This window comes from Pongo abelii, chromosome 4 (genome assembly GCF_028885655.2).
Source record: "Pongo abelii isolate AG06213 chromosome 4, NHGRI_mPonAbe1-v2.0_pri, whole genome shotgun sequence".
In the NCBI taxonomy this organism is placed as follows: domain Eukaryota; kingdom Metazoa; phylum Chordata; class Mammalia; order Primates; family Hominidae; genus Pongo; species Pongo abelii.
In genome coordinates, this window is record NC_071989.2 from 144,444,485 (window position 1) to 144,566,380 (window position 121,896).

The 121,896-nt window shown below is 40.5% G+C and overlaps 1 protein-coding gene across 4 annotated transcripts; it reads left to right on the forward strand.

Annotated features, from left to right (window-relative positions):
- Window positions 1–67,197: 67,197 nt before the first annotated feature.
- On the forward strand, window positions 67,198–117,046 carry SMAD5 (SMAD family member 5). 4 transcript variants are annotated; one of them, XM_054555132.2, is made up of 8 exons: window positions 67,198–67,311; window positions 87,047–87,130; window positions 87,968–88,539; window positions 95,232–95,483; window positions 97,648–97,767; window positions 106,784–107,005; window positions 108,731–108,987; window positions 111,662–117,046. In XM_054555132.2, the coding sequence occupies exons 3-8, from the start codon at window positions 88,137–88,139 to the stop codon at window positions 111,803–111,805; spliced, it is 1,398 nt and encodes a 465-aa protein (XP_054411107.1). In that variant the 5' UTR covers window positions 67,198–67,311; window positions 87,047–87,130; window positions 87,968–88,136; the 3' UTR covers window positions 111,806–117,046.
- The last annotated feature ends 4,850 nt before the right edge of the window (window positions 117,047–121,896 follow it).

Sequence of the window (121,896 nt, forward strand, 5' to 3'; positions counted from 1 at the left end):
CATTGATACTATGACACAGGTAAGTACTATTAAAATTCTTATTTTACTGCTGCAGAAATAGAAGCTTAGAGAGCTAAAGTAGTTTGCCAGGTCACAGAATAGGAAGAGGCTGAAACACAAATCCAGCCATTCTTAACCACGCTTCTCCCTTCTGCCCAACTATACCAGAGGCCAGGAGAGGTAGCCAAGGCAGCCATGGACAAGCAGACATGAATGCCAGGTGGTCAGAAGGGCTCAAAACCCCCTACCCTCCTGAGAAGCCCCTGCAGGCCAGGTCTCTGCTTGCACAGCCTAGAACATAACTTGTTTCTATGGTGCCAGGGCATTAAGAAGAATTAGCAATAGCCATGAGTGCCCCAGAACTCATGTCTGGAAAAAAAGAGAGGAAAATACCTCTGTGCTTGAAAGCATAATTCAGTGTTATGCTCTTAGAAGAGCTGCCTGGAATATTATGCTCAGAACTCTTTTCAAAGCCAGGAGAGAAAGCCATGGAATGAGGGATGGGCCTGAAGCCCTGTCCAGAGAAGTCAAATGAGGCCACCATGGGCCATCCCTATCTGGCAGGGAAAGAAACTCATCCATTCCAGAAAGCCAGAGAGCCAGTCCAGAGAATAAGTGGTGGGTGGAGAAGAGAGGAGTCTGGGACAACCTCTACACACACGCACATTCATTCACACACACACACACAAACACACACACACACACATGCATGCACACACACCCCTGCATGGGAAAGCGAAGACACAGCCTTAGGCAGAGAAAACATGCACAGCACACCCACTTGTGGTTGGGGAGAGGACTCCAGGACCTGGAGGTAGAAGGCAGCAGCCAGGGCTCTGGCCTCAGGCCTGTTAGGGGAGGCTCCCCAGAGCTGCTGCACCCTGTCACCCATGCAGGCCCTAACAGTCCCTGCAGTGCTGGAGCTCACCATCATTTGGGGAGGCGATGGAGGTCACTGAGACCTGAAGAATGAAGAGGGTGAGGAAGAGAATTCAGTCTGAAGAACAGTGTCATAAAGGCTCTGAGACAATGTGAGAGAGTTTTGTGTGGCTAGAGAGAAGAGAGACAATTCCTCTGGTGAGAAGTTTGGGAGCCAGACTGTGCTGGGCCTCGTAGGCTAAGTACTATCATAATTAGTATTAAGAATTTTAGACATTATCCTTAAGACAATGAGAAGCCACTGGAGGGTTTTAGTTGGGGGAGGGAGATAGAGAGGGGTGTGCAATGATCAGATATATATTTTATATTTAGTAAAATATACATGGCATAGAATTTACCACTTCAACTATTTTAAGTATACAATTCAGTGGTATTCAGTACATTTCCCATTGTTGTGCAACCAATCTCTTCATCTTGCAAAACTGATCTGTTCCGTTAAACACTAACTCCCCATTCTCCCTTCCCTTCTGCCCTTGATAATCTCTGTTCTATTTTCTGTCTCTATGAATTGGAGTTCTCTAGGTATTTCATGTAAGCGGAATCAGTATTCGTTCTTTGAGACTTGCTTATTTCACTTAGCATAATATCTTCAAGGCTTATCCATGCTGTAGTGTGTGTCAGAATTTCCTCCCTTTTTGAGGCTGAATAATATTCCATTGCATATATATACCACTCGCTTTGTTTATCCACTCATCTTTTGATGTACATTAGGCTTGCTTCTACCTTCTGGCTCTTGTGAATAATGGTGCAATGAATGCGGGTGTACAGATGTCTGTCAGAGTCCCTGTTTTAAATTAGTTTGGTTATACCCAGAAGTGGAATTGATAAATCATATGGTAATTCTATTTTTAATTTGGGAGGGGGGGAATTGCTATAATGTTTTCCATAGTGGCTGCACTATTTTACATTCCCCCCAACAGTGCACAAGGCTTCCAGTTGCGCCACATCCTCTCCAATACTTGTTATTTTCTGGTTTTTGGTAATAACCATTCTATTGAATGTGAAGTGATATTTCATTGTAGTTTTGATTTTGTTTTGTTTTTTAATGATTAGTGATGTTGAGCCTCTTTTCATGTACTTATTGGTCATTTATATTTCTTCTTTGGAGAAACGTCTATTTGATTCCTTTGCCCATTTTTTAAATGTTTTTTTTTTTTCTTTTTTAGTTATTACACTTTAGGAGTTCTTTATGTACTCTGATATTGATTCCTTATCAGACATATGACTTTCAAATACTTTCTCCCATTCTGTGGGTTGCCTCTTTACTCTGTTGTTAGTGTCCTTTGATGCATAAACATCTTTAATTTAGACGAAGTTCACTATATTTATTTATTCTTTTATTGCCTGTGCTTTTGGTGTCATGTCCAAGAAATCATTGCCAAATTTAATGTCATGAAGCTTTTCTCCTGTTTTCTTCTAAGAATTTTAGTTCTTACATGTAGGCCTTTTATTCATTTTTAGTTCATTTTTGTATATGAAATAAGGAAAGGGCCCAACTTCATTCTTGTTTTCCATGTGGCTACCCCATTTTCCACATGGCTACCCAGTGCTGGGAAGAGATTGTCCTTTCTCCATTGAATGATCTCAGCACCCTTGTTGAAAATTATTTGACCATACAGGCAAGGGTTTATTTCTGGGCTCTCTACTCTATGCCATTGGTCTGTATGTCAGTCTTTATGCCAGTACCACACTGTTTTGATTATTGTAGCCTTGGTGTAAGTTTTAAAATTAGTAAGTATGAGTCCTTCAACTTTGTTCTTCTTTTTCAGAATTGTTGTGGCTTTTGGAAATTCCTTGAGATTTTGTATGAATTTTAGGGTAGATTTTTTTCTGTCTGCCAAATATATCATTAGGATTTTGATATGGATTATATTGAATCTGCGGATCACTTTGAGTACTATTGACATTTTAATAATAGTAAGTCTTTCAATTCATGAACATGGGATGTCTTTCCATTTATTTGTATCTTCTCTAATTTATCTCAACAATTTTTTTGCAGTGTTCATTGTACAAGTCTTTCATATCCTTTGCTAGATTGATTCTTAAGTGTTTTATACTTTTTGATGCTATTATACATAGAATTGTCTTCTTAATTTTTAAATATGTTTTTAAATGGTTGTTTTGGTTTTTGTGTGGAAAGTGGGTTGAAGTGGAGGGTAGGAGTAGCAGCTGGGAAGCCAATTAGGAGGCCGTTACAGTCATCCAGGCAAGACATGATGGAGGACCATGGTGGTGGCACTAGAGATAGAAGGACACAGAGGAACTTGAGACATATTTTGGAGGTAGAACAGATAGGACTTGAATATGGGTTGGAGGAGGAACATGAGAGAAAGGGAGGATTCAGGAACAGTAACAAGGTTTTTGCCTTAAACAGCCAGCTAAAGGGTTATGCCATTTTTTTTTCTAAAATGCAGAGCAGGGAAGAAGCTACTGGTAAAAAAAACAAACAAACAAACAAAGAGTCTACTTTGGATAGTTTAAGTTTGGAAAGCCAATTAAAAATCCAAGTGAGATGTTAAAAAAAGCTGTTAGATATTCAAACCTAGAGTCAAGGAAGAGGTCTAAGCTGAGATGGAGTATTGGGGAGTTAGTACATATAGGTGCTATTTAAAAAGAGTGACTGGATGTGATCTCCCAGGGAGAGAGTGTAGAGAGAGAAGAGAGCCTGAGACAGAGCCTTGGGTAGCTCCAGCATTTGGAGATCTGGAAGAGGAAGAAAAACCTGCAAAGGGGTCTGATAATATGTGTATGGAATCCTAGAAGCTGAGGAAGGATAGCCTTTTAAGGACAAGCATCAACTCAGATGAATTATTGATGTGTCTGATGGGTTTAGCCATGTACATGTCATCAGGAGCCATGGCAAAAGCATTCTCAGGGGAGATGAGAGAACTGACTCTGGGCTGGGAGGAAAGGGAGCAGGAGAGAAGGATACATTTTCTGCTGTGAGTGTTTGAATGGATGCCATTTTTTAGGGATTGAGAACCCCACAGGCATATGAAAACCCAGAAGTCTACTCGTTCAGTCTTACCCTTCATGTCAGATCAGCAGTTCTTTCTTCTAAACCCCCGTGCATGTGCCGCCATAGCCCTAAGGACTTATTTGAGTTAATTCCCCACTTCTTGTTAGGCCTTCCCTGCTAGGAGGTGAGCTGCTCAAAGGTATGTAGGGACTCTGCCCAGTGCCTAGCATAGGGCCTGGCACACAGTACGTATTCAAAAAGTGTTATCTCAGAGCCTGGTTTCCAGAGAACAAATGATTCTTTCAGTCAACAAGGTGTGTTTCCAGAGAACAAATGGCTCCTTCAGTCAACAAGGTGAGCTCAGGCCCCTGTTGCCTCAAAAAGGAAGAGGAGGCTTCTCCAGACCCTTGAGGTATCCTTCTGGGGTCTCTCACGCATGTGGGCTGGAGGAAGCCTGCAACCAGAGCTCTCCTCGGGTCTTCTCAGGAAAGCAGGGTGGCTTGTGAGCATCACCATCCCGAGGGAAGCCTCCTGCCCAGCTATGTGTGCCTCAGTCCTCTCTGGCTAAGACTCCCTAACTGAGAAAGGTCACCCCTGGGTCAGCAGGCCCCAACTCAGAGAGAACATCTGGGCCCAGAGAACAGGTAAATGGCTGCTGAGTCACACTGCAGAAGGGCTGCTTCATCTTTAGCAGGTGACTCCACCCTCTAACCCTTCTGGGGAGGAAGTTTCATGCTTGGAGGTTTTTCCCCGTTCCCAGGATCCTAATTCAATTAGAAGAAAGTCTGAGATTTGGGAGTAGCAGAGACAGAGGGGAAAGACTTATGATTAAATATCCTCATTTGGGCGGAAATGAGTTTTTGAGTGAACAGATGGAAAACTACTTTCTTCTCCTGTCAGTGGGGCGGGTGAGTCCCTGCGGCTTCTTGGCAACAGCTTATGAATAATTCAAGTTCAAGGAAGCCATGTGCACGCAGGGACCTTTCTCTGATGACAGCTCTCAGTTGGGCTTCCAGAATCAGAAGGTGAGAGAAAAAGCCCTGCTATAGGGGTTGTTTTCAGCCAGCTTTGGAGTGAAGAAGGCTTGGTCCCTCCTACAGTGGAGGGAGGAGAAAAGAAGGGATATAGGAATAAGCATTCCTGGGTCCTCAGTTGGTCAGTGATGCCTGAGAACTAAGGAAGAACGTGGTCTTTGAACAGCGAAGATGTAGCCTCAAATCCCAGCCCTGCTTTGAGAGGAATCACCTACAATCAGATCCTACTCACTTTTAGACTAGAACAGGATTCCTAATCTTCCTTAGGCCAGGGACTCCTGATAAAAGCCGTGGACCCTCTCCTCAGAAAAATGCACAGGTATGTACAATACACACGATTTTGATGACCACTCCCCCTCGGGCCCTGTATTACTCCATTTTCATACTGCTGTGAAGAAATATCCAAGACTGGGTAATTTATGAAGAAAAAGAGGTTTAATGGACTCACAGTTCCCCATGGCTGGGGAGGCCTCATAATCATGGCAGAAGGTAAAGGAGGTACAAAGACAAGTCTTACATGGCAGCAGACAAAGAGAGCGTGTGCAGTAGAATTGCCCTTTATAAAAGCAACAGATCAAGTGACACCTATTAACTATCACGAGAATAGAACAGGAAAAACCCAACCCCACGATTCAATTACCTCACTGGCTTCCTCCCGTGACATGTGGGGATTATGGTAACTACAATTCAAGATGAGATTTGGGTGGGGACACAGCCAAACCATATCAAGCCCCTATTCAAAACACATTTCATACAGACCGATGTGCTTCTTGCATGCACTGTACTATGTGCTTCTTACGTGGAGTCAACAAGTCCTCTAACCCCAAAGCATCAAGCTTAGACATTGCACACAGTAGGTCATGCATAAGCATAGAACAAGTAGGGCATCCAACTGCAGCCCAGTTTCTTTGCCTGCAACAGGGCATAGAGGCTGTCCCCCAATGGCGCAGTGGCAGCCTAACAGCAAGAGAGAAAAGAGAAGAGCCGTAGCCAGGTGTGCTGTGGAAAGGCCCTTAGAGCTCATGGCACTGATTCGCTTAGTAAAGTATGCTGCAGAGGAGAAACACTGTGATGTCAGGAATGTAGACGACCTTTACTCCACAGGCAAAACTGTTTCAGTATCGGAGAATCCATGGGCTGGGAAACTCTGAGAACTTAATATGGAAGCACCTTCTTTATGGTTTATTATTTACATACTTGAGAGAACTCAACCAGGAAGGAAATCTTCAAACACATTTATCAATAGCCCATCTCTTTGTTTGAAGATCATAGAATTTACACAGGTGAATGATTAAAAATAAAAGCCCTTTTGTCATCTTTCTAACCAGATTTTTAGAAAAATTGTATTTGTGAATTTAGTTTTATTTCCTAATGTGTCTATTGTGTTATTTTTAACTTTTATATTCAACTTGAATTCCATTTCCTCTAAGATGGAAATTCAGGGTCTTAATGAATTAATTTCACCTCGAAATTTTTATTCCACCATCAGAAATGTATCAGTTATTTCCCTGTTCATTGCATTGTTCTGCCTTCTTGGAGATATGTTTCATTATTTATATCAGCTTGTGTCTCTGGGCTACAATATCTGTTCCTTTGATCTACATAACTATTTTGCACCTGGACCACACCACGTAAATTGGTGTTAATTTAGTATCTTTTAATATCTCATACAGTCAGATCTCTTTGCTTTTGAAGATAACTTTTTTCTTTTTACAAAATTGACACTTTCTCCTTGTGGAAGTTTTAAAAAGTATAGGCAAGCAGAAAGAAAAAAGTAAACGATTGTCAAATCACTGGAGCAGATTCTTTCAGATACTGTGTTTGAGGAAAACATGAGCATATATAATATATTGCAATCTTCCCCTGTTGTGCTATAAGTTTCAAAATAAAAAGAAAATAGGTATTGTGGTAAGCAGAATTTTAAGATGGCCACTGTGACTTTGCCCCACAGTGTTACTCCCTTGATAGCAAAAAGGAGAATCCAGGTGGGCCCAATCAAATAACAGCCTTTTAAGCAAAGCCTTTTCTCTCCAGCTGGTGGCAGAGGTGGAAATCAGACAGATTTGAAGCCTGAGAAGGACTTGGTGCAAGATTGCTGGTTTGAAGAACGAGGGGCATGAGAAATAAGAATGCAGGCAGCCTCAGGCCGACAGCCAGTGAGGGGGTGGGGACCTTGGACCTTCAGCTGCAAGGAACTGGATTCTCCACTAACCTAAATTAGTTTGAAGAGGGAGTCTCCTCTCGCTCCTCCAGAGAGGAGACCTGCTGTCACTATGCCTGTGAGACCCTGAGTAGAGAATCTCGTTGAGTCCACCCAGAATTCTGACTTTACAAAATTATGAAATAATTGATGGGTATTGTTTTAAGCCACTAAATTTGTGGTAACTTGTTAGGCAACAATAGAAAACTAATATAGGCCTTTAAAGCAGTGGATGATAGAAAGAAATGTCCTTTGTCATGTTTCTTACTATATTCTTAAGAAAAATGATATTTGGGAATAAACCTGTGAATTTTGTTTCATTTTCTTCACTCTGCCTCTGCAGAGACTTCTGAGTATATGGAAAGTCTGAGTCCTGGGCCAAGAGGGGTCTCTGGGCCTAGGCATCAGGGCCAGGCCCTGTGAGGCATTACTGTGAAGAAAAAGACCCTTAGGAATCAGGGGGATTCCCCAGCCCTAAAACTGTCCCAGACCCACAGGCACCTGCCGAGAGCTAGGGTACAGAACTCCCCTGGGGCTCTGGCTGCACCTTCTACCACATGCGTTCCTGGGCTTCTGCCCTGATAAGCTAGCTGACAGCCTGAGGACATCCACACACATCAGGATGACATTGACTGACAAACTGTGATCCCCATCAGCTGGGCCTGTGAGATTCCACAGGGTCTTCTGGGAGTAAGTGTCCACTTTTGCATTTTAACATATTGAAGGCTTCAAATTTCTGCTCCAAAGCAGTCAAGGGTGGCTCTAGGGCTGGCTGGAGAGAGACAGACTGTGTAACAAAGGGCCCTGGACCTCCTCACACCCTCCAATCAAAGCCACCTCTTATTGAAGGCCTGGTTTGTACAAAGCTTCATTCTCACTAGTTTACACTCACGTTCTCATTTGTTATAATGTTTGTTTCCAGTTTACAGAGGAGAAAACTGAGGCTCAGAGAGATTGAGTAATCGCTATGGACTGAATGTCTGTGTCTTTCTAAAATTCTTATGTTGAAAATGTAATCCTCACTGTGATGGTGTTTGGAGATGGGGCATCCGGGAGGTAATTAGGTGATGAGGGTGGAGCCTTCGTGATAGGATTAGTGTCCTTATAAGAATGGTGGAGAGAGCTTGCTTCCTCCCTCCACCAAGTGAGGCTACAGCAAGAAGGCAGCCATCCGCACATCAGGAAGAGGGCCCTTACCAGAAACCGAATTGGCCAGCACCTTGATCTTGCACTTCCTTGCCTGCAGAACTGTGAGAAATAAATTGCTGTTGTTTAAGCCACCCAACCTATGATATTTTTGTTATAGAGGCCTGAGCTAAGACAGGAATTTACCCCAGGAAGCTTTGTTATATAAGTGATGAAGTCAGGATTCTAACTCAACTCTGACTCTAGGTTCTTTTAACCACTACCTTGGGAGGCCAATGAGAGGGTGTGCATTCAGCAACGACACACAGAGAAGTGCTTCTCGATCCTGATTGCATGTTAGACTACTCCAAGGAGCTTTTTAAAATTCTGATACCTAGACCAGAGATTCTGACTTTAATTGACCTTAAGGAAACTCAGTCCTCAGCAGTTTTAAAACTTCCCCCAGGTGATTTCAATATGCAGAGCAAAGGTTCTCCAATATTACCATGCATCAGAACCCCCTCAGAACCTCGTTACATATACACATTTCCAGGCTGTACCTTGTCATCCTGTTTCAGTTATGCAGGGAGGACCCCAGGAATTAGCTTCTTTAGCATACCTCCCAGCTCAGTGTTTCTCAAACTTGTTCAGATGAAGATTCTGACTCGAGAGGTGTGGGATGGAGCTTCAGACTCTGCATTTCAAACAAGTTTCAAGTCACACTGCTATTGGTCTATGGGCCACACTTTGAGTGGCAAATACCTCAATAGGTGTGGAAGAGCTGCCCTAGGCTAATGTTTCTAAAAGAGTAGTCCTAGGACTGGCAGCATCACCTGGGAACTTGTTAGAAATGGAAATTGGGAGACCCCCTCAGCCCTACTGGATCAAGAATTCAAGGAGTGGTGCCCAGCTGTTTTAGAAAATTTCTAAACTTTCTTTTTTTTTTTTTTTTTCTTTTATTATTATTATTATTATTATTATTATTATTATACTTTAGGTTTTATGGTACATGTGCCCAATGTGCAGGTAAGTTACATATGTATACATGTGCCATGCTGGTGCACTGCACCCACCAACTCGTCATCTAGCACTAGGTATATCTCCCAATGCTATCCCTCCCCCCTCCCCCCAACCCACAACAGTCCCCGAAGTGTGATGTTCCCTTTCCTGTGTCCATGTGTTCTCATTGTTCAATTCCCACCTATGAGTGAGAATATGCGGTGTTTGGTTTTTTGTTCTTGCGATAGTTTACTGAGAATGATGATTTCTAAACTTTCTAAAACAGTTCCCACCCAGGTGATACAGGGTACAGTTTGGGAACCACCACCAGAGAGAGGGACCACATCTGCTGAGACAGCCACTCAGGGCAAGCAGAGTGCAAGTGTCTTAGAGGTCTCTTCTTTGCTCAAAGGCAAAACTCTGTTTCCCCAGGGGGTCCAGTCAGGTTGAGCAGTAAGAAGAGTAGCATCCTACCAGCCACATCTGGAACTCAGCATGAATTCTCCAGTTTCCCAACAAGGTCAGGGGCAGCCATGTTGGTATCATTAGGTAAATATGCAAAAAGCAACATTCTTGAAGGAAAGCCCTTGACTTTGATTTTAATGAGATCTGGCTCAGTCCTCTCTCCAGATGTCTATTTACTGGCTTACCAACAGCTGCCAGGGAGATGCAATGCAGGGTTGATTTCTTTGTTTTCTCTCAATTTAATGCATCAGTTTCTGGAGCCTAAGTACCCGTATCTGGAAAGCTGTGGGATTTCCATGGCCTGGGGAAATACAGAAAGTTAATACCTTCCTGAAAGGATGAGTAAGATTATCATTCTGAACATGTATTCATTTATTCATTCTTTCAGTAAACATGTATTGAATACCTGTTGTATGCCAAGCACTATGCTAGGGAGAAATGATAATACCATTTATTGTGTTAGTGATATCTTTATCATGTTCTCATGATGTTTTTCTCATGGCTGTTTTCTCATGGAATTTTCTCATGGCTGTTTCTATAGCAATGAAGCAATTTCTATGAAGTAGACAGTATCATTAACCTCCCCTTGATTTTGTAGATAATAAGCTGGGACTCAGAGAAATCATCCATGCCCCTGGTCACACAGTCGATTGTGGGGCCATGAGGCAGGGAGGAAAGTGGGATGTAGTGCTGCTTTATCCATTACCTGTGGACCTGCAAAACTGTGGATTGAGGCACTTGGTTAAAGATCCTAAAGCGAATGGCTACTTGCACAGAATTAGCCAGCTTGTGTCTGCTAGGTTCGCGCACAGTGACTCCATGTGCCACTGCCCCACACGTGTCTATACCATCCCCAGGAGAGCTAGAGAAAGAAGAGCCTTTTGACTCTGAATGTCCTCCTGGGACAACCGCCATTTGGTAAGTCATCTCTAATTCGTCCATTTATTCACTGTCTCTTCATTGGCCCCTACATCATGCCAGCAGTTTCTCATCACAGGGGAATGAGAAAAACAAGAGAGGGATGGAAAAAACAGGTTGGACTCACTGGTCCAGTTCTCAGGATAGGTGAGATCCCACAGCACCCTCTTCCTTCTCTAGTCTGAAGAGATCCATCTCACCAAGCCTACACCCCCTCCAGGGGTCAGGTGTCAGGATCCCCTCCCCCACAAGGTCACCAGGTACCCTTTTCAGGGGTCTTTGGTCTGGGCAAGAAATCCAAATAAGCTCCCTTAAAAAGCAGAACCCAGAATGGCTGTGCCTCTCTGAGCTGGAGCCCTGGCCCTCTGAAGACAGCATGCTCAATTACAGTTGAATGTGGAAGGAACAAGAGAGCTGGACCTCGGGATTGGGGGCAGAAGTGGTCCCTTATGCTTTCTCGGAAAATGGCTCCTGTCCTCCCGCTTCCCACCCCTGAGCTCTGGGGAGATAACATGAGTCTCCTATTTAAAGCCCAGCTGCTCGACCTGGTCCTGAAATGGAAGCTTTCAAATTCCAGGACACCTGCAAGAGGAGCCAAACAGGGAGCAGGGCACAACCCCACCAAGAAGTCTCTTATAGCTGAGGGATGACCTCCATGCTAAAAAGTTGTGTTGCTGTAATGCTGTTTCAAGTCTGAAACAAAGGGAGCATAAAAAACCATACATCAACAGCTTCGGAAGGCAGCTAGTTAGAGTTCCCTTTGAGCAGGAAGAGGAGAGTGCTTTCTCCATTTCATCTTCTGCCAAATACATGCATTTTTCATCATCCACTGGTTTCCTGCCTGAGGCTCTTGAATTAAGATGGGGTGTGTCTCCAGCCATCCTCACAAGGTTCAGATTTAGGGATTTAAATAGACTCAGAGCATCCCCCTACATCCCTCTAGGCCAGCTAGCTTCTGTATCCCAATATGACCCCAGGAGCTTTGAGCATTTCCTCATCTTTTTCATGAAAGAAAATTAGAAGGAAAGGAGGATTAGAATGGATCATCAGTTCACTCTACTGTGTGAGGAATGGGCTAAAGGGTGCTCACAGAAAGCGGGGAGCCCAGATGAATGGCTGTTAAGTAGTCCAGGTGAAAAGGGATGGAGTCGGAGTTTATTTGGACCAAGTTGCAGTGGCAATGATGAGAAGTGATTGAATTCAGGATATATTTTACAAGTAGAATCAATAGGACCCATCCTCCCCTCCCAAAGACCTCCTGTCTAGAAGCCAGTAGTCACCAGGTTAGAGGAATATATGTCCCTGAAAAGGGAATGTGGTGATCTTATGGGGGAGGGGATCCTGGCACCTGATCCCTGGAGTAGGTGTGGGCTGGTGGGATGGATCTTTTCATGGTAGAGAAGGAAGAGGATGCTGTGGGGTGTGTTCAAGCCGTCTTCTCCATCCCTCTCTTGTTTTTCTCACTCCCCTGTGATGAGATCTTGCTGGCATGGAGTAGAGGGCAATGAAGAGATAGTGAAGAAATGAATCAAGTAGGGACAGAGAGGCTTTGCCATAAAGGGGACAGACAAATAGATGTTGTCAGGAAGGGACATGGGTTAGGGAAGGTTTTGTGTGTGTTTTGCTTTGTTTTGTTTTTGCTGTGAGGGAGACCATATTAAGGTGAGTTTGAAGGCTAATGGGAATATTTCCGTAGAGCTGGGGAGCTGGTGGTGTGAGAGGTTAGCCAGGGGTGTCCAATCTTTTGGCTTCCCTGGGCCACATTGGAAGAAGGAGAATTATCTTGGGCCACACATAAAATACACTAGCACTAATGATACCTGATGAGCTTAAAAATCGCAAAAAAAAATCTCATAATGTTTTAAGAAAGCTTATGAATCTGTGTTGGGCTGCATTCAAAGCTATCCTGGGCCACATATGGCCTGTGGGCCACAGGTTGAACAAACTTGGGTTAGGGGCTGGGATCTGGAGTTGCAGGAGGCATCTCCTGTGGTGATTGCCTGGACACCTCCACTAGAAATGGTGACAAGGCAGGCAGAGAGCCTAGAACCATTGTGGTAAAGGTATTGGCTTTGGTGGTGGGAAGGTGATTCTCAGGTTTATGTAAATTCATTTCATGAAATATAAGGCAGATGAATCAGTTTGGGAGAAGGTTTGAGGAGAGGAAATATGAAATAGTCACACTAGTGTGCTTTAAAAACGCAGGTTCCTGCGCACCACCCGGTGATTCTGATTCAGCTGTCAGGGGTGGGTCGGGGGAGGAAGCTGAAGTTTTTAAAAGACCCTCAGTTGATGCTGGTATGGGGATTGTCCCTTTCCTACCCACAGCAGGAAGGATTTGGTGTTGGTTTTGTTTTACATTAAGTAATCTGTATTCTTTATGGTAAACTGGAAAATGAAGATTGATCGAATGTCGAGTTGAATCCCTCTAGTCCCTTACTTCGCCACCACCATCACCACTGCTAATATCTTGGCTTCTATCATAGGTCTAGCTCAATAGTTTTCCCCTTAGCTCAGTTTCTCTCCCTTGAAAGGTTCAAGTTTGGGCTCCTCTTTCTGTGCCTGGGTTGTTTCTCTCCCAGAGGGAGGTGCTCGCTCCTGATGTTCGCTGTTCCCAAACCCCTATAAGGATCCTTCAGTCCAACCTCTTGGGTGGGGAACAGAGGGGGTCCGTGAATCTCCAAGGTCCTTCTCCTGCTTGCCAAACTGAGGGAGGAACTCCCACTAGCCCTAGGTGTAGCAGGGGGCCCGCCAGCAGTCCCTGGGGCTCTCTGCTTGGGGGCACACATAGGAGAGGAGGCGCACACCGGAGAGGAGGCGCGCGGGACGGGAGGCGCACACCGGAGGGGAGGTGCCCCCACCAAAATTTAAGTGCGGCGCAACATGCACCACAGGTAAGGGCACTACCGGGGCAAAAAGACTTGGTGAATGCGAGGGCCGGGCCTGATCAAAGGTGCGTATGGTGTACCAGAGCAAGGCGGAACAGCTGCTCAGTGGTCCGCAACCGGGTCAAGGGACGAGAAGACGATTCTGGATTGTAGGCCGCCCGAGAGCGCCCCCAGGAGCCCATCACTGCGAACACCCACTGCCTCTGGGCTTGCATTCTCTGCCTCCCCAGAGACGCAGGCATTTTCTCCCCTGAAAAAGACCCCTCCCCATACCAGCCTAACCTTTCCCAAGAGAACTGAGGCCACTTCAATCTAAAGCCCTAAGTATAGGCAAGTTGTGTTCCACAATTCTACTTATAGGAATTTAATATGAAAAATACGTGTGCATGTCCCTGTGCATTAAGCTACTTAAATCAGCTAATACTCAAATCTGGTCAACAATGTACTAGACGCTGTAGGTACAGCAAGGGCAGAGGCCCCTGCCCTTGTATGGCTTCTAGGGGGGAGCCCCCACGCTAAAGGTAAAGAAAAATTGCATAAAATGTCTGGACACGATGCGAACAGGTGAGAACAGCGTAGGTACAGGCCGCCAGGGAGGAAGAAACTTGGAACTTTCAAAGACGTAAAGAAAAATTCCGAGTGGGTCTCACTCGCTGTGGTCCAACAGGCAAGTCCTGGCGGGCGGCAATATATGTAAAAAAAAAACAGTCATACAGATAAAATAGTAGACGGCAGCTATTGCTGTTAGACTTCCGTTCTACTTGGGACGAAATCCATAACGCACTCCGCGGTCCGAAGTTGTGGGGTCTCGGAGCTTCCAGGTGTGTCTCGTGAACTGGACGAGCGTTTTTTTGTCCCCATGCGTCCTACCTGGCAGTACAGGCCGGTCACGCACGCCCTGTAAGACAAGTGGCCCGCCTCCATACTTTCTGTCACACCATCAAAGCGACACCAACTTATGTTATCAACCTATTAATTTAGCAAAGTTAAAAGGGACAAAAAATAACAAAGCCTTCAGAGTGACAGATTATACCGAATTTAGTCCATAAAAGGGTCAGTAAGCACCCGCGGGTCTCGAACCCCAGCACAGAGATGGACAGATAGAAAGTCCGGCATGAGGAGGTAACCGCTTGAGCTAACTCCGACCCGGGTAGGAGTGTGCGACTGAAACTTCTAAACCATAGAAGAGTGACGACGTGGAGAGGGACGGGCTGCATGTGTTCCCCGCCCCCGAGAGGCCTGCGTCATGCGGTCTCGTCCGCTCTGCGCCAGGCGTCCTGCTAACGTGTCCTGGAGGGCCTCTCAGTTCCTCCCGCCCGCATCCTGCGCGGGAACCGTGGAAGGGGGCAAAATCCACCCACTGGAGGGGAGGCAGGAGGGCGCAGGGGGGCATGTGGGCCGCCTACCTAGGTCCAGCAGCCAGGCTGCTGAGAAGTACCCCCGCCAAAGGCTTTTCGGGGTTCTCTCCAGCAGACGGGGGCAGCCTAAGGCCTCCATAAAATCTCCCCGAAGCAGCCTATGAACTTGCCAAAGGCAGGGGTTCTGTGGTTTCATTTGTTGCCAGGTCCTGGGCTGGACCCTGGAGACGGAGTTCATCATCAGCAAATCCTCTTTGGATGGGGAGTTGAATGAATTAATGAGTGATTATCAGGGCACCAGGGCCCAGGAGTAAGCCCAGAATTGAGATCACAGGCTGAAGATTTAAAAGCTTCATGGCTCAAGAGAAACGCTCTGTTAAGGCTGAAGAAGAATAAATCATTCCTCTTTTTCCCCAACCCATCCCCTTGTCTACACTACTTTTCTTTTGAAAGATTCAGGAGCTGGATAGAGAAAATTGCTAACAAAGAAAATGGGACCTTCAGAATATTAATAATGTCCCTGTTTGCTGAGCACACACACACCATGTGCCACGCTCTGGGTTAAACATTTACCTCATTTCATGGCCGGAACAACTCTGTGAGATCCATAATGTTGCCCCCATTTTGCAAATGAATAAACTGAGAATCAGTGGTGGTAAGTAACTGAAATGTTAGGAATTAACAAAAAGTGACACATTCAGGAACAGAACCAAAGTTTGAACTCTCAAGAAAGAGTTGCCTGTAGTGTATGTCTGTCTGCCTGTCTTGCTTAAAAGTATCTCAAACAACTGGTAAGCTGCACTAGACAGGGATCTTCCATTCTGTTCTTTGCTGTCTCCCTATTTCCTCCTCAGTTCCTAGCCTGGTCCGCAGTAGACACTCAATAAACATTTAAGTGAGTGAGTGACTGGGGATAGTAGGACCCCATTATACTAGAAACTGTGCTGTCCCAACCTGGGTTTGAATCCAGCTTCCCCTCTTCCTAGCTGTGTAGCTTTAAACTTTTTAATTGTTTTTCATATTCATTTTGTATTAAACAAAAACCACCAGTACAGTAAAAATTAAAACAATAAAGGTAGTGAAAGCCCGCCACCCTTGACCTAACTGCAGCTTCCAATCCAGATCCCTCCCCAGAGGTAACCACTGTTTTTTAAAATTTTGCTGTCTCCTTCTAGTCTTCTTTCTATTATATAAAGATAATTAAAAATATATAGCTTTATTTGGGTTATGACTGTGTTTTGATATGAAGGACTGCACTGTACACATTGTTCTGCACCTGCTTTGTGGGAAATTCCACAGCATGCCTGGGAGGCCCCTCATTATTTATAATGGCTCCCCAAGAGTGCATGAAGTATGATTTGTTTTGCCATCCCCTGTTAGGGCTAGACATTGAAGGTTTTTTTGTTTGTTTGTTTGTTTGTTTCCGTGAGTTTACCAATAGCTCTCCAATGAACACCTTTGCACAAGCCTTTTTGTGAACATGGGCAATTTCATGAATGTGAGGATAAACTCTCAGAAGTGGAATTGCTGGGCTGAATAGCATATATGTTAATTGTAATTGCCAAGTTGTCATCCAAAAATGGGGCTATTGATAACATACCCCTGATGGAGGGAGGTATGGGAAGTTATGCTGAAATAACACATTTTATTCAGGCTAGGTACCTAGTAGTCTCGGTAAACAATTACAAAAATAACTGCCAATGACCATTTCCCTGCTAGCCATTTCCAGCTGCTGATCTGATCCAGCCCTGTCTTCGTTGCCTGGAGCCTGGATTTAGGAATGAAAACTGGCCAGCAGAAAGGAAAGGACCCAGCGGGTGCGTTCCAGGTGCTCCCCCTGGTGGGGAAATGGCCCTGGACAGTAAGGAAATCCCCCGTCTTTGTACACTCTAAATCAAATCACATCCCTCCCAGCTCAGCCCCTTGAAAGACCTCCTCTCTTATAATCCAATCCAGACAGGGTTACTGGATGATCAGGTGCCCACCTAACTTTCTGACAGTACCTGGTGCCCCTCTCCTCTTTCTTTGCTCTGCTGCAACCACCCTGCCTTCTCTGGTTCCTCAGGCATGCCCTTTCCATCCTTTTCACTCTTTCTCAGAGATTCCCCACCCTCCAATCTCATTCTTTAACACCCAATTCTTATGCTACCACCTCAGAGAACTCTTTGTTGAACACTGTCTAAAGGGCCAGGCCACCTCTCTGCTCTCCACACACCCTCCTTACTGTTTGTCACATCACCCTACGTCTTTCCACCGTTAACAAGACATTAACCCAGACATTGCCAAATGTGGTAGAGACAAGTGTCATGAAGACAGAGACCATATCTGTCTTACGTATGCTATTTGTCTCCCAGTGCCTGCCACAGCACCTGGCAGTAGAAAGTGCTCAACATTTGTTACATGAATGGATGAATTAATTAATAAATGCTACCAACAAGCAGGAGTAGAATTGAAATTGAAGGCTAGCAGTGGGTGAGGCAGGACATACCTCCCGGGGTTTTTGTTTCCTCCCCTTCATATGCTCTTTCGTGATCAATATAATAATTTTTTCCTGGGGTAGCCTTTAGTCAGCGGCATTATCCTGAGTGCGCTGGAATAGTGAAAAGAAGATAGAGGAGCTTTCCACAACTTTACTTCCATAATCTTCACCAAAATCTGCAAGGTAGACCCTTTTATTTGCTGGATGAGTAAACTGAGGCTCAAAGGTGAAGTAGCATGTGCAGCTAGTGTTGGGCTCAAAGAATGGGAGTACCTGGTGAGGGGAAGGTTAGAAAACAGTCTCTTCCTCTAGTCCAAAAGGATATATGGTCTAAAAGGAAGTTCAACCTCATGCTTGTGCAACGGTGGTACTTCTCAGTGGATAAATGTATACTGGCTAAAATTCAGTGGCAGGCTCACCTATTCAGCACACCTTTAAAGATCATCTACTTTGTGCCAAGCCCTTTGGAGTTTATTAAGGGGGTAATTTCAGCCTTCAAAAGCCTTACAACCAGGACATGTAACAGATCATTGTTCTGTAGGATGTCAAGTGATATATTTGGAGTATGTACAGGCAAGGCTATCACATATGGCCAAGTTGTGCATAACTCAAATCTGGGTGTTGCCCTTCAGAATGACTGTGATGTGAATGGTACTCTCCGGAGTTATGCAGTGTACAACCTGAGCAAGCATACATGGCTGCCAGTGGGAATGGGATAAGTCATCTGGATTTAGGTGCACAATCTGACAAGTGAGAAGAGAAAAGAGATCTCGGAGGAGCGTCAGTATGTAGTGTTCTATGGGAGAAGCAAAAGCTTAGAACCAAGGCATTAGAGAAGTCAACAGAACAGGGACCAAGATGGAGGTGAGGCCAGCAGTGCCAGAGGCTGCACACAATCAAGCTCCCAAATGACTGTGGCAACAGGGAGTTTGTTGTTCACCTTGGCAGGAGTGGTGAGACTGAGAGTCAGCTTTTTGATGGTTGGGTAATGAATGGGACATGGGACACAGTAAGCATGTTCAGCTCTTTCTGGAAGTTGGGCTGTGAAAGGAGAGAGGGAGCAAGGGTTGTAAGGATATTCAGGACTAGGGAGAGCTTTGTCTTCTTGTAGGTTTTTCAGATGGGAGCCTGGAGCATGTTCAAACATTGTTGAGAAGGAGCAGTAGCAAAAAAAAAAAAGTTCAAAATACATTAGAGAATGTTTTCACTAGCATAATTCATATAGGAAGGTTGCAGAAGAAGTGGGATTCATAGTAGGCAAGGATTCCAAATGATAGCTAGTCAGGATTCCAGAAGGCTTCATGGAGGTGGCATGCCTCAGTCCTGGGCAAAAGGAGCCCCTGCCCTAAGCCTAATGCTTTAAAGAGCCCTCCCTGGAACCCTCTCCACAGTGTGATAAGGAACTGTGAAGGAACCAAGGGAAAGGTTTGAACTCTATCTCCTGCCATATACAAAAAGCAACCATTTAAAAAAATTAAATTTAGGTAATGATAGAGCATAGATTTAAATGTATAACCTAACCCAGAACTCTTTTAGATCATGCTCTACATTACCAGAACACTCAAATCACCTGCCAGAATGGCACTGTGCCCGCCTGCTTTCAGCATCTATGTGGGCCTTTTTCTCAGGGCATCCTTCCAAAGACAGAGCATGCCAACAGGGAAGCCAGCTCACTTTATGAGCCAGACAAATTCTTTATAAGAAAACAGCAGAAAATGTCCCTCATGAACATAGATGCAAAAATTCTAAATAATAATTTAGCAAATACAATCCAACAATCTATACAAAGGATAATACAACATGACCAAGTGGGGTTTATCCCAGAAATGGAAGATTGGTTAAACATTTGAAAATCAATCAACATAGTTTACTATATTAACAAACTAAAAAAGAAAACTCACATTATCATAACAATAGATACAGAAAAGGCATTTGAACGTTTTAACATCGGGAATGCCTGATTTTTTAAAAAAACCTCCCAGCAAACTAGGAATGATAGGAAACTTCCTTAACATAATAATGGCCTCTACCAAAGGGATACCACTAATAGCATACTTAAATAGAAAAGACTAACTGTTTTCCTCCTATGATCACAAACCAAACAGGAAAGCCTGCTCTTACCATTTTTTTTAACATCACATTGAAGGTTTTAGCCAGTGCGATAAATCAAGTAAAAGAAATAAAGATTATCCAATTGAGAAAGAAAGAAGTAGAATTGTTGGCAGAATATAGAAAATCTGATGGAATCTAGAAAAAGCTGCTAGAACTAGTGAGTGAGTTCAGCAAAGTTGCAAGATACAAGATCAGCATACAAAAATCAATTGTATCTTCATTTATTAGCAACAAGCAATTAGACATTGAAATTTTTTTAAATACCATTTATAAAAGCACAAAAACATTATGAAATACTCAGGAATGGATACGACAAAATGTGTGCAAGATCCATAACTGAAAACTACAAAACACTTCTAAGAGAAATTAAAACCTAAATAAATGGAGAAATATATCTTGCTCATGGGCCAAAAGACTCAATATTGTCAAGTTGTCAATTCTCTCCAAATTGTTCTGTAGATTCAGTACACTCCTGATCAAATCCCAGCAGGCTTTTTTGTAAAAAGTTGATGAGTTGATTCTAAAATTTATATACAAAGTAAAGGACCTATATTCGCCAAACAACTTTGGAAAAGAAGAATAAATATGGAAGGCTATCACCACTCAATTTTAAGACTACAGAAATCAAGACAGTGTAGTATTGGCATAAAGATGGACAAACAGTTCAATGGAACAGAATAGGCTCACACGTATATAGATAACTGATTCTTGACAAAGTTGCAAAGGCAATTAGATGGAGAAGGTGTAGTCTTTTTAACAAATGGGGCTGAATCAACTGGTTATCCATATGCAGAAAAATAAAGTTTGAACCACACTTCCTCCCATACACAAAATAAAACCATTAAATAAAAATAAAAAGTAATGCTGGATCATAGATTTAAACATATAACTTAAAAAGCATAAAGCTTTGGCTGGCCATGGTGGCTCACACCTGTAATCCCAACACTTTGAGAGTCCAAGGTGAGAGGATTGCTTGAGGCTAGGAGTTCCACACTAGCCTGGGAAACACAGTGAGACCTTACTTATAAGAAAAAATTAATTAATTAAAAATATTTTAAAAGTAAAAACCATACAACTTCTAGGAGAAAATCTTTTTGACCTTCAGTTAGACAAAGATTTATTAGATAAAAGATCAAAAATCAAAAGAATCACAAAAGAAAAAAATTGATCAACTGAATTACATCAAAATTTAAAACTCTGCTCTCTAAGAGATGCTGTTAAGAGAATAAAAAGACAAACCACAGACTGAGAGAAAATCTTTGTAAATGGTACACCTGATAAAGGGCTTGTATACAGAATAAAAAATAACTCAATAGTGAGAAAACAAACAGCTCATTTTTTTCCATGGGCCAAAGATGTGAATAGACATTTCACCAAAGAAGATATATGATAGCAAATAAGCACATGAAAAAAAAAAATTCAGCATTGTTAGTCTTTAGGGAAATGCAAGTTAAAACCTTAGTAAGATACTACTCCACATTTATTAGAATGATTGGAACAAAAGGCCATTTTAAGTGTTGGCAAGGATGTGAACACATATGCTGCTGATGGGGATGTAGAATGATATCATTACTTTGGAAGAGAAAGAGTTTGGCAGTTTCTTAAAAAGCTAAACATACACCTATCACGTGGTCCAACCATTCTATAAGATATTTACTCAAGGGAAAAGAAGGCATATATAGAAACAGAATCTTGTACATGAATATTCCTAGTACCTTCATTTATTATAGCCCCAAACTGGAAACGACTCAAATGTTCCTAAACAGATCAATGGATAAACAATCTGTGTTATATTCGTACGATGGGATACTACCCAGCAACAAAAGGGAATGAAATAGTGATATATGCATCAACGTGGATGAATCTCATAACAATTTTGCTGAGAGAAAGAAACCAAATGAAAACAGTACATACTATATTGTTTCATTTATATAAAACTCTTAAAAATGCAAACTAATCTATTTTGACAAAAGTAGATGAAGAGCAAAGGTTGCCTGGGGCTGGGGGATGGGTACAGTGGGAAGGTGGGAGGGTGGACTCACAAAGGGGCAGATGGGGATCTTTGGAGTGTATTTGATATGTTCCCTATCTTGATTGTGACGATGTTTTCATGGAGGTATACATGGGTATATACAATGTCAAAATCAATCACGGACAGTTTATTGTGTAATCAATTTCACTTCACTAAAGCTATTAAAAGACTATATAGTATATGAGTCTCCTTATGTACTCTAGTCTGGGGCTGCACAAATGTAAGGAACCAGCTTGGTGATAGGACATCAGTGGAAAAGAGTTAAACATTCAGAAAGATGAGGAGCAAAGAGCCTTTTGTGAGTGTGTCTGTGTGAGTGTGCTGTGTTTGTGAGAGACAGAGAAAGGATGTTTTTCTCAATCGCCCAAATACCCAGAGGTTTCAAAAAGTCATCAGATAATATAATTAACAGCAAGTATTTATTTAGCTACCACCACATCTCCAGGCTTGTGTCAGATTCTTGACAAACTTGTACACTAATCCTTTTGATTCTCCCAACAAATTTACACTATTTTGGTAGTTTAGAAAACTGAGGCTCAGAAACCTTGAGTCAGCTGTCCAAAGTTGAACCGCAAGGAAATGACAGGGGCAAGACCTTCTGGACTGACAGGGTGGACTTGTTTCCTCTCCCTTTCTCCGGCCCCTCCCTGCAGATAGCTCCCAGTTGGGCGGCTCCAAGCCACTGCACGTGGGCGGGTGCTGAGACAATGGGCCAAGCCTGTCCAAGTGCTCAGCTCTCCAAGGTTAGATATTGTGTGCAGAGCTATATATAGCTGATTGTTGGGAGGAAAGAGAAAATAAGATTTACTTTTTGGAGGCTCAGAGGATTTGGGCAACTTGAAGGCCTTTGCAGGACAGAACCGAAAGGTCATTGTCTAAGCACAGTTGGAGTGTGGTTTCTTGGCAGGGGGGAGGTGTCCTGGCCCAGGAGGTATGACACGTTCCTCTGCTCGAAATAGAGACTGGCCATTTCCTGAGTGGGAGTCAGCTGAGTGTGGGGCGGCAGCCCCATCCCTACAGCCCTGGTGGGGAGTGAGAAATGAGGTGAATACTCAGAGCCCTGAGGCTCTGGGGCTGGGGTTGGGGGATGACACACAAGGCCAATGGGATAGTTGCTATATTGCAGAAGGTGCCGGATGTGGCTCCCACCTCTGGTTTGGGTGGGTTGAAGAGGAAGGGAGCATGGAGTGAGCCTTGAGGCTTGAGTCAAGCTGGCTCGCAGGGAAGAATATCCAGGGAGAGACTAGTCCCTGCAAAAGTGTGAGAGTGGAGGTGGTGTTGAGGCTGCCAGTGGCTGGGTGTGGAGGAATTGATGGTTCCTGTGCAGGAAGTGACTAAAGAAGGGTCTGGATAAGGAAGCAGAGGCTGGATAATGACCCTGACGGTGTGAGCGAGCATTCAGAGGTGATTTTCTAACTGGGTGAGCACCAGCAGCACCCTTGGGTTTAGATCCTCTGTAGGATCCAACTTAGTAGTTGGTGGTGAGTTGGTTTGCACTGGTACAGCCATTCTGGTAGTTAAATGTAGAAATAACTGGGTGGTAACTAGCCAATTCCCAGATCCCCCAAAATGACCCCTCACCATGACGGCCAACCTTGTCCTCCCCCTTCAACCCATGGGATCCTCCTCTTCACTTCCCACAAAATCCAACCACCAGAAGGTTAATGCCTAGCCTCCCTCTGATTGGCCAGTGCCAGGGTTGCTAAATACTTCAATATCACTTTTGCTGGACCCCAAAGAGCAACAGCAGTCATTTATACTCGCTATGTGCCAGGTACCATTCCAGGGGGTTTACCTAAATTAACAACAACAGCAATAACAATAAGACAACAACAATAGCTAACAAGTATTGGGTGCTCATTAGATGTCAGGTACTGTTCTGTGTTTGGCATTGATTATGATCATTAATGCCCACTCATTCACTATAACCCTAAATGGTAGGTTCTGATATTATCCACCATTTTCAGAAGAAAAAAACGCTCAAAGCCTGAAAAGGTTAAGTAACTTGCACATAGGTAGTAAGCGGCAGGGCCTGATCCAAATCCAGGCCTTGCTGACTCCAAAGCCCTTGTTCTGCAATTACTCTATGCTGCAAGAAATAATCTGCAAATGCTCATAAAATTGTCTTGAAAACCATAGTTCTAATATTAAAAGCACTCCCTTCTCTTCTGATCTGAGAGTTTAGCACCTTCATTAAGCCATTCCTCCAACTTTACTGCTTAACGTTCCTAGTACATTTTCTGAATTTGGTGGACACCATTTGCATGCTGTGAAAATAAATTTGATTGGACCAAGAGTTTCCCAGTTAATCTGATTTAACAGTGGCCTGTAACACTCTATATAGGCGATGTACGTGAGTCCTGGCCACTGTCTGCAAGGGACTGATAGGAACACCGAGCCTTCCCTAGTTTCATGCCATTTATTTGCTCTTTAGATGCTAGAGGTTTCCTGGAAACTCTGTTTCCGGATTCTTTTTTTTATTGTTGTGCTGAAGTCAACGCAAAGGCCATTAATCTCTGCAGTGTCTCCTTGGCAAGCCTCATAAAAGATGCCCTGTTCCTGAAAGCAGCCCTCTTGCTGACTGTTCCAGGAACTGTCCAGAGTATTAATGGCTAGCCATGAGCATGCACTCATCCATTCCTCAACCATCTAGAGAAGGTCAACCATGTGTTGGCACTGGGGATCGGGCCATGGGCCAAATAGACCCTGTTCATGAGCTCATGGGGCTTATAGTCGAGGGAAGGAAGTAGATATTAGGCACATGATTACGGAAATACAGGTAACTGTGTAATTATGTTTTGTGGTAAGTGCTATGAAAGAACAGTGAAGAGTGAAATGAGAGCTGATGTCAGATCTTAGATTGGAGTGTAAGAAAGTAGGAAGAAGGAAGATTACAATAATATTCGGGCTGACATATGAAAAGTCAGCCAAGGGAAAGAAAGAGAGGATCTCAGAAGAAAGTAAGTTCCAGGCAGTAGGAACAGCATGGTGAAGGCCCCGGGGTGAGGTAAAAGTTTGGCATTGTTGAAGTCAAGAAAAGAAACCATGGTGTCTGGAGTTTAGTGAGCAGGGGTGAAAGTGAAAAAGAATGAGGCCGGAATGGGGTGGGGCAGATCTCCTGTGGATGGGGATCTCTTAGGAGGCGCAGATGAGGATTTAAGACCTGTGGAGAGGGGGGAACCTTCCCAAAGCAACACTTGTGGGAACAGATAACCCACTTGATGATGGTAAGGGGAGGAGCCAAAAAAGGCTCTCTCTGCCCACAAGTAGAGTGAGAATGGGCAGTTGATTTCATAGAAAAACTTATCTCAGGCTAAAATCATAACATACTGGCAAGGGAAAGCATTCTTGATTAAAGTAAACCCAAAGAAGCCGTGATAGAAATGTGTTCCTGACTTTTAGGGACTGGGACATTGCCTGAGTCAGGATTCTTTTAGTTAAGTGATGGAAACCAACTCAATTAGCTTAAGTGAAAAGATAAATGTATTCGCTATGACAACAGAGGACTCTAAGGAGTAAACTAGCAGAGTAGAAAGGTTCACCTTGTTCTTAGTTGTCTTTCTCTGTGTTTTTCCTCTCCCTTCCCTTCTCTCTCCTTGCCGATTTACCCTTACATGCCTTCATTCCTGCACAGGTAAAGATGAACGTCATGCTACTTCAGATAAAAGAGCTGGATTGTCATCTGAATTCTGAGTGTTTGGCTTGGATCCTATGCCCGTCCTTGAGCCAATTGCCAGGAGAACAGAGCAGTCTGGTGGCTCTAGATCAGTCCCACCCAAACCAAGTGGATCAGACTGGAATGCCAGGAGTATGAAATGTAAGAGGGGTCATTCCCCAAAGGCATACTGGCAGACAAAAATAGACCACCCAGTATCAAAGAAAATTTGTCCTTGCTTCCACACGTAGAATTTTATTGTTCTATTATATATATATATATAGACAGAGAGAGTTCTGTATATATGTTGTTCTATTATGTATATAGAGACTGAGTCTTACTCTCTATATATTATATTGTTCTCTATATATTCTATATATAGAACATATATAGTTCTATGTATATTGTTCATATATATATGTGTATATATACACACATTTATTTTTTCTGAGACTGAGTCTTGCTCTGTTGCCCAGGCTGGAGTGCAGTGGTGCAATCTCAGCTCACTGCAACCTCCACCTCCTGGGTTCTATATATATTATATTGTTCTGTATATATAGAACATATATAGTTCTATATATATTGTTCATATGTATATGTGTGTGTATGTATATGTGTGTGTGTGTGTGTGTGTGTATATATATATATATATATATATATATATATATATATATATATATGGAGAGAGAGAGAGAGACTGAGTCTCGCTGTATCACCCAGGCTGGAGTGCCAGTGGCACGATCTTAGCTCACTGCAACCTCTGCCTCCTGGGTTCAAGCGATTCTCGTGCCTCAGCCTCCTGAGTGGCTGGGATTACAGGCACCTGCCATCATGCCTGGATAATTTTTGTATTTTTAGTAGAGATGGGGTTTCACCATGTTGGCCAGACTGGTCTCAAACTTGTGACCTCAAGTGATCCACCTGCCTCAGCCTCCCAAAGTGCTGGGATTACAGGCTTGAGCCACCATGCCCAGCCTGTTCTATTATTTTTATAAGTAAAAAAGAAGAAATAAATTACCCGTAATTCTACCATTTTTTGTTAATATTTTTCTGTACATCCTATCAGTTATACACACACACGCACACACACACACACACAGACATACACATATTTTACTGGTTTGTTCCTTTTTTTTTCTGAGATGGAGTCTTCCTCTGGTGCCCAGGCTGGAGTGCAGTGGTGCAATCACAGCTCACTACAACCTCCACCTCCCAGGTTCAAGCAATCCTCCTGCCTCAGCCTCCCAAGTAGCTTGGATTATAGGCGTGTACCACCATGCCTGGCTAATTTTTGTATTTTTAGTAGAGAAAGGGTTTCACCATGTTGGCCAGGCTGGTCTCAAACTCGTGATCTCAAGTGATCCACCCGCCTCGGCCTCCCAAAGTGCTGGGATTACAGGCTTGAGCCACCATGCCCGGCCTGTTCTATTATTTTTATAAGTAAAAAAGAAGAAATAAATTACCCATAATTCTGCCATTTCTTGTTAATATTTTTCTGTACATCCTATCAGTTATACACACACACACACGCACACACACACACACACAGACATACACGTATTTTATTGGTTTATTCCTTTTTTTTTCTTTTTTGAGATGGAGTCTCACTCTGGTGCCCAGGCTGGAGTGCAGTGGCACAATCTTGGCTCACTACAACCTCCATCTCCCAAGTTCAAGCAATTTTCCTGCCTCACCCTCCCGAGTAGCTGGGATTACAGGCGTGCACCACCATGCCTGGCTAATTTTTGTATTTTTAGTAGAGACAGGGTTTCACCATGTTGGCCAGGCTGGTCTCAAATGGTTCCTTTTTTTAAAGTAGTCATTTGTAGGAGAATTTAATTCCAATAGTATTAATATTTAATTTTTCCAAAGAAGCTTAAACCTATATTCCTGTAATCAGTAATGTCCTAAATGAAACTTTTGTTGGCACTCCTCTATGTAAACATCATTCAAAAGCTTTCACTCCCTCCTAACTTTCTTAGTACTTAACGACTATTACCACTATCCCCAGTCACATTATTATCATTGGTTTGAGATTTAATCATACACCTTACAGTGTTCATGTTCCCAATGTTTTTTAACTCCTCGTCTTACTTTAATTTGCATGCTTCATTTTGTAATTTAAATTTAACCCACCTATGTGGTGGGTTAAAGTCCAAAGGCTGATTGTTTGGGCTGCAGGGAGAAAATGGGGAAGTAAATGAGATAATGGGGAGTTTCCAACTGATCTCAGTAGAGGCAACCACTTGTAAGATATCTCTTTTTCTAATAAAGAGAGAAGCTGCCCCATGAGCCATCCCATCATAGGCACTGCTTTCTGAGTGCTTGCTAGGCACTGGGGAACTTAGTACTTAGTACTTTTACCTAGAAAAGTAGATACTTAGTACTTTTTACCTAGAAAACACTAGTGTACTTTCTAAGTCCTGGTACAGCGAGAAACATGGTTTTTACATATGAATGATAACTTGGCTGGACATTCAATTCTTGGAATGTAGTTCTCTTTTCTTGATGTCTGGTATCATTGTTTCACTGTCTTCTAATTTTCACTGTTGTTGATGAGAAGTTTCGTACCAATCTGATTCATTTTCCTTCATAAGTAAACTTTCTCTTCACCTGGAAAAGTGTTGAACTTTCTCTTTAATCTCAGATTTAAGAAATTTCACCAGGAGATGACGAGTTTGGGGCATTTGTGCAGCTTGGAATTTGATTTGCAGCCATTTAGTTCTTAAAATGTAAACTTTTCTACATTTAGAGTTATCTTGCATTGTTTCTTTAATATTTTTCTTTTTCTGTGCCTTTTGCCTTAAGGATCTCCTATTATTTATTTATCAGATCTCCCAGATCTACTTGTTATGAATCTTATCTTGTACTCATTATTTGCATTTATTTGTGTATTTGCTTTTGGTTTTTGTGGATATTTTTTGCCTTTTGTAAGTGTGTGGCTGAGAGATGCTTCCTTTATTTGATTTTCCAGAACACAAATTCCATTTTAATCAGTAATTGTTCATTTCCTGTTCCTTGGTTAATCAAAAAAAAAAAATGCAGTTTTTACATCATAACTTCCTTAATATATTCCATTTTAGAGACCTCTTGTCGTTCTTCCATTAGAACTGCCTCCACAGGTGTAATCAGCGCCTGTTGGGGACATGGCCTCCCTCCTTAAAATAGCCTGTGAACTTTTGTTTCTCCAAAACATTGAGAGTTTCGTCTCCTGTTAAATTGTCTCCTGCTATTTAGTATTGTTGAGGAAAAGTCTAACACAGGCCTGATTTTTGTTTTTTTTTTGGGGGGGATCCAGTTTTTTTCCCCAGTGCCTAGCAAGCACTCAGAAAGCAGTGCCTATGATGGGGTGGCTCATGGGGCAGCTTCTCTCTTTATTAGAAAAAGAGATATCTTACAAGTGGTTGCCTCCACTGAGATCAGTTGGAAACTCCCCATTATCTCATTTATGTCCCCATTTTCTCCCTGCAGCCCAGACAATCAGCCTTTGGACTTTATCCAGGCTGTCACAGATGGAGAGTCCCCCTGATGTCCAGAATCATTGCCCAACAGTCTGGTGTCTAATGTTCTAATGAAATGTCATATTTCGTTATATGTTTGCATGGATATGTCTGTGAGAAAGTGGTTTTGGGGGAGGAGAAATGATTCAGTATAATAGTTAAACTACTTAATTGCAAACAATATAAACTCTGTTATTTTATTTGATAGTTATTGGGAAGCTCCAAGAAGGGCTGGACAAATTAGAGAAGCAGGCTTGGAAAATGGGTAGGAACCAATGGAGGTGGGATGGTGGGGAACTCCACTACGGAAACAGTCTGATTATGACATGTTGCCAGTTCTGCTGTTCCCAGACACTCACCGTGCTGCTGCTGGACTTTGAACTTGGCTACTGCCACCATAAATAGTCACTGACTGTACCTGAATCTTTGTGCCACTGTCTGGCCTCATATGCAGCAGGCAGAGTATAATTATTCCCCATTTTGGCTTTCTCAGTGGCAAGGGTGCTCAGTCTCTCTCAAAGACATGCCGAATAAAGAAGTCTCCCCCAAAGAAGGGGGTTTTATATCCTGGGCAGCTAAAAATTGGCATGTGTCATCTAGGCAAACATCAGTAGACTTCTGATTTCTATCACTAAGTAGCAGCCTTCACTTCTGCTGGAGATTGTGATACTTCCCAAAGGATGATGAGGCAGAGGTTGTCGCTGCCCCACTCATCCTCTCTGCACTCACCCCTACCAGCAGAGGTGATTCTTTCCAACACCTGCAGCTCTCTGCCAGCTGCAGAAGCACACTTGACCTCTCCCCAGGACAAGCAGGAAGAGCCAGATACCTGATGCCCCTTGATTGAGCTCTCATCCAACAATTCGATATGGCCATGATGAATGAATACCACAGCTTCCATGTCCCACAGCTGGGGTAACTCTGGGGTGTGTACTACACTGTTTCCCAGCAAGATTAGTCCCAGCTGTCCACAGTGAGAAGTGGCATGATAAGACACCCTTTCTTACCTGTCTCACTTGTGCACACCCCTACTTGTAGGCCTGGAGATCTCCTGCCAACTAAGCTACTGGCACTTGAATACTTGCCTTAGGGTCTGCTCTTAGATTTGTTCAGACTAACACAGTTGGTGAAGCCCTGTTGAGTAGTCAAGAGTACTTGGAATAAAAGGACAAGGCAGAAGAGTTCCTGATCTTATTCTCACTTCCCACTTAAAGTTTTTGAAGAAGTGGATTATCCTGAAATTCTACCCTGCGTAAGCCCTTTGACCCAGTCTTTTCCCTCCTAGTTATTTATCCTACAAAAGGACTTACACTCATGTGCAAAAGTAACACAAAATGATGTTCTTTGTGGCTTTGGTCATGACAGAAAATAAATTGGATGCACCTAACTGTCCATCAGTGAAGTTAAATCAATTACGGTGCATCCTTACAAGGTAATACAAAGCAGCAATTAACAATGATGCTACCGATTTCTAGGAACTAATAGGGAATGAGGCCCAAAATATATTGTTAAGAGAGAAAACCATATCACAAAGGAGCATTACAGTTTTATTTCGCCAACAGATATTTCAATACATATTTCCTGAGTGTCTACTATGTGCCAGGCTTTCACTGTCCTGTTTGTAAAAATTTCATCTATCCTATTGCCTGAACTGTGTTTTGTCTGAAAAATTATGTCTCTTCCAAAAGTATTCAAAGAAAAGGAGAGTATGCTTGATGGTAGCTTTTGAAAACTGCTTACAGTTAACAGTGTGAATATCTTATAGAAGCATTTTTCTCCATTTTTTCATAAATGACCTAATTTGAAGATAAACATTGAATATGTGTGTGTGTGTGTGTGTGTGTGTGTGTGTGTGTGTGTTTGTGTGTGTGTAGTTGGGGGGCAGTGGTGGAGAGATAGATTTTCTGACTGTAATAAAACTTAAATCACCTTGTGCCTTCTGTACTATTTGAATTTCACCCTGAGGATAAATTACTTTCATAATACAAAAAACATACCAGTTCAGGCCAGGTGCAGTGGCTCACACCTGTAATCCCAGCACTTTGGGAGGCCAAGGTGGGTGGATCACTTGAGGTTAGGAGTTTGAGACCAGCCTGGCCATCATTGCGAAACCCTGTCTCTACCAAAAGCACAAAAATTAGCCGGGTGTGCTGGTGCGTGTCTGTAATCTCAGCTGCTCTGGAGGCTGCAGCAGGAGAATGGCTTGAACCCAGGAGGCCAAGGCTGCAGTGAGCCAAGATTGTGCCACTGCACTCCAGCCTGGGTGGAAGAGTGAGACTGTCTCAAAAACAAAAACAAACTAGTTCATTAAAAAAGCTTCACACACACACACACACACACACACACACACACACACATAGTTTTTCTCTATAACAGAACTCTGTCTTCAGTGACTTGCTACTCTCTGGAAGCTTTGCCCTTTCTTGTGCACTGCCAGATGCCTTAAGGTCTCCTTTGAACTGTCTGCCCCGCCAGGGAGCCATATTCAACCACCTGATCTGTTGGTTTTCTTTTTCCGGGACCCTAACAATTCTATCTCTTCCAAAGACATCCCAAGAAGATGAGGAAGAATATAGAGGAGCGTTTTAGAATCGTCTGAGTTCCTAGCTTGAATACCTTAATAATAGCTTTAAGAAATGTTTTTCTTCATAAAAGTCTTGAGTTGAAGAAAAACATATGCTGAAATAATTTCCTAAGCCCCACCCTGTGCATGACTGGCGTAAGGAATTGCTCATTGTAAAGCTATTGGTTATTCTAACTCCTTCCGCAAATTAATTTACCTCAGGAAGCCATGTTCCTCCATAAATGGGGGGAAACAATGGGGTCTTTTATATTCCCAGTAGTATGGTGCTCATTAGTTAAATGCTGAATTTGTTGGGCTCTGGAATAGAACAAAATATCCTAAAGCAAGGTCATGACTGTAGCAATCTGGGAAGAAAGGGGACCAAGACACCTGTGTCTGAGCCCTGATAGGGAAGGAGCCAGGCTGACTGGTCTAGGGCAGGAGGGATGCTGCCCAGGTATTCTCCTCCTCCTCTCTATGGTGGGGCCTCAAAACGCCTGGGCCCAGAGGGAGCACTGATGGAGGGAAGGAGAGTGGCATTTGTACCTCCTGAGCCAGAAGTGCCAGAGGATCTTCCAGACTGGTGGTCTTCATACTGTTTTATTTTTCCCCAGGCTGTTTGATCACAACTACTTCTATTGCTAAAAATGTCTAAGCATATACTTCTAATGTATAGTGTAATGATATATTGAATATCTTATAAACCAAATATTGTCAAAAATTTAAAGGATACAATTTAAATATAAAGACCACTTCTATAGATGAGGCAGGAGCAGTGCCCATGGTCCCCGTGATGTCTACTCAGTCATGAAATAATCCTTGGAACTTGAACTTTTAAATACGAGCAAGCAGCTTCATACTAACTCCTATCCCAAATTTCCCACCAAAATACCCCTGAAGATACAGAAAAGGTCCCAAGGCTCACAACGCCTAGCAAATAGCCTATAAATTGAATTTGGGGAGAATTTCTACCAAATACAGGGCAAATGAAGTAGGACGAAGGGAAAAAACAATGCCAGCTGTGCTCACCCACGAAGCAGGGCATTCCTGCTTCCCCAAAAGAAGGCAGAAAGAATCTTCAGCAATTTCCATTTTTACCCTCTGGAAGTTTCTGCAACAGCCATACAATAAGATAGGCATTTCAGAACAGCAGGCTGCCTTTTGAGGTGCTCTGAAAACTATCATTTCCCACTCCCTGCGGACACCACGTTTCTACCTCCATTCAGAGTACAAATCCCAGAAAGGAGGGAGCAGGGAGATTGGGGGTAGGCAAGAGAGAAAGAGGGGGGATGGAGCATTTTAGAGTGGCAAAGTCCCAAGGTCAAAGCCTTAAAGAGAGAGGAAATCTTTGTAGCAGCACCTGATAAAGGTTCACAACTCTCAGGTATTCCATCCTTTCAACCTTTCAGAGAGCCAAGAACTGGGAAGCAGGAGAAAACGTGCCTTAGGGCAAGAAAGGCACAGGACAGGAATGCTATTCTGAGCTCTTATCTCTCACTTCACTCAAGCTTTTATGATTGCATAGATTTTTTATCTTGAGGTTCTAAGTAAGGTATTTTTCTTAAAAAAAAAAAAAAAAAAAAAAAAGTTTTACTGAAAGCCAGGATAGTTATTCCTCCTGGACATTAGAAATTGGGTCATGAGCTATTCCAGCCACCTGCTCTACTGCTGAATTAATGGGAAGTGGGGCTGTGTACACATCCACTCATCTGTCCCTACAGTTCCTTCTTTGTGCAGAGCCAAGTGGAGCAGGGGAATCCTGACAAGGAACAACAAAAACCCTAGTGAAGATGACAGGAACACCACAGGAAACAACATCCTGAAAATTCCCAAGAAGAGCATCACAATGAAAATAACTTATGGCAAATCCCAGAAGAAAATTTTAGAAAACTGTTCGGCACTTTCAATAAACATAGCTTTTATAAAATGGAAGTAGAAAGCCATGAGAAGAAAACTAGATGAGACGAAAAGGGCTATAAGAAGGGCAATGAAACTCATATATTAATGATAAGATTAAAATCATCAAATTAGAGGCAATAAAAACTATAATTAATGCCAGAAAATTAAATCATTCACATGGAGGATAAATTTCAACAGCCTTTACAAAATGCAAAGGAAATGGGAAAAGCAATAAAGATTATGAGAAAGGAAATGATTTACTTGGAGGGCAAATAATGGAGGCAAATTCCAAGAAGTTTATGTTATCCTAAGTAAGAATCAAAATATGTGGGTGTAGAACCAATAAAGCATCATTGAATGAAACCTTGCAAAGATGTTTTTAAAATTTATGAGTATGTGAATCAAAACCAAAACCATAAAAAAAAAGAAGAAAATACAGGTGAGGATTTATCTGATGTCCGAAGGGCACTAACTCTCTAAACAGATAACATCAACAACAGTATATTATATACTAATTAATTGTTTTTATATGGGGAGGCTTGGATATACACACTTTTTAAAGTTTAAAGAGCATCCCAAAATTGAGCTAAATAACAAATTTGGAAAAATGTCTATGATAAATGTGACAGACAATTACTATACTGACTATATAAAGAACTTTTTAAAAATAAACAGGAAAGATACTACCAATAAAAAACTTAAGAACTTTGGGAGGCCGAGGCAGGTGGATCACTCGAGATCAGGAGTTCGAAACCAGCCTAGCCAACATGGTGAAACCCTGTCTCTACTAAAAACACACAAAAAAAATTAGCCAGGCATGGTGACAGGGGCCTGTAATTCCAGCTACTTGGGAGGCTGAGGCAGGAGAATCACTTGAACCTGGGAAGCGGAGGTTGCAGTGAGCTGAGATCGTGCCACTGCACTCCAGCCTGGGCAACAGAATGAGGCTGCATCTCAAATAATAATAATAATAATTAAAGGCTCAAATGACTATCACAAATATTTATATGTCTGAAAACAGATTTAACCTCATTAATAATCAAAGACATGCAAATACAAAACAGTACTGACATATACGTTTTTGCTTTTTACGTTTGTGGATTTTTCTAAAGTTACAATACTTGAGCATTCAAGGTGATTCTGATACAGTTGGTTTTTGAAAAGCATAATTTGAATAGTACTGCCCCCCTCCCATTTGACAGACTCCTCTCACCGTTCAGATTTCAGTATTACCTTCACTTTCTCCTGGGAGTTTTCTCTGACCACCCAGGCTAGATTCTGTCCTCTTACTGAGATTTTTCACTGTACTTTATACTATGTGGCATTTATCTCAATCATATTCTGATAATGTGTATGATTTATTTATTCAATGTTTGGCATCCCAATGAGACTGTAATAATGCTTATATTGAGAATTTCCTTTGTGCTAGGCAATTTTAAAAGCTTTCATTTCATTTAATCCTCTCAATAACCTTATGCTAAAAGGACTTACCTGAAGCTTAGAGAGGTTCAGTACCTTGTTCTAGGTAACAGGTCTGATACCTACTCCGTGTAAATTGATCACACAGAAGCAAATCTCCCTGCCTCCAGGAAGAAACTGGATCTTTCCTTTCCTGAGCTTCAGACAGCTCCATAACACCTTCTTCTGAGGCTACACTAGCAGACCAAGGTTACTTCTCAAAGATGTAAAGCAAGTAGCTGAACTAGGAAATACTCAAAATCGATTTACCTTCATGTGTTTGTTTATTTCAGGAAGCAAAACTTTTGCCCCTGGCAATCATCTCCATATTCCAAGATGTCACATTCTGCCATAAAGATACAAAGCAAAACTGGGGCCACTGCATGATTCAAGTGTCCAGATCCTTCCTCAGGTCTCCAAAAGAAAATACCTTGCCACTTTCATGGGCTGCTTTGTAAATGCCAGATCGATACAGGAGAAGCAACATTTTTTTAGGATACAGGACACATTAGAATGACTCAAGGAAAAGTCAAGTGAAGACAGGGTTATGTCCCTTTGTTCACAAGGAGACAGACATGAGCCTCCACCACGGTATGGGCTAGTGCGAGGGGCTTCGATTTTGGAGGAGAGAGGTGAGTGGGCAGTTGGAAAAGAGAGAGGGGTTGTCCAGTGAACATCTGTAACTGACAGGAGCAGAGGAAGGCACATTATTTTATGGGATGGAAATGCTTCTATGCACCTCTAATCTGCCACAACTCCTTTAATGCAAGAGTCATACAAAAAACAAAGCAGCTAGGGCAATTGTTTAAGAAGCAGATCTTCATTGCTGGAAAGGTCTGAGTTTGAGTCAGCTCTGTAGCTTTCCTGTGTGCCTGTGAGCAAGTTTCTTAGCCTTATTGAGCCCAACTCTCCCATAAAATTAGGATAATAAAAAAGACCACTTCATATGATTGTCATGAGAAGTATATGAGATAGGTAAGAAAAGTGCTTTGCCTAGAGCCTGGTATAAGTTTTCAATAGGCATTAAGCATATTTCATAGAGGAAACTTGACCTGCCAATGAAAAGGACCCTTTCCTTTATATCTTAATTATTTTTAATGGAAACATTCTAAGCTGAAGTGGATATTTTCCAGGCTTATTAAATAGAACACACTGAATGATTTTTTGTCCAGCTTTTGTTATGGTTAATATACCTTGCTGTACAAACATAAACAATGCAAGAGTCCATGCAGTCAGGACTGAAAGTCTGCCCAGGCTGCTCCTATCCTCCAGGAAACCACCCTTAACAGTTATGGCAAAGTCCTTCCTGACTTTGAATTTTCCCACAAGCTCCATCAAGTGCTGTGATGCAGAGAGGCTCTCATCTAGAGCTATGACAATACATGGGGCCATTCACCCTTACACAGGATGGCCTGGCCAGCCAATCCCTGCAAGCCCCAGGCCTGCTTCTCTATCTTCTTGCCTGACCCTTGATGTCAGCTTTGTGGCAGATGGGTCAGCTTTTCCCCAGTGCTGCTTCCCGTACTCATTATAGTTTCTAATCTCCTTTATTTGAGAAATTAAAAATCGCGTTGATTATAAGAGTGGGCTATATGGATAGCCATTTCAGATATTTCTTATATATGATATTTCTGAGCTTATGATTATGCCATGGAAAGAGAGGTAGCACCCCGGAGAGAGTTCTACAGGAGAAATCTAGGGATCTGATTTCTAGCCTAGCCCTACCATTTAATTCCTGTAAGAACTTGGAAAAGTTACTGAACCCTGTGAAACCTCAGTTGTCCCATCTGTAAAATGGGATTCATTACTTCCTTAAACTCATAGTTACTGATTGCTTACTATAGGCCTGGCATATTTCTAGATGCTGTGCATGCAACAGTGACCAAGACAGACAGGTCTCCTCAAGTTTACATTCTAGAAGTAGGAAAAGAGGTGATCAACAAAATATATCCATGAGTTAATATCCAATGGCACAATCAGATAAGTGCTATAAAGACAAACAGGCTGGTATGATTGACATGGCAGGTTGCCTATCTCCCAGGGTTGTTAGGCCTTTAAATAAGTTTCATCAAAGAGTTTTTAAGACTGTAAAACATGATATGTTAAATAGAACATACTTTAATTTTCAGAAGACAATAACATACCCATACATTTGTAATATCAGTGACCCAAGATTCTGTGATTCTCTAAGGAGGAGTGGTGTATCAGAGGGGAAATGACACCCAGATGGCACAGGGTGGAGAAACACTGCTTTACAGTTGGTAAAACACTTTTGCTCATATTTATCTCAGTGTGCCTTCTAAACTTACAAAATGTCTCCCAAACACAGAGGCAAGGAGTGATATGAGAAAAGAAAGAATTTGTTTTTTTGAGACAGAGTCTCTCTGTCACCCAGGCTGGAGTACAGTGGCGCAATCACAGCTCACTGCAGCCTCAACCTTCCAGGCTCAAGCAATCCTTCCACCTCAAGCCATCCTACCCACCTTCCGAGTAGCTGGGCCTACGGGTGTGCACCATCACACCCGACTAATTTTTTAAAAATTTTTTGTAGAGAGGGTCTTGCTTTGTTGCCCAGGCTGGTCTCCAACTCCTGGCCTCAAGCAATTCTCCTGCCTTGGCCTTGCAAAGTGTTAGGATTACAGGCGTGAGCCACTGTACTCGGCCAAGAATGTTTTCTTCTACACACAAACAGCAGCCTTATATATTAATAATGCTAGACCCCTACAATTAGTACTGGAATGTTTTTGAGTCATAAATTAGAGGGTGACACAGTGCCCAGGACCAAAGCTCTACAGCATCCCTGCATGGTGCAACCCTGCAAGATTAGTGTATAGATCATTTAATAGTTTAGGGGCAGGAATAACCCAAAGCAAAGTGCTCCAGGCACCACTGATGAAGATCAGGAAAACATTGCAATGAAGCAAAGCTGGTATTACAAAGGCACACTTGCATATCTTGACTTGGGATTTCCATTTTACCGGGCTGGAGCCTAATCATTCTCTCAAACATCTGGTGTGGTTAGTATCACTCTCCTAACTTTACAGAAGAGAAAACAGAGGTTCATAGTGCAAACAGACTCCACAATGTCGTGCTGAATGCACTTGTTGCTTTAGCCACCCCCCGTGGAGCCTCTTAGGAACTCAGGCCACACTGGTGTTCCTCAGCTCTAGCTCCTGAAACCAGCCTGTCTTGGCCTTTGCTGGTATCCTCCTTTTGTTTATTCCTCTTTTGTGGCCTCTTTGCCTCCCTCTTCATCTTGAATATAGGCTCTTCGGTTAATTTTTTTTCTGCCATAGCACACTTCTTTTCTTCTAGGCACTTATGAAGACTTATTGTATTTTCAGATGTGTCTATTTGTGTATTGTCAGTCTTCACCATCATGAAGTCAAAGTTCTTGCCTGTTTCGTTCACTGCTGTGTCCCCAGCACCAGGCTCAGTGCTTCATAAATATCTGTGGAATGATGAATGAAAGGAGAGAAGAAAGGAAGGCCAATGCATCACTTTTATTTGAAGGTTTAAATATAAAATATAAACTCTTTTCCTGGATATTGTATTAATATGTTAATGCTTAAACATTAGAATGTTGAAAGAATTGTGTAGTGTTGATATAACAATTGTTAATATAAAATAAGAGCTAGTAATTGGAGTTCATTTCAAGGAAAACCGAATTTAATGTTAGGTTGGTTGGTTGTGACACAAATATTCATTGGATCAGAAATTACTCCAAAATGCTACAGGAGTCATCAAGGTCAAAGAAATAGTTCTATACCATGTGGCTCAAAAGCAGCACTTTGGACTGAATGCTACAGGGATCAGACATAGAGCTCAGGCTTCTTTACAGTTCCTGGTGACATGAGCTATTAGGGGACAAGTCTGGGCCTGGAGACCTAATCAAGGCCTGATAAGGCTCTGCAATGTGGGTCGACTTGCTTCTTTTTTCTGAGCCTGTTTCTTCTCCTGCGAAATGGGGGTTAATAGTTCCAATCTGCCTAGTTTAACTCCAGATTAACTCATCCTTCATCAACATGGGGTGGTTGGAATCAGATGTAGGGCCTTGTCCTTTGTAAAAGCATAAAACACAAAGTGCTGTTAAGGATTATAGCAATAAGGCACGCACACACAAAACATCTGGATATCTGTTTTTTCCCTTCTCGCTAATCTGCAGTGGTAATAAGGAATTCCAGGTTAACTCCTGTTATCAGGCAGAACTTTGGATTGCAGCCTTGTAGCTCCTCCTGAAAATGCGTACTTGAGCCAAGAGCAAACCTGTAAGGGCCTCTCAGATACTGCTCACTCCCCGGAAGCTGGATTGCTTTGAATATTTTGCCAAATTTCCTTCCCACTCTTAGAAGAAGATTTGAGTTGAAAGCACATAGAACAGTTGTCTTTCCCTGTCACTTCCCCCTTCCCCAGCTGCAGGATTCCTGTCTCACAACTACCCTCCTACTCCCTTTCTTTTCCTCCGTCCCAGACCCAAACTTGTAGGGGACCTTTTGCCCTGAATTTTAGCAGGAAACACAACTAGCAACCAGATGTCTGACTTTTTCACCCCATTGGCAAGGATCAGCCATCTTCCCTGTAAACTTCCGGCCTTTCCTCTCTGTTAGATCTTTCAGCTTCTTCACGCTCCGTCTCCTTTAGCTCAGATGCATGAAAACCCTCCAGAAGAGAAACAAAAGTTAGCCTGCAAAGTGCCGCAAACGTGCACAGTATTTATATGCTCTACCCAGCAAATTGGTTGTCGGTGGATGTCGGAGGGGATGGGGGTGAGAGGGTAGCAATTCAGCTTTTAGATTCATTTGGTCTATCAGTAAATTCAGATCCAATGAAGAATAGGTGGCTTTGATCAAAGATAAAGATAATGAAAAGAAGTTAACAACTTAAAATAATACACTGAGGGAAACAAACACAGATTCTGTTACCATCAAAGTGTTTGAGTGTGATAAAATAATAGGTAAGGTAGCTTTCTCAACTTCAGGAATAATGAGAGACCCAGATCTTCTTTGACACAGCAGAGGACTTTGGGACTGGGGTAGACCTTAGACCTCATTCAGTTTCTTCACTTTCCAGGTGTGGAAACTGAGTGGGAAGTCCTACCTGAGTGGGAAGGACTTGCCCCAGGTCCCTTGCTTGATGGCAGAGTGGGGTGTCCCAGCTCAAGGGCCTGCCCCTGGCACTGCTTATATCTACACTGAGACATTTCTGGAGAAGGATGGTGGTCACGGGCCTGGGCTTGATCTGCTGACTCTCTCTGCCTCCTGTCTTCCTGCTCTTGGGGTGGTTGGCTGGTCCCCCATCTCAGGAATCCACTCTAATCTGCGGCTCTCGGCCATGAAGCAGCAGCAGTGATGGGGCTTTTTTCCTGTGTCCACCAGCCGTCTAATACACACCCCAAAGGGGAGAAGCACGAGCCTTTTTTTTTTTAACATAAGAAACCTACCAATAAACATCTCTGTTGTCAAGTCAACACTTGTTGACCATCTGTAGGCAGTACAGAGGAAGTGTTTCTCAAAGAAATGCATGAAAAGCAGGTGGGGAGTCAGAGGAAGCCTTGAAATTTTAAGGAATTATCACTCAATTGCACAAAGTCCTTATTACCTTATCCCCTTCCTTCCCCGGGCTGACTTTCCCTGCTTACCTCTGTCTTCACTGGTGTAAATCATCATTCCACTAATCCCAGATGTGTAGCTTGGGGCAAGTTTCTGCCCCTCTCTGTGCCCCAGTTTCCTCACCTATGAAGTGAGAATAATAGGGCCAGGTACAGTAGCTCACTCCTGTAAGCCCAATATTTGAGAGGCTGAGGTGCAAGGATCACTTGAGCCCAGGAGTTTGAGACCAGCCTGGGCAAGAGAGCGAGACCCCATTTCCACAAAAAAAAAAATTTTAAAATTAACCAGGTGTGGTAGGATGTGCCTGTAATCACAGATACTCAGGAGGCTGAGGTGGGAGTATCACTTGAGCCCAGGGGTTTGAGGTTACAGTGAGTTATGATCATAACACTGCACTCCAGCCTGAGTGACAGAGTGAGGCCTTGGCTCTATAAAAAAGAAAAAAGGCATGGGGGAATAATAGTTCTTAGGGATACAATTGCCCTGGGGGTGATGTGAAATGAGGGCTATCACACTTAGCATATAGCAGAAGTTCAATAAGCTTTAGTTCTCTTCCTTCTGTAATGGGAGACTATACACATGTCCCTTAAGCAGTGGGTCCCAACAGAACAGGAGGGTGCCCTCTTTAGCAAGTCTTATGACATCCTGCCTTCCTACACACCTGAATCTTTGTCCTGTAGCTTCGGCTGCCAACAAGAAAGACCAATCTGAGGCTTAAAGGATATGTTCAATTCTCCTGGGTAGCACAGGCACCTCATCCTGGCAGGGTCACGGTGGAAAACGTTTGCCTTTTCTGTCCCAGGCCCACAACCCAGGGGCTCCAGCCCTGATGTTTCTAATTGTTTACTTCGCAACACTTGAATTTTTATTCTAAAAAAAAGGAAGGGAAAAAAAAAAAAGAAAGAAAAGAAACCAGGGCCCCAGCCTTAATGCAAATGAATCCCAAGGGGAGCCTGTTAGCTTTGGGCTCAGAACAATGAGTTAATTGAAAGTGGTAATGAGAAAAAGCAGCTGGCATTCGTAAACCCATGGGCCAATGAGCAGTTCAATTCCTGGGCAGCAGGTGAGAGCCAGGCTTTCTAGACAACCAAAATGTCAATTTGCTTCTGAAAATAATTGCCCGAGGAATACCAAGCCACCAGCAAGGACTGAGCCTGTCTACAAGTCCTATCACCTGGCTGGGGGCCACCTGTGATGGCCCCAGCACCCAGACCTTCAAGTCTTGAGAAAACTGTGCTTTAAAGACTTACCTGAGACTAAGGACACACACCCACGATGGACACCCAACTGGCGAGTCATGTGAGAAGCCCCAAAGTCAAAGGACTTGCTTCACATTCCAGCTCTATCACTCCTGTGGGGTGGGGCCTGAGGCAAGGCATGCCACCATACCTCAGTTTCCCCACCTGTCACAATACCTGTCCTCCCAGCCTCCCAGCATTTCTTTATCTGAACATCAAATGAGATGACATATTTGGAATGCTCTGTAAAATAAGAGATGTGTTGTGAAAATAGAAAATCCCAACAGAGTGAACTGAGGGGTCAGACTACCTGGTTAACTCAGATGAGACTCAGAAACTAATGCATACCTCATGAGATTGATGAGGGAATTTGATAAAATTGTGTGTGTGTGTGTGTGTGTGTGTATAAACATACAAACAAAGCATTTGGAAAGGTAAACACTGATGTTTAGCACATATGGTAAGCCCTAAATAAATGTTAACTAATATTGATTATGGGTTATTATTTTCAGGACAGCCTCAGCTTGTAGTGACTAAGCCAAGCTTAAGTCAGATGCCCAGTTTGGGTTTCTATGCACTTTGCTTCATTTTCTAATCATTTCTGGCCACATGGGTCAAATATCCACTCTGCCCACAGTAGTCCTGCATCATACAAAGAGGGCTAGGCTGAGTAGACAGAGCAGTAGATGGTTTTAAAGACAAAATGATTCACAACACAGTTGAGATCTAACCAATTGAGATGTCATGTCTTTCCAAGACCAGAAAATTACACTACACTGTGAACTCATTGCAGTCTTCTCCACCTGCTGGGCCATGGAGCAGTGTCATGGAATCTCCAGGGAGCCTTTTATTTGAACCACTGATGGAATCCAGAGCACAAGAACCTGGGAAGTGTGATTGTGCTTGTGTGTGTTTGTTGGATGAGAGATGTGGAACAGCCACCAAGAAAAAAATAATATGCTCCTTGGATAAGACAGAGGATACTTCACACCAGGGTCTTCCTGGGTATCTATCTGCCCACTTCTCCTGCCTCTGCTTGTCTCTTAGAGTATCTCAGAATGTCCTTCTGAGAAAGTCCCCTTAGATCATGCCATTGTTCATTAGCAACCTCAAGTGGGACTTTTTGGCAGGTGCTAAGGGATGTCAACCATACTGAGCTGAGCATAAATCCCACAGCAAGTGCAGGAATGAGTCTGTGGGGCTGTGTGTTGGCATGTCCTTCAGTAAAAGCCAAGGGCGATATTAAAGCACAACTGCGTAATTCACACGCTGCCAGTAGGAGTGAAAACTGGCACAACTTTTTAGAGCACAATTTGGCAGTATTTTTCAAAACTAAAGATTTACCTACTCTTTAACTCAGGTTTTACTTCAAAACCTCAGTTCTTCAGAAGAAACATGCCCATGCATGCACAGAGGCATAGGCACAAGCCTGTTTATCACAGTATGCCAGTAATAGGAGACAACTGGAAACAACCCAGGTACTCATCCAAGTGCACAAAGATGCAAGGATGCTTGCTACATCAGGTTTATAATAGCAACAAAAAAAGCAAGGCGGTGCAAACTCTTTTGTAGGAGCTTTTATAAAATGGAGGTGATTTAGTATGTAGTCTACAGTGGCATGGAAAGGCTCCAAATATATATTAAGTGGAAAAAGTAGACTGCAAAGCATTAAATGCAGTAAAATCCTTTTTGATAGTATACATATGGAAACAAGATCTGAATGAATGTATGGAGAAGTATTAACAGTTGTTATCTTGGTGGGGGAGGGTAGGGAGGTAACAGGAAACTTGTACTTTCTACATTATTTATTTCTACAGGGCTTGACTTCTTCATGATGAGGATACATTAATTTTGAATTTTAAAACAGTCAGAATGATTAAGGAACTACACGTAAGCAAAACTGAGGCTAAATAAATCCCAGAGCAGAGGTTATAGCAGCATATGTGCAACAGCTGGGTTAGAGCACAGTTTCAAAGATGCAGAGAGGCGGTTTGATTTGGGCTGTTTTGTGGGATTTTAGTAGGCAGTGGTCAAGTTTTGCTAGAACCTGGGACATAGGCAGCTCAAGGACCTGTTTCCCATTGAAGGGAGCAAACACCAACCAACCAGCACCTTCTGAGTCACTCACTGATAGGGGAACTCTGAGAATCAGAGCAGAGGGGTGGTTGTCTGGCCACCTGAATGCAGGGGCAGCCCCCTTCTTTTTCTTCCCATGGAGCTGGGGTACAGAGGAAGTGGTCAAAGCCTGGTTGCCCCTTGAGAGCAGACCTGGGTCTGAGCCAACAGGGAAGGGTTTCCTTATAGCTCCATCCATCACCCAGGCTGGAAACTCTGAACAGATGATTTTCCATTCTTTCCTTCCTCCCAGAGACCCCCAAAAAACTTTCATGTTTCCCTTTATGGCTCCCTAATTCTTCAAGTTTTGATTCAGGGTGAGCCGGATGAGAAAGATTGGATTACACACTGGGGGACGGTCAATTCTGGGATCCAGATGGCTGAGCAGACTCTGCTGACAGCTTCTTATGTTCTGTTGCTGTCTTAGTCTATTCAGCTGCTGTAACAAAATAACCTGGACTGGGTAAGTTATAAACAACAGGAATTTATTGCTCACAGTTCTAGAGGCTGGGCAAGTTCAAGATCAATGTGCCGGCAGATTCAGTGTCGGGTGAGGTTCCTCACAGGTGGTATCTTCTGTGTCCTTCTGTGATGGAAGGACAAACAAGCTGCCCCAGGCTTCTTTGATAAGGGCACTAATCCCCTTCATGAGGGCTCTGCCCTCGTGACTTATTCACTCCCAAAGGCCCTACCTTCCCATTACCCTGGGAGCTAGGTTTCAACATATGAATTTACAAACAACACAAACATTCAGACCATAGAATCATTTCTTGCAGATAAGCAGACCAGGACAGAGTCCTCCTCCCTAGCAAGACATTATCAACTGCTCTAGAACCTGAGTCTGAGGAACAGCACGTGTTCCTCTTTTGATTCAGTAAAGTCAGCTGGACCTGTTGGAAAGGTGGCATGGGGTGAGAAGTCTTTGCTTCCCTTAATCCCACCTCATCGGAGATCTGCTTCCAATTTTAATGTTGTTTCTGGGGAGAGGCCCAGAACTGTCTCTGAGGCTTTTTAACAGTGAGAAGATTTATACAAGTCTTGTCAACTACCCTGAAATATTTAAAAGCTAACTCATGATAGAAGGCCTTAGACCTATTCTGTGGGTTTCCAGAGGATATGTATCCTTGTCAATAGTGGGAATGACCAACCTGGGCAACAAAGCAAGGTCCCATGTCTACAAAAAAATGTAAAAATTAGCTGGGCACAGTGGTATGTGCTTGTAGTCCCAGTCATTTGGGAGGCTGAGGCAGGAGGATCTTTTGAGCCCAGGAGTTTGAGGCTGCAAGTGAGTTATGATTGTGCCACTGCACTCTAGCCTGGGTGGCAGAGCAAGACCCTATCTCAAAAAGAATAATAATGATAATAAAATGGGTATGGGTTATAGGGGAAGTGGGGCATTTTTGACTCGCTGTAAGGAATTACCTAAGAAACTGAGTATAGAAAGGAATGAGCCATTTCCTACAGCAGCAGTGAGTTCCCTGTCACAGGAAGAGTGTAAGCAGAGAGCTGATGGCCATTGTCAGGCTTGTTAGAGGATGACTAAGATGCTTCAACAAGGAGGGAATGTTTTTCCCTTCTAGAATTTCATTCTAGTGTGAGATTTATGAGAATAACGACTGCATCTGCTTGTCCATGGTTGTACACCAATTACATGAGCAATGCTTGTGTAGAGGATGTTTGGTGTGTATTTTTGAACAGGGGAGTAAAAGAATGATTGAAGGGAGGAAACTGAAGCTCCATGTCATCTTTGCCTAGCACACAGCTTACTGCATAGCAACAGAAACTTGCCTCTCAGGGTGTCTACTTGGATCCTTAGAATTCTCTTCTTTTTCCACAAATCCAAATTAATAGTCCTATCATCTGGAAACCTGGATGCTCTATGATCTTCAGCATCATTCAAATCTGAGTTTCAGAAATGACTACTCAACATTATAGATGAATTAGGCTTTAAAACATTCAGATTTGGGCTGTTCTCAGAACACATAGCAGCATAGCAAGGCATCAAAGTTTTGGGCTTTGGATTCACACAGACTTGACTCTATCACTTAAAAGTGTGACTTTGGCTGGGTATGGTGGTTCACACCTGTAATCCCAGCACTTTGGGAGCCTAAGGCAGGAGAATCACTTGAGCCCAGGAGTTTGAGACCATCCTGGGCAATGTAGGGAGACTCCATCCCTACAAAAAATAAAAACAAATAACCCAGGCATGGTAGCATCTGCCTGTGGTCCCGGCTACTGGGGAGGCTGAGGTTGGAGGATCACTTGTGTCTGGGTGGTCGAGGCTGCAGTGAGCTATATGACTGAGCCGCTGCACTCTAGCCTGGGCATCAGAGTGAGACTCTGTCTCAAATAAATAATAACAATAATAATAATAATAATAATAATAATAATAATATGACTTTGAGCAAATGGCCTTCTCATGTTGCTTTCAACCTCAGTTTTCTCACCTGTGAAATAGGGGCAATAACAATACACTCAAATTACTGTTAAAATTACTATTTCATATGCCTGTCTCACAGCCACATGAGGGAAGGATCTCCATTTTAAGCTGCTAATCACCCCTAAGCTGTTAGTCCCAGGCTCAGAGCTTGGTGGCAGCTCAAATTGCAGACCTAGAAAAACAGTTTGGGAAGAGACTCAGGGCTCATCAGGCAGTTGTCAGGAAGTGAAGATCAGCGAGTAGAGAACAAGACTGTCACCCACCTTGATATAGTTTGGATGTGTGTCCTTGCCCAAGTCTCATGTCCAAATGTAATCCCCAGTGTTGGGGGCAGGTGGGGAGGTGCTGGTAGGAAGTGATTTGATCATGGGAGTGAATTTCTTTCTTTTTTTTTTTTTTTTTTGAGACAGAGTCTCATTCTGTCACCCAGGCTGGGGTGCAGTGGCATGATGTCGACTCAATGAAACCTCCGCCTCCTGGGTTCAAGCAATTTTCCTGTCTTAGCCTTCTAAGTAGCTGGGATTACAGGCATGCACCACCATGCCCAGCTAATTTTTTGTGTTTTTGGTAGAGATGGGATTTTACCACATTGCCCAGGCTGGTCTTGAACTCCTGAGCTCAGGTGATCTGCCTGCCTCGGCTTCCCAAAGTGCTAGGATTACAGGTGTGAGCCACCACACCCGGCCAAAGGGGCAAATTTCTTATTAATGGTTTAGCACCATCCTCTTGGTGCTGTCCTCATGATTGTGAGTTCTCATAAGATCTGGTTATTTAAAAGTGTGTGACACCTTCCCTCTCTTGCTCCTGCTCTGGCTATGTGACATGCCTGCTCCCACTTCACCTTTTGCCATGACTATAAGTTTCCTGAGGCCTCTCCAGAAGCTGACCAGCTGCCAGCATCATGTCTCCTGTACTGTTTGTGGAACCATGAGGTCATTTCGTGACCTCTTTTCTATATAAATTACCCAGTCTCAGGTATTTCTTTATAGCAATGCAAGAATGGCCTAATACACACCTGTAAACATTTTAGGAAGCTCGCTAGGGACAAAAACAAAGTGCCTTCTTGTCTTCAGTTTCCTTTATACATCAGAGAGTTGGGAGGGAAAGCTGTCATGCTCAGAATTTCACATGGGCCCTTGCAAAAGGAGCATGTTTTTCTATGAGAGGTGGTGCCAGAGATTGTCAGTATGGGGAAGTGTCCCAGGACTCTTAACTCACAGCTAAGGGAAAGAGGGAGTGGAGGGGGGCAGTAGCGTTTGTGAACCAGCAGGCAAGGGAAGCCCCTAGAGGAGCAGTATGGTTTAGTGGGAGTTGAGGGGCCTGCTGAGGGTATGGAGAGTACCAGGAAGGAAGCAGCTCGGGGGGAAATAGTCCTTGGAATCTGCTGCCTTCTGCCAGCTAGGGTTCAGTCCATAATCCCAGCTCTGGGATTAGGAAGGCTCAAATGTCTTCAGTGTTACCATCACCATGAACTACAGCCAAGACCAGCACCCAGGTTAGCTGATTTCTGGGCACTGTCTGTTCCCTTTAATTCCTGCCCTCCCAGGGGACACCCAGAAAGCTCTGAGGTCCTGTGGTGATGGGGGCTTATTCATTTGATTCTGGAAATATTTACTGTCATTCACTCTGTTCCAGGCCTGGTGGTAAATCTGGGGGATACAAAGGAGAGCAAAGACACTCATTTATTCACTTGGTCAGTGAATTGTGAGTGGGACTGATAGGCTCTGTACTATGTGCTGTGCTCAGTTTGAGGACACAAAGACAAGTGACTTCGTTCCTCCTGTAAGCACACATTGAATGCATTGTATGATGCTGGCAACAAAGATAAACCTGAGCCTATATTCTGCCCTCAGGGAGCTCACAGTGTCGGGGCAGACAGACACACAAATGCAGCAGTGTGTATACAATGCCAGTATGGAGGCATGGAGGCAGAGAGGTTCTCCAAAGACAGAGATCCAAGGCAAAGTTGGTGGTCCCCTTGGCTAGGCAGAGAAGGGCCTGGCATGTTACAGGGATGTTGCAGGTGGGGCTGGTGATCCAGTTTGAGGGGCCTGGGGAGGCGGTGGCAGGAGATGGGGCTACAAATATGGTTTGATGCCTGATTGTGGGGGCCTTGCTAGGGTGTTAAAGCTGATCCTTAGCCAGGGAAGAGCTGTTGAGTGATTTTAACTCAGGAAGCAACAGGCTGAGACTGGATGTTTATAAGGGGCCTCCTGCTGTTGTGTGGGTTGTAGACCATAAAGGATGAAGCAGAGAGGCAAATATGTCAGAGGGTAGCAGCTGCTATCCAGGTGAGAGAATCAAGGCCTGTGCTGGATTTGGGGGAGTAATAGGGATTAGATTCTGAGATCACTTCTTCCCTAACATGACATGATCCCTCCATCCCTGCCTTCACCCTTAGCACCTGGCATAGTGTCTGGGCCCCAGCAGGAGCTCCATGGATGTGTGGGAAGTAACTCATTGATGCCAAAAACCATCCCCAAAGTCCTGCCCACAAGGCCACTGTAGGGGAAGAGGCAGGAGCAGGAGGAAAAGAGGGCATAACAGGGTGCTGCCAATCTCTGTCTCCCTAGCTATTTTAGGAATCTGAGGGACAGGAAAAGGGGACTTAGGGGAGCTAGAAGCAGTTTGAGTCACTTATTCCATGAACACAGCCTGTTGTCTCTGATTTGCCTTCCTCCTCAGAAATCCTATCCCATCAGCCATGCGCAGGGTTTGCTGTCCTCATCCAACTTGACCCAACTTTACCTCCTGCCATTCTGTTGACTATTCCCTCCTTGAAATACTGTCTTCCTTCAGTGCGCACAAGCCATCGCTCCTGGATTTCCCTCAATCCTACTCTCTGCTCCTCACCTACTCAGCCACCCCTCTTCCTCAAGTTGTTGTTTAATGATAGAAACTCCTCAGAGCTCTGCCCTTACGTGTTTACGCTCTTCCCCGAGTGAGCTTGTCATACTATTATAGTGTAGTGGCTTACAAGGCAGCTACAATCCCTCCCTCTCTTCCCTGCACACATGCCTCTTTGCAGTGTAACTGCCATTCCTCTTATCATAAGGTAGAATCCATTTCTCAGTCTTTAGAACTGGGCTTGCTTTGGTCAATGGGTAATTTTTAAAAGTGATGAAAACAAAGACTTGAAAAGCATTTGTACGTTGGTGATTGCCCTCTCTTGCTGTGTTTTGGATGCAAAAACTGTCTTGTAAATGAGCCTAAGCTAGCCCATAGGAGTGGCCATGTGGAGGATAGCCAAGATGCTCTAGCCAACAGCCTAACAAACTTGTGAGTGAGGCTACTGCAGAGCATTCTCACCCAAGAGAGATCAGCAGATGAACCACCCAGCTAATCCCAGACGAAACTGCCAACTTACAGAATTGTGAGCTAGTAAACAACTGTTGTTTTGTGTCACTAAATTTTTAGGTAGTTTGTTATACACCAAAGGCTACTTGATATTCATGGCTTTAAACAATATCTTTATACTGAGAATTTCTAAAATTTGCCTCTCTATTACAGACCACTGCCTGAGCTCAAGATGTATACTATTTACTTACAACCATGTGAATATCTCATAGGCATTTCTAATTTAACATATCCAAAAGAGAGCTCTTGATCTTTTCTCAGAAGGAATCTGCCCTTCTTCTGGTTACTCTCATCTGTACATGGCACTTTAATCACATAGTTACTCAAACTAGGAATCTGGGAGTCATTCCTGACACCTCATTATTCTTCACCACCACCCTACATCTAGTTTGTCACTTAGTACTTTCAACCAACCCTACTTTGAAAATTCTTCTTTAATTTGCCTTCCTGTCTATCTCCACTGTCACCATCCTGGTTCAAAGCAAGTGACGATTCTCTTGCCTGGACAACTCCAATAGCCTCCTAACTAGTCACCCACTTCCCTTCTTTCCCTTAGCAATCCATTCTCAGCCCAACAGCCAGCATGAACAGATCATGTCACCCCACCCCCAGCTCACTTGCACCTTCCAGTTTTTTCCCATTGCATGTAGGAGCAAGTTCAAACTCCTCTCCACATTCTCTGAGACCTGCAAGAGTGTGGTTCTAACTCTCTGGACTCATCTCCCACTGTGTTCCCCTTTGCTCACCCTTTCTTTTCAGCCATGTCAACCTTCTTTCATTTCTTTGAACTCTTCAAACTTTTCAAGACCTTCAGCCTGCCTATATGCTGTCCCTTTTCCTGAAATTCTTTCCCCTCCTTTCTTGGCCTGGCTAATTTTACTCTTGCTTTGGTTGTCACCTCAAATACTACTTCTTTAAAGAAGACATACATATTTTTCTGACTAGACTGTATGTTCCTTGAAGAGAGGGATCTTGTCTGTTAAGAGCACTATGGAATACATAGCACCTAGCCCAGAGTCTGACACAGAGTAGGCCCTCAATAAAATTTTTGTTGCATAAATAAATGAATAAATAAGTAGTTGCTGAATGCCCTCATTCACTTATTTGCTTGATATATATTTCTTGAGTACCTGCCAGGGACCAAGCCCCGTGCTAGCTTCCAGAAGTACACTGATGAGCATCAGCAGGAATATCCAACTTCATAAAGCTTACAGTTTACCAAGGGAGGCAACCTGTGATCACATAATCCCCAAGCAGAATGTACAATAGTGAAGGGAGAGATGCGGTCTGAAAAAAATAGTTATCTGGGAACCTAGAAGGAAGGAGCCACTTGAGACTGAGAAATCCTGAAAGGCTTTTTCTTAAGGAAGCTATGTGGAGATCTGAAAGGTGAGTAGGAGTGGATGGTGGGGGAAGTATATAGTCCAAGGTGAGGGAGGGAGAATGTTCCCTGTAAGGAGCCAAAAGAAGGCCAGTGTGGAGGGATGCAGAGCATGGAGGAGGGAGGAAGAATTGAGGCTTGAAAGCTGGGGAGCAGTGAAGGATGCCCTTTGTCCTAAAAGCCAAGTGAAGACTTTTGAAGGGTTTGAATCTGGGAGGGGTTGGGGATTTGACAGGATTGTATTAGCAGTTTGAAAACATCACTCTGGGCCAGTTGTGGTGGCTCACGCCTGCAATCCCAGCACTTTGGGAGGCCAAGGTGGGTGGATCACCTGAGGTCAGGCGTTTGAGACCAGCCTGACCAATATGGTGAAACCCCATCTCTACTAAAAATACAAAAATTAGCTGGGCGTGGTGACATGCAACTGTAATCCCAGCTACTTGGGAGGCTGAGACAGGCAAATTGCTTGAACCTGGGAGGTGGAGGTTGCAGTGAGCCAAGATCATGCCACTGCACTTCAGCCTGGGAGACAAAGTGAGACTCCGTCTCAAAAGAAAAAAAAAAAAGAAAATGTCGTTCTGCCTCCTGTGTGGAAGATGAATGGAAAGGGTCAGGAAGAGATGGAGGAGACTCTTGTAGACCCTCCAGCCAGAGAGGATGGTACTGTGAGTTAGGGGCAGCAGGAAGAATGGAGAGAAGAGGAGGGAAGGGGATAATGAGAAAGAGAAATGAATTATTTTTATGAAAATAGGTATGACTACCAGGGCCGGGTGCGGTGGCTCATGCCTGTAATCCTAGCACTTTGGGAGGCCGAGGCAGAAAGATCCCTTGAGGTCAGGAGTTTAAGACCAGCCTGGCAAACATGGTGACCCCATCTCTACTAAAAATACAAAAATTAGATGGGTGAGGTTGCAAGTACCTGTAATCCTGGGAACCTGTAAGCTACTTGGGAGGCTGAGGCAGAAGAATCACTTGAACCTAGGAGGCAGAGGTTGCAGTGAGCCGAGATCGCACCACTGCACTCCAGCCTGGGTGACAGAGTGAGACTCCATCTCAAAAAAAGAAAATAGGTGTGACTACCATGACCACTACCCCCTGCACACACGCGCGCGCGCACACACACACACACACACACACACACACAGCTTCTGTATATCTTACTTGGAAACAGATGGAGGGTGAACTTATCAAGACCAAAGGATTCCTCAGAGGGCTGGAACATTTCCTTAACTAAACTATTCAGTTCTTTTCTGAGGGAGAAACTAAGAGTTGGAGTGACTCAAATGCCTGCTCATTAAAAAATGATGAGAAATTAAGGATTTGAAGTGAACATGACAGAAATACACACTGGGTCATCTGGTTTAATCTTTGTCATTTTTACTGGACGGGAATCTAAAATGCCAGCGTCTAGTTCAATACTGCATACTCTTCATCCGGACTCCTGGGCCCTCTTCCTTCCTCAGGAAACCTAGGTCATTGCCCATGGGCTCAGACACCGAGACCCTTTCCCTCTTCAACCCAAAGAGCTCTAAGCTCACAGTCTGGAGATTTCTCTCTCTCTCTGCCAGGTAACCAGCCTTCCTGCCACTCTCACAGACCCCAACTCCTTCCTGCTTGTTGATTCCGAACACCCCTTTCTGATTCCACTCCCTCCCAACATGCAGCCTCCTGTTTACCAGGCAGGGCCCTCCTCACACTCGTCACATGAATCCCTAACTTTTCCTTTCCTCACACGGTCCTCCTTCTTGGCTCAGTGCTTCACGTCGCCATTTTATTTTCTTTGTCTGACATCAAATTCAAAGGCCCCTCTGATCAGACTCCCCAGGCTGGAGGCTGTGAGTACATGGGAGAGAAATGGGAAGGACTCTCTCAATTTCCCCAGCCCTGGAAGAGGAGCAGCAGACCCTCAACTCCCCACCTCACGCCCTGCCCCCTTTCCTCTCCACTTCTTCCTCAATTGCCAATCTCCCAGCAGAACCAGCATCCATTGTGCTGCCTGGGACAAGGAAGGATGCCGTGGATATCTGAAGATGCTCTCCCGGTACTAGAATCCTGCAGCGTTTTGGCCTAACAGTGCAGAGCTTCGGCTTGGATGTGGAAAGGGCCTAGCAGAACTAGTTGCGAGTTCTCCTTCAAAGAGGGACAGGTATTCTCCCAGGCAGAGCCACCTTTTATCCCTACGGGGAGTTTCCTACTTTGTCACCTCCATTCACAGATTTGGTGGGCCACTGTGTGACAGCTGTCTTTGTGGGGGTACTGAGATGATCAAAGAGAAATGAGGCCATGCTCAGCTGGAGTTCGGGAAGATGAGATAAAATGTAAAGAATACTCTTTATAAAGATAAGAGGTTCTTAGCTTCTTGGGGATCATAATCCCCAAAACAAAGGACTCTCTCACCAGAAAAATGTACATGTGCAAAAGCACCCAAGGCTCTGCACACAACAACAGGGCCCCACCCTCTCGAGGGCCAGGAGAGAGCAGTTGGCAGGTAGGCAGAGCACCAAGGCCCCCTTCCCCATGCAGAGAAGGTGAGGGAAACCTGGCCCCATCCTAGATTCAGTCTCCAGGTCCTGGTCGCATGAAAAGAGCAGGCGAATGAGCACATTTCTTTCTTTTCTTTTTGGGGGACAGCCCAATTAAACAGGGGCCCTTCATCCCTACTGTTATTTAAATTGGGGCTCCAGAGCCAGGATTTTCCTCCAGGTCCAGAGGTGAGTAAAATGCTCTTCACAGTGTTTCATAAGGGAACATCTACATAACTCTCCCTATGGCCTTGGACCAAATCTGTTACTCTTGACTGGTGAGCCAGACCTGGGGGCCTTCCTAGGTTACTAGAGAGGAGAAGACACCCTAGACATACACACTGGTGCACAGACACACACGTGCACAGACACACACGTATACACGCACATACACACAAATGTATAAACACAAAGAGCCAAGAGATGTATCTGCACAGTGAAAACTTCTCTGGACTCTAACCTTTACTGAAGCACCGGCCAGGGCAAAATAAATGAAGTCTCCATAGTTAAAACAACAAGAAAAAATCCAAACCAATACAAAAATCAATGTCTTATAGGCAACTGAGAGCAAAGTCTGCACGAGCCCCGGTTTAGTCCAGAACTTCTCTACCCATTTAAAGCATTTATAATGGACTCATCTACCTAACTCGGGGCACAAGAAGTAGGATGGTTTTCACTGTTAATTTGGAGTGTTCTTCCCAGGTTTTTCTCTCAAGGTAATAAGAGAAAATAAAAGGGTCTTTTATATGTTTTGCTTTTATAATTCAATTAACAAACATTTACTGTGGGTAGACTATGTGCTAGTATGTGCCAGGCACCACAGCAAACAATCGGACAGACACATCCCAACCCCTATCCCACATTACAGAAATAATTCCAGGTGCAGTGAGTCTTCCCACAGGTGCTTTGGCTGTCTTCTCATCCAGGAGTCATGGAAGGGCCCCCCGAGGGGAAGTAACATCTAACACCTGCTGGAAGGTAAAAGTAGCGTGTGGGTCTCCATCCTCCTGTGGGGTCTGTGTGCCCCAGACATGGCTTCTCAGTGCCTCTGACCTTCCTTCTCACTCTTGCCCTTCCTGGCAGCAGGTGTGCATGTGGACTGGGACCTTGGTCCCTAGAGTTATTAGCCTGTGGCACAACAGGGAGCTGTGCAAGGTTTTGGGAGTATCAGCTGTGGTAAATCTGGGGCGGCAGAATGGTCCCAGGCTGGCCTGGGGTCGGAGTCACAAGTGAGATAGGGCTGATGCTGCTGAAATGCTGGGGGAGAGCTTGTCCTTTGAGCAATTCCATTTTCCTATCTACTTCCCCTCTGCACCTCCAGCTCTTCCTTGATACCTCCAGCCTTCCTCCTCACTATGAAGGCAACTGCCTGAGGCCCAGAAGAATCCAGCAAACAGCCCTGACATGTAAGGCACCGTTAGGATAATTTCAAAACGCCACCCATGGCCTACATGGGTTATCCTGCCCACCTCTCCAGGCCCATCTCCCCCTGGCTTTCTCTGTCCAACATATCAGTTTTTCCTCAGTTCTCATTGTCACCACCATGTTCCCCATGTTGCTGGGGTCTCCATGTACACTATTCCCTCTGTCTACAAGGCTTCCTCCACTCTCATCCCCACCCAGACTTTTCCATTATTTCATGAGCTCCTGTTCACCCACTAGGTCTCACCTCAAGCACCTAAGTGTCAGAGCAGCCCTCATCGTCCTTTGGTTCGCTCGCAGCCCATGCTCCTTTTCATACAGTGTGGTTATCCAATTATTACCCATTCCTCCCACTAGGTTATGTGATCTGTGTGAGCAGGGACGGGAGGCCTGCTGTTCACCACTGTGTCTGGCACCTGTCACAAAGTCTGCCACATACTAGACTGTCTATAAGAGTATGAGTGTTTGGGTGGATACGTGAATCATGGAATGTCTTCTATGGGGTAAGGTAGGCATGCCGAGCAGATCCCCAGACCTCACTTTGTGTACTGGGCTGGCAGTGTTGGAGTCCAGGAAGTCCATGGTGTCTACCATGCCCATAGTCATCTTATCAGGAAAGTGACCTGAGCCACTTCATTCCTGGATCAGTGGTTTTGGCTTATGCCATGTGGTTCAAGTGGTAGCATCCCTGTAGCTCTGTCCATAATGGCCTAGATGAGGACTGATGTCCCTACCAAACTGTAAAAGGGCTGGGCATGAGATAAACCAATGCTTTCTAAGGAGGCTTGGCATGAACTTCTAACCAATAGGGGTGCTTCATTTTGGGTAATGTCAAACTTAGGAGTTTCTTTTGACACAACTAACTACAAAGAACTCTGTAAAAGTTCAAAAAAGAGAAGAAGGGCCACTCTAGGGCTGACTGGATCCCCAACTGCTGGACAACCCAGCCTCAGTAGACTGATGCCATAAAGTATGTCTTTATGGTCAAGGAAACCATATTCCTTGTCACCTCAAACTCTCATGTGTCCTTGCAAAATGCCTCTTCTACTACTGCTAACTTGTGTTCACCCCTTCCTTTCCATTATAAGGAGTAAGAAGAAAACAAGTATAAGGATAAGGAATGAATTTCTTTTGGTATGTTTGCCTTCATGTGTGCTGTGGAGAAAAGGACTTCATTAAGGTACTTTTTAAGGCTTCCTACTTAAGGGTGCTAAGAGTCTTTGAAGGTAGCAGCCAGGCCAGGCACAATGGCTCACGCCTGTAATCCCAGCAGTTTGGGAGGTTGAGGTGTGAGAATCGCTCCAGCCTGGGAGGTTGAGGTTGCAGTGAGCTGTGATTGCTCCACTGCACTCCCGCCTGGGTGACGCAGAAAGACCCTGCCTCTCAAAAAAATTAAAATAAAATAAAGGTAGCAGCCACAAACTGCTCAGCATACAACCTGTGTCTAGTGTCAGTTTTCCTATGTAATTTAGCTACAGGGCATTAGCCTGCTGACTAAATTGTTTATCGCATCCTGGTAGTTCTAGAACTGTTGGGGTCTTCAAAGTGAAATATCACAGCTCAATGACGACATGACTTGCTTATGAATCATGGTAATCATCAGCACCCCAGGTGCTAAATCCTTCAAGAGTCAATGTAGATGTAGGTGTTTGGGTGTCTGGCTGCCTCGTTACTCCAATTTGTCTGTGGCTATGTCAATGTTACAAAGACAACAAGAAAGCCCTGAGAATATCTGTTTCTCTGAGGCTTGCTGTAGGCCTCAAAAAATGAACTCCTGGTATTGATGATGAGAGGAGTAGAAAGAGAGAAAAAAAATAGAGTTTAAAAATTAGCTCAGCCAACGATGATCAGAAAAATAAAGAGAGTGTTTTGGGATCATCTTATTTAGGCAAACCAGAGATTAAGCGATTTATGTCTGTCTCCCTGACTTGATTTTATTCCCTGAGAGCAGAGCCTTTGCCTGTTTTTACTCTATAGGGCATTCCCCAGGGCTGGGCACATAACAAGCACTCAGCAAATGTTTGTTGCATGAATAAATGAATCAAAAAAAGAGTTGTAATCATGATACTAGAGATCAGGACAGAGAACTGACTGAAGGAAGAGATAGGGAAAGAGGTTCACTGGGAGAGGTGCGTATTTTTTTTTTTTTTTTTTTTTTTTGAGACGGAGTCTTGCTCTGTCACCCAGGCTGGAATGCAGTGGCACAATCTCAGCTCTCTGCAAACTCAGCCTCCCAGGTTCACGCCATTCTCCTGCCTCAGCCTCCTGAGTTACTGGGACTACAGGTGCCCGCCACCACGCCCGGCTAATTTTTTGTATTTTTAATAGAGGCAGAGTTTCACCATGTTAGCCAGGATGGTCTCGATCTCCTGACCTCATGATCCGCCCGCCTCAGCCTCCCAAAGTGCTGGGATTACAGGCATGAGCTACTGCGCCCGGCCGGTGCGTATTCTTTTCCACTGATATCTTTGTCTTTGAATATCCTTATTTTTCATGAATAAATAGAGAAATGTATAGAATAATTTCTTACCTTATAGTTCCTAGCATATAATGGAAACTCATCTAGCAATCTTAAGCAGGTAAAGTAAATATTCACTCTTATATGAGAACAGACTTCTTTCCAATGGTCCTAGAAGCCAGAAGCAGTCCCCAGATGGTTTTTGCTCTGATCTCAGAGACATTATAGCCAAGACCACTTTGGAGCTCAGAAGTCGTACAAATTCTCATTTCTGACAGAATGACCTGGCAGGGGGCTCTTTCTGCTCCATCTGTGACACATTTGAAGCAAAGGACTTTGTTGACTTTCTACCCTATTTTTAAAACGTTTGAAATTTAGTTTTCAGTACACAATGCAACAGTTCTCTATAAAAGCAGGTCTGTGGAGGCAACACAGATGAGATCAACATCCCTGGACTGCTTAGCATGGTCCCTCTCTGCAGTGGAAACCTTACACCACATGAGCTGGGTAGCTAGAGTTGACTTAGAAGAGCTTAACTGATTTGATTCAACACTTTAAATCACCCTAATGTGGCACATTAGTAATGCCACCATATTGTAAATGATACATCCACAGAAGCATTAGTCATTATACAAATAGAATGAATAGGTTTCACTACACTTCAAGATAAACATGTCGAAACACTAACTCCATTCACTCAGGGCCTTTTGAGCTTGCTCAGGGCCCTTACCTGGCTGTTAGAATAAATACAAAGTTTTATGGCTTACTTTCTCTGTATGACTTCACCATCACCCAATACAAATTCAGGTTAGAAATTGCAGTTGTGCACATTGACACATTTATTTGTTCATTCTCTTACTTAGTAACCTATTGTTTTCTCAGCTTGGTTTACAGAGTATTGTGGTTCCCTGACATTGATCACAGGATTCATAAGTACCATTTTTGTTAGAGTGAAAACGTTTAGAATGGTTCTGCATCTCAAAAAGAGTGAGTCAAGAGAGCAGGCAGTATTGTGTCATGGTTAGAGCAAGAGCTTGAGAGTTAGGTTCACTTGGATTTGAATTCTAGTTTCATCGCTATGTGTATAAACTCAGGAAGTGACTTCATTTTTCTGAACCTCCATTTTCTTATCTGTAAAATGGTTGTGAAACCCCTCACCTCTCTCCATTTCAACACTGCGCATCTCTTTTCCTTTTTATGCACCTCCCAGAATGTCAAGCATCAATAAAAGATCCTTGAGGATCAGCCAGGTCGTGAAGGAGGAGGAGAAGTGTAAGGTGGCCTGGGAAGGAAAGGTAGCACTGGCTACAGGAAGGGACATCTCCTTTAGTGATTACTATAAAAGCAAAGGTGTGTTGATGGCAACGTGATGGCCAGGTGGGAGGTGGGAAGAGTAAGGACAGCAAAAACACCAGTTTAATGACAAGGAAAAGGAAGGAGGTATAGGAGATGCTAGGAGAGGTTGGAAGGGACTGAGCTGTAGAAAGCAGAGAATGCAAGATTTTACAGACTATAACAAAGTAAGAAACGGGCTTCATGTACAAAATATTTCAAACAAATTCTCTTATATCCTTTAATGATTAACAAAGCATTTTGCAAATACCAGTTTCTAAAAAAAGGCAGGTTCCAAGGCAGGTTAAAAACACTTCTGAGAGTTGTAAATCCACACAGGCTATAGGAATGTGTGCATTCACAACAGCTAGTTCTTTAATGGCTTGTGCCTTAGTTTCTTCCTTTATAAAAAGGAGAATGGTAACGTTGGTAACCATGACTACATTGTAGATTATTGTAGCATTTCATCAAATATAAAAGGCGTGTTGCTCTGTACTTTGCATAAAGTAAGTCCTTAATCAATATCAGCTATTTATGTGTGTGTGTGTGTGTGTGTGTGTGTGTGTGTGTGTGTGCATAAAGAGATGTCTTGTAAGATGTTCCATCAATGTATTGACCATGGTCATTTCTGATTCATGGGATTTTAAGTAATTTTTACCTTTTTGGGCCTTTTTGCTATAATTTGAATTTTCCCAATAAACATGCATTATTTGTGTAAAAACTATTAAGCAATTTTTAAAAAATCCATACTTAGCAATGAAACATTTCAGATAATGTAGTTGAGGGGGATACAGCTTTGCTTATAACAGCCTTTCCAATGATCAGACTGAATAGTTAACCCCTCAGTGCTAAAAATTCTATTTCAGAAAAAGGTCCTTGTTTTCCATTTTCATAATTAAATGGTCTATTACAGGTGGGAGCCTTTTACAAAACAAGGAGTTCCTTAAAGGTAAGAAGAGTCTCCTCCACTGAGAATATGTAGGCTTCCAGCTTTGAAAGGATAGGTTTTTGATTTTTAGTGTGAGAGTCTTCCATCTAGCGTTTAAGGATTTTGAAGACAGAAGACAACTAAACATCCCCCAGAAGACTGTTAGCTTCACTAGCGCAGGGAAAGTATAATTCACCTTTGTATTCCCAGGACTTGACACAGTGCCAGGCACGGAGTAGGTACCATATAAACATTTTTATGTTAAATGAATAATTGAATGAATGAATGGTAAGTTTAAGGGCTGAGTTTCTGCTTGGGAGATGGAGAGAGTCACACCCTCTTACATACTAATATTTGAATAGGAAATTTAAAAAAATTAAATGGGAGCAAAGTGATTTTAACTAGGAGCACACATAAGACCAAAATTGAAGCAGAAAATTCAATGCCCCTTTATTGAAGGCCTACAGCACACCAGGCCCTGATCTACATGTTGAGGACAGTTGTGAAGAGGAGCTTAACTACAGTGGGGAATACAGACTTTGATCAAGCCATGACATGTGGGAGGTGAGTCCCAGCAGGGAAAGAGCTGGATGCTTTGGCAGCATATGATGAGGGCACCCAGTCTAGGTAGGGTGCAGTGGGGAAAGCAGACATGGCCAGGGAAGGCCTTTATAAGAAATTGGCATTGAAGTTGAGACCCAAGGTTGATGAGAAGGAGCAAGAAAAGTCAAGAGTGGCAGGCAAAACATTTCAGAAGCTTCCAAGGTGGAGACAGAGAACAAGCTAGGGGACCACAAGTACAAAGATCCTAATCTGGGGAAGAGTTTGTGATATGTGAGGAACAGAAAGAAGGTCAGTGTGAGCAAGGGACCTGTGAGAAGTGCACCATGGCAGGGATCATATCACTCAGGTCAGGGCCATGGGAGGAAGTTGGGATTTGATATGAAGTGCAATGGGAAGATCTTGAAGAGCTTTCCTGTGACAGTAACCATAATCTTATTTATATTTTCAACATGGAATACCTGTTGGGTGATAGAGGGGGTAGAGTGAGACTGAGTGGAGGCAGAAGATAGTCCAGGCGAGAAATAAGGGTGACCCGGACTATGACCTGGGTCTATCTGTAGATAGTAGACATGGAGAGAAGTGGATGGATTTGAGCTATGGTTTGAAGGTAAAACTGATAAGACTTGGCACTGGATTGAAAGTTGAAGGGCAGCCCTATTTAACTCTGGCTGCTTTGTCTAACAGCAGCCATCCTTTTTCATCCCAGCACTCTCTCCCCCAACCTCCATTCATGGTTTTATTTTTCTACCAGGTACTTGTTACCATGGGACATATTAAGTTTTATTTGTTTTCTCACCATTAATAATTATCTGTTTATTACAGCTTTAACTTTTGTCTGTTTTGTTTAATGTCTTATTCCTCATGCCCCAAACATCTTGGCACATATTAGGTATTCAATAAATATTTATTGCCTTATTGAATAAGGGCATTAATTTAATAAATGAATAAATAAATGAGGGTGAGAGACAAGGTAAGTGAAGAATGTTTTTAGTTGGCTATTCCTTCATAACAAACAAACCTAGAATCTCAGTGGTATACAACAACAGACATTACTTTTTCTCACTCTTGGGTCTGTGAATCAGCTTGGGTACCTGTGCTTCAGGCTTGCAGGTCTGTTGAGCTAGGCTCTGGACTGTGGGTTGGGATCCACTCTGCTCCATGTGTGTTTTCATCTTCCTTGGATCAATGGCTACCTGGAGTCTGTTCTTCTAAATGGTAGATGGCAAAAGCACAAAAGACCAAATTAAATTTCAAAGGAGCAAGGAAGAATATTTCACCTTCTCTAGTGGAACATACTGCATGGCAAAGGGTATGAATGTATAATTCCACAACAGGGGGAGATTGAGGGCTAAAGACCTGTAATCCAATCTTCCAATATGACGGCTAGGTATGGCTTGAACAACTACATGGATGGGAGTTGTTCAATGAACTGCCATTTATTGATATGGGGAAGACTGGAGCAGGAACAGGTTGGGGAGAGAGTATGAAAATTAGGAGTTCAAATTTTGACCTGATAAATCCAGTGAGACTGCCAATGACAGGAATCACAAGTGGTAGAAATGTAACTGGCTTAAGCAAAAGCAGAATATACTGGTGAATGTAATTGGGAAGTCTAAGGAGGATCTTCAGAGCTTCAGGTACAGCTGGATCCAGGAACTCAAAAAATTTCATCAGGGATTTGACTTAGCTTCTGTTTCTTTGATCTGTTTCTCCCTTTTGGCTTCACTTCCAAGCAAACTCCCTCCACATGGTGGTGAGATGGATCCTGGAAGCTTCAGAGTCACCCTTAGCTTAGCAATGACAGTAAAAAGAAGGACTTTTCTCTCTTATCCATACATCAGTCTAAGAGATGATATTGTTAATTTTGCTTAGGTCATATGTCCATTTATCTGATCTGTTTCTCTCTTTTGGCTTCATTTCCAAGCAAACTCCCTCCACATGGTGGTAAGATGGCTCCAGGCAGCCTCAGAGTCACCCTTAGCTTAGCAATGATAGTAAAAAGAAGGGCTTTTCTTTCTCAACATCCATACATCAGTCTAAAAGATGATATTGTTATTTTGCTTAGGTCATATGTCCATTTATCAACCAATCACACTGGCCTGGGTAGCTGGGGCACTATGATAACCTCCCTGGTCATGTGCCCATCTCTGGGGTAAGGTGTCTGGTACTGTAGTTAATATAGTAAGGAAATGATATCACAAAGGAAGCAGGAAAAAGATGATTGGAAGGTATTGGGGCAGACAAAATCCAAAACTACTGCAGTCTGGTAGAGATAGTAAGAGGGTAGTTGAACTTATGGGTCTGGCGTTCATTAGCCAAGTTCAAGATGGGACTAGAAATTTGGGAATTGTCTATAACAGATGGTACTAGAGGCCTGGGAGTGAATGAGATTACCTATTGGAGTAAGAAGAGAAGAGGGTCTATTGTACTGTAAAATGAATACACATTTTATTTGACAAATAGATTTGCTAATTCATTCTTAGAAATTGCTGGCATATCAGGAGAATACATGTGTTTTTAAAATAAACACCTGTATAGCACTTACTTTGTGTCAGGAACTGTTCTAAGAACTCTGCAAGTCTCTATGCATGTAATCCTCATAATTCTATTAAGTTGATACTACAGTTATCCCCATTTTACAGATGAGGAACCTGAGGCAGAGATTGGGTTAAGAAACTTGTGCATAGTCATACAGGTAGTGAGATAGTCTGTGTTCAAATGAAGAAGTCTGGCATCAGAGTTCTCATGATTAAGACTTCATGTAGTTAAAGAGCTTCCTAGAGAACACGAAGTTTTCATCTCTTTCCCCTCTCCTCAATTCCATAACACTTTCAGATTTTCACCTGCTGCTCTGGATTTGTGGTGGGGTACACACATGGTTTGGCTCATCTGAGACTATGTCTCTGAGGATGAAAACTGAGAAGGTAGAACCCCAGAGGTTATTCAAGTTAACTTGGGGGGTGTTTGCCATCAGGAGAAACAGATGCTGTTTAAGTCAGGAAGAAATGAGTGTTCGCTCCAAGGCCTGCTTCAGAAAGCCTCTTTGTTTTATGACTCTGGGTGCAAGCAACCCTTTTAATTTTGTGTCTTGGATTCCAGCCATAGGAGGCCTTCTTTAATGTGGCAGATGGCTGGAGACAGGCAAGCCAGGTTTCTAGACTCTACATTAAGCTGCCTTCCCTAGAGAGGAGTCTCCTAATTATGTTGCTCTGAAAAAGAGAAGAAAAGATACCTTAAAATGGACACATTAAACTTATACCACGTGTAAAGTAACCACTGTCTTAAGCATCTGAAAACATGTGGAGGTCAGGAAACCTTTGAGAATCTGATGAAAGCTATAGGCTTTTTCTGCAGAAAATTTGTATGTAGGTAGATACACAAAAATGTGCACATTAATTCCCAGGGGTGGGGTCACGGATTCTCTGATATCCGTCCCTGAAGCTTCAAGGAGTCTGTGGCTGCCAGATTCCTGTGCTTTGAGTGGAGGCAGCTGTCATTCTTTTACTTTTTCATTTTTCAATACATTATGATCTCAACTTCTGAGCTATGAAAATAAAGGGTCTGTGGATTATAAGGGAAGCATTTCACACCAGAACACCAAAATTTTACTGGAAAAAACTCCTTTCAAATATTGGATAAAATTACTTTTGCATATTCTCTGGTCAGCATGGAAGGTTGGCTCATTCTGTTAAAGACTGACATGAAAGCTCTTCTGACAAACATGATGAACTTTTTCTTACTGGATTGTGGGGTGTGCCTCTGCACATCATTTCCTTGAACCCTCACTCATCTCAGAACTCCTCAGTTGAGTTCTGGCTTCTGCACTGTTTCCAATATTAAGAATTGGGTGCAGTGGGCAGTCTGCCAATTAAAGAATAACACAGAATTCTCAGAATTTGGAAAAGAAGCTTTATTGTTTCCAAGGACTCTGCTGGAGGAGTCATACAAACTTCACCATTTCTTCCTCTGATGTCCATGTCTCATGATTGTCTGAGGAAGGGAGAAAAAGTCTTTGAAGTGACTACCAGGATCTTTTGCAGATCTCTGGGATGTCATTCACTCATGCTTCTATGCTGGGTGACTCCTACCATCATCACATTCTTCCAGTTCTCCCAGTAGGGTATGCAGTAGTCACGTAGGCAGAGCCTTCTGAGCTACAGTAAACTATGAAATTAAGATATTTATTAATGATTTTCAAACCAAAAACAATTTGTCTCAATTACCAGACATTTTAAAATTAAAAAATACAGAAATATTTCTAAATTATTCCAGTTCTTCATCTTCCATATATTGTTTCACCTTTCCCGAAAGTTGCCTCCTTCTTAGACCTGAAAAACTCAAGGTGGGAGTAGGTCATGGGCTAAACATTTGGGCTAATTCTCTACATCAAATTGATAATATAAACGATTATTGAAAAAATTCAAAAGAAAGGATCATTTCTTCCGTAAACATCAACCCAACCCAAGAAAAACTATTTGGGATTTAAATCAGGGTTTCTCAACCACAGCACAACTGACATTTTGGGTTAACTAATTTTTGGCAGAAGGAGGCTGTCCTGTGCATTGTAGCATGTTCAGCAGTGTCTCTGGCCTCCACCGCCTAGATGCTAGTAGCACCACCCTCCTAGTTGTGACAACCGAGAACATCTTCAAACATTGCCAAATGTTTCCTGGGGGTGCAGTCACCCCTGGTTGAGAATTATAGGACTAAATTGTCCAGAAATAGGTTTCTCTACAAGTAAAGTAAAATTGAGTATTGGAGTTGCTTTTATCTGGTCTTCTTGATCAGGTGAATGGCTAAATGAAAAAAGCAGTTTGTCTGTTTTGATGCCCCACTGACTATGTCTATCTGTTCAGATCATCCTGTTCTACATTTGTTCTTAGATCCCATTTGATTGCCAAAAACAGGGACCTCCTTACTTCATTCTTATGGTTCTGGGATGACTGTTCATTTGCTATTTTATAATGTTTTTGACTGTACAGATATTTAGTGATCCCTCTGATTTTCTATAGCCTTTGAGGTCTAGGTAATTTCTTAGACCTTCGGAAGGCTGCTGGTGTGGTACTAAAATCTCCAGTCCTCTCTTCTATGTTATCTCTTCCAACTTTAGACCTAAACTGAGCTCAAACAGCAAGTTGGAGAGGTTGGAGTCTCTGGTTGATTTGATCAGTATGTGGACACATAACTTAGGAAGCAAAACTGTTGGCTATGAGATTACATATGTGATTATGAAAAGGAATCTTGTAATCACAAATTCTTCTGACACATGTACAGTGACTGCAAAACAGCAAATAATTTGTTTTGGGAAGGATTTTATTGGCTGTTTAAAGTGAGGAGTATCTCTACTATACAAAATATTTAAACCAAATTGTTATGTCCTACAATGTTCAACAAAGCACTCTGCAAACATCAGTTCTGGAAAAAAAACGTATCCTCTAAGGCAGGATTACATGCACTTCTGGGAGTTGTAAACCCATGCAGGCTCCAGAAATATTTGCCTTCCAAGGGCTGGAAACTTCTGAATTAACAACAAATAATCAGTGAGTGTGACAAAGAGTTAAAGTACACAGACTTTACTTTCTCAAAGTTTATGATGTAGTAAAGAAGTTTAAGATGGAGACCTGAAATTGCAAACTGGTGGCCAGTAGGCTAAATCGGGACCATGGATTTGTTTTGTTTGGCTTGCATGTAGTTGGCCTCCAGAATGTCTAACAGAGTGAGAGGAAGGGAGCAGGGTGGGGGGGGGGGGGGTGGGGGGGGGTGGGGGGCGGGATGTAGACAGACAAAGAGAGAGAAAACTAGAAAGAAGTTGCTAAACAGATATAATTGAGATTTTCACATAAAAATCTAAATTTCCAGCTTTGCTTGAAAAATCAGAATATCTGCCAACACTGGGTCCTTATTCCCACATTTCCCTATGGTAACAGTTGGCTGGAATGAAATAGCAGTGACCCCTTTGGTCTCTGGAACTAGACGCTCACTCTCTGGTCTCTTCCCCCACTTCCCCTTCACTCCTTTACTAGGCCTCTGTCACCATTTGAGATGGCCACCCCTAATGCAGAGACTTCTGAAACATTTATTTAGTTTCTTCTCCACAGAAATAAACTTCTAGAGCCTGGAGCAAAACAGCGGCTGCGCCATTTGTGTGTCAGATGAGATTACCCTGGCTCAGGCCATGGAGGTGGCAATTGAGGTGTGAGAAATGGTCAGATTTAAGATAAATTTTGAAGAAAGAGTTAGTAGAATTTCTGATGGATTGGATTAGGGTGTGAAAGAGCATTCCAAAATGACCCCGATTTTGATTTTTACTTATTTTAAAAAGAAAACCTATAATAGAACATTGGAGAGCCAGTATTGACCTTTTAAAATAAAAACAAAATTATTCAAAAGCTTTTTCTTACTAGTACCCTTCAAATCGGGTACCCTATGTGGTACCAATATTATATTCTGGGAAATACTGACAGTTTCGGAAATTTGGAGGAAAAAGCATTGAGAAGAGCTCCAATTACTAAGAAAAGAGAGTCCAGGAGATGGGGTGGTGTATATAAACCTATGGATGGCATCTCTGCACCTCAGTGGCCCCGCCTGTCCAGGGGCTGGGTCCCCACGGGATCTCCCTCCCCACAAGGAGGTGGAGAGGGTATGTGTCTTGAACAACTGGGGTTGCGATCCAGTGTATGGACAGTCCCACTCCTGGAACTCCAGGGTGGGCACTCGCTCCATTTCCACAGGCCCTCAAGGGTTCCAGGATTGCCCCGTGGGAGGGGTTTTAGTGCTGCATCTAGTAAGAAGCTGTAAGATGCTCAGAAACATGTTTTGAAGCTACTTTGCACAGTAAGAAGACTCTTCATTCAGATATGTATTACAAATCAATAAAAGTAGCTAAGTCGTATCTGAAGATGTTTTTGTTTACACTTTGTATATGACAGAAAATCTCCAGTTGTCTGTGTCAAGGACAATTACTTAATTTTATTACAACGTATGCTGATTTGGTTAGTGGAAGCTACTAGCGCCTACTGTGGTGGTGGTGGGAGCTATCTGATTCCCATTCCCAGGCCTGGCCATCGACTCGAAGGTCTCCAGCTGATTGGAATTGGCGTTGGCCGGCGAGGAGCCCGGCGCGGAGGCTTCTTTCAGCCGCCCGGGCAAGACACCCCTCCCTCGGTCCCGCAGCTGTGACCCGGCCTCTGGCGCGCATGCGCCGAACCCAGAGGGCGTCCTCCCGGGCTCCCTCTCCCTCCCTCCCTCATCCGGGTCCTGGGCGAACGGGCGCCGTGCGCGTGTCCCGCGGCCGAGCTGCTAATAAAGTTGCAGCGAGGAGAAGCGCAGCGACGGCGTCGGGAGAGCGCGCCTAGCTGGCCGGTGAGTGAGTGAGGGTCCCCGGCGCGCGCGGGCTAGGTGAACCAGGGGCTGCAGGCTCTGCCCCGGCGGACTGGGGCCGAGGCGGGGGCGTTCGGCCGCGGACGGAGCGGAAACGACCCGGGGCCTGTCGGGCGGGAGGTAGGCCGAGTCCTGGCCTGCCGGGGTCCCGGCCGGCGGACACGGTGCGGCCCAGCGGCTGCGGAGGCCTCGCCGGCTGCCCGGGGCGTCCTGAGGCGGGGCCGGGGCTGGCCCTGGTCCCAGCCCCGCCGTTACCGCCCAGACTTTGGAGGGAGGCGTCTGGGACACCCTGGAGGGGACCCCCTGACCCCGCGCTGTCCTGGGGAGCGGTTTGCTTTCCTAACTCATCTGATGTACCACCCTGGATACACACCCCTGATAGAACTGCGGTGCTCGGCCGGGCAGCCTGGGCTGCTGCACTGCGAAGCTGTCCAATTGCTTGATGAATCTGTGCCGCCGTCGCTTTGTGTTTCAAAGATAAGGATCCTCGCTTATCGGTGGGAATTACACTCTGGGCAGTTGTGACCGGCTACTGCAATCAGCTGGTAGTTAGACCTGGTTTCCGCCACTTGCCATGTCAGTTTTCACCACTGCAAGGATTTCTTCTACTTCATGTAAACTTCTCTGTGCTGCAAAGAGAATGCCAAAGCAGCGTCTTTTTGCCTTCACCATATTCAGCCGCTGGCCGGATCCTATACTTCAATATCAGGGCTCAAATTAATATTCCAGTCTCTTCCCCTCCCCTTTTCCCCTCTCCCCCTTTCAGCTGCTGTTACTACGTGGAGTTTGGAGCCTAAGCTTTGAAAACTCCCATGTGGCGCGCCCGTCTTAAGTCTGAGCATGCTCAGTAGCCAAAACAGATTTTTGGTTGCAGAACTCGGGCGAGGATACTCGGGGTATTTGGACGTTTGCCGGCTTCCTAACAGAATGTTCCGATTCTGGTGGTGATGGCATTGGAGAATGGAGCTTAGGCCAGCCTGTAGGTGAGGAATGGCTGAACACCCTGAGCCAGATCTTTATCTTGATTGTAAAGACAATGTTTCCTGACCTGCTGGAGCTTTGGGGCGGGGGGTGTTGCGGGGGGAGGGAGCAATTTTGGCTGCTTGTGCATTTAAATGGGTGTGGCGCTAAGTATATCTTGTTTACCTTATCTTTCTGTGGAAAAGTTTTGATGTCTAGGTTTGTCATATCATGCCTGTTGCCTAGCACTACCAAAAGGGTTCTTATCTAGCAGCAAAGATTGAATAGGTGGAGGTCGTGGCTTGGCCTCACAGAAGTTGAGAGGAAAGGGTACTTGGGTTGCGTTTTTGAAAATTCGTATTTAAAACTAGAGTACTTGAATTTCCTTAGAGTACCTGAATTGCCCAGAGTGAATTGGTTTTTAATTTTAATTTGAAAGACAAAAGGTTGAAAACCTTAGTCCCAGTAGGTTTAGTAACATTCCAAATAGCTTACGGTTTCTGCTAGATGCCAGTGCAGTAGTGTCCGTCGTGGGGAAAACAGTACCTACGCTCAGTGTGACAGTTTCACATTTATTGATCCAAATGTCGTTATGAAATTAGTGTTCCAAATTTAAGGAGCTATTTGCAGATGTATAGCAAATTATTTTGTCTTTTATTCCTTTGGTAACTATTAATATTTTTTTCTCTACGGTGCAAATTGTAAAAATACAAAACTTAGAAGAGACAGTTTAACAAAACTTAACCTTCATAAAGGTTGTAGATATTATGTTTAGATTTATAAAGTTTAATTTTGATGATTATTTGTATGATTGTTCCTATACATCTTCCTTTCCTTCCCTCTCCACGTTGCTGCTCCCTCAGTCTTTTTTACATTACTGCTGTTAATTTACCCATGTATCTTTGTTAAAAATACCTCATTCATCATTTTGTGCTTCCATTCCTTTCAGCTCATAGCTGAAATAAGCAAGAAAAGTTAGATGAACCTTCTCAATTGACTTTACTCTCAGGTTTTAAAGGCATCCACATGATATGGGCTAGTTAAAAGGAGGAAGAGAGCAGCAAACTGGAAAAAAAGAATAAAATATTTTCGTAGGTTCTGTACAGATCTGGTAGTATTATCTGCGTGTCTGGTTCACTGTGGTAGGCGCCACAGAAATGGGTAGATTGATAATGTGTTGCATTTCTTTCCCCTCTGGCAAAGTCAGCTATTAATTTCAGTGGGAGACAGTGGCAGAATGTTGTTACTAATGAGGTTTGAATCAGATTGTTGTTTACTGTTGGTTATGTAACATGTTGCTGGGAGTATTATTAAAAGTTGCATTCTGTAGCAAAGTAGAGGCAAGTAAATTCTGCTTACCCTCTTCACTGGGTTTTAATTCTTGGCTGAACCTGAAGGCACATTAGACTACAACCATAATTATACCTGGGCAGCCTGTCTGTTTCCTGTTTTCATCATGAACCCAAACATTATGATTTGCAGTGATGATCTTTTTTGTCCTTTGCATTGAACGGAGGCAGTGTGTTTTCTCCGTCTGCTGAAAACAGATTTGTAACTTGGTCAGATTAAAGATTTTAGTGTTTTGAAAACTAGGCAGTAAAATACCAGTTTTTCATTTCTTAATACAGTTACTTAAGTTGAAATACCATCTAAAAAAATCTATTTCGTATATATTCTTCGTCTTTATGTAAATTTTAATATTACTAGTACTTTGTAGAGTTAAGGAAACTCTTTTTGTTTATGACATATCAGTGTTTATTATTACCAGATGTATATGTTGGTCTAGGCAATGAGCCACACATCTGGGTGAATTTCAGAGCTGACTTGAGTACGCTTGAGGATATAGGTGTCTATTCTCTTGGTTTATCAGTCTTCCCTATTTTTATTTCTAGAGGGTCTATATTCCTTGTATCTGTCTGTCTGTCTGTCTCTCTCTGTCTCTCTGTACACTAACCACAAAGAAGGCAAATAGTTTATTTCTTCAAATGTTACAAGCAGCTTATAGCCTGTGGTTTGCCAGTCTACTCATAAGGTCAAAGACATTGAGTAAGATTCCCTTTTATAAGGGATACTAGTAGCCTGAGGAATGATTCTTATCTCCACCAGTCTGGATATTCTAGTGAAAAGAATACCTGGGAAGGTAGGGCCCAAGGAAGCTGGGGTGCAATATAGGGTGCTTTCCCATCAAAACAGATGATGAAGGACCCTTGGAAGCTGACCCATGTCTTCCCCCGGCCAATGGAGTCTAGCTCTGTCGCCCAGTCTGAAGTCCAGTGGCGCAATCCTGGCTCACTGCAACCTCCGCCTCCCGGGTTGAAGCAATTCTCCTGCCTCAGCCTCCCAAATAGCTGGGATTACAGGCACCCACCACCATGCCCAGCTAATTTTTGTATTTTTAGTAGAGACGGGGTTTCACCATGTTCGCCAGGCTGGTCTTGAACTCCTAACATACTTTGTTTTTCCACTTCTGAAGTTAATAGAATAATAGTCACTGGAATTTGCAGTTCATTGGTGTTGTCACATACCCGTTACCTCTAACCAGAGCTCTGAATCTGAGAAGTTTGTTTACTAAATGGAAGGTAAAGATTTAGAACTCTTTTGGAAGAATTGTTAAAAACTAGATTGTTGTTAGGACTAATCTCATAGGCCACCTTAATATTCTAACAGCCTTTGTTGTTTTCCAACCTGGAAAGATGGGGTAATTACAGAGTTCTTAGGTTTTTCATAAATAATCAGCTAGTTCTGGGCTATTTGAGAGTGTCTCTCTGTGTCGCCCAGGCTGGGGTTCAGTGATGCGATCTTGACTCACTGTAATTCTGCCTCCCGGGTTCAAGCGATTCTCCTGCCTCAGCCTCCTGAGTAGCTGGGATTACAAGCACCCACCACCACATCCAGCTAATTTTTTGAATTTTTAGTAGAGATGGAGTTTCACCTTGTTGGCCAGGGTGGTCTCGAACTTCTGACCTCAAGTGATCTGCCCACCATGGCCTCCCAAAGTGCTGGGATTACAGGTGTGAGCCACCGTGCCTGGCTGGGCTCTTTATTTAGTTTTGATTTTTTTTTTTTTTTTTTGTCTTGGACAGCTAGATGGGGAAGTTTTTGGCCCAATTCTAGTAGAGTGGTGTTTTCAGTGACTTTTCTTCCTCCTTTTACTGTATCCTAACTTGGTTGAGATGATATTTTGCAAGAAAGAGTTCTTTATTAAGTCAGTTCTGTATGTGCAATACTATAATTGTAATTCACTTTTGGAAGCAAGTTATTAACATACATTTTGTAAATAGGTTTTGCTCTTGAATTTTTTGGGACCCCCCTCCCATCTCTTCCTATAGTGTATATGTAATTTATGAACTGGTACAATATAGAAGTTTGAAAATGATTTGACCTGTTAAGATTTTAGCAGGGTTTTTTTCTTTTGATATCTATATATGTTGTTTTGTTATACCGAAAATAACAGAAAAAAACTAGTGTCCCATTCCCACCTTTTCTCTGAGCATAGCAACTGGAGTCTTGGGAGGAGGCTTACATTTTTCAAATTTAACTATGATCTCAGAATATGGCTGGTGCTTTCAAGGCAAGTTTTGTTTTGTTCAGGTTTGTTTTCATAATGTGTTAGGATCTGCCTAGTATCCTATCTGGTAGGCTGTACAACTTGAGTTCTAGTTATTCTGGTTTGTGTGTTCCCAGGAAGAGGGGGTTCTGTAAAAATATTTAAAAGCCAGTCTTCTTCTTAGTTACATCTTCTGTCTACTTTACTCATTGACCATTTCTCATTCTTTGGAGTTGGAAGTGTAAATTAAGTGAATGATGACACTAGAGCTGAAAAGGTACCCAGAGCCATGTTTATTCCCTTTTCTTCTAAGCAGGGAACTTGAACTCTGGGTGCACATGAGCTCTCTGGAGAACATCTTCATAATGCACTGTAATATATGTCGTGTACACAGGTTAGCTCTTTGTGCTCCAGAGACACATTTTACAGTCATGATTTGGTATCTGCACTTGATGATTTTATAATTTAAAGGAATTGCTACAAAGATTGACCAGCTCTGTGTCTGTTCCTGTGCCTACACGCCTGTACAAGCATACTCAAACACATCTGGTAGCAATGTAGGAAATCTTGCAGGCTCTGTGGGGGTGAGTGATACATTTAGATCAGGCTCTGTTTAATTAGGGGACTTAGAGGAGCAGGTGAAGCTTAAAGAGTGATTAAAAACTGGGAAACAAAAGTCTGGCTGTGGGAGATAATAAAGTAGAGAATTCTGTGGGCATAGAATAGGCAAGATTATGCAGTGAGAAGTGTTGGGAATCATGAGTTCAGCTCCTGAAGGGCTTTGAAATCTGCTATGAGAACTTCTGATGTCTTTGGAAATCGGGAGCCACAGTTGAGGAAAGTGGTGATTTAAATGTTTCTCTGTGAAAATAATTTTGGCGCCCATGTAATTGTATCCTGTCTTTCTTGTAGATGTTCTTATAAAGAATAGGATTTCTGAATCTAGAAGAGCTGTGAGCAAACATGCTTTTGGTTTCCTTCTCCTCTCTGCGTGCAGTTGTGAATGTGGCTTACAAGTTTTATAGCAGTTGTATACCTGGATCTAGGGATGGTTTGAGAGTGGTGGTGGTGGTTGTCTACTTGCTGACACTTGGTGACTACTATTGATAATTAGAACCACAAGGGTAAGAGATTTTTAAAGCTTTACCCCCACTTCCCCCCTGCCCCCAAAAGTTACCCTTAGGTTGTATGTACGGAAGTGTCTTTCTTCCATTGCAGGGGATCCTGAGCACCTTGGTTCCCAAGCCTCCTGCATGGTCCGAGATTCTTGTTAAAAATGTGGGCGGTAAGGCCCTTCTGCCAAGCTTAGTGAATCTGAATTTTGAGGGATGGTTCTAAGGAATTTGATGATTTAAAAACCCCATGTCCAATTATTTTGTACAGGTTTGAATTACAATACAATGGGTTGTGACCCATATGGGCATTTATTTTCATGGGATGATGTGCTCAGGAGATTTTGTTTTGGCCGATAGTGTTGAGGAAAATTTGGGGGATTGGTTTGCTTGCCTTTTTATTTCAGATTGCAGCAGTCATAGAGATGTTGGAGCAGAAAGTGAAAGAGTTGTTTCTGTGAATTTACTTTAGAAATCTGGCTATGAGCTATCTGTGTGTGTGTGTGTGTGTGTGTGTGTCTTTGTGTATGTGTGTCTGTATGTATGTGTGTCTCGGGGTGGGTATTGAAGTCGGTTTGTGTGTGTGTTTATTATGAAAGTTGGTCAGGATGTAGTACTTCCATAACCTGAGGTAAGAACAGGACCTTTGGGTTATTGATTCAACATGAATTCATTTGAAATAGAAGCCTTGTGAAGCTTAGCAACATTTTATTCGTATGGTTAATGTGTATAAAACTTAACCCTGAATCTTCCTTTAGCTTTCTTGTTTGCATTTTCCAAATCAGTTGATGTCAAACCCCATTCTTCCAGTTGTCCAGGCTGATACCTTGGAATCATTGTTAACTCATTTGTTCTCATACACCCCATGATCTCCTTCATCAGGAAGCTTACTGTCTTTCGTATGTCTGCTGTTCACCACCCCACTGCTATCACCCTGGTGTAAGCCATCGTCATCTTTCCCCGCTACCTTAGATTACTGCGTCTCTAAACTGGTCTCCCTGCTTTTATCATTGCTGTCCACCCCTCCTCCTTCTTATTCTCAACATACCAGCCAGGATTTATTTATTTATTTGTTTATTTTGTGACAGAGACTTGTGCTGTCACCCAGGCTGGAGTGCAGTGGCATGATCTTGGCTCACTGCTACCTTGACCTCTTGGGCTCAAGTGATCCTCCCACCTAAGCCTCCTAAGTAGGTGGGATCACAGGCATGTGCCACTGCACCTGGCTAGTTTTTTAATTAAAAAAATTTTTTTTTTTGTAGAAACGGAGTTTTAAAAACTGTGTTGCCCATGCTAGGCTTGAACCGCTGAGCTCAAGTGATTCTCCTGCCTTGGCCTTCCAAAGTGTTGGGATTACAGGCATGAGCCACCACGCCTGGCCCAGGATAACGCTTTTTTTTTTTTTTTTCTTTTTTTTTTGAGGTGAAGTCTAGCTCTGTCGGCCAGGCTAGAGTGCAGTGGCATGATCTCGGCTCACTGCAACCTCTGCCTCCCGGGCTCAAGCAATTCTCCTTCCTCAGCCTCCCAAGTAGCTGGGATTACAGGCGCGTGCCACCACACCCAGCTAATTTTTGTACTTTTCGTAGAGATGGGGTTTCACCATGTTCACCAGGCTGGTCTTGAACTCCTGACCTCAAGTAATCTGCCCACCTCGGCCCAGGATAATTCTTTAATAGTGTAAGTCGAGAACTATCATGTCTGTGCTCAGAGCTCTCCACTGAGTTCACAGTTTCCTTGGAGTACTGTAAAAGCTAAAGCCTTTATATCCAGCATGGCCATTCTGGCTCTCTGGTATCTCTTTGACCCCACTCCTTACCTTTTCCCCTTTGTACACTGTATTCTCAGGCTATACTGGTCTTCTAGCCAGTATATGCTCTTCATGCCAGGAGCATGCCAGACATGCTCCTGCCTTAGGATCTTTGCATTGCCTCTTGCCTTTACCTGTAATGGTTTTCCCCCAGATATATGCCTGTTGGCTCACTCTTTTATTTCCTTAAAATTTTAACTCATTTGGCACCTTCTTGGTGAGACCCAGCCCAGCCACCCTGTTTAAAATTATACCTCTCTTCCAGGACTTCTTGTCCACCTTTCCCGGTTTTAATTTTTCTCTGTAGCACTTTTCACCTGACAAACATATCATTTACTATATCTCGTTGGCCTCCTCCTGCTGGAATATAAGCTAAATGAGGACAAGTGTTTTGGTCCCTTTTATTCACTTCTGTATTCCCAGCTCCTAAAATGCTACCTTAATAAATATTCTTTTGGATGAATGACTTGGATGAATTTAACAAGTTATTGTAATGTATGTGGTACTGTTTTTTAAAGATTATATTCTAGTGCGAGAGACAGAAATAAAGTAAATAAACAAATTATTATGAATCAGTTAATACAGTGAAGAAAATGAACATAGTATTGGATTAGAGATTAGGGAAAATCTACTTTATATAGGATTATGGGGCGATCAGGGAAGGTATCTGGGATGAGAGCTAAAGCTGAGACTTAAATAACGATAGAGCTAAAAATTAGTGGCCAGGGATTAAGAAAAGTGGTATAAGCAGAAAATGGCATTTGTAATATCTGAGGTTCAAAAGACATTCCAGTATAGGAAGATAAATGCTTTTGAAGAGTGAATTCTTACTAATATTTATTGGGAGCAGGAATAATGCTTCTGGAGTTTTATTTCATTGTTTTGAGGAGCAACAGCTCATTTGTAGTAAGAGGACACACTGTGAAAAGTGCTAGATACCTGGATTACATGCCCTTTCTCTGTCTCTCTGTGTTCCTGTAATAACTTGAGTGTATCTCATTGTACTTACATATAGGGGTATAGTTTGATGTCTGTTGTGCTACGTTATTCTGTGAAGGGAGATTCTGTCCTGTTTGCATTTTTGCTATTCCCACTGTTCACTCATATAGTACCTTTGTATGGGACTTAGAAAAAGGCCTTCTCATTTGTTCCTTCACCCTTGCCTAGTGCTGATAAACCCCTGCATATCCTACAATGTCTGCTAGATAGTAGGTGCTCAATAAGTGTTTAATGATTCATGGCTGTTACAGCTGCTGAGTCAGTTAATGCACATGTACTTAAAGAAGTAGGTGTACTTTATGATAATCATTTCTGTATTTCTGTTGATTTACCTAGAGTACTATAGTTATGGAAGTATTTGTACCTAGTTTCTGATTTGATTTTTCTTAGTTTCAACCTCCAAATTTGTATAACCGCAAGTATATTAGAGAGAATTGTTTTGAAGCAGGAATGACTCATGATAATGTAAATCCTCTCTTTAGTAAGGGTTCGTAATATGGCTGAGGTATAGCTGCACTTTAGTTTTGAAACCTGTTTTTCCTCTGACTCTACAAGAAATATGTTTATTTTAAAAAATATAGAATTGGATGAAGCAGAAAGTGAAAAGTACATCTAACCCCACCACCAGGGCTAATATCACATCCCCTTTCTTTCATTAAACAAATATTTATTGAGCATATGTATCACTAGGCTTACAGTGATGAGTGAAAACAGATGCAGCTCTTCTCGTGGAATTTACATTCTTGTGGGGACAGATTGGAAAGGTAAATGTAAAAACATAGGTGTGGTAAGTGCTACAAAGTAGGAGTATGTGATGCGGTAAGCATATAAGGGGGGGACTTCTAGCCAGGACGGTTTGGGAAGACTTCCCTGAAGAAGGGATGCTTGAGCTGAAAGAGAGGTGAGGTGTGTGTGTGTTTTGTAATGTGATAGCTTCTTTTGTAATTCATGATATACCGTAATTTTATAAGGTTTTCATTTATGGCTGAGGTACCACTGCATCTCTTTTGATATGCTAGTAACGTTCTGTGTTCAGTCAGTGGTTGCAGTTTTTCAGAAGAATCAGGGAACCTCACATACACAGGAATTTCTAAATATTATTATTACCTTGGTTTTCTTTCTAGCTTTGAGGTCATTTCTCTAAGAAATGACAAAATACATCAATAAAAGGGTATTATCAAGTCAAGTCTTCATAAACCAAAGGTATGCTAGGAAAGGCCAAGATAATAGCAGATAATGGGTTCATAGCTGTTAAGTCTCTCCAGTTTCTAGTGTAAGAAGGAGTATACATTCCTGTCTGCTCAATTATTGGCTCTCTGTGCTTGGTGTACATTTTTTTAAACTTAATTTTAATGCCCTATTTCTGTTGGCTCTCATATGGAAATAAATCTAGGATAAAACTAAGTGATAGGCTAAATGGCATATGAAACTCTTTATAGCACCTGTTCTTTTTTCCATTACTCTCTAAGATCTTGCAGAGATTACGGTTAGTGTCTTTTAAGCCTGAGTTCCTAGCATGGAGTATTCCTGACATACACTAGTGGGCACCCAGTAAATTTTGAATAAATCAAATATCTCCTGTCTAATATCATAATTCATCTCTCCAATTCATATGATCCTCAATATCTACATATTTATTCCTTTTCTCCTTGAGCTTTAATTTTACATCTTCCTGGATGCATGCCAGTATTTGTTTCCTTATGTCCCTCCACTGTCACCTTCTTGCCTTGTTTTGGCCATAACTAGAGTTTCCCTTTGGTAAGTGATGTTTTCATTATTCAGGGTTTAAACCTTAACTTTTCTAGTTAGGCTTCTGTTTATTTGTGACATCCCTCGTATCTCTCTCTTTTTTTTTTTTTTTTTTTTTTTTATCACGGTGTGTGTGTGTTCCTCTCAGTTAGTTTACTACCATGGTTTTCATCTACCCTTTGTCCCCCTAGTTAGTCTCTTACTTGGTCCTGTGTTGTTGGAATTTTTGTCTTCTTGAAATACCTCTTCGAACATGTCTTTCGGCTTAGATAGAACTCTACACTGCACATAGAATTACTTCTAGCAGTCTGACTCCTTAGCCTTGTATTCACAGTCTTTCCCTGTTTGACCTTCATTCTGTGGTTGTGCCTTTCCCTTTTGCTTCACAGTCAGACTACCTGATTGTCACCTGCTAGCCTCCCTTCCTCATTTGGCTGAGTGATTTGGTTTTCCTCGTCCTTGTACTTTCTTGCCAAGTGGACTGCGAATGATAGATTGTTATATTTCTATCTCGTATTCAGTATTTTGGTAGTCACTCTCAAAATTTGTGCTTATATGACAAGCAGTTATTCTTGCCTCATCCTTAAGCTTCTATTCACTTAGGTGCAGTGTGTTTGAGTTTGCAGGGGAGGGGTAGGATCTGTCCAAACCAGGTGTTTTTTTGCACAGTTGCTAAACCCCCTCAACCAACTTCTTGTCTGTTACTGGCCATTTGCAACACAGTTAATTCCTTCTTAATCAGTCATATTCACCAGTATATAATCTTTTCACTTTTTTCTTCTTCCACTTTCCAGTTATACTGTTCTTTCTGTTGCATGTATGTACTCTAAATACCTCATAAACCAGAGGTGTACTATGAAAGGCCAAGATAATAGCAGATAATGGGTTCCTTATCTGAGTCTGAAAGTGTTTGATCACTCAGATTTAATTCCATTCATTCATACGGCAGTTTTGATGAAAATTGACTGTCTCACCTAACACAAATTGTCCCGTGGGTTTCCTAATGAGATTTTAGATTCAGATTTTGGAGGATTCTCTGGTTTTCAAGCTAGCAGTAGAAATTCTCTGAAAGGTTTCATGGACACTGTTCAGTTTAGTTTGTGTTTTTCTTTTATGATGCTCATGGTTAGCCTATTCTGAATTATTGTAACAAGACTTAGCTTTTAAAGAAAAGGCTGTTTGACACTTAGCATTCTAAAAGTTTGGTTTAATACGGCCCTAGTAAGAGCAAAAAAGAGAAAGCAGAATTTGTCTTCTATCCCTGATTATGTTATTGAAATAAGATTAACATTTATAAACAACTGTTTTACAATAGGTTTCTATGGAGGTTTATTGCAAAAGAAAATAGCTTGACGATTTAAGTTCCTTGAAGCCTATTGACTTTTTGGTTTTCTTAGGAACTAAATATATTACCTCTTAATATGTTTAGATATATATTAATATATCTTATTATATTGGTATATATTGATATATATTATTCCCACTGGTGTACTTTAGGATAGGTATGTTAGGTGGCTCAGGATGAGGATTACAGAGGTGCAAATAGAATTTGCTCAGAAGCCAGATTGTCTAGGTCATTATTTCACCTGTGTGGACTGTCAAATGCATCTTCCCTTGACTTACTAGAGAACTCAGAAGTAAGCAAACCCTGGAGCACCTGAAAGTACCAAGGATACAAATCATGTATTCCATGCTAATTGGATTCTTTTTGAGACAGAAGGAAAGTTCATTTTCGTTAGGTAGTTTATCAAGTTTCTCCAAAAGCAACACTGAGGAATATAGGAGAAGCTATGAGAAATGCAGAAAGAGAAAAGAAAAAAAAAGAGTTAAAAGAATGAGAACAAAGAAGGGGGTAGAATGATAGATACTGGTGGCAAGTGATGGGGAACATCAGAAAGGACTTTGAGAGAGGAAAAAAGAAAAAGCTGCCATATTTCTTCTAAGATGTAATTTTTTTTTTTCACCTCGTAACATAACATTAACTGTCTTACAGTTAATGGCATCTGAGTATTGCTTTTGGCCAGGTGGCAGTTTTGATCTAGTTGTCATTGTACAGGCATGGCTCTGACTTGCTGTTTCTGTTGCTGTCGTTTCAGTCTCAGTGTGCACATTGTTTTAACTTCTCGTGTTGAGTAATTGCCATTTAAAATATTTTCTTAGTTGTTGTTTTCGCATCTTCATTTACATCCTCTAGGAACACCAAACAGGCACCATTATCAAAATTTGCAGGATGGTTGTCAGTATCTTGAAAGACAGTCCTGGAGCAGTGTCGGAACATTCTTCGTACTTACATTCTTGATGGCAGAAGGATGATACTGTGAAGAAAAATTTTAAGTTATAAGAAAGCATTATGCCATTTAATTTGCAGCTTTTTCTTCCTTCAGGGTTCGTAAAATAATGCGGACTCTTAAAGTACATGACTGTATGTTTGTTGAAATAAAGGAGTCCAACCATTTATTTAAAATCCTCAGCCTGATAGCAGCAATGTTCATGATTATTACAACAATAATAACTACAGCTGTCCTTTATTGAGTATGCACTGTGTACTGAGTTAAGTGTTTCTCACTTAATTCTCAGAACCTTTTAGGGCCATGGTATTCACGATACAAAATAGGAAAAAATGGAGATTTTGGGTTTAAGTGTTAGATCCAGAATTTGAACCCAAGTTTATTAGGCTTCAAATCCGGTGCTGTAGCTCCTCATCCTGTTATATAAAGTATCACTTTGTGAAAGACATAGAAGCTTTTATGCTTAAGATAAAATTGTCTTCCTTCATCCTTCTCCCCAAAGGGTCATATCCTGACTTTTAGCAACCTTTGTATCTTTAGGGCAACTCCATTCTCCACTGTGTATCGTAGATAGTTATGGGCACATTTCAGTTGTTCTATTAATTTGTAACTATTTAGAGTTAGTCTGGAGCTGATTTATATTTCAACTCTTTATTATCTAGCTTAGTGCCTTGGATTTATAGGCACTCAGTAAATATGTGTTGTATAAATAAGGCTATGAGTGTGAGCTTAAGTTTAGCACTGGTTATTATGTATATTTGTGTCTCAGTAGACTCTGAAAGCATTTAGAAAAGGAGTTATAGAGGACCAAAATTTAGCTGTCCAGTAATCTGTAATGTGTGAAGACTGTTGCAGTTGCTAAATACAGTCTTTTGGGATTTTCTCTATTACTGGAATAAGTGTAGAGATGATGTAGAAGAGTATTATGGGGTGTTAGACACACAGCTGATTTAAATTGAAGATAGGTGCTCTCAGTGTTTCTAAATTCATTTTATTTAGTGAAAGGCAAAGGGGGCATGAAAAATTGAATCAACTTTTCAGGAAAGAGACTCATAAAATTTTCAGAGGTATTACAGGTTCACTTTTGGCTCATGTAGCATATGCTAATATATGCAAATCAGAACGTATTTTTTTGTTTACATAATGAGAAATTTTTTCATAACCGAGTACTTATGTGAGGATACTAAAGTAAATCTATTGCTGTAACCCAAGCTCTCTGATCATTTTATTTCAAATTTTGAACCAAGGTGTTATTTTGAATATGGTATAGTCTGCAGAAAAGATTATAGGACAAAATGCATCCATTATATGGGTACTATAAAGAAGTTTTAATCTCAGTTTAACAATTTTACTTTTACTATAGGTGGTTTAGTTCCTTTAGAAACCTAGATGTTAAATATTAAGAAAATAGATGAGTAAAATATGATTGCACCATTAAAGGCATTAAAAAAAATCTATATATTGGGGTGAGGGAAGAGCAAATGCTTGTGGTGTTAAAATAGAAAATGCAGAATACCAAGTAGTATCGTGGTATATCCTGTTATGGGCAGTTGTGGGCAAGACTATATATGTGCAGAGGAAACAAATATAAGCATAACCATATGTTAATGGTATGATTATAGGTGAGTATACTTAGGAAAAATATTTTTTAAAAAGTGGTACATTGTCTCATCATTTCTGAGATCATTGTGTTCCAGTGATAAGTGTGCTAAAAATGTCCTAATGATAATTAGAAAGGCTTTGGAGTAAGACCACCATAAAAAAAATACATTTTTATGCAGTGGTAGTAAGCATATAGCTAAACCTTTCATTCCTGCTGATTGACCTAGCACAAATGAGAGAAGGTTGGGTTAAAGTTGATAGGGTGATGACATACATTAAGTGGTATAAAAATAAGTTTGAAAATGAGCAAATTAAGCTGGATTATTCTTGATCTCTTAAACTATACAGTCTTATGATAATATTTAACAATTTGAATGTTTTGGAGAAGTCAAAGGAATATGGAGAACAATTATAGACCTTTAAGGGAAGAAAATTCCTTGGCAGGAGGGTTTCTTTCTAGGAGGCAGTGTGTACAGTGGTTTGGAATATGGATTCTGCAGCTGTACTGCCAGGGTTCAATTCTCAGCTCTGTTTCTTGCTATCTGTATAATTAAGCAAGTTACATTTAATTTCCCTTTGCCTGTTTTCTCATCTGTAAAATGAGAATAATGGAATTTACTTTATATGGCTGTTTTGAAATTTAATGATTTTTGGTTTCTAAATGTAAAGTCCTTAACAGTACTTGGCATAGTGAGTGCTCAATAAATGTTAGTGGTTTATTATTATTATTACCATTATCAAAGGAGTATTATGATTCCTTTGCTTAAGCAATTGATTTTTTTTAAGAAAGGAAGCTGTTGAAGTTATTGAAGTACCTGTTGCTATATTCTAAGAAAGTAAAATGTCCAGAAATCTGCCTCTGTAAGTAACCTTTTAAGATCATTCATGCCCCTCTGTTTCTTTAGTCAGTAATAATGCAGCCCATGTTCTATGCCTTCTTTAGAGAATTTCATTTAAAATGAAACCCCTGAAAAATGTAGACCACCATTTTATACTAAATGGTGAGTAAAAGGTCTGATTTTATCTTGAAGAATGAAACTAAAATTCTGGGAAAACATTAGCTTATAGTAACTGTAAACATGCATGAATTGTTATAATGAACAAATAATGGATCAAGTGTGAATGGATAAACAATTTTTCCCACAAAATAATTCAGTATCATGATATGACAGCCTTCAATTTGACATTTGTGGCGTTAGCTTTAAGTTGTTTTTTTTTGCAAAAATATTGATAAAAATATATATACATTTTTTCAAGGACCTCTGTTAATTCTTTGATAGTCAAGTTATTCTTACCCTCCCCCCCAACAAAGAATGTCTTGCTTACTGATTACTATAAAAGTGGTAGATTCCCCAAGCTCAGTATTCCTCATCCATACATCAAGACTACAAAAAAGCACAAACTAATACATATAAAACATGGAGAATCTTATAATACTGAAGGAAAGATTACATGTTATTTCTTCTATACAACATTCACAAAAAGGCAGAACTATAAAATACATCACATTATCCCCATGGGTCTTGGGGACAAAGAAAACCTCAAATATGTCAATGCTTATGCTGCTTGCTGTCCCCTGAGTAACAGTCTCTAACCCAGGAGTCTCATGTCCTTTGGCAATATCCAGAAGACAGTAACAGACTAACTTGTAAGTGGGGTAAAATCAAATCCTAGATCCTAGATTGTTTCCCATCATTTTTATAAACTTTGGAAATCTTGGAATTTTTGCAAAATCTGTAGTCTCACTCATGGTTCATAAGCCATTATGGTGAGGGAGACACTTGTGAATAGAAACTAATTTTGTAAGTGATCAGTCACAAGTATGTTTTAAAGATATTTTTAAAAATTGTAATAATCATCTAGTAAAGCACACAAATTTAAAGTGTATAGCTTAATGAACTTCTGCATATGTATACATCCATGTCATCATCACCCAGATCAAAATATGGAAAATTTCTAGCTCCCTAGAAGGCTGTCTCATGACCCTTCTTAGTACTCTTCTGGCCTTGATGGCATAGGTTAGTTTTGCCTGTTTTTGAATGTTGTATAGATGGAATAATGTGTAATCTTTCCCTCAGAATATATGAGAATTCTCCATGTTTTACATATACTAGTTCTTTCTGTAGCTGTGAAGTATTCAATTTTATGAATTTATTACCAGTATTTACCCACTCTACTGCTGATGAATATTTGGGTTCCAGTTTGGGACTATTATAAATAAAGTTGTTAGGAACATGTACTTGTCTTTTGGTGGACACAGCACTCATTTCTGTTGGATATATACCTAGGAATGTAATTGCTGGGTCATAGGGATCTATGTTTAGTGTTAGTGGATACTGTTAAACAGTTTTCTAAAGTGACTGGACTAATGTATATTCCCACTATCAATATATGAGAGTTCCAGTTGTTCTGTATTATCATGAACAGTTAATCTTTTTTTTTTTTTTTAAGTGTAGCCATTCTGGTAGGTACCGAGTGAGATTTTACTGTGGTAGTTTTTGTTTTCTTTTTGCATTCATGTGATAACTAATGCTATTGAGCCCATTTTCTCATCCAGTGGCTATTTTAATGTCCTCTTTTGTGAAGGATCCATTCAGATCTTTTGACTATTTACTAATTTTTATGATGAATTTTTCTTCCTTTTGTAACGTTGTAAGTTGAGACGTAGATAACAAGTACTCGGGTAGCTTGCACATACCGCTTTACCAGTTTGGGAAGTATAGAAAACATTTTTAGAAGTAATTTCATCAAAAGTGCTAAATTTTTTAGTCATTCCATATTTAAAGAGTTGAATGTGAGATTTGCTCCTCTCCCTGTGCTAGTTTTACTAGTAAGAGTTCTAGGTTTTTAAAACTGACACCTATTGTTCTTTTTGAAACTAATCTCTTGAAGTTTAGTGGCATACCCATTCACCAAAGTCACTGGCCTTTTCTTTGTTTACATTCTCCTTAAACTCTCCCATATGTTTAATATTCCGCAGTACCATTGTATCTAGTTCTGTCTTTTTAATAGTGCATTATCAGTAACTCGCTATCAGGAAACTCTTTCCTAACAGTGAATGTTTCCTAATATTTAGGTGTTTACTTACTGTTCTTTTCACTCTGTTGAAAACCTATTTTTTTGTTGTTGTTGTTGTAGCTCTTTGTGCAAAGTCTTAAATCTGTATCTCATCTTTACCTGGCTAAACTTGTATCTCCAGTCATGACCTTTTCCCAGTGGAGTTTACCACCATCTCTACTGACAAAGCTACCTTCTGAATGTTTTTAATTCTGTGGGTAGAATCCTCATTTTATCATTATCTTAGTCAACGTGGGTTTAAAATTTGAAATTATCTCTTAATTTCAAGGTACAGTTAATAGAAAAATCAGTGACCATTCATTAAGTATCATAGTGTGTGGTATGGCACATGGAATGGTCCAGGTGCTGAAGACTACTTCTTAGAAGGATTTTGTACTATATTTGGGAAGTTATGGTATTATTTATATCTTATTAATTAGTTTTGATTATAAATATTCAGTGACCGTAGCCTCTTCAGCATTGGGTGGTAAAGGAAGTCTTCACAAAAGGGGATAGATTGGAGCTCATCATTAAGAATGACTAAGATTTCTCTTGGAAGACACAGATGGGCAGAGGGGCAGGGATTTGGATTGGATCAGAAGGTGTGTATAGTGGAAGAGTAGTGGGCAAGATTAGATTAGGACTAGATCTAGCCAGTCTCTTAAATCTTGGTTCTTTCTTCTGAATACTAATGATTATAATTCATGTTTGAATAGTACTGTTGAGTTTGTAAAGCTTGTGTTAGATAGACATTATTTATTACTTCAACATTTCTGTGACTTAGGAACCATCATCTCTATTTTACAGAAAAGTTAATAGGCTTTGAAAAAGTGATACTAGTAAAGAACAGAATCTGGTGGGCACAGTGGCTCAAGCCTATAATGCCATCAACTTGGGAGGCTGAGTCTGGTGTGTTTCATTTCCAGGCATATTTTTATTCTCTGATATCATAGATATCCATAAATAGCTTTTTTTTTGTTTTAAGTTTGATATAGACATCCTTAGAAAGGTATATATATTTTTACAAATTGTTTTTCTTACTCATTTATTTGATAAATGGACACTGTTCTAGGTCCAGGGCATCCAGTGGTTTTGAGGGCAGATGAGACTACCTGCATACTAACATTTCATTGGGGAAAACATAAAGTAGATAAACAAAGTTGATAATGTAATATCAGATTAGGGTAAATGCTATATAAAATGAGCAGGGTCAGGGGATAGAGAATGTTGTGAGAATGGGCTGTCATGCTATTTTCAATCAAGTGGTCAGGGAATTCCTCTTTCAGGAGGTGACCTTTGAACAACTGAATTAATTTGAGTGAGTATGCTGCGTTAAGTTACGGGAGAAGAGAATTTAGGGGAGGGAACATCAGATGCAAAGGCCTCATGTAGAAATAACCTTAGAATACTTGAGAAATGGAAAGAAGTCAAGTGTGGTTAAATGCAATTAGGTAGGATAATGGTTAAGAAATGAGTAAGGAGAAGCCAAGGGCCTGATCATGTATGATATTGTATTCTGAATTCTGGTCTTGAAGCTCCTTTCTTTTTGCCTCCCTCTTCCTTAACTGTCTCTCTGTTGCTCATACACATACTCTCTCACACATATGTACACCACCCTATCTAGCCCTTCATTGTATTCTAGTGTTCATGAATAAGGTATCAGTCAGCCAGGCCTGTCTCTTATCTAGCCTAGGAAATGCTCTGTTCATGTCTGCCTATATATATATTTTTTTGTTTGTGTCCCTTTGCCTTTGACATTTCCCATCTCATCTCAGACAACCAAACCATGGTTTTACTTCCTGACCCACATGGATTTTATCATACATCCTTGATGTAGATGCAACTGAGGTCAGCCCTTCTTACAGTTCATTTAGTACATAACACTTTATACTCTGTGACCTGTTAGTGACAATTATGCTTTCATTCACTTTGTTATATTTCTCTGTTTTAATGTGGCCAGTTTTGTTTGCCTAGCAAAAATCATCCTACATAGGGCTGGGGCAAGACAAGACACAAGGCATATCCATACATAAGGAGGATATCTTTACTTCCCTGTACCCTTCCCCACCATGGTTCCAGCATAGCAGACTGGATAGCTACCAGTAGTTGATCAGTATCCAGAACTGTATCTGGTACTTTAATAGGCTCTCAGTAAGTATATTTTGAATGAATCAATTTATTGACTGTTAAGATTAAACCCTACTTGGCATAACTTTTTTAAAAAGCCCCATCATGGCTATTCACAATACATGGGACGTAACGAAGAATCAATAATTATTTGTTGAGTGTATGTCAGTTTTACTTTACTCTGTGTTTACATTATCTTTATTTACTTTATGTTATTGTCTGGGCTTTAGCTGAGCACATACATTCTTTTCTGGAAAGATGCAACCCAGTCCAGAATAATATTGATGCTAGAATTTTTCAAAGACAAAGCTATAGCATTTGGCAATTGTAGACACAAGAAAGGAAGCATCTTTGGTTACACCGTTTTTCCAAACGTTATTCTTGTTACTTCAGTAGGTATTTATCATCTGTGGTTGGCTGTGTAGCGATCTGCAGGAGATCTTACACATTCTTTTTATTCTTTATTTAGAAATAGGATCTCACTATGTTGCTCAGACTGGACGTGATTGAACTCCTGGGCTCAAGTGATTCTCCTGAGTAACTGGGATTACAGGTGTGTGCCACTGAGCCTGGCTTTTACCAGCTCTTATCAGTGGAGTGCCTGTCACTTCCTCCTGTCATCATCAGGAGCTTCTTAATGGTGCAGAACAGTGGTTTACCTGGAGCAGGCTCATTAACCAATATGCTTAAAATGTCACTTAAAATAAGCCAATAGGAATTATAAAATTAGAAACTGACCCTTTTAAAATGAATTTATTCTCTTTAAATTTATTCAACATACTTAGTTTTACAAATAGATACTTGCCATTTTACTGGCAGTTATAATGATTTATTTGAGGGTTTGGTACATCTTATACAACCGTGAATACAATTTGCATCTAATAATGTGACTTCAGTAGTATCATGGTTTTTGTCCAAACCTTCTCAGTCTGGGAAACATTTAAAGAGAATAATGACCTTAGAGAAGAGCTGGATTTCTTTTAAGACTTCTGTTCAGATCAGGACATAATCACGTTCAAAACTGACATAGCATGTAACATGGATTTCAGTGAAGAAAAGTACTTCAGAATCAAATTTTAGAAGAGTGTTTTAGGGTTTAGTGGCCTAATCAAAGGGAGTCCAGAAGCTATTTTTAGATAATACATAGGAGGTAGAGCAACCTGGTTTTGCTTCTGGTTATCATTTGACATTGCCAGTGTCTTACTTGTTCATATTATGGAGAAGGAATTGAGTGGTCACAGAACTTTTGGAGAAAATTTATCAATTTTTTGTTTACTTTGTAATGCTTTTCTGTTCTTATTTAATAAAATATACCTTTCGATTATATTAATTTAAATTTATATAAATTGAATTGATTTAAACTAGGATCCTTTCCCCCTTTCTCTTTCAGGACTTGACCCAATGAAAGAAGCATATGGCACTTGTGAAGATAAATGTTACTCCTCCCTTTTTAATTGGAACTTCCGCTTAGGACCTGTGTATGACGTTTCAGCTGTGATCTGTTCTTTCAGTAGCCACTGACTTTGAGTTACAGGAAGGTCTCTGAAGATTTGTGTCAAATGACGTCAATGGCCAGCTTGTTTTCTTTTACTAGTCCAGCAGTAAAGCGATTGTTGGGCTGGAAACAAGGTGATGAGGAGGAGAAATGGGCAGAAAAAGCAGTTGATGCTTTGGTGAAGAAGCTAAAAAAGAAAAAGGGTGCCATGGAGGAACTGGAGAAAGCCTTGAGCAGTCCAGGACAGCCGAGTAAATGTGTCACTATTCCCAGATCTTTAGATGGACGCCTGCAGGTTTCTCACAGAAAAGGCTTACCCCATGTTATATATTGTCGTGTTTGGCGCTGGCCGGATTTGCAGAGTCATCATGAGCTAAAGCCGTTGGATATTTGTGAATTTCCTTTTGGATCTAAGCAAAAAGAAGTTTGTATCAACCCATACCACTATAAGAGAGTGGAGAGTCCAGGTAGGTCTTATTCCTGAGAAGAATTTGGAAAAACAAAAACAAAAAACCTCTTTTCCTGATATGCATGTAACTAGATTTAGTAATGAAAAGGTTGTATTAGCTTTGTGTTTCCATCTTAAATATTCTAATCTTGGAAGGACTATTGGATTTTGAGTTTAGCTTTTTATATGTAGGTGATACAGTTCTCAGGTGGCTTACTCTAATTCATTATTCACTGTAAGCACCCATATATCTGCTCTGCCTTTTCCTGTGGATGACCTGTCTCTGTTTTATTTAAAGCCTAAGCTCCAAGTGTGTACTATATCCCATTCCTTTTTGTCAAATGAAGAACTTTGTTCCTACAGTTATCATCCTTCTCTCCAGCACTGTATTTTCCCTTTCTACCAGAGTATTTCTGATAGCATGCAAGCATGCCATGATACTACCCATCCTAAAATAAAACTTAAAAAAAAAATTCTGCTTTTCACTTCATTCACATAACCCAACCCCTATCACTGCACTGTTTCCACTGGTCCTTTTAGAGGATTCTCCATTTTTATTATCTTTATGTTTCATTTTTTTCTTGTGACTTCTCTAGTTAGTCTTTCTTTCCTACCATTTAACTTGTCAAGATCACTAGTTGACTGCCTTTTTATAGGTCAAGGGGTCATTTTTGAGTCTTATCTTACTGTCCGCTCAACTGCATTTGATACAGTTGATCTCCTTCCATCCTACTCAAAACTTTTTCTCTGTTTGGCCCCTAAGACAGTATGCTACCCTGGTTCTCCTACCTCACTGACTGTTCTTGTCCCTCTTTGCTGGCGTATTCTGTTGTTTTCACAGGAGTCGGTCCATGGACCTTTTCTCCATTTATATTATTTCTTTATGTGCTTTCATGCTGTCACATGTCTTAAGGTTGTCTATAAGCTGATGCTCACATTTTGAACTCAAGTCAACTTCTCCCTTGAGTTTTAGACTTGTGTATCCAGTTGCCTATTTGACATTTCCACTTGAATATTTATTTATTAAACATACCAAATGTAATATGTCTAAGCGCAGTTTTTTTCTCTGGTTTCCCCTATTGAAGTGAATGGCAACAGCATTCATGTAATTGCTAATGCCCTAAACTGCAAGGTCATCTTTTATTCTTCTTACTTAAATCCTATATTTAAAATATGAGCAAATGCTGTTTGCTGCACCTTCAAAATATGTCTTAATAATGTCACCTCTCATCATTTGTGACACCACTACTTTAGTACAGTACATCATCATCATCACTTACCTTAAGTAGTGTTCTAATTGGTCTTTCTGCGTCTCTTCTTCCCCTTAATCCATTGTGTTTTCCACACAACAGCCAGAATGATTTTTTAAAAACATACTAAATCATGTCAGTTCCTACTGAAAACACTTTCAAGGCTGTCACACTTAAGAGATTTCTGTAAGACTCTGTATGACCTATCCTCAGAGTTCTCTGTTCCTTGGACCTGCCATACTCCTGTTTCCAGGCTTTAACTCTTGCTTTCTACTTATTCTCCCCCAGGATCTTTCCATGGCACATTTTCTCATTCCATTCAGTCCTTGCTCAAATATCTGCATCACTAATTGACTCTATATTAGATATTTATTTTGTTGATTGACTGACATGAGCAGAGTATTCCTCTGTTTCATTCATTACTGTATCCTTAGTGCTTAGAATAGTATATTGTTGTCTGGCACTTGGTAGGTGATGCTCAGTAAATTTTTTTTGTAATGAATGATATAAGCTGAGCTGCTAGGTGAGTGCATTAGTCATCTATTGCTGCATGACAAATTGACACAAACTTAGTGGCTTAGCACAATGCATGTTTATTACCTCATAGTTTCTTTGGGTGAAGAGTCCAGTCACATTTAGCTGGGTCCTTTGCAAGGCGCTGTAATCAAGGTGTTGTTTACGGCCAAGGTCTTATCAGAAGCTCAATTAGGGAAGCATCTGCTTCCAAGCCCATGTGATTGTTGACAGATTCAGTTGCTTTCACATAGCCTTCTTTATAGGTAGTTCACATTCATGACAGCTTCTTCAAAGCCAGTAAGGAAGAGAGGGTCTTCTGGCAAGAAGGGCATTATATTCTTGTGGAATGTAATCGTACACACCCTGTCACCTTTGCCATATTCTGTTGGTTAGAAGGAAGTGATAGGTCATACTCATACTCAAGCAGGGAGAATTACCCAATGGTTTGAATACCTGGAGGTGGGAATCATAGTGGTTTAGAGTCTATCTGGGTTTCACGTGGAGATGTGTGGTAAAAAGACTGAAAATAACATTGAATGTGGAGACTAGTAGAAAGGATAGCAGATAGCAGTGATTATGCTGTCTGTGAAAGTTCAACTTAAGAGCTTTAGAGTGTCTTTAGACAGTTGGTATGATATGATTCTCAGTTTCTTACTGAGTCCAAGGAAAGCTGATATCTGAAGGAATTAATGAAGAAAGGAAGATAAGAGGATTTAATACAGAAGTATAGGCTGAAAAACTCCCAAGCTTGCTATTTGCTAGGAGTGAGTCTAGGAATTTTATGTATTCCCCTATAGCCAAAGTGTGACTAGTAATCAGCTAGCCAATAGAAGTGTCTTATTTTTTGTATACATTTTTCTCAGCTATGATTCATTCTATAGAAAAGACTGGGGCATAGCTCTGATACTTTTAAATAACTGAAAATTTCATGTCTTACTAGTTCAACTATTGGAAAGAGACTATAGAGACCTCATGTTTCGCCCTGAGCCCAAACTCTTGGGGGAAGGGGCAGATTACCCAGCTAGATTAGCTTGCTGACCCCCCATGATTAAGCAGCTATGACACAGAATGGATCACTTCATATTACCAGTATTAATAAAGTAGTAGAAGGTGGTGGTAGTGGTAGTAGTAGCAGTGATAGCAATTAATATTTATTGAGCACTGATGGAATAGTGATTCCTTCATGGGGTTAGAAAGGGTACTGACATTTTACAACCCTTTCAGTTTACTTATGGGTTTATAGATAAGGAAACAAAGACTTAAAAGGGAAGTAACTTAGGCACGCTCACACAGAATATAGTGGAGTAAGTTTTGCAAAAAGATAAAAAAATGGAGGATAGTTAGAAAGAGATAATGAACATAAGAAAAATAGAGGGCCAACCTAGGTGGTCCTAGGTGTTGAATACAGTGCACCCTAAGCTTTTTGGCACCAGTGTCTAGTTTCATGGAAGACAATCTTTCCAATAGAATTGGTTGGGGGATGGTTTTGGGATGATTCAAGCACATTGTATTTATTGTGCACTTTATTTCTATTATTACATTGTAATATGTAATGAAATAATTATACAGTTCACCATAATGTCAAAATAGTGAGAGCCCTGAGCTTGTTTACCTGCAGCTAGGTTGTCTCATCCAGGCATGATGGGAGACAGTGACAGATTATCAGGCATTAGATTCTCATAAGGAGCGGAGCGCACAACCTGGATCCCTCATATGTGCAGCTGGCGATAGGATTTGCTTTCCTATGAGAATCTGATGCTGCCACTGATCTGACAGGAGGCAGAGTTCAGGCGGTAATGAGAGCAATGGGGAGTGGCTGGAAATACAGATGAAGCTTCGCTCACTCTCTGTCACCATCACCTCCTGCTGTATGGCCTGGTTCATAAGAGGTCATGAACTGCGGGGGTTAGGGACCCCGATCTAATAGACAGTATTGTCTAGTGATTAAGACTGTGGGTTCTGGAGCCAGGCTTTCTGGATTTGAATCCTGGTTTTACCAAATACTACCTCAGGCCTTAACCTTTCTGAGATTTAGTTTCCTCATTGTAAAATGGTAATAATACTACCTACCTAATAGGTTGTTATGAGCATTAGATGAGTTGGTGCATTAAAAAGTACTTGTTAAAACATTAAGTGGCCTGGAATCAGTTTCAAATTAAATATCAATTCTAATAGAATAATATATTCTGGAAATAGAGCATTGATGAAGATGGCAGAGAGAAAATTTTCCAAGAGATAATATCAAACAATTCCCCAAACTGAAAATTGAAAGGGCTTAGTGACCAAGTAATCAGAACAAAGGATAAAAAAAGCCCCACATGAAATTTTTGTATATCATAGATTAAAAAAAAAAGATTCTGAAAACTTCCAGAAAAAAAAGACAGGAAACATATAAAGGACTAGAAATCAGAATACTGGATTTCTCAATGCAGTTCTGGATTCTAGAAGAAAGTAAAGTAGTACCCTCAAAATTCAGAAGGAAATGTTATCTGCCTGCCGACAAGCAAAAAAAATAAATTTTTATACATGCAGGAAGTCAAGAAAATTCAACTTTTTACTTTCTCTTAGGACACTAATAGAGGATGAGGTCCAGGAAATGTGATCCAGCAGTAGAGAAGGGAAGTCCAAGGACTTCAGACTTGTAGGAGACTTGAGCAGTAACCAATATAGGTTGGAACAAAAAGATGGAAGATCCAGGCCTGGTGTGGTGGCTCACGCCTGTAATCCCAGCACTTTGGGAGGCTGAGGCGGGCAGATCACAAGGTCAGGAGATCGAGACAATCCTGGCTAATACGGTGAAACCCCGTCTCTACTAAAAATACAAAAAACTAGCCGGGCGTGGTGGCGGGCGCCTGTAGTCCCAGCTACTCGGGAGGCTGAGGCAGGAGAATGGCGTGAACCCGGGAGGCGGAACTTGCAGTGAGCTGAGATCACGCCACTGCACTCCAGCCTGGGCAACAGAGCGAGACTCCATCTCAAAAAAAAAAAAAAAGATGGAAGATCCAAGGGAAGACATGGAGTGAATAAATTATTTGATTATTTCTTGTATCCAAGAAGTAGTAATGATCGGCATTTAACAGATCTGTTGGAATTCTGGAAATATTAGTGGAATGTACTTAAAATTAAACAACTGAAGAAACAAGGCAATGGTTAACTTTAGTAAAAACACTGTTCAAGAAAAAGTAGACTCATAGTACACTTGATTCAGCAATGAATTACATGTATGTATATATGAATACTGGATATTGATTTAAGCAAAATGTTATATTTAACTCTATTTTGGGGATGGGAGTGGGATAGAATAATAAAAGAAAGCTGCCTCATTTGCCCTAAGAGCAAGTCTACAAATAATATCTTGACTAATAATAGCAATATAAGCATATTATTTAGCAGTACACAAAGTAAATGTTATAAGAGATGGCTAAGAGTTTAAATTTGTTTTCTCTAGAAACAGTATATGGGAGGGGGCTAGGAATTGCAGTTTTTGTTATAATCTCTAATAGCATGTCTTTTTTTAAACTGTCCACATATTAACATTATTTTGGATGATATAAAATAATTTTTAAAAAATCATGTGCATAGATAATGTACAAGTGAAAGAGAAGCCAGTGATTTTAGCTTACCTCTAGAGAAAAAAAAAAGCAAAGAAATTCTTACTGAACTGAATTTCTGAGTAGTTATTTCACTAAGTCTCTCAGATTGCTAGCCTGCTAAATGTAGAAATTCTTGCTGCCTAATGCCCTTCTCTCCAATGGCAGCTGCCTCACTGTTCTGTAAGGGGAATAGCAGTTGTTAACACACAGTAGAACAAAACAATTGTAGTCAGATGTTAACCACATATTTAGTATACTAATGCAGTAGAATGAAATGAAACAATAGACAAAAATAGCACAAATAGTGACTTAACAGAAACACTGGATTGTTGTGTACATCCCTACTTCAGGGAGGTGAAGTGTGACTTAGGTAGCTTAAAAACAAACTCATTTTGTTGATGCTGAATGATATCAGAATCAAGTTGAGATTTTTCTAAGTGAAATTACATTGACAGATATAGGACAATTGTTAATGAGATGAGTTGTATATGTTTGAAGAATCAGGTTTGTTTCAGTTTCCTGCAGGGAAAGGTAATCAGATATTTGAATGTGATTGGTCACTTGGGTCTTTAGAGAAAGTGAATATTTGAATAAAGTTTATCTCTTAAAAATGTATCTGTTAAAAATGTTTAGACTTTGTTGTGTATATTTTCATTATGGTCATATTTAGAAGACTGATTTTGATTGGAAGGCTTTTACCTAGAGAATATTACCATTTTCAATATGGAAAACTGTACTGAACAACGTAAAACATGAGATCTTTCAAACTAAGAAAGATCAAAGTGTTCATAATTGGAAATGTGGACGTTTTTAGGGCATTCACATAACAGGTTCCAACTTCACTCTGTAGTCTTAACTCCTTGTTCAGTGCATAGGCCAACTGACTTTCTCATCTCCTCTGCCACCTTCCCCTTCTACCTCTTCCCAGTCCTAGTACTCCCATGTGAAATCCTTCTGTATCTTTAAGGTTCAGTCAGGTATGTTTTTTTCTTACAGTATTTTGTTTGATTCTCTGCTAGCTGGGAGCACTCACATCTGTTTAACTCCTATTGTGTTAAATTCTCTGTTTTATGGTTGTTTTTAAATATCCTTTATCTCATAGAACAGGAGTGGTATCTTTCTCTGGATTTTCTGTCTTCCAGGGTACCTTATGCAGGCTAAATGCTTACAGAGTTTTGGATTCAGTTATTATATAAATAGAGATTCAGGGCTCTATAAAACAGCCCTTTCTAAAAGTAAATTGTTTTAATAGGTTTACAGTCTTAAATGAATCCTTTCTACCAACCCCTTAGTGTGGATGGGGCATTTGTTTAGTCATTCCTGACAAATGACTTTTGATTTTTGTTTTTCAGTCTTACCTCCAGTATTAGTGCCTCGTCATAATGAATTCAATCCACAACACAGTCTTCTGGTTCAGTTTAGGAACCTGAGCCACAATGAACCACACATGCCACAAAATGCCACGTTTCCAGATTCTTTCCACCAGCCCAACAACACTCCTTTTCCCTTGTCTCCAAACAGCCCTTATCCCCCTTCTCCTGCTAGCAGCACATATCCCAACTCCCCAGCAAGTTCTGGACCAGGAAGTCCATTTCAGCTCCCAGGTAAGACTTTATTTTATTGATACCAAAAAAAAAAAAAAAAAAATCCTAAGAATCACAATTGTTCTTACTGTAGGCCCTCTGGGTGAACTGTTACATGCCAAGGTATAGCTGTTTCTGACTCTTTATTCTTTGGGTAATTGTTTGATTTCCAGAAGAGTTTAGATTTTATTTTGCCAATTACCATATGTTTAAAAAATGGAAGTAGCCCTATTTGACTTAAATATTTTCTTATATTTTATGACACTCAGTACCATTTATTGTCTTTTATATAACTGATACTGTGATGAAAGCTATGGCATTAAATTTAATCTTCAGAATGACTATGTGAGATAGATATTCCTGTTTTACAGATGGAAAAAGAAATTCTAAAGTAAATTTTAAACTTTTAAGTACCTTACCTAGGGTAGGGCTAAGAACTAGAGGTTCAGACCCAGGTTTGTCTAACTCTGAAGTCTGTGTTCTTTCAACTTTACTGTGTGGCTTTTCAAATTATTTAAGACTTTAGAAGTTAAAATGAATCCTGGTTATCTTTAGTTAGATAACTGATGAACTGATTTCACTGGAGAAAGATAAGTAGATTTTGTAAAGTTCTAAATTTTGTTAATGGCATGTCATGTATGGACATATCATTATGTCACTGTCAAGAAATATTTGAACACCTGCTGTTGTCAGGCAGAGTCATACGTAAGTACAGTAAGTCCTCACTTAATGTCATTGATAACTTCTTGGAAACTATGACTTTAGCTGAAACAGCATATTACAAAGCCAGTTTTATCATAGGCTAGTTGATATAAACAAGAGTTAAGTTCTTGTGGTATATTTCTGGTCACAAAAATATCACTAAATTTATAAATACCCAAAACTCTTCTAATATTAAACATTGAAATAAATGTGAGCTGTGCATATCTTTAAGAAAGATCAATAAAAACAAGACTGTTATTTACTTAATTATTCTAATTCACGGTCATGGGTAGCCAGAGCCCATTCCAGCAACTCAGGGCACAAGGTGGAAACCAATCCTGAATGGGACATGATTAAATCACAGAGTGCACTCACACGTACCCCTGCACTCACACTGGGACCGTTTAGACATGCATGCCAGTTCATCTAATGTGGACATCTTTGGGATGTGAGAGGAAACTTGGGTAACCAGAGAAAACTCAAACAAACATGGGGAGAATGTTCAGACTCACACAGATGTGGCCCTGGCTGGGAATGGATTATTTTTTCTCATCAGCGTCATAACAAAATGATGCTGAACAAAACAACATTGAACAAAACATTATTCAAGGACCTACAGTATATTCTTTGTGATTTCTCTACTGCAGCAAAATATCAATTGGTTTAGTTTTTTCTTTTGAAGAGAAATTAAGTGCCAGCTGTTTAACTTGCTATTAGGAATTTGCTCAAAAACAAATTTCATAGTTTGTCTTAGATTCAGTGCTGATTGTAGTTCTGTCTCAAAATACATCCTGTACAAAACATTGGGATGAAAGACAAATTCAGTTCTTATTTATAGTTACTGAGACAAAAAAGTATAGCTGTAGCTTTTGCAAAATTTTCAACTATGAGTGTTGAAACTCAAAAGATTTTCTGATTAACATTTAGTTTCCTAAGTGAATTACCTAACCATTTAATAGGACACAACAGCCATGTTTGGATGTTGCACAAGCGTTAGACGATTGCTGTTAGTGTTGATGGCAAATTTTGAAGGGACATAGTTTTACTTTCCAGTTTTAAATGACAGTATACAGTATGTGCTGATCTTAATAATTTAAAAGTGTCTCTGTAGTATATATATACCCAAATGAGGATAATCCGTCCTTCAGATTGATATGTAATAGCTGCAGTTTCTCTGAACACATAAAAATAAAGGCAAAATTCTCGACCTTGAATTCTGTTTTAGTGAATTTTAGGACTGATCCTTGTATCCTGGATTACCAGGGATCTGGCCTAAATAAACGTGGATTTGTAGTAGGTTTTCAATTGCTATTAGGTGTGCTGTCTGTTCTCCTTTTCCCTTGCCCTAGGATAGTATCCTACATTTTTTTGTGTGTGATGTTCAGTAATGAAGCTTGCTGGTAATCTTAAGAATTTTCTAAAGCTTTTAGAGTAATAATTTTGAGCAGAATGAAGATTTTAACTATTATTTTTTTCCTCTTAGCTGATACGCCTCCTCCTGCCTATATGCCACCTGATGATCAGATGGGTCAAGATAATTCCCAGCCTATGGATACAAGCAATAATATGATTCCTCAGATTATGCCCAGTATATCCAGCAGGGGTAAGAGAAGTACTCACTTCATTTATTTTGTAGTAGTAGTTGTTTTTAACTTATTGGCTACTTTTTTAAAAACAGCTTTATTGAGGTATAATTTATATGCTATAAAATTTTTTTGTTTTAAGTGTATGGTTCAAAGATTTTGGTAAATACACCAAGTTTTGCACCACAGTCTAGGTTTAGACCATTTCCATAACTCTTTAAAAAGGTTTCTCTGCATATTTGCAGTCTATCCTCACTCCTATCCTCAGCTCCACATACCCTCTAATCTGTTTTCTGTACCTGTAGATTTTATCTTTTCTGAACATTTTAGATAATTGGAATCATGTAATAATGTAGTCTTCTTTCACTTAGCATGTTTTCAAGGTTCATCCGTGTTGTAGCATGTATTAATAGTTTGTTCCTTTTTATTGCTTAACAGTACTCCTTTATATGAATATATCACATTTATTCACCAGTCCGTGGGCATTTGAATTGCTTCCATATTTTTATTATTATAAACATTTGCGGCTAGGCACAGTGGCTCACCCCTGTAATCCTAGCACTTTGGGAGGCCAAGGTGGATGGATCACTTGAGATCCGGAGTTCAAAACCAGCCTGGCCAATATGGTGAAACCCCATCTCTACTAAAAATACAATAAAAATAAAAAATTACCTGGGCATGGTGGCAGATGCCTGTAATCCCAGCTACTCAGGAAGCTGAGACAGGAGAATCACTTGAACCCAGGAGGCTGAGGTTGCAGTGAGCCGAGAGTGGAGTGCCACTGCACTCCAGTCTGAGCAACAGAGCGAGGCTCCATCTCAAAAAAACAAACAAAAAAAATCGCATGTAAGTCTTTTTGTGGATATGGTTTTATTTCTCTTGGATAGATATCTAGGAGTGCAATTGCTGAATAACATGGTAAGTTTAACTACTTAAGAAAACTGTAAAACTTCTCTGAAGTGGCAGTACCATTTTACATTCTCACCAGCAGAGTATGAGGGTTTTATTTTCTGTGCATCCTCCTAACACCTGTTATTGTCTGGCTTTTTAATTATAGCCATTCTAGTGGGTGTACAGTGCTTATTGTGGTTTTAATTTGCATTTCACTAATGAGTAATGATGAGCATTTTTTAAATGTACTTGTTGGCCATTTATGTATCTTCTTTGATGTGTTTATTTTAAATCTTTTGCCCATTGGGTTGTCTTACTGAGTTGTGAGAATTTTTTGTATATTCTGGATATGAATCCTTTATCAGATACATGATTTGCAAATATTTTCTTTCAGTCTGTGGATTTCTTTTCATTTTCTTAATGATGTCTTTTTGAGGGTAATAGCTTTAAATTTTGATGAAATCCATTTTGTCAGTTTTTTCATTTCTAGATTATGCTTTTGGTGTTGGATTCAAGAAATTTTTGTCTATCCCAAGGTCATGAAAATATTATTTTATGTTTTATTTTAGAAGTTCTATAGTTTTAGCTGTTACATTAGGTCAGTGGTTCCTTTTGAGTTAAGTTTGTATGTGGTATATGGTAAATGTCTACATTAAGTTTTTTGCATACAGAAATCCAGTTGGCTTTGCCATTTGTTGAAAAGAGTATCATTTCTTTGTTGAATTAACATCTTTGTCAGAAATCAATTGACTGTAAGTGCCAGGGTTTATTTCAGGACTCTGTTGACTTACATATCTATACCTCATAGTGTTGATTACTAAAGCTTTCCTATAAAGGTTTTTCCCCCTATTTTTTTGTTGTTTTGTTTTATTTTTAATTTTTAAATTATTTATTTATTTTAGAGACAGAGTCTTGCTCTGTCATGTCCAGACTGGAGTGCAGCGGTGTGATCATAGCTCGCTGGAGCCTCAGACTCCTGGGCTGAAGTGCTCCTCCGCCTTAGCATCCTGAGTAACTGGGACTACAGGCATGCATCACCATGCTTGGCCAATTTTTTTGTTGTTGTTGAGATGGAGTCTTACCGTGTTGCCCAGGCTGGCCCTGTTTTTTTTTATGTTGTTTGTTTGTTTTTTTATGGCAAACTATATATAACATAAAGTTTACCATCTTAACTATTTTTAAGTGTACAGTTCAGTGGCATTAAATCCATTTATAATGTTGTGTGACCATCACCACCATCCATTTCTATAGCTCTTTTCACCTTGTAATATTGAAACTATACCTATTAAATAAAAAGTTCCTATTCTCCCTTTCTCCCAGCCCTTGGCAACGACCACTCTGCTTTCTAATCTCTATGATTTTGACCACTCTAAGTACTTCATATAAATGGAATCATACGATATTTTTTTTTTTTTTTTTTTTGGTGACTGGCTTATTTTTCCTCAGGGCTCATCCATATTGTAGCAATGTCAGAATTTCATTTCTTTTTAAGGTTGAGTAATATTTCGTTGTATGTATATACCAAATTTTGTTTATCTATTCATCCATTGATAGACACTTGGATTGCTTTCACTTTTTGGCTGTTGTGAATAATACTACTATGGACATGGGCATACACATATCTCTTCGAGATCCCTGCTTTCATTTCTTTTGAGTATATACCAGAAGTACAATTACTGGATTACATGGTAATTATATTTATACTTTTTTGAGGAATAGCCATACTGTTTTCCACAGTGGATGTACCATTTTATATTCTCAGCAACAGTGCACACGGATTCCATATTCTTCACATCCTCACCAGCACTTGTTTTCTGTTTTTTAGATATTGACCATTTTAATGGGTATGAAGAGATATCTCACTGTGGGTTGTTCTGTATTTTTTTTTGTCTTTTTTTTTTTTATAATTGACAAATGAAAAATTGTATATCTTTATGGTGTCATTGTGGCTTTAATTCCACTTTGGTTTGAGACCTTAACCTCCTTAGTTTGTCCCAAGTTTAGAAATATGTACTGCTATTTTTTACGTCTCTTAAAACAATGTGTTTTTATGTGTTTTCTATGTTTGTGATAATACTGAATGTGTGTTATATTGAGTGCTCTGTATTCCTAAGAGCAGTTAAATTTCCAGACCCCTAATAGTTTTGTTAATGTTTATATAATGTCTAGAATTTATCAAGAAATCTCATTATATTAATTTGCCTATAATTCATAAAATCTACCTTCATTTACCATAAAAATGGAACATGAATTTCTGGATTTGAATTCCTGTTTCTCTACTTATTTGCTTTGCAATATAGATAGTTTTTAAATCTCTAAGCCTGAGGTTCCCCATTTACAAAATAAATAGGGATGATATGCTGGAATTATTAATATGTTGATTAAATTAGACAATACATGTAATGATCTTAGCACACAACATTAGGCCGTACACAATAAATAGTATTATTTTTCTCCTTTTGAAAATATGGACTGTATTTACTCCACTTTATTCTCCTTTTGAAAATATGGACTGTATTTACTCCACTTAACCTCCTTTTCTTTTCTCCTGATTTTCCAGAGATCATAGTGCCATTTAATAGTGTTATATGTTAGATGTCCATTGGAATGTAATTTGTCTCAGCCAAACAACTGAGCCCCTTTAGAGGCACTTGATCACTCACATTTTCTCACCCTTGTAGATACTTTTTTCACTAGAATTTCTTCTCATTTCAGTCAGATTATGTGTATTTTCTCCTTTATTTTTGACAAAGTGACAAAAAGAAAATCAAAGTTAAACGGCAATGCCTGGAACCACCTGTTAGCAACAATATGTCTTCTGCCTTGAGCAGAGGCAGTGCTTTTCTGGTTCTTCTTTTCCTTTTAACCAAAATTGCCTTTTTAGTTTTGCCTAGCATTTTTTTTTTTCTGTAAGCTTCTGCTCGTTCTTAGCTCTAATATTCCTGATGTTACTCTTATAACTTCATGCGACTCATTTGTACCTGTCTTTGGTTATGGGCCTCTACATGTATAAATTTTGTATAAACTTTAAAATCTGAGCTCTTAAGACTTCTTTGGGCTTACAGTGGTTTATTTTCCTTTCTTCCTTCTCATCTGCATTCTTTGCCATTGAATACTCAGAATTGATTTATTTTCCTCTCTTTCTTCTCATCTGAATTCTTTGCCATATAAAACTCAGAATTGAGTTTTAAAAGTTAAACTATTCTATTAAAAAAAAAAAGTTGGCTGGGCACAGTGGCTCACTCCTATAATCCCAGCACTTTGGGAGGCTGAGGCAGGCAGATCACCTGAGGCTCAGGAGTTGGAGACCAGCCTGGCCAACATAGTGAAATCCCATCTCTACTAAAATACAAAAATTAGCCGGGCGTGCTGGTGGGTGTTTGTAATCCTACCTGCTCAGGAGGTTGAGGCTGGAGAATCACTTGAACTTGGGAGGTGGAGGTTGCAGTGAGCCAAGATCATGCCACCTTTCTCAATCATGGATGACAGAGCGAGATTCCATCTCAAAAAAAAAAAAAGTTAACCAATTATTTTAAATAGCCTACATAGACCATGTGATTACTCTTACATTTTCCTTGGTGTTATTTTATTCCTGCCCCCTTTTTTTTGAGACGGAATCTCACTCTACCACCCGGGATTGAATGCAGCAGCACAATCTCGGCTCACAATTCTCCTGCCTCAGCCTCCAAATAGCTGGGATTATCATACGCATGCGCCAACACACCCGGCTAATTTTTGTATTTTTAATAGAGACGGGATTTCACCATGTTGGCCAGGTTGGTCTTGAACTCCTGACCTCAGATGATCTGCCCACCTTGGCCTCCCAAAGTGCTGGGATTACAGGTGTGAGCCACCACACCTGGCCATATTCCTGCCTTTTTTGAAAGAGAATTGAGGATCCATGATTTCTTTGCTTGATTTCAGCTCCAGGAAAGGTGCTGGGATGTAGAGCTTCCATGTATCTCTTCTACGCTTTGTGTCAATTATGAGTTACTGACTTTTATATTAATGAGTTTGGCCAGTATTTTATATTGTGTATAAACCTTTTTCTGTAGGCAGTTCTGGCATGTAAAATTTAAACATATACCTCTATTTACCCAAAGATAATGTTCATTTAGTTGTTTTTTTATTTTTCTTTATAAATAGACTTTATTTTTTAGTTCAGTTTTTGGTTCACAGCAAAATTAAGTGGAAGGTACAGAAAGTTCTCACACACTCTTTTCTCCCACACAGGCACAGCCTTCTCCATTATCAGCATCTCTCACCAGAGTGGTACATTTGTTATGGTCAGTGAGCTTCCATTGACACATGATTATTATCCAGTGGGGTTCATTCTTGGTTTTGTACATTCTGTGGGTTTTTAACACATGTATCCACCCTTATGATATGATACAGAATCATTTTTTACCTCTTAAAAATTCTCTGTGCTCTGCCTGTTCACCTCTCCTTCCCCATAACCCCTTGCAACCACTGATCTTTTTACTGTCTCTATAGTTTTGCCTTCTGCAAAATGTCGTAGTTAGAATCATACAGTATGTAGCTTTTTCAGACTGGCTTCTTTCACTTAGTAATATGCATTTGAGTTTCTCCGTGTCTTTTTATGGCTTGATAGCTCATTTCTTTTTAGCATCTCTATTAGGGTTCTCTAGAGGGACAGAACTAATAGGATATATGTAATATATATGAAAGGGAGTTTATTAAGGAGAATTGACTCATGTGATCACAAGGTAAGGTCCCACAATAGGCCATCTGAAAGTTGAGGAACAAGGAAGCCAGGGGTGGATCAGTCTAAGCCCAAAACCTCAAAAGTAGGGAAGCCGACAGTGCAGCCTTCAGTCTGTGGCCAAAGGCTCAAGAGCCCCTGGCAAACCACTGGTGTAAGTACAAGAGTCCAGAAGCTGAAGAATTTGAGTCTGATGTTTGAGGACAGGAAGCATCCAGCACAGGAGAAAGATGAAGGCCGGAAGACTCAGCAAGTCTGCTCTTCCATCTTCTGCCTGCCTGCTTCATTCTAGCCATGCTGGCAGCTGATTAGATGGTGCCTACCCAGATTGAGGGTGGCCCTGCCTCTCCCAGTCCACACTCAAATGTTAATCTCCTTTGGCAACACACCCACAGACACATCCAAGAAACAGTACTTTGCATCCTTCAATCCAATCAGTTTGACACTCAATACTAACCATCACAGCACCAAATACTATTTCATTGTCTTGGTTGTACCACAGTTTGTTTATCTGTTCACCTGCTGAAGAACCTTTTGGTTGCTTCTAAGTTTGAACAATTATGAGTAAAGCTGGTATAAACATTCATGTGCAGATTTTTTATGTGGATATAGTTTTCATCTCATTTGAATAACAAGAAGCATGATTGCTAAATTTTATGGTAAGAGTATGTTTAGGTTTGTAAGAAACGGCCAAAGTGCCTTCTAAAATGGCTGTATCATTTTGCATTCCCAACTACGAATGAGAATTCCTGATGCTCCTCATCCTTACCAACATTCGATGTTGTCATTGTTTTGGATTTTGGCCGTTCTAATAGATGTGTAGTAGTATCTCATTGTTGTTTTAATTTGCAGTTCCTTAATGATATAACATGTTGAACATCTTTTCACATGCTTACTTGACCGATCTGTAAGTCTGTGGTGGGCTCCCTACTCATATCTTTTGCCATACTTTAATCAGATTGTTTTTGAGTTCTTTGTATATTTTGAATTATAGTCTTTTATCAGATAGAACTTTTTCAGATTTTTTTTTCCTAATCTGTGGCTTGTCTCCTCGTTCTCTAGACAGTGTCTTTCTCAGAGCAAAAGTTTTAAATTTTAATGAAGGCCAGCTTATCAATTATTTCTTTCATGAATTGTACCTAAAAAAAGGCATCATCATACCAAAAGTCATCTAGATTTTCTCCTATATTATTTTCTAGGAGTTTTATAGTTTTGCATTTTACATTTAGGTCTGTAATCCATCTTGGGTCAATTTTGTGAAGAGTGTAAGGTCTAGTCTAGATTTACTTTTTTGATGTAGCTGTCCAGTTGTTTCCTGTATCATTTTTTGAAAAGATTATTTTTTTCTTCCATTGTATTGTCTTTGCTCCTTTGTCAAAGACCAGTTGACTGTATTTACTTGGGTCTATTTCTAAACTCTATTCTGCTCCTTTGATCTGTTTGTCTGTTCTTTTATTTTATCATGATCTTGATTACTGGATCTTTATAGTAAGTCTTAAAGTCAAGTAGTGTCAGTCCTCCGACTTTGTTCTTCTCCTTTGATATTGTGTTGGCTGTTTTGATTCTTTTACCTCTCCATATAAAGTACAGAATCATTTTGTCTATATCCAAAAAATAGCTTGCAGGGATTTTGATTGGTATTATTACTCTATAGATTAAGCTGGGAAACACTGCTATTTGATGATATTGAGTCTTATTCTTGAATGTGCAGTATTTCTCCATTTATTTAGTTCTTTGATTTCTTTCATCAGAGTTTTGTAGTCTTCCTCACAGAGCATGTTCCTATTTTTTTATATTTATGCCTAAGTATTTAATTTTGGGGGATGCTAATGTAAATTATAATTTTTTTATTTTAAATTTCATTTGTTTATTGCTGCTGTATAGGAGATCAATCAACTTTTGCATATTAACATTGTATCCTGCAACCTTGCTATAATGCTTACTAGTTCCAGGAATTTTTTGGTCAGTTCTTTCTTATATTTACATAGACAATCATGTAATTTGCAAACAAAGACAATTTCCTCCTTTCCTATCTGTGTACCTTTTATTTATTTACGGCATTAGCAAGGACTTCCAGTATGATGTTGAAAAGTGGGAGAGGAGGCATCTTTGCTTTGTTTTTGATCTTAGCAGAAAACCTTCTAGTTTCCTACCATTAAGTATGATGTTAGCTGTAGATGTTCCGTATCAAGCTGAGGAAGTTCCCCTCTATTCCTAATTTGCTGAGTCTCACTTAGTTTTTTAGTTTAACTTTTTTGTTTAAAATAATTTTACAGATATTGATTATAGTTAAATCCTTCATGTCTCTGAAAAAGAATTTTTTGTCTCAAATTTAAACCTGAATTAGTTTATGTTAGAAAAACAATTAAAAATGTGTTGTTGCTGCTATGTTCTGAATTGTGTCCTCCCAAAATTCATATATTGAACCAAGGCCTGGGCACCCCCTCACTCCACCCAGAGGGTTGGGAGGGTAGAACATCAAACCAAAGAGGTTTATTCTCCAGCCTTAAGGCCTAATGCAATTTGCTTTGCTAGGTTTTCAACTTCCTTGACCCATCATCACTCACTTATTTTTTGTTTTTCCATTTTGGAATGGGAACGTCTATCCTGTGTCTATCTCACCATAAGCACGTAACTTACCTGGTTTCATAGGTTTACAGCTGGAGAGGAATTTTGCCTCAAGTCTCATATATCATATGTAGATGATATTTGGATGATACTGGGCTTACAACATTAGAGTTGATGCGGAAATGAGTTAAGACTTCAGGGGCTGTTGGGATAGAATATATGTGTGTATTTTACACGTAAGAAGGATGTGAATTTTGGGTTGCTGGGGTGGAATGCTAATGGACCATATTGAATCTCCCTAAAATTCATATGTTGAAGTTCTAACTACCAGTGTGATGGTATTTGAAGATGGAAATAATTAGGCTTGAGAGTGGGATTGTCATAATGAGATTAGTTCCCTTATAAGAAGAGGAAAAGAAACAGATCTTTCTCTAAGAGCATGCACTGAGGAGGGGCCATATGAGCACACAGTGAGAAAGCAGCTGTCTGCAAGCCAGGAAGCAGGTCCTCACTAGTTACCAAATCTTCTGGCACCTTGATCTTGGACTTCCCAGCCCCTAGACCTGTGAGAAATAAATTTCTGTTGTTTAAGCCAGTCAGCCTTACGGTATTTTATAGCCTGAGCAAGCTACGACTATTGCCGATCCTGGTATTTCTATAATTTTTTAAATTGTCATATTCAAGCTGATTTCTAGTGCCTGTTTTCTGATATAGATTCACAGCTAGGAAGGACAGTGAGACTTGTGAAATATCTGAAAATTTTCTTTTTCATGTAATACTTGGGTTAAAAGATAAACACATGGACAATCTGAGTTTCTGATATTTATTAAACTCTTTGTCTGGTTTGTTCACAGATGTTCAGCCTGTTGCCTATGAAGAGCCTAAACATTGGTGTTCAATAGTCTACTATGAATTAAACAATCGTGTTGGAGAAGCTTTTCATGCATCTTCTACTAGTGTGTTAGTGGATGGATTCACAGATCCTTCAAATAACAAAAGTAGATTCTGCTTGGGTTTGTTGTCAAACGTTAATCGTAATTCGACAATTGAAAACACTAGGCGACATATTGGAAAAGGTAATCTTGTCATTTTCCTACATTTAATCGAATTCAATCATTTGTTGTACTTGCCATGAACCATGCATTGTGAAAGGTGCTAGAAACATACAAAGAAGTTTGATACATGGCCTCTGCCTTAAGTTGCCGATATTGAAGAATATATTAATCAAATAAAGACATGATCTTCCCTCATTTTTTTGTCCTGCTTAGTGTTTCTTCCCAGTGCTAAGGATCTGAAATCATAATACCACTTTGTTTTTTGAGTGTTACCCTGACTGGAACATAAGCTGTACAGGAACTTGCTTTGTTCACAACAGTATCCCCAGTAGCTAGAAGAGTGCCTCATTGTAAATACATGACACATATTTATGGAATATTGTGTATGAATGCTAGTGAAGGATTAGAATTTTATAATTAAGGTATTTGTGGAGTATTTTGGGTTGAGATGACTCGTAAGTGTTACCATGATGTGAGAGGAGCGGAATTAGAAATGGGAAATCTAGTGTGAATGATACTCCAGTGGCTTCACCACCACTGCTCCCATCTTTTAAATTTAGGCAATAAGGTTTTATTAATAATTCATCCTGCAAGATAGTTGCCATAATAAACCGGGCCCTTTTCATACTGCAATAAAATGTCAAAGTCTCATGCATCAAGTGATCAGGAAGGAAACCCATCCCAGGTAAAGTGTATTGCCTGTTTCTTGAGACATTTTGTTTTTACCCCTTGCTGCATTTTGCTGCTTTAACTTGAGGGCATCTTGGTCCAAAGTAGGAATAAAAGGTAAATAAATATAATTGTGATAGGATTTCTTATAGCAGTGATTCAAAAAAATCCTATGGCCAAAAATAAGTTGCGAAACAAAGTTTTCATTGTCTTTTGAGTTTACTGCCAACTTGCCTTAGTTTTTTCAGTGAATTGCCTCACTTCTAGGCATTGATTGTTTTTTTTCTTCCATCACAGTAGAAGTAATTTAAGGGAAATCTATTTTGTGAATTTTGAAATTCTGGAATCAGTTTTTTCTTTTTCCCCAGCATATAGTTCTAGGACCTTTTCTTTCATGGGTTAGTTTTGGGGTGGTGGAGGGATATGTTGGGAAAATACTAGGTGACTAGCTTTAGTTATATAATTTGAATATTTAATGTTAAAACTATTTCCACATATTTATGTATTTTTAAAATTTTTCTTTTTTTTGCCCTCACATCTTGCAAAGGAACATATATATTTTTAAATATAAAAAAATTTTAAGTAAGATAAATCTGCCATTTCAAAGCTCTTCTTGTGACCTGAAATTATATATGTAACTTTGGGTTTTTTTTAGTGTTGCTGTCCTCTTTGTTAGCACAAAGAGTGCAAAAGTCTGTCAAATGACTGTTTATGATAGTTGATAGCACTGAGCATTTATTTGAAAGGACTCATCAAAAGATGATTTGGGTTTTTTTTTTTTAGCCCTCTCTTTCTCTCATAGAGATGATAAATGATTGTTGGGAAAGGAAAGAGAGAACAACCTAAAAATGGATAACTTAATATGCTGCCTATTTGAGGCTTCACTCTTGCAGATGCAGGCAGACATTAACCTCTTGATTATCTTTGGCAGCAGAAGGCCATCTAGTGGTAACTTCTGTCTAAAGACTGCTGGAAGTTTGCTGTGGATTAATGAGTACTTTCGTTGCACCATACAATCTATTTGGTTTCATTATAATGATTCTTTAAGCTGACTCTTGTGATGTTTGTCTTTTTAAGGTGTTCATCTGTACTATGTTGGTGGGGAGGTGTATGCGGAATGCCTCAGTGACAGCAGCATATTTGTACAGAGTAGGAACTGCAACTTTCATCATGGCTTTCATCCCACCACTGTCTGTAAGATTCCCAGCAGCTGCAGCCTCAAAATTTTTAACAATCAGGAGTTTGCTCAGCTTCTGGCTCAGTCTGTCAACCATGGGTTTGAGGCAGTATATGAGCTCACCAAAATGTGTACCATTCGGATGAGTTTTGTCAAGGTGAGTTGTGACCTCTAACATAATTTGAGTTACTATAAATATGTATATTATGACTTTAGGTTATAATTTTTAAAAATTATTTGTTAAATGAAAGTTGATAATTGCTTTTGGCCTGATTTAACAGATTTTTAAATAAAATTATTGAGTTTGTAATTTTAACTACATAATAGATCTAAGATTTCATTTTGTAATCTAGACATAAAATGCATGATTGATATTGATTTTGATATTGAATAGGGGCTGAGATTATAAGAAATTTTAGTTAAAAGACTAAATTTCTAGAAAGCATTTGTATTAGTCCATTTTCATGCTGCTAATAGACATACTCAAGACTGGGTAATTTATGAAGAAAAAGAGGTTTAATGAACTCACAGTTCCACGTGGCTGGGGAAGCCTCACAATCATGGCGGAAGGCGAAGGAGGAGCAAAGTGGTGTCCTACATGTCGGCAGGCAAGAGAGAATGAGAGCCAAATGAAAGGGGAAACCCCTTACAAAACGATCAGATATTATGAGACTTTATTCACTACTATGAGGACAGTATGGGGGAAACTGCCCCCATGATTCAGTTATCTCCCACTGGATCCTTCCCACAACATGTGGGAATTATGGGAGCTACAATTTAAGATGAGATTTGGGTGAGGACACAGCCAAACCATATCAGCATTTAATATTAAAATTGCTATTTGAGTCTCTTAGCTTCAACAGTTTTGATTATTATTACTAGATTTCATTAGGGTGACTTGGCAGAATTCTTTAGAATACTAAAATTGTTTGATTTCTAGCTAAGTACTGTTATTAAAAGTAATGGCAGAAGCCACAATTACTTTTCCACCAACCTTAATATTAAGGATTTGCAAAGTTCAAAGGAACTTTTCAAGTTTTTCATCTACTCTCTTCACCTGACTGTATTGACATTCCAAAGATTTGTGCTTAAAATTTGAAGATAATTTTAGTCATGTATTTAAGCAATCTGTACTATATCTACATGGTTCTTAAGAATTTAGCACAAGAAGAGCACCTGTCACACGCTGTGCATGGGTTTTTTTCTTTTTGGTATTCAGCCCCAGTCCAGTGTTTTCATGATACTTTGCTGTAGATTATTGTATACATCAGTTTACTGGTTACCCTGAAGGCATTTCTCCCTTCTTGTACAGTAATGTGACTTTTGCATATTTATTTTAATCTCCACTCCCCAATCTTCTTCACTCCCCTGACCGCCCTCCCTCTCCCACCCAGTTTTCCTGGGCCAGGACTACCATAAGCAGTAAACCAGAGAACTTGATAAATCCAGGAAAATAAAAGTGAAAAATTTCTATTTTAATTTTTATCTGGAGTTTTAGGCTAAAGGTTTCAGCTCAGTTCATCCCAGTAATTTCCCACCTTAAAGGATAATCACTATGTGACTGCCACATTAAATTATACATGCATGTATTGATCAATATCTATGATGCCTTATCTGATATTCAAACAACTAGAAAATAAAAAATTTTCGGTTAAAAAAAAAAACCTGGGCCGGGTGCGGTGGCTCACACCTGCAATCCCAGCACTTTGGGAGGCCAAGGCAGGCGGATCACCAGAGATCAGGAGTTCGAGACCAGCCTGGCCAACATGGTGAAACCCTGTCTCTACTAAAAAATAAAAATTAGCCGAGCATGGTGGTGGGTGCCTGTAATCCCAGCTACTCGGGAGGCTGAGACAGGAGAATCATTTGAACCTGGGAGGCGGAGGTTGCAGTTAGCCGAGATTGTGCCATTGCACTCCAGCTTGGGCAACAAGAGAGAAACTCTGTCTCAAAAAAAAAAAAAAAAAAAGAAAAGAAAAGAAACTCTGACATGATCTTACATGAGGCTATTTATGATTTTTATTTTTATTTTTTATTTATGATTCCTTTATTAGCATTTAAGTGACATCTCTTTACATTTTTTAGTGGTTTCTCCAGGAATTACCACGTTATCTTTAACATACCCCTATCTACGTAGAGTTAATATTGTACTATTTTTAAAATGTAAAATATGAAAACCTTGCTGTTGAAGAGTTTTAATTACCTTCTTTTATTCTTTGTGCTATTCATAAATTTTACATCTGCACATTATATATCTTATAATACAGTTAAAATTTTTCCTTTAAATAGTCATTAAGTCTTACAAAGAAATTAAGAGAAAATGGTATTTATAAATATTTGCAGGCAGATTCTTTGGGGCTATGTAAATACACTGTTTCTCCTTTATATTTTACCCACAGTTTTTGCATTCTTCAATATATCTTGTCTACAGTAATTATTACTGTGGTGTTCTAGTGGTGATTTTCTATTTTGCATTTATCCCATTAAGGGAGAATGTATCTCAGATCAGAAATATTTGTTTTAATTATGAGATACTGTACTGTGTTACGTTTCTAAGATTTAAAAAAATTATGAACTATAACTGGCTCCAAGGGTTTCTTTTAAGGGAATTATATATTATTTTAGAATTCATGAATCTTTAAATAATGTAGCTGTTGTCTTGCTTTTAATTTCATGGTGAATACTAAGACTGGTTTTGTGATAGTTATTCTCTTTACGTAAATTCTACATATCTCTACTGTTAAAAGCTATCTTTTTGTGATGGTAAAATTGGTTTAGAGTGGTTGACAGTTTAAAGAGGGATTTGTGATGATATCTATTCATTTTCATAGGGTTGGGGAGCAGAATATCACCGGCAGGATGTAACCAGCACCCCATGTTGGATTGAGATTCATCTTCATGGGCCTCTTCAGTGGCTGGATAAAGTCCTTACTCAGATGGGCTCCCCTCTGAACCCCATATCTTCTGTTTCATAATGCAGAAGTATTCTTTTCAATTATATTGTTAGTGGACTTGTTTTAATTTTAGAGAAACTTTGAGTACAGATACTGTGAGCTTACATTGAAAACAGATATTACAGCTTATTTTTTTTCTACATAATTGTGACCAATACATTTGTATTTTGTGATGAGTCTACATTTGTTCGTATTCATGTTCATGTGATTAACTCTCAGAAGTGTTGTAAAAGATGCAGAGTAAGTATTATGCCCCAGTTCAGGAATTTGGCATTGATCTTAAACTGGAACATGCTTTTACTTTATTGCCCTAACAATTTTTAATTAAATTTATTTGAAAATGCATCACATGATGACAAGTTATAGTAGCTTATAAGAGGGTATATACAGTGAAGAGTAAGTTTTCCCTCCTACTCTCGATCTTCCAGAAGGTGTACTTTTACCAGTTTCTTTGTCCCACCAACTTAAAAAAAAAAAAAAGTACAATTCATTGTTTTGCAAAAGTGTATGGTAGGGGCTTAAAAGAAACTATAAAGTTTTATTTGAAGGAACACTATGCACTGCTGTAACTGGTAGTGTTCAGTAAAAGCAAAATGATAGTTTTCTAGATGACATAAAATTTACATTTAATACAGATAAGTGTTCTTCAGTGTAATGTGACTTCATGCTATATATCTTTTGTAAGACATTTCCTTTTTTAAAAAAATTATTGCAAATAACTGATCTCAAGTATATGTCATTTACTCAAAATCTGTCATAAGCATTACTATAGCTAGTGACAGTGCATGCACAGCCTTGTTCAACTATGTTTGCTGCTTTTGGACAATGTTGCAAGAACTCTATTTTTGACATGCATTAATCTTTTATTTTGCACTTTTATGGGTGACAGTTTTTAGCGTAACCTTTGATAAAATACACTCAAGTGACTTGGACTTAGATGCTTATCCTTACGTCCTTGGTACCTTTTTTGTATTAACAAACACTGCAATTTATAGATTACATTTGTAGGAAGTTATGCTTTTTTCTGGTTTTTGTTTTATTTTCAACCTAGGTTATAAGACTTATTCTATAGCTCCAACTTACGGTGCCTTTTTAATTCCCTACAGTTTTATGGGTGTTATCAGTGCTGGAGAATCATGTAGTTAATCCCATTGCTCTTACTTGCATCAGCCTCCCTATGCAAGGACCTATGCACTGGAGCCATAGGAGGCTCTTCAGTTGGGCCCCAAGGATGAGGCTACTGATTTGATACTAAATGAATCAGCAGTGGATGTAGGGATAGCTGATTTTAAAACACTCGGCTGGGCACAGTGGCTCATGCCTGTAATCCCAGCACTTTGGGAGGCTGAGACAGGCAGATCACAATGTCAGGAGTTCGAGACCAGCCTGGCCAATATGGTGAAACCCTGTCTCTACTAAAAATACAAAAATTAGCTGGGCATGGTGGTGCGTGCCTGTAGTCCCAGCTACTCAGGAGGCTGAGGCAGAAGAATCACTTGAACCTGGGAGGCGGAGGTTGTGGTGAGCCGAGATTGCACCACTGCACTCCAGCCTGGGCGACAGAGCGAGACTCCATCTCAAAAAACAAAACAAAACAAAACACTCACCCATCAACGAATATAGACTCTTCTCTCATTTATCGATGATGCTCTTTTTCCATTTTTTAAGTACTTATGTGGAAGCTAGTCTCCCAAAACACAATCTTTAAAGAGAAAAGACATGAACAAAAACTCTAAAATATCCATTTAATCAATCATGTTTTTGGCTTTGGATAAAGAACTTTGAACCAGTGTTTTTCTCGGGAGCTGTCAAATGGACACTTAGTTATGACATGAGAATGAAGAAATTATTTTGGAAAAAAAAATGACCTAATTTACCTATCAGTGAAAGCTTTATTTTCTGGTGCCTTTTGAAAGTATATGGAGTCATATCATTCTTCTGTTTAAAATGTTAGTTTGGTTTGATTTTCCACTTTGTCCTTTCTGCTCTTGTGAAGAAAAAAAAAAAGCATTTTCGAGGAAAGAATTATGCAATTTCTTTTGTTTTCTGTGTCATTATTTATTGCTTTTTCAATGTGCAGCCAGTGGATGGTTTTAGTTCTTTCAGATGAACTGCCATTTGTGTTTCAGCTCACAGTTTTTTGCTGGGTAAAAGAAATACTTTCTGACAGTCACCTGAGCCTTAAATGTAAGTATTACATGACATGCATTCTGTTTCTTCCAGAGTTCTGTTGGCCACACGAAGGAGAATATTTGCTTACGTGATAGAACTTTGGCATTTTCATCATTCTTTTACTTACCAGGCTTATGATAAGCATGATCTCTGGAACAAATTTGTAGGAAAAAATTACTCCAATTGAATGACGGATGTATGTAATCAACTTCATTGGGCTGCAGTAAACTAGTGGAAATTAGAGAGTTGTTTTATTGGTGTTTTCTACTGTGAGTTAATTAAAAATTGTTTTTATTTGGGGTCATTATGTCACGGTCTTGAGTTAACAAGATTTATGTGATTGGCCTTTTCTTTGTTTTCTCTTAGGAGTTGTGTCTCATGAATGACAGTACTAAAGCTATTGACAACTAAAGATTTTGACAGAGAACTATAAGCCTGTTGTATCTCCTAAAAGTTGTCAACTCCCCACCCTTGGACTTTAAATGAAAACTTTATTCAGTCCTGCTATTCTTACAGTCCCTAAGGATTTTCATGTATCTATATATAGGAAATAAAATTTGCTAGTAAGATTTTTAAAAACTGGCTAGTGAAAGGAAAGTACCTCTGAAGGAAACCATTTTAGCAAATTACGGTTATATGTTTTAATTTAATCTACAGAATGTTTTATAGTAAAATTCTAGCACCACTAGAATAATCACATAACATGTACAATATATTTATGCTGGCTGAAAAGACAGAATCTGGGAATAATACAATTGCAACCAGTTTGGTAATGCAAAAAGCAGAATAGAATGAAATCTCAGTAATGAATTAAAGCAACAAAAAGATATTGATTGGCAAAAAGCAAGATATAAGAGATGCATTTGCTTAACATCTCTACATAATATTTATGGTCTGGTCAGTATTGGTCTGGTCAGTATTGCCTGGCTGACATGAAATGTAAACTAGTAGGCACGTTATTGATCTGCTAAAACTAACCCTTTTTTAAAGAGGAAATTTAAGGAAGACGTCAATCAAAATGTCAGATATGTGTGTCAGAATATAAATAATTTTTCACATTGTATTGTTGCTATATAAAAAAAAATAGAATTGGTTGGGTTTCTGAGGTGAAATCCAGAGTGAGAGTACTAGACAGTTCAACAAGCCACATCTAATGGCACAGATAGAGGATGTAGCTATTTTATACCTTTCATAACATTTGAGAGTAAGATATCCTTCAGGATGTGAAGTGATTATTAAGTACTCATACCTGAAATCTGTTGTCAAGATTAGAACTGGGGTTCATGTTAAAAACCTTCCATATTACCTGAGGGTACCTGTGGGGAACAGTTCCTTCCCCTGTGTGGTAGCATTTTGTTGGAAGAGAAAGTTTATACGAAAAATGAAATTCTTCCAACAGCAGAGAAACTCTAAAAAGTTTGATAGTACCTATCAAAGTGCTGTACTTCTGTGATAGAGAACATCTGATGTACCAATTTAGATCTATTTCTTTATACTTTTTCTAGTCAATTGCTTAATAGTACTTTGGATCATTATCACCTTTGCCACTTAAAATATATAAATATCCTTTTTACTTCATGAGGAAGGAAGAATTTTTTGATAATTACTGAGTTCAGTCTTTTGTGATGACTTGTATTTTGGACTTATATTTTAACTTTAAAGAATGTCAGATCCCTTCTTTGTCTTACTAGTTAAATCCTCACCTAATCTCTTGGGTATGAATGTAAATGTGTGTCATCGTTATATTGTTCAGCTGGATGAGCAAGTATCTTAGGGTAGTAGGTAGCCTGGTGGTTTTAGAAGTGTTTGGTAATTTTTATGGAGAGAGTTTTCCTAAGTGGTGGTTTATAGGTGGTATCAGATATTATTAGGGCAGCTTTTTGGGGAGTAATCTCAGGTCTCCCAGAGCAGCAGCATTTTTCTCATTGATAAAAGTAAGATTCTTAGGAGCTTTTCTTATCACACAAGATGCATGAATCGAACGTGAGAATTGAAGGCATTTCTTCTGCATAAACAAAGAATTCTACCTGCTGGACAGAAACCTGGAAAGTTCTTTGGAGTTCGCTGAATTGCAGTTTAGTATGTCCTGATTACAGAGTGACAATATTTATCAAGCCTTTGTCATATTGGATTATCTTATCTCCTGAAATACAACTGTATTATAATTGAAACGACAGCCCAAAATTGGATGGTTTACCAAAACCAATGAAAGGGATTTCACACATCAATTTTTATTTCTGTTTTGAAGAGCACATGCTATATAATAATTGCTAGTAGCAATTGCAGTAAAACAGGTGATAAGTTATTTTCTCTGAAAAGATCCAGTCCTAGAGCAGGATTCTTCGATCATTCATGGCAGAGTGAAAAAGGTTTGTATGGTTCTTGTCCAAATAACTCAGTTCTTAAAATTCTTAAAATGATCATAAACCATTATCCTTTAAAGTTTTATTTGAAGATGCTGTTAAAGTACAGAATTTTGTGTACAGGTAGATTTTTCCACCCCTCATTAATAGTGCCTTCTTAATTAATACAGACTGGTGTTAGCTATAACAAAACTCCAGTAAGGCCAAAGAATCCCAAGTTCTTTGTGGGGAAAAAAAAATCTTTTAGGGTCAGATTTTCCCTTCTAACATCATTGAAGACGATGTTGCATTGATTTATTCATAAAGTATTTTAACTATAGGAACTCTAGAAGATAATGGTTAGGCAAGTGATTTTTTTTTTTTAACATGGTTGGCGTAAGTTGTATTTTGAAATTCACTTATTTTAAAATCGAAGAGGATTGTAATCATGGAAATAGAATGTTTCTATCTACCTGCCCACATTTTCTTAAAAAGATATTTCATATGCAGATAATGAAGACCAAGCTGATGGCTGCACTGTAGGTCTGCTGCTTATTTGTATTTGTTTTGCTTCTGTTTACGTTGTAGAAGCTGAAATTCTAGCAACATGCTTCAATTCTGTTATTTTGATACTTATAAAAATGTATTAGGTTTTTACTATATTGTGCTTTTCAAAGCCATAACTCTTAAGAACTTTGTTTTTGCATATTGTTTGCTAATTCTTTGTTTTAATAAACCTCAAAACCTGCTTAATGTGTCTTTTTTTGTTTTGTTTTGTTTTGTTTTGTTTTGGCTCTGGAGTTGGCCTGCCTGCGTTTGAGTCATGGGCCTCATAGCTTAGACAAGTTGCTTAACCACTCTATGCCTCACTTTCCTGACCTGTAAAGGAAAAGTCTACTTCATAGGAAGGATTTGAGGGAAGATTAATTGAAGTGTAATACAAATACAGTATTTAGAACAGTACTTAGAACATAAGAACTCAAATCTTAAAATTGTTACTGTCTTTTACATTTCCACTAGTTCTTTGATTCAGAATAATTACTTCTTATGTTGCTTGACCCCGGTGTATCAACCTTTGGTTATCCACTTTGAGAATTTACAATTTTTTATTTTCTTTTGTCTTCTTCTTTTTTGAAAAAATTTTAAATCACAGACTGACTTTGCATCATTGTCACTATGGTGCACACTTTTACCAACCTCTGAATTACATATACAAGACATGCGAACTCATTCTAATTAGAAAGGAATGGTGAGCGAGGCACAGTGGCTCATGCCTGTAATCCCAGCATTTTGGGAGGCTGAGGCAGGTGGATCACCTCAGGTCAGGAGTTCAAGACAAGCCTGGCCAACATGGTGAAACCCCGTCTCTACTAAAAATACAAAAATTAGCCGGGGGTGGTGGCGCGTGCCTATAATCCCAGCTACTTGGGAGGCTGAAGATAGGAGAATCGCTCAAACCCAGGAGGCGGAGGTTGCACTGAGCCAAGATCTTGCCATTGTACTGCAGCCTGGGCAACGAGCGATACTGCATCTCAAAAAAAAAAAATAAAATAATGGAATGGTGAAAAATCATGTGCCCTTGCCAGAAATGTAGAAAAACCCTAACTACATATTAACCCTAGAGGATAAATATAAAAGCACTTGTTCTTTTTTTTTTTTTTTTTTCCAGAAAAAAAAAAGACTCTCTATTCAAGCTTGTCCAGCCTGCACCCATGGGCTGCATGTGGTCCAGGACAGCTTTGAATACGGCCCAACACAAATCAGTAAATTTTCTTAAAACATCATGAGATTGTTTTGCGAGTTTTTTTTTTCTTTTTTTTAGCTCATCAGCTATCGTTAGTGTTAGTGTATTTTATGTGTGGCCCAAGATAATTATACTTCACTGTGGCCTAGGGAAGCCAAAAGATTGGATATTCCTACCAATTTCTGAGAATCAGTTCCTTCCTATGTCTTTTTACTTAAAAGGCATTTTGTAAGGTATTTTGTAGCAACATCACTGGTTGGTTTAGAAGTGTATTTTTTTAAAAAGCACACTTGTCCTGGCGGAAGAAGGTTCAGTGAGCACTAAGAGGATGTTGGCTTCTCTTGGGTTTAAGATAATTAGTTTTCAGGTTGCTGTAGCCAAAACAGTTCAGGTGATGAGGGGGTGGGACAGTGGCTAATACTATTTTGTATTACAGCAGTTTTGATGCAGGTATTGTTTTATAAACATTTTTAAGATTGTCAGTAGACTGCAGCAATGCTTATAAGGAAGATTTATTTAGAGCTGTGTAGTATTTATGATTGAAAGAAGGAAGCATTTTTAAAACACCCCTCCCATTTAACATTTTAAATATTACTGATTTTTGTCATTGAATTTGTAAGTCTGTAATAAACTTTACAAAAACAAAAATAACTTGTTCTTTCTATCTAAATCAGTTTTTCTGTTGAAAAAAAGGGTAATGAGGCTATAGGGAAAATTCAAAGAAGAACTATGGGTGGCTTGCTTAACCATCTCCATGTTAAAGTATGTTGGATGGGAAGTGGGAAGAGGGATTTAGACTGGTGGTGTGAAGACTTATCCATATTGTATCAAATGGGTGTGTGTATAATTCCTAGTGAGAGATTTTCTGAGGCAGTTTATTGATGTTTAGAGATGGATTTTGAAAAGATCCTTATACTTTGTCTTAATCACTTACCCCTTCTCCATCTAATAAACCTCCTCCATTATTTCATTTTAAATAATACTTTCATTTGAGATAAATGCTGAGAATTTTAACAGTGAGAAAAGTAAAAACTGAAACCCCAAAACCAGTAGCAAAGGTTTATGAGTGTGCCCTTCTAACCTGTTCCTGGTAGTCACTGTACATTGATCCTTGGCTTTCTTTGACAGATACTTTGCTGATTATAGATGGAGCTCTAGGTCCTTTTTTGAAAGGGTTCTCAGAGAAATTGGTTTGGTTCCAAAGTGTTTCTTGAGTTCTTTTGTACCTAAGAAAGCTTTTCATTCTGCATAGCGTTTATCACCATCCAACATATTATGTATTTCTTTACCCTGTTTATTGACCGTCTTACCTCATGGGAATGTAAGATCTGTGAGGACAGACCTGTGTTGCCACTGCTAGAACAGTTCTTGATATGTTATAAGTAAGCATGCCAATATTTGTTGAATGAATGAGAGTACTGAAGCAAGATGTGAATTTTTTAAGTATTAGAATTTACCTTTTAAATAATGTAATATTTACTTCTTAGTTGAATTGCTTCTAGCTCAATGTTTTATTAGCTCTCTTTATGTCTGAGAAGTGGTTTGATGTGGGGTGGGATATTGAGGGGGCTGGCTAAAGTATAATTGAGAAGACGGGGAAATTCAGCTAAGAAAGCACTCATATCCTTTCTCTTTGAACTTTTGGACTTTTGCTCCAAAGTTATCAAATTCTTGGAATTGTTGCTTGTAGAACCTGCAAAATTAATAGTCAAGTTAGAGCTTTAACCTGTTTACATTTAATATTTTCCCAAATAAAGTAGGAAGGGCATAGTTTCCTTGATACACTTGACAAGAGAAAATAACCCCAAAAAGTGTACTTTTAATTTCAGAGCTTACAGAAGCTGGGGTGTTAAAAATTTTGTAGTGTGATTTTAGTACCCTGGTTTAGACCCCATAATATCCTTCCGTAACTGTTGTACATAAGGGGCAAGCCTTTCATTGCACTCAGGTGGGAGTGGGAACAACGAATACCTTTGAGAGAGAGAACGTATGATAAAACAAATACGTGAACCATATTTGTGCTTCAGAATAAAAGATTAATTTTGCTGAAGAGTGTGTGTGGGTGATGTAGGGGGAGAAGTTCAGGAAGAAGAAACAACAAAGGGTCTGGAGGGCTTTTTAGATTTTGTCCACTTTACAGTTTTGCCAACATCAGTTCAGAAGTGTAATTAACAGTAAACTTTCCCTAATTGCCTTTTGTTTACATAAAATTGTGTGAAATATGGTTTTCATTAACTTAGAATTGTTTAGATCAAGTTAGTGAATTCAGTGAAGGTGAAGAATGCAGGCACAAACTAGTAATGTGTAACTAGTAAGGCTGGAGAGATGATGTTCATTTGAAAAGAAGGTCCTTTCCTTTTATTGTCTGTTTAATAAACTGCTGTAAGCTTACCAATGCCCATTTGCCCTTTCATTGCAGAACACCTGTGTCCAGCTGGATACCACATTTCCTAGCTTTTTTTGGCTAGGTATGGTCATGTGACTAAGCTTGGCCAGTAGGATATTAGCAGAAGTGATAGGCACCACTTCTGCATTATATCTGGAAGAGGAATGCACCCCTTGCTCTTTTCTCCTTCTCAGTGGCTGGAATGCAGATATGAAGGCAGGATCTAGAATAGATACCTTGAAGTGGACATGGAAGCCGAGGGATGAGGATGGCAGTTGTGCTACCCCTGAAAGAGTACTGTGAGAAAGAAACTTGAGTGGCGGATGGCTTTGTTATAGCAGCTTGGACTGTAACCTAATTAATAATAACTTGCCAATTCAGTGATTACTACAGGTCCAGCTTTATGGTAGGCAGTAGGGCTGGAATCATAGTTCTTGTCGTCATGGGAAGTGAAGCTATAACAGAGTAGTTCCGAGTTCATTAGGTTAATCAGTTTTGGAGGGTGGAGAAGCAGGACCCACAAATGAGGGATATTTTAAACTATAGACTCTACTTCTGTGTTTCTGAATATTTTTGTTTTTTCTGGCCCTGAGCCGTATGAGCTTGTTCATTCATTTGACTAATATTTGAGGGCTTGTTAGATGTCAGGCTGAGGAATAAGAACGGTTAAAACAAAAATTCTTTCCCTTAAGGATCTTCATTCTGGTTAATGAAGACACCAAACAAGGTAAATAAAATATATGGTGTGTTTACTAGTAAGCTCCAAAGAGAAAAAAAATAAAGCAGGAAAGGAAGTTACCAGCATTGGGGAACAAGGTGGAATTATAATTTTAGATATAGTAGCCAGGGAAGGTTTCATTGAGTAAATAATCTTTGATCAAAGTCCAGGAAGACGAGGAAGTTGTTATGTGAAGCAGTGATTTAACCAGTTCTTATTCAAGGCAATTCAGAAGGCATGTGAATGTTACTGCAATGATCTGTGCTTTTCTGCAGAAAAGGAGTAATTCAAGCAGAAATAGCTAAAGGTACAAACTTTTAAGTTGCTTGTTCTTTAGTCTCTGCAGGAGATACAGTAATAACTGAAGTGTTACACAGATGGAGACGGAAAATGTTAGTTGCTAACAACTTTGGATTACCACCCCTAGGAAACCAGCCACTTGGAAGACCAATCAATAAAGGAGTGTTCAACTCAATATTTCACCTGATACAAGGTTAGTTTAAGGTGGAAACTCAAAGGATATGTGCTCAGATGTAAATACACCTTTCAAATTTACTTTAGCTCTGTTTTCCCACTATATTTCATTCAATAAATATTTATTGCCTATTTTCTGTTTAAAACTATGCTAGGCATTGGGAAACAGCAGTGAACAGGACACATGTTGTCCCTGTTCTCTGTTCATACAACTTACATGTTACTAGTGGGAAGAAGCATTGGGCTACTAATTATGCAGTTATTTAGTAGCTGTGA

Coding starts and splice junctions, on each gene's coding strand:
- SMAD5 (XM_054555132.2), top strand. CDS start 88,137: ATGACGTCAATGGCCAGCTTGTTTTCTTTTACTAGTCCAGCAGTAAAG. Junction 97,768..106,783: donor GCCCAGTATATCCAGCAGGG/GTAAGAGAAGTA, acceptor GTTTGTTCACAG/ATGTTCAGCCTGTTGCCTAT. Junction 107,006..108,730: donor TAGGCGACATATTGGAAAAG/GTAATCTTGTCA, acceptor TGTCTTTTTAAG/GTGTTCATCTGTACTATGTT.